The sequence below is a fragment of the Eulemur rufifrons genome, chromosome 15, assembly GCF_041146395.1.
Source record: "Eulemur rufifrons isolate Redbay chromosome 15, OSU_ERuf_1, whole genome shotgun sequence".
Lineage (NCBI taxonomy): Eukaryota > Metazoa > Chordata > Mammalia > Primates > Lemuridae > Eulemur > Eulemur rufifrons.
Window position 1 is genome coordinate 42388283 of NC_090997.1, and position 135560 is coordinate 42523842.

The 135560-nt window shown below is 37.1% G+C and overlaps 1 protein-coding gene across 1 annotated transcript; it reads left to right on the plus strand.

The window, feature by feature from the left end:
• Nucleotides 1-708: 708 nt before the first annotated feature.
• Nucleotides 709-80220, plus strand: CYB5R4 (cytochrome b5 reductase 4). Its single transcript, XM_069488359.1, has 16 exons — nt 709-814; nt 5204-5357; nt 26862-26962; nt 30324-30405; nt 39818-39847; nt 42952-43012; nt 44350-44407; nt 46009-46102; nt 47349-47381; nt 49157-49279; nt 61774-61914; nt 63713-63865; nt 66889-67039; nt 67343-67429; nt 76673-76837; nt 80127-80220. The coding sequence occupies exons 1-16, from the start codon at nt 740-742 to the stop codon at nt 80179-80181; spliced, it is 1563 nt and encodes a 520-aa protein (XP_069344460.1). The 5' UTR covers nt 709-739; the 3' UTR covers nt 80182-80220.
• The last annotated feature ends 55340 nt before the right edge of the window (nt 80221-135560 follow it).

The following is a 135560-nucleotide window of genomic DNA, read 5'->3' on the forward strand; positions in this document are numbered from 1 at the left end:
GTACCTTCCAGGAAGACAGGAAGTTATATGAAGAGGAAGAATTTGTGAGTGGATGAATAGAACAGAAAGAGGCTTTTCTAACACTCTTAGTGAAGGAGACTTTACTAAAAGGAGTCTTTTACTCATTCGTCAGTAATCAGCGAGGGTGCTTAAAGGTGAAGTTTTCTTCTTACCCCTCAATAGTGGCTGTTGGCATTTGATACTTTCACTCTTAAAAGTGAGAAGCTCTCTTTCCTATACAGCCTAGTGCTTTACAGGAGAGAATTTCAGAGAAGCCAAAATGCTTTAATAGTGTTATTTTATTCTATATATCAAGTACTGTGATGGTACTGCTTAGCAAGGGATAGACATTGGTGTTTTGGGTTAACAGGATTCTTCAAGAATTTATTCTCAGATTTGGTCAGCACTAGGGCTAGTGAACAGCTTCACTCTCTGATCTTTCCGTGAAATAGCTGTCACCTCCGTCCAGTGCTGAAATTCGGGACGCAGGACTAACTGAGCATGCGCACTTTCCTCGGTCCCGCCCCAACCGGCGCTCTCTGCGCCTGGTTGGCTCCGCCCTCCGCGGGCGTGCTGCGTCAGGGCGCGCCTCACCCGCGGCGACCCCGGAAGTGGGTCGGGGGCTTGGCCTCTGCCCGGCCCCAGAGCCGGAGCGGGAGGTGCTAGGTGAGAGGGGTCTAGACGAGCGAGGCCGTCCGGCGGCGGACCCCGGGCAGGGCCTGCGCCAAGGGGGTTCAGGATGCTGAACGTCCCTTCCCAATCTTTCCCGGCCCCCAGCTCTCAGCAGCGCGTCGCCTCCGGGGGGCGTAGCAAGGTAAGCGGGTGATACCAGCCTAGCCTAGCGCTCGCCTCTCGCCGGCGGTTTTAGCTCTGGCACACTTTGTTCTCTCCTTTTTCCGCTCCCACCTCTTGTGCCTCTCTCTAGCTTTCATTTCTTCCTGCCCTTGCTGGCGACCTCTTTCTAATCCCACGCTGTCCCTCGTCCTCGAACTCTTCTAACCTCCCTCCCTGTCTCTAGTCTCTGTTTCCCATTCCTTTATCCTCCTTTATCCCACTTTGTCAGTTCCCTTCCTCCAAGTTTTCCGCTAATTAAATTCAAATCTGTATGACAGGGCCAGGCATTGTGCTTGCTGTGTTATAGGTACTCAGTATTGGCTTCCTTCCCTCAACCTATCTTCTCTGTTCTTTTGTTCTTCACCGTCCGAAGGAGTTGTGAGTGATGTGGGTTTCCTCGCAGAAGGGAAAGGCTTGGCAGTGGCGACAGTGACCATCTGTGCAAGAGTGGGGACTTCTGGAGCTAGGGGAGATTGGAGAAGGTCCCAACAGGTTTACAGACGCTTCTCTCCAAGTCATACTGCTTTTCTTCTTTCTTCTGGCACCTTATTGTTTCATCACTGCCTTCTCTACTAGTATCACTTGCTGACTTTGAAGCTGATATTACAAAACTCTTGAGTTTTTTTTGAGCATAGTTACTGTTAGCAACAGGTGGAATACTGTAAGAATGTATTTTATATTTGCAAAATTTAATACAAATTGTGTCCTGTGTTCCTTTCAACATGAATGTTGCTTGCTTCCTCATTCTGTAACCTCATCTTCGTATTTTGTTTTTGAGACTTCCACCTACTTGGGCCACTCTTTCTTCTTTTCATTTCCGGACTCTTGAGTCTTAGCATCATTTGGGTCCTCCACCGACTTTTTTATTTTTCTCCACTTAGACCTGGAGTTCTGATCCAACATGAGAATATGGGCTCAGGAATCTGTAGCTTTCATTAGCTTTTCACCGGTCTGTAACCCCAACTATAATAATAATAGCTGAGATATATTAAGTGCTTACTGGTAACTAAAGTGCTTTACATGTATTGACTCATTTAATCTTCACAATGATCCTGTGAAATGGGTACTTTTATTATCTACATATCACAGAAAAGGAAACTGATTAAGAAGTGTTGCCTTAGGTCATATAGGTTTGTAATGTGGTTCTGTGAAATTTCATTAATGAGTAGGTATATCTTTCCAGTCATCCAGTCGTGTGTCTTCTCTCTGGTATCTGACCTCGTTTTTTAAGCTAAATAGTTTACTAAATAGTATAGCCTTTCCAGAGAGAATCTCTGAATTAGAATATGAGTTGTTGCCCTTCTCTGTTAATACTACCAACTATGTTCTCAGCATCCATTTAAAGGAGAAAATACAGAGACAGAGGCACAAAGTCGCACAGGTGGTGATGGCAAAGGTGAGTCTTTGGTCTAAAAAGAGAACAAAGTAAGGTTATTGTGCAATCCAAAGAAAAACTCAGACTTCATTCATTTCTCCTTTGTGAAACAAGATAATTTTGAACATGTTAGAAACTGAGTCAGGATTGGGTGAAATGGGTAGAGGTTGGAAAAATAGAACCTAGTTGGAAGGGTTGTGTATTATATAGCAGGTCCTTGCATAATGTCATTTTGTGCTAACGTTGATGAGAAGAAAAATTAATTCCTGGCTGAGGCCACTGTTTTTGTGGAGTTTGCATGTTCTCCCCCATGTCTGTGTGCGTTTTCTCTGGGTACTTTAGTTTTCTTTTACATCCCGAAGATGTGTGTAATAGGTTAACTGCTGTGTCAAAATTGCCCCAGTCTGAGTGAGAATGTGTATATGTGTGTGTGTGCATGGGCTGCAATGAAGTGGAGGCATATCCAGGGTTGGTTCCCGCCTTCTGCCCTGAGCTGGGGGATAGGCTCCAGCCACCCATGACCCTAAATTGGAGTAATGGGGTAAATAATTATCTTACTTGTTTTTATTAATCTTAAAGGTATGCATAGGTCACATTTATTTCAATTTTAACATTAGGAGAATTCTGGTCTTTAGAGTTTGGTAATGTTTTTGTGACCAAAAATATGCTTTAGGAACTTAATTCCTGTTTATAGCAATTAGTCTATGGTAAAGTTGATTCACTTAAAGTCCCAGTTTCCAAGAACCTATGGATTACATTATGTGAGGACTTACTGTAATTGTTCAAAAGCATAGACTTTGAAGCAAGAAAGATCCAGATTCTTTTCCCAAATCTACCACTTAATCTCTTTGAGTCTGTTTCCTCAGGTGTTAACATACCCATTTTACAATATTGGTCACAGGATTAAATGAGATAATGTTTCTCTTAGCACAGCCTTGGTAAGTACTCAGTAAATGCTACTTGCCCTGTGGGTTTTATTCAAACCTCACAGATTTGTATGCATTCAGTCTGTGACAGCTATTATTATTTCTACTAACACTGGTAAATAAATATTTATTGAGAACCCGCCCCATACTGAAGGTATAGTCTTTGATTTCAAGGAGTTTAGTCTCATAGGCTGCATAGACAAGTAAACACTCAGTTATAATGTCATAAGTACTACCACATAGTGTTATGGCCACAAAGGCATTGGGGTCATGGAAGTGGAGGAAATAATGTTGGAGTTAGAGATGTTGTTAGGGGCGAAGTTGATCTAGGCAGAGAAGCAGCACCACTGTGAGCAAGTGCTTGAATACAATCAAGGAATCAAAGAATCAGTTCCCATTTGGCTAAATCATATAATGGGAAGGAGCTAAAGTTACAATGGGGAGCTAGTGAGGTAAACTATGACCAGATTGTGAAGACATGGTAAACCACTAGGGAATTTAGAGTCATTATTATCAAGTAATTTGGGGAGCTCCTGAAGGAGGGAGGGCTGTGATTTGCGTTGCATTTCCAAAAGATTAACTATTCTGTGGATTAAGGAATGGAGAGAGACCATCCATTTTGTTTTGGGATGGGAAAGATCATTTTCTCACACTTTACTTCATTTATTGAGACCAAGAGACCTACTTTCAGTGACGGTCGAATGGAACGTTGTAGATTAGTAGGATGGAATGTAAAATTGGAAAGGCACCACAAACCTATTAACTTGGTTACCTTGAGGGTAAATGGATACATAAAATAAGCATTCAGGAAAGTGAGATGTATAAACTTTTTTGAATGTGCCTGCTTTTGCATTAAGCATTCTTCTGGTACTATCTTACAAACTAGTTAGACAAGTTTAGACAGTTCTGTAGAAATGTCTTGAAAAATTTCCACTGTGTTGTCTTAGCTTGTTAAAATGCTAATAATACCTCTTATCTAAAAGCCTTGAAAATGTATTTTGTGAAACAAAACAAAATAAACCCCCCACACATCCTGTTATTAAATTTTCTGGGCAGGGATTGGCAAACTTTTTCTGCAAAGGGCCAGATAGTAAATATTAGTATTTTAGACTTTGAGTACTTCGTAAGGTTTCAGGCTCTTTACCACCACTTGTGGAAACTATTCTTAGCTCAAAGGCTATGTAGAAATAGGTGCAAGCTATAGTTTGCCAACTTCCCTACAGTGTTACAGTTTTATTATTTTCCACTCTTTGATAAACCTTGTTTCTCAGTGGATTGTTAGAAAACAGATTGCTGGCTAATGATTTCTCATGTTCTATTTATATTAACAATTCAGAAAATCAACTCTTATCTTTTCTTCTATCAAATCTCTTTTGATTTTTAAGGTGAAGAAATTTCAGTTCAAATTGGTCACTATAACATATTAGTGACAGAGCCAGGACAAGAACGTGTTTTCTGGTTTTTGGTTTAATACTATTCCTATTATATATATCCCTCTATAGCTGTGGGTTCTGAATCTTTGGATTCAACCAACAGCAGATCGAAAATATTTGAAAAAACAAAACAAAACAAGTAACAATACAACAATAAAAAATAATACAAATAAGAAACCAATATAGTTTAACAACTGTTTACATAGCATTTCTATTGTGTTAGATATTATAAGTAATCTACAGGTGATTTAAAGTATATGGGAGGATGTGCATTGGTTCTGTGCAAATACTATGCCATTTTATTTCAGGGATTTGAGCATGTGTGGATTTTGGTATACTGAGGGATGACTACTGTGATAGCATTGTGATAAAAATTTGTGTGACAGAATTTCTAAGCCCAATCTTGTAGCCCAGGTATTTTAAATATTGTTCTATTTATAATTCAAATATGGCAAAAACAATTTTGACAGCCTCCTAAAGCTGTAAGAGGATTTGTAGAATTATTAGATTTGAATTTTATTATCTTTTTAAATGGGATTAAGAGTAATGAAGTAGCTTGAAGACAAGCAGCAGGAAGGAGAATGGAAAGTAAGTAATTTGAAGAAGCCAATTTAATTCTTCCCTTTTTTTTTTAGGTACCTTTGAAACAGGGCAGAAGTCTTATGGATTGGATTCGACTGACCAAAAGTGGAAAGGATTTAACAGGATTAAAAGGCAGGTTAATTGAAGTAACTGAAGAAGAGCTTAAAAAACACAACAGAAAAGATGATTGTTGGATATGCATAAGAGGTAGGTGATATTTATTTAATATTTCAAAAAATTTCACCTGGGCTTTCTGGTCATAATGCTGTATAACTCCATAGTCATGTTATTTGGTGATATGATTCATATTTAGGTAACAAAAATAAGCCTTGTACTGGATAATAAATTATATAATTCTGACTTGGAACAACACTTCTTCCTTAAGTTACCATTACATTCTGATGCAGGAAATAGTGAACTTCTGAAATGAAAATTTTTGTCTAGTATGCTTGTACTGCATTCCCTTTGAAAGGAAGCAAGTGTTTGCCAGGCAATGTAGTGCAGTAAAGTTATTCAGTAATACCCAGTTTATGTAGAGTAACTTTCTACCTCAGTACCTTGTAACAGAATTCTGTTGGAAAAAATGTTTCTGAGAATCCAAATTAAACCTCAAAGTCCTGCATTAAAGCCATAAGTTCAGTTCTCTTAACAATTTTTTGTTATATAATGTATGTTTTTAGCAGTGTTAGTTACCTGATATTTTTGAGCTTATGGTAAATGAGAAGCTCCAAATTAGAGATTGATGTGTTGGGGGAGGTGTGCAGGCATACAAGAGAGTAGCTGATAGAAGCAGACCTCATGGTAGCAAACAACCTGACACCTAAGAGAGCAGCAATTATAATAAAATGGAAGACGTGGAACTGTAAATGAGCCTCCACACTGATGTTCTTGAGTCATCTGGATGTGTTTAAATATGTCTATTATCATCTGTTTAAAGAGGAAGGGAAATGTATCATTTTTGCTCTTACCACAATTGTAATTTTATCATTGTATGATTTTGGTTTGTTGTCAGTGATCCTGATTACACTATAGCCTGTATGAGGACAGGGACCATGTCAATCTTAATGCTCTGTCCTGGGAGCCTGGCACATAGAGGCCATTGATATGTGTTTGTTTAACGAATGTTAACACTTATTATTAAGAAGTTTGGGCCGGGCGCGGTGGCTCACGCCTGTAATCCTAGCTCTCTGGGAGGCCGAGGTGGGCGGATCGTTTGAGCTCAGGAGTTCGAGACCAGCCTGAGCAAGAGCGAGACCCCACCTCTACTAAAAATAGAAAGAAATTATATGGACAGCTAAAAATATATATAGAAAAAATTAGCCGGGCATGGTGGTGCATGCCTGTAGTCCCAGCTACTCGGGAGGCTGAGACAGGAGGATCCCTTAAGCCCAGGAGTTTGAGGTTGCTGTGAGCTAGGCTGACGCCACGGCACTCACTCTAGCCTGGGCAACAGAGCGAGACTCTGTCTCAAAAAAAAAAAAAAAAAAAAAAAAAGAAGTTTGGTTACTTAAAAAGAGGTGTGTGGCGATTATCACAGTGGATCAGTGATATGATCAACAGAAAGACACCAAGAAATGTTGTATTAGTTTTCTGTGGATGTGTAACAAAGTGCCACTAACTTGGGTGCCTCAAAAAACAGAAATTTATTATTTCACAATTCTAAAGGCTAGAAATCTGAGATCAAGGTGTTGGCAGGGTTGTTTTTTTCTGAGGGCTCTGAGGAAGAATCTGTTCTGTGCCTCTCAGCTTCTGGTGGTTTGCTGGTAGTTTTTGGAGTCCCTTGGCTTATAGAACATCACACCAATATGTGCTTTCATCTTCACCTGGCATTTTCCCTCTGTGCCATCTGAAGATTTTTTGGTCCATATAAAAACAGCCAAATTTCCTGTTTTTATATGGACACTAGTCATATTGGCTTAGAGGCCTACCCTACTCTAGTATGACCTCATCTCATTTTACATCCACAACAACCCTGTGTCCAAATAAGATCACATTCTGAGCTACTGGTGGGTAGGGCTTAAAGCTTCGAATTTTGAGGGGGACACAATTCAACCTTTAACAGACACAATTAGAGTGTGAAATTTTTAATGGCAAAGGATATGGAAACTCCCCAGCATGTGATGACATAGCTTGCTTCAAGACAGAACAGCTGCTCAACTCCCCAGAGTTCTTCAGGGACAAATAAACATGGATAGTACCAGGAATCTAGAATGAGGATTTTGCCAAGTATGAAAAGCTCCTTTTGCCTTTTTTGTGGGTTTTTTTTTTTTTTTTTTTTTATACCCTCCTTATCATCCCTTCATGCTGTCTGCCTTTTACTAGGTGTACAAGTAACTGGTACAAAATGACCTTTCACTGTCACTGAGTGCTTTCTGCTAGACTGGGTGAAGTCAAGGTCAGTTTCTCAAGAGCATTGCTCAACTGGCCCAGGCTGCAGGCATGCCTGAGCTCTGTTTCTGCAGTAGGAAGCCACTTCTGCAGAAAACTTGATTACATGAAACCTTCATATCCTAGTGAAATTAGATAAATAAGGCATTTTTAGAGTAGAGTCATCATAATAAAGTTATACTTTTATTATTCATTTGATGTATTGATGGGGATAGGGATTGGATTGCTGTGTTTGAAAAGTAACATAGGCTGAATATCCCTTATTGGAAATGCTTGGGATCAGAAGTGTTTTGGATTTCAGACTTTTTCAGGTTTTGGAATATATGCTTAACAGTTGACCTTCCCAAATCAGAAAATCCAAAATTCGAAATACTTCAATGAGCATTTTCTTTGTATGATGGTGGCGCTCAAAAATTTTCAGATTTTAGACCATTCTGGATTTTGGATTTGAGGTGCTCTGCCTGTACACTGCTCCCAGTTATATATATCCTATAATGATTCAATGTATGGCACTTCTTCTGGTAGGGTTGTTGATTTAATCATGAATTTTAGAAAAGTTTCTGTTGGGGAATGTGTTCTACTCTATCAATAGTTAAGACTTTTCTCCCTTTGCAAAATAAGATGTTTCTTTTTTTTTCTTTTTGACAGATTTTTTTTTTTTTTTTTAAATCAAGAAACACTCAATTTAGACCCTGCCCTTGGAGCAAGGCTAAATGCATGTTAGACAGTAGGCTGAGTGAAGTGCCATAAGAAGACTACAAAGAAAGTGATAGCAGATTTAAGGGAGGGTGTTGGTGTTAGGAAAATCTGGGGTGCTTTTTTGATGGTTATAAGCCTTGAAGCAATGGACTGCATTTCAACAGGCACTGAGGAAGTACATCCAAGTGGAAAGGCCTAAACAAAGGTGCAAACACAGAAAAGCTTGAGGTGTTTTGGAGCTTAGGTCAACCATGGATAACAAGAAAGAAGTCTGGAAGGGTATGTTAGGTCAGATTGTGGATGAGTGTCAAAGCCCGACTGAGAAATGTGTTCATTTAAATGCAGTGTGAGCTATTGAAGGGATTTGAGTGTGGGGAAAGTATGGTCAGAGTATGCCTTGGAAAGATTAATCTGGTGGTAGGTGTAGTAAATTGAAATGGGGCAAGGAAAGCATTTAGCTCATTATAGAAGTTCAGATGGTAATAGGAGGTGAACCAGGATGACAGTAGGATGAGTGAGAAAAACAGATTACTGGTAACTTCTAACATGATCCTAAATGAAACTAAAATAAAATATTAATATGTGACTAAGTGTAATTGTCTTTTTCTTTCATAGCTGTTCTAAGTTAAAATATTACTGATAGTTTCTTTAGCCTTGAAGGTCAGAAATAATGTTTGGACCCAAATTTTAATAAAAACTGTACCATAGAGAAACATGCTATGATTGTGTCATTGTTTTCCCCTTTTTAAGTATTAAGTTCTTCATTTTATAACAATTGCCCCATTTTTAGATCAGGTCTGAATTCAGCTGATCAGGATGAGGGAGACACAATGAATTTCTTCAAGAAATCTTAGAAAATATACAATTTGGTAGGGGTTTTTATGGCTAATATTGGGCTCTGTTTTCTCTTTTTGAGTATGTAGCAACATTTGTGCTTCATGTTCAGTATGCTGAACCTGGTTATGTACCTAAAAATGATGGTAAAATAGCAGGATACCTTCCTGCTTGGATGGTAGCAGGCTGTAAAATGTCTAAAATGTAAAATGTAGGCATTGGTCTGGAATGATTTCTAAGACAGGTATATGGAATTCCTAATTTGTTCATTTAATTTTCACGATTTTATGTAAAATATGTAATTACTGTAATGGAGTAGTAGTTAATTGGAACATTGAAGGAATGTGTTGGGGGAATGGATATTTCTTTTTAAAAAACTTTGTTGAATTTACTATTAACTCGTGCTTTTGTAATTTTCTCCATTATTGCTCTTTGTCCTTTTTTCCAGAATTAAAGATAATTTACAAACATGTGAAGGTTTGAGCAAACATCCAAATCCCTCATCTGTGAGAGCTCACTAGAGCCTGGAACAGACTGTTTTTACTGTAGTATAATATGTTTTATTGTAGTAAGTAGTAAGTTGTGAAGTCATCATTTGGCAGCATGGGATAGTCTTTTTGATCTTTGTGAGGGTGAGGGAAGTATGGCCTGATGCTCAGTAACAGTCATTTAAATAAATGGTGTTTCAAAAAGGTTGATTACAAAGGACTGGTGTCTCTGTTATAAATTTAGCAGATTAGGTCCTCCAAATGGGATTTAATGGATTTTGGTTTCATTTATAATTTAGAAGTGAACACACTTTGATTTCTCCTGATGTTGATTGCCATATACTAGTAAATTGAAGAGACCTACTTGGGGACACTGAAAAAGTGACTTCTTTTTTTCTTTTTCTTTTTCTTTTTTTTTTTTTTTTTTAGCCAAAATGGTGCTTTTAGTATGCTATACACCTAGTGATGGAATTCTGACTGGCTATAGTGCTTTTCTTTTCTTTTTTCTTTTCCCTTTATTATTTCAGAATATTATGGGGGTACAAATGTTTTGGTTACATAAATTCCCTTTGCATTGCCGATGTCAGAGCTACAAGCATGCCCATCCCCCAGAGAGTGCACTGCATTCTTTAGGTGTGGATTTACCCATCTCCTCCTACCCCCGCCACCTGCCCGACATCCTATGAATGTAATTTCCCATATGTGCACATTAGTGTTGATTGATTAGTGTCAGTGATGAGTACATTTGGTGTTTGTTGTTCCATTCTTGTGATACTTCACTTAGAAAAATGGGCTCCAGCTCCATCCAGGATAATACAATAACAGCACATTTCATAGTTGCAAAGATGTGAAAACAACCCAAATGCTCATTGATACATGAGTAGATTAATAAAATGTGATATATGTATACCGTGGAGTATTACTCAGCCATAAAAAAGTGGTGTACTACCTGTTGTAAAAAAAAAAGTGACTTTTAATGGGTCTGTATTTTTAATGTTTTGTAACTATTTTTAAAAACTTGACAAATGGATTCCAAGAAGTAGTATGTAGTCCCATTATGTTTCTGTTATAGTTTTTTAGATTTCTAGGTTCATTTTCCTTTTAAAATTTACTCAGGATAGTAGTATAAGTTTTTGTGAATAGAGTCAATTCTGATTATTTGTGGATTCTGTATTTGCAAATTTGCCTACTTGTTAAAATTTATTTGTAACCTCAAAATCAATAATCACCACACTGTTACAGTCATTCACAGACATGTACAGAGAAGTAAAAAATCTGTGTTGCCTGTCATGCATTTTATTAGCTGGGGTCAAACAAGACAATGCTCTGCCTTCTTGTTTCAGCTGTCATATTGTAAACAAGGGTCACTTCTGAGGTCTACTTAGTGCCATGTTTTTTACATTTTTGTGCTTTTAGTTGGTGTTTTCATCGTTTAAAATGGCCCTCAAGAATAGTGCTGACGTTCTGTATCAAGAAGGCTGTGGGTGTACCTGAAGGAGAAACTAGGTGTTAAATAAGCTTCATTCAGACATGAGGTATAGTGCTGCTGGCTGTCAGTTCAGTGTTTATGAATCAACAATATGTATTAAATAAGGTACCTTGAAACAAGATACAAATATTAAACAAGGTTAAATATTGATTGGTTGATAAAAATATTGTGACCAGAGGCTCACAAAAACCTAACCTGCTATTTTCTCTGGGGAGCAATGGTTCAGTATTCACTAATTTAGTGTTTGCAGCAACTTTATGGAACATAATTGCCATGACTGACAAGAATCAACTGTGTTTCTTTAGACTATCTTTGATTTATACTGCAGTAATGATAAAGTAATGTAAGTTTTATATTTTTTAGGTTAGATTCAAACCCACCAAAAATAGAGATGATTTTTCCAACAGTAAGTTCTTTTCTCTAGGGTTCCTTAGCTCTGTGCTTCAATTCTGTTTTGAGAAACTGAAGTATTATTTATTTCTATCAGAGAAACTTTTTCTATCTGAAAATTTCTTCTGGGAGCAGTTTTTCAAATTTGGAACTAAGGTTTTCATTTAAAGCAATGCACTATCATAGCAATGTAGTATCTAAACAATAATGTAGTATTATTGCAGTTAGTGCAACTATTCTTCAGATTGTCTACTTTATGTACTATCCGTAATACTTTCTTCTTGACAGCACATTTTTGAATAACACTGTTCCTCTGGCAATTATGTGTTTAGGGAATACAAACCAACATTTTTTTAGAGGTATGTTTCCCTTCATTCATTCACTTCTAACCCATAGATTTCTCAGGTTGCCTATTCTAGTCTATAAATGCAAATAATCTTGTCTTTGTTTATTTTATCAGTCCTTCTGTCTTACTGACATCTAAGATTATTTGCTTGCTCTTACTTTCATCCTGTCTGTATGTCCTAAACCAGGGACAATAAATATAATGTGCTTGAATCATTCCCAAACCATCCCCCCCTCCCCTGTCTGTAGAAAAATTGTCTTCCATGATAACAGTCCCTGGTGCCAAAAAGCTTGGAGACCACTGCCCTAAACTGTCATTCACTTTCCTTTCCTTTTTTTTTTTTTTAACTTTTCCTCTCTGTGTATCTTTCTCCCATTCCTTAAAAATCCAGTAGAGGAAAAAACGTGATGGTTTGGGGAGGCTTCATCTAATCCTCAGGTGTTTTCTTTGGTTGGCATAGTGCTTTACAAACTTCAGCTAATATTTTGAAATTTTCTTTGTGGGAGAGTTTTTTTAATTATGTATTACATTTTTAAAAAGGATATAGGTCTATTTAAATTTTCTCTTGCTTTTGTGTCAGTTTTAATAGCGTTTGTCTTTCAGTGAATTTATTAATTTCATCTGACTTACTGAATATATTGACATGAAGTTACTTACAATATTCTCTTACTCTTTAATATTTTTAGGTTCTATGATATACTCTTTACCCTCTTTCATTTCTATTGTTGCTAATTTTTGGTTTCTTTCTTTCCTTTTTTTTCCTGATCAATCTTATGAGTAATTTATCAATTCTACTAACTTTTTAAAGAAAGTAAATTTTGGTTTTAATTTTCTCTGTTGCTTGTTTGTTTTCTATTTCATTGATTTCTACTCTTTATTAAGGAGGTAGCTATTTTAAGATTTTTTTCTTCTAGCACTGGCATCAATATATTTATGAGGATCATTTGCAGTAATGCTCATTATACTCTTGGTTAATGCCTGAATTACTGGGTAATGGCAAATTCAATATTGTGAGTTTTATTACATTAATGTTTTGGTTCTTGCCATTATCTTTTAGCCAGAGATTTTTGCACAGTTGAACTTACTACCCAGTCACACAATTCTCAGATTTTAAATTGAAACCACTTATATGGTTCAATATTTTTAATAGGAAGTGTTTTCTGTTTTTAAATACCTTAGCAGGGTTCATAATGTGTCAGGTATGTGCTATGTGCTTAAGTGTTAATTTTCACAACAGACCTATGAGGTAGGTGTGCCACTTCACAGATTAGGGCACTGAAACTGAGAAAGTATATTAGGGAGTCACGGATATAAGTAACAGAAACCTAGCTTAACCTGGTTTAAGCAGAAAGCAAAAATTGACTAAAAAGTTACAGGTGAGGATCGATGCAGATGCAGGGGTTCAGATCATATCCTCAGGAGCTGCTTTCACAGTATCTTTGGTTTCCCTTCTGAGAGTGCTCTGTTTTGGGAGTAACTCTTCCTTCATAACACCAAGATGACATAGGAATTCCAACCCTAGTAATTTTCCAGTTCTATTTATCTGATAGCTAAAATAAAAGTCTTAGAATTGGCTCTGATTGGCATAGTTTTGGTTATTCTCACATTGCTGGAATAGTAATTCTGTTTAGAGGAAAATGCTGTATGCATTCACCTGAACCTAGGTCACACACTCTGTCCTGTAGCTTAGAGTGGGGCCAAACTGAAGCATACATGACTGACAGGAGAGTGTGGCTCCCTGAACAAAAGTGATGCCGTTGCTGGAAGGGAAGTGGATGCTGGGTAGGGGAAACATTAATGCCCACTGCATTAATGGGAAGTAGAGTAACTTTCCAGACATAGTTGACAAGAATGGAGCCACTATTTTAACCTAGGCAGCCTGATTCTAAGCTTTTTATGCTTAAATTATTACCCTGTACTGCCTCCTCTTTTACTATATTTAACTCTAGAGTTAATCCTGATTTAGCATTTGTATTTGTCACTTTGGGTGACATATATAAATTCATTCATTAAGAAATTAATAACCATGGGATGTCTGTTAACTTGTAACCGTTCTCTTGTGTTAATTAACATTGCTAATTAAGAATCATATAGGATGTCCTTCTGAGACAGTTTTTATCTCTAGTAATTTAATAAAACGTAGTTGCTTTTTTTTTGGTGACTGTATAGTTGTCACTCATAAAAAATAGAGAAGGGAGGTTTTAACTTTCTGGTTCTTTTATTAATCAGTGTTTCTCAAAGGTCTGCTATGTGTCATGCACTGTGCCAGGTTCTAGGGGTTAATATGGAAATTTAAAACAGAGATGGCCTCTACTCTCATGGAATTTACAATCCCATTGGAGAACATAAAAGTGTTACTGCAGTCTGATAGGGTGTGTTAAGGAGAGGTATGCTAAGGGTGAAGATTGCAGAAGATTGAGCTGAGGTCTGAAAGATAAATGGGAGTTAACTAGGCAAAGAGAGGAATGGGAACAATATCCCAGGCTCCAGAAAACATGCAGAGGGGGGACGGTGTGTTTGTATGAGAAAGAAATCATGTACACACACTCATAGATGTTTCCATTCTTTCTTCTCTCTCTTATATCAGAAAGACATACTCGTTTCAAAGACATCATTTTTCTCTAAGACATTTTCTAAGGCTAGTCCCTGTAGGTGCTCTTACTAGTCCTCTCCAGCCTTATCTATGATGTTGCCTACGTTGACACCCTCAGTTCTTTCCTTTCTCCCAAAAGCTTCTTTCCTTCAGTCTGTTCATCTTTGAAAACCTGGCTCAGACCTTCCCGGACTTTGCTTCTTCCCCTGGACTTTTCTTCTTCAGTGATTGGTGTGTTGACCCTTCTTTGTATTTCTATCTTTATTCTTAAATTGAGTTTTAGAAAATTAATATATTAGTACTCTCCCTACATCCCCTGCATCTAGCGAGGGCATGGCTCATGGTTACTGTTCAATAAGTGTTCTTTGAATCATGTGTAGATTTTAATATGGGCAGGACATTTAAAACACATTATGGTAGGGATATTTTAATTATTTCACAACCCAGTTGAGGGGCTTTCATACTTTGATTAATTGTACTGCTTCTTGTTTGAGATATAATAAACTAAACTTTTGATTCAAATTTAGACATTTCATATTTAATGACCTAATATACCATTTCACATATAGTATAAAAACTTTATAATAATATACTTCCATTTCCCTCTTCTGTGCCTTATTTCATTATTCGTTTTACTTCTGCATAAGCTGTAAACCCCACAATGTTATTATTTTTGCTTTATACACTTATATTTTAAAGAGATTAAGAAAATGAAAAAAATTGTCTTTTTTTACTCACATCTTTAACATTTTTAATGCTTGTTATTCTTTTGTGTTGACCCAGATTTCTCCTGAAGAACTTTCCTTAACAGTTTTTGTAGTACAGGGCTGTTGGCAATGAATTCTCTCAGCTTTTATTCATCTGAAAATGCCTTTATTTTGCCTTCATTTTAAAGATAGCTATGTTGTCATTGGTATACAATTCTAGATTGACTTTTTTTTTTTCACTTTAAAGATGTCACTTCATCTTCTACTTTGCATAAATGAGAACTCTGCTTTCATTCTTAACTTTTTCCCATAGTATGTAAGATTTCTTTCTTCTCTGACTGCCTTTAAGAGTTTTCTCTTAGGTTTTCAGTAGTTTATGGTATGGTTTTCCTTGCATTTTTCCTGCTTGGGGCTCTCTAAATTAATTTTGGAAATTTTTTAGCTATTACCTTTTCAAATATTTCTTCTCCTTCCTCTCTTCTTCTTCTGGCATTCTAATTACAAATGTGTTAGACTGCATTGTCCCAGGACTCTTAGATACACCATTGTATTTTTTTTACTCTTTTTCTCTTTGTGTTTTTTCTCTTTGTGGGTAATTTCTGCTGTTCTTTCTTGACTTTTGCAGAGTCTTTCCTCCATTGTGTCCAGTCTGTTGGCAAGGCCATCAAAGGAATTCTTCACTCTGATATCATGTTTTTCATTTTTAGTATTTCCTTTAGACTGTTTTATAGTTCATATCTCTGTGCTGAAATTTCCCATCCGTTAAGTGTCATCCACATTTTCTACTAGATTTTTTAAAATATTAATTACAGTTATTTTAACATCCCTGTCTGATAGTTCCAACATACATACCCTCTGTAGGTCTGGTTGTATTGCTGTTTTCTCTCTTGACAATGAGTTGTTTTATCTTCTTTGTTAAAGATGTGACTTGTAATTTTCAGTTGAATGTCATACATTACATATAGATGTAGACAGTAGAAATGGGTACATTTTTTTTCTGGCAGGCAATTAGGTTGAGTCAGTCTAGTTAATAGTTGAGCTGGGTTGTAGTATATTGTTGCTATTGTTATCATCAGTGCGCCACAAATTTCAAATTTCTCTAGCGATTGGACATTACCTTCCTTTTAATGTAGGGCCTGCAGTGCTAGAGGTTTTTTCTCATTGTTTCAGTTGACCTTCTGAAGTGCTTAGAGGCCTTTATCATATTCTGTTTATTAGAGAAGTATCTATTTAAAAATTTTTTTCCTCCATCATTGGCATCAATCTTGGGCTGCTCTGTTCCCCTTAAGAAGAATCTTGCAACCATCTGCAAATAAGTGTCTTGAAAGCCATCTGGGGAATGGATATTGGTGGTAGGAGGTGGGTCTTAATGTTTTGACTTGTAGATTTTTGCTTGTTTTTAGTTCAGACCTTCTTCCCACTTCAACTGTGTCTGTTTCCCCAAGTGTAGTGTCTCTCTGGGTCATCCTATTCAGAGAGTAAACCTACACTTCTCACGGTCTTGGGTAGGAGGGTTGTTGCATGGTTGTGTGAGATATGGGGCATTCTCCTTCTTATGTTGAATTTGAGACTTTCTTACACTCTAACTTTGAGAACTATCTGGAATCTCTGATCCTGTACTTTTGGCTCGTTCTGTTAAACAAATTGGCTGTTTTAGAGGTTCTTCTCCAACTTATACATAGGCTTTCCTTCCATCTTTCTTCATTCTGCTAAATATGTTACCATTCATCCTAACATTTCAAACTGCTAAAAGCCAAAGATAAGGAGAAAATCTTAAAAGTAGCCAGAGAAAACATACTGGAAAACAATAAAAATGACTGCTGAAGAAAAAAACAACACCATCAACCCTAAATTCTATATCCATAAAGATACAGAATTCTTTAAGGATGAAGATGAAGTAAAGACTTTTTCATATAAACAAAAACAGATTTATTACCAGCAGACTTGTACTATGATAAGTGCGAAAAGAAGTTCATCAGGTTGGTAGGCAGTGATACCAGATGGAAGTTTAGATCTTCAGGAAACGGTAAATATGTGAGTAAAAGAAAAGTTTACGTTTTGCCCTCTTCATTTAAAAAACTTGTACGATTGTTTAAAGCAAAAATTATAACACTGTATTGTGAAGTTACATAAAGGATAGGAAATAGAGAACAGTAAATGGTTTTTACATTATGTGTGAAGGGGTACAATATTGGCTCTTAAATAAGCAGGTAAAAGTTGTTGATATATATACTACAATTCCTAGAGCAGTCACTTAAAAACAATGCAAAGAATTAAAGCTAAAAAGCCAATAGATAAGATACAATGAAATTCTGAAAACAATTTGGTTAGCCCAAAAGAAGGCAGAGAAACAGGAACAGAGACATAACAGAAAACTTGGATTAGTAAAAGGGTAGATCTAAATTCAACTACATTAGTAAATTTAAATGTAATTAAACCAAGCATTGTAATTAAAAGATAGAGATTATCCGTGTGTGTGTGTGCACATACGTGCATCTGTGTATATGTTATCAAGACCTAACTATATGATATCTATTAGATGGATACTTTAAAGGCAGATATGTTGAAAGTAAATGTATGGAAAAAAGTGTGTTGTCCAAATAGTAAACAACATTATTGATTGGACCTTATTGATTGGACTATATTAATGTTAGATAAAAAGGATTGTCAGACATAAACAAGGAATCTTACCAGAGATAAAGACATTTTATAATGATAAAGGGCATCAGTTCATTAGGAAGTCTGTTTATGCCTATAATAGCAAAACATCAAAATTAATGAAGAAAGCATTAATATAATTGAGGGGTAGAATTAAAATCCACAATGTAATTGCACATTTTGACACCTTCTTTCAGCAATTGTTAGAACTAGAAAATCAGTAGGCATAAAGTAATGAAAATAATGTGCAATTTCTTTACTGAACACAAGATGGCACAGTAGTCACAGTACTTGGAATAATCAATCAGTGCATTTGAATACAATGAAATATGCCATTTTACCATGTGAACACATCCTTTTTCCTCATTTATTTTAAAGCCAACAAAATAAACTGTGGTGAATAATTGAAATAAATAGGAATACCACAGCATAGTGGCATGATACTTGGTACATACATGATAGGCATTAAGTAAATTTTTGTTGAATGAATATAATGTGGGGATTTGGGGTTAAATATTTGGTTGAATTTTAAAACCCCAAATTATTTTTAAGTCTCATTATGAAAGTATCACTTTTACTTATAGCAGTGCTTATCAAACTTTTTGGTCTTAAGATCCTTTTATTCTTTTGATAATTATTGATGACCCCAAAGGGCTTTAGTTTCTGATGATATCAATTGATATTTATCTTTCAGAAATTAACATTAAGAAATTTAAGTAATATTTAAAATTAAATTAAAAATAATAACTATAAACCCACTATATGTTATCATAAATAGTACCTATGTTTATGAAAAATAGCTGCATTTTCCAAAACAAAAAATAGAGAAATGGCATTGTTTTACATTTTGGCAAATATCTTTAATGTGTGACTTAATAGATGACAGCTATATTCTCATGTCACCTTCTGCATTCTATCTTGTATCACATGCCATGTAGTCTCTAGAAAACTCTACATTTGTAAAAGAATGAGCTTAAAAAAAGACAGATAAGCTGGGTATGCTGGCTCATACCTGTAATCCCAGCATTTTGGTAGGCCAAGGCTGGAGGATTGCTTGAGGCCAGGAGTTCAAGACCAGCCTGGGCAACATGGTGAGACCCTGTCTCTACAAAATAATAATAATAATAAAAAAATTAGCCGAGCATGGTGGTATGTGCCTGTAGTCCCAGCTACTTGAGAGGCTGAGGTAGGAGGATTGCTTGAGCCTGGGAGGTCGAGGTTACAGTGGAGCTATGTTGCAGTGAGCTATGTTAGTGCCTGGATGACAGAGCAAGACCCTGTCTCAAAATAAAAAAATTTAAAAAAACAGGTAACTTCTTAGTATTACTGTGAAAAAGTTTTGGCTTTGGACCACTGAGAGTGTTGAGCTCCCTCAGGAGTCCTTGGACCATACTTTGAGATCTGACTTACAGAAGAGAATAAAGAAGAAATGAAAAATTATTAGTTGGTGCGTGTGTGGCCTGAACCATGGTGATGTAGTTGACTCCTTATTGGTGGGCCATTGTGGTTCACATGTATGATTACCTAACCTGAAAATTTGTGGCAGCTTCCTCTGGTAGATAGTAGGTATAAAATGTCACTTGAGTCTTAACATGGTGCTGTCTTTAATCAAAACCTGTCATATAGAGCTGCATGTGAGATTGAGTTGGAGCATGCTGCAATCCAGTTCTCAGTTTAGCCATCTGAGATATGTGGTGTGAATGAGGTTCTGTAGGTGGGAAAGGGCTTTTTCTCTGTATGGGGAGTTGTAGTATTGACTAAAAAAAGAGCTCTCTGAAATTGGAACCTTGATACATTGCTGGTAAGAATGGAAAACAGTCTGGCAATTCCTCAAAAGTTTAAACATAGAGTACTATATGACCCACCAAATTTACTCCTAGTTATATATACTTAAGAAAAATGAAAACATGTTCACACAAAAACTGTACACAAATGTTTGTAGTGGCATTATTAATAATAACCAAAAAGTGGAAACAACCTGAAATGTCCATCTACTGATGAATGGACGAACAAAATGTGATATATCCATACATGGAATATTATCCAGCCATAAAAAGGAAAAATACTGAGACATGCAACATCATGGATTAACCTTGAAGACATGCTAAGTGAAAGAAAGCAATCACAAAAGACCATATGTTGTATGATTCTCTTTATATGAAATGTCCGGAGTATGCAAATCTATATAGACAGAAAGTAGATTTGTGGTTACCTAAGGGTGGGAAGGATGAGCGTAATGCTACATGAGGAATATTTTTCTATATTGTTAAATTGTAGTATCTATCATGTGATCACTGTGCCCTGTATAAGGATTCAGTTCTTCACAATATGAAGAGAATTTTTGCCTTCTAAAGAACTAATGAGTCTCCCTCTTTTGTTTGTTTTATTTTAATACTTTTTAAGATCAGATAATGAGACCTCTGTTATTAGTGTCTCTTTTGGCCTTGGCTGCTAGGAAGTTCAGGACTATATTAACATATTAACTGCCGTGTGAGTTGTGTTTAACTCACACTAGTTCTGAACCCAGGGCCTCATGAAGCAAAACCTGGGCAAAACCCTGCAGTTGGTTTGTGAAAACCTTACTTATTAATGTTAGAATTAATATTGACAATTTCATTCTAAAAATGTGGATTAAATGAATAGAAGTCAATAACAGATTTTTCATTATATTAGAAAGGATCATTTTGTTTTCAAAGTTTCTATTCTGTTTTTGTAATAAAACACAGTGGCCCCAAGGACAACTTATTTTTTTTATAGTATGGCAGTCAATGTGTTAAATGCTCACTCACAGTAGCACTGTTAGCTAGATTATGCAACTGGTATATTTTATTTTCTCCTATGCATTTTGTTGTGGGTTTTAAAAGCTTTTCCATATAAACTTACACAAACAGAAAAGTAAATATTTTATTGCAAGATACCCACAGTCTTTATCAGAGGCAGTTGGGGTTTAAATTTAAAACAAATAAATATAAAAAGTATACATGAAAAACTATGGGCAGTGTTTGCGAAGATGAAAAGAATTCTTTTTGTGTAAAATGTTAACATTAGCTTTCAGGAATAAGAATGATATTGATCCTTTAACTAAGCTTTTTAAAGAGAGGTGAGCTCCTTGACACTGGAACTGTTCAAGCAGGTGATGGATGATGCTCTGTCTATAGGTACCGTAGAGGTGAGTTCTGTACTGGTGAGGGATCAGACTAAAAGTTGCTTTTAGAGTTCTCCCACTCTTAAGACTATCATTCTGTGATTGAATTGAAGTATGTGTTTCTGAAAAGTACTAAATGGTAATTTTGAAATGGGTAATTTTTATTCTAAGACCTTTTTTGAGAGCTCAGAGTTCCAGACATAAAATACAAAAGAGAGAATTTAGTGTGAAAAAATACTGGGAACGGGTACTACCGGTACATTGCCTAAAGAAACTCAGTGTAGTTGTTGTTCTGAATATGTGCTTTCAATTGTGCTGCAACTCTGCTAGGATGAATTAGACATACAGTGTACCACTGAATATTGCTAGAACATTTAAAAATGATTTATTTAAACATTGGAGTATGCCTTCCTAATACAACTGTTGTATTTTAGTTTTAATAAGTTGTTCTTAACAGTACTAAGGCAATCTTTTCCCTGCATCTACTTGTGATTAGAATTTAAAAAACAAAGCAGAAAAAAATAAACTATCAGTATAAAGGAGAAGATGGTTGGATAGATAGATAGACAGATATCCTCCCTAAATGCCCCTCTGCCACTGAAGATCACCCCATGTAAATGATCTAAAAGTACCAGTTGAGTTGTGACCAGAGGACCTTAGTCACAGCCCAGTTTTGCACCATGCAGGATTGATGTTTCATGAATCTATTTCTGCCCATTTTAGCTATTAATGTTATTATTAGGATTTAGGTTTTGCAGAATTTATTAATAGCCTAGCATCAATTTGAGATTATATCAGTTGATCCATAAATATTATTTATTTCTATTTAATGGACAATAAGGTACTCAGATATACCACACTTGAGCAATTAAGAGATGTAGGAAGAAGTTAATGGAATTGTGTCATTGGAAAATTTAGAAGGCTATAAAATTAGTTCCTAAAAACCAGATGGTCAGAACTTATGAGAGGCTAGAACCTTGCACACAAGAGATTTGCTTTCTAAAAATCATGTATAATACAAATAGAGTATAGACATACCTTGTTTTATTGTGTTTTACTTTCTTGAGCTTCACAGATACTGTGTTTTTTACAAATTGAAGGTTTTTGGTAGCCCCGTGTTGAGCAAGTCTATCAGCACCATTTTTTCCAACAGCATGTGCTCACTTCATGTGTCTGTGTCACGTTTTGGTAATTCTAACAATATTTCAAACTTTTTCCTTATTATTATACCTATTATGGTGATCTGTGATCAGTGGTCTTTGATGTAATTGTTTTGGGTTACCATGATCCACGCCCATATAGGATGGCAAACTTAATTGAAAAATGTTCTGAGTTCTGACTGCCTCACCAATTGACCATTCCAGAGTCTCTCCTTCCCCTCAGGTCACCCTACACCTGAGACACAACAATATTGAAATTAGGCCAGTTAATAACCTTACAATGGCTTCTAAGTGTTCGAAGAGTTGCATATCTCTCACTTTAAGTCAAAAGCTAGACATGATTAAGCTTAGTGAGGAAGGCATGTTGAAAACTGAGATAGGCCAAAAGTTAGGCCTTTTATGTCAAATAGCCAAGTTGTGAAGACAAAGGAAAATTTTGGAGGAAATTGAAAGTGCTGCTCCAGTGAACACATGAATGGTAAGAAAGTGAAACAGCTTTAGTGTTGATGTGAAGAAAGTTTACTGGTGTGGGTAAACTATCAAACCAGCCACAATACTCCTTTAAGCCAAAGCCTAATCCAGGGCAAGGTGCTAACTCTCTTCAATTCTGTGAAGGCTGAATGAGGTGAGGAAGCTGCAAAAGAAATGTTTGAAGCTAGCAGAGATTGGTTCTTGAGGTTTAAGGAAAGAAGCCATCTCCATAACATAGAAGTATAAGGTGAAGCAGCAAGTGCTGATGGAGAAGCTGTAGCAGGTTATCCAGGAGATCTAGCTAAGATCATTGATGAAGGCAGCTACACTAAACAACATGTAGACCAAACAGCCTTCTATTGGAAAAAGATGCCATATAGGACTTTAAAAGCTAGAGAGGAAAAGCAGAAAAGTCAATGCCTGACTTCAAAGCTTCAAAGGACCTGCTGACTCTCTTGTTATGGGCTAATGTAGCTGGTGACTTGAAGTTAAAGCCAGTGTTCATTTACCATTTCAAAAATCCTAGGGCCATTAAGAATTATGCTAACTCTACTCTGCCTGAGCTCTATAAATGGAACAATAAAGCCCATGTGACAGCACATCTATTTATAGCATGGTTTCCTGGATATTTTAAGGCCACTGTTGAGACCTACTGCTCAGAAAAAAAGATTCCCTTGAAATTCTTATTGCTCATTGTACAATGCACCTGGTCACCCAAAAGTGCTGATGGAGATGTAGAAGGAGATGAATGTTGTTTTACTACCTGCTAGCACAACATCCAGTCTGCAGCCCATGGATTAATCAGTAATTTTGATTTTCAAATCTTATTAGTTAAGAAATACATTTTGTGAGGCTATAGCTGCTACAGATAGTGATTCCTCTGAAGGGTCAGGACAAAGTAAACTGAAAACTTTCTGGAAAAGATTCACATTCTAGTATATGTGCTGCCAAAGTGAGCACAGGATTCATGTTCTAGGTGCTATTAGGAACACTCATGATTCATGTGAGGAGGTCAAAATATGAACATTTATAGGAGTTTGGAAGAAGTTGATTCCAACTCTCATGGATGACTTTGAGGGGTTGAAGACTTCAGTGGAGAAATTCACTGCAGATGTGGTAGAAATAGCAAGATAACTGGAATTAGCAGGTTGGGCCTGATGATGTGACTGAATTGCTACAATCTCATGATAAAACTTGAACGGATGAGGGGCTGCTTCTTATGGATGAGCAAAGAAAGTAGTTTCTTGAGATGGAAACTAGTCTTGGTGAAGATACTGTGAACATTGTTGAAATGACAACAAAGGATTTAAAATATTACATAAAGTTAGTTAAAATATTATGTAAAGCAGCAGGGTTTGAGAGGATTGACTCCAATTTTGAAAGAAGTTCTACTGTGGGTAAATGCTATCAAATGGTAGCACATGCTGCAGAGATATCTTTTGTGAGAGGAAGAGTCAATTGATGCAACAGACTTCATTGTTGTTTTATTTTAAGAAATTGCCACAACTGCCTCAACCTTTAGCAGACACCGCCCTGATCAGTCAGCAGTCATCAATATTGAGGCAAGACCCTTCACCAGCAAAAAGATTACAACTTGCTGAAGGCTGAGATGATTGTTAGCATTTTTTAGCAATAAAGTATTTTTAATTAAGGTGTGTACATTTTTTAGACATAATGCTGTTGCACACTTAATAGAGTACAGCATACTGTAAACATATTAATAACTTTAATATGCACTGGGGAAACCAAAAAATTTGTGCGACTTTATTGTGGTATTTGCTTTATTGTGGTGGTCTGGAACTAAACCGGAAATATCTCTGAGCTATGCTTATGTAATACAATGTGAAGGAAAAGCATAAAGTTTGGTACTTTTCACTTGTTTTCTTCTGCCACATTCAAAGGCCCAAGTTTTTAGTTGTTAGGAAATGCTTTTGAAAAGGAAAAAATGGAAGGAGATAAGAAAGAAAGAGAGAAAAAGGAAAGGAAGCCTCTGTATCAAAGGAAATGCACTAGTTTCCTTTTGAAGTTGGATTTAAATCTCATAATTAGCAGGTTACTAACACTGCCAAGTGTGGTTGGATCTAACATAGCATAGACTGATACACTAACAGTCTTAATTTCATATAATGAAGGATTTTATAGGCATTCCTAGTTTTGTCCATCTGAAGAGGATGGGATGTTTTTCAGTTTTACAGAGTGACTCTAGTCTATGGAAAGAGAGGTGAGATTTTAAGAGGATAAGGGTCAATCTGAAGGGCCATGAGGCAGCAGAGAACACATGGTGGGGTGTTTCAGGCCGTATGTACTGATCATGGATAGATAGCTGTTAAAGCGACTGGAAAAGCTGGTTGCTGTAACACATGAAATTTCATCACAGATAATCATGTGTCTGTTCTTGAGAAACTTTAGAACTCTAGTGAAGACTTGCAAAGACTTGCAAAGAAAATAAGGAACTCTTGTTTAGATGCATCCTCTGTCTTAAAAAAACTGTCGGGAATAATTCTGATCCTAATCATTACCGCTCACATTTGTTGTCTGTGGATTTTGGAGCATTCAGTGATGGAGAAGATTTCTTCTAAATTTGGTAAAAAGAGATCTATGGGGAGGGAGAAAGGAGGGAACTCAGCTAGTTTTTTTCATACTTATTTGGAGGACTGCTGAAAGAGAAATTCTGTGAATTATTTCCTTTTGTGCTTGACTTTAAGCAGTTTTACAAAGAAGTCTGGACTGGATGGTTATTTTCTAAAATTTAACTGGTGGAGGCCAGGGTGTGGTGGCTCATGCCTGCAATCCTAGCACTCTGGAGGCTGAGGTGGGAGGATTGCTTGAGCTCAGGAGTTGGAAACCAGTCTAAGCAGGAGTGAGACCCCATCTCTACTAAAAATAGAAAAAAAATTGGCTGGGCATTGAGATGTGCACCTGTAGTCCCAGCTACTTGGGAGACTGAGGCAGAGGCAGGAGGATCACGTGAGCCCAGGAGTTTGAGGTTGCAGTGAGCTATGATGACGCCATTGTACTCTAGCCTGGATGACAGAGTGAGACTCTGTCTCAAAAACAAGCAAGCAAACAAACAAACAAACAAAAACTTGTGGAAAAACTGTGATACCTTTCTTGGGTCTGAAATCTAACCTCTCCTTTTCTTCCAGTAATATATAATATGAACATTCTAATTTATTTAAGGTTATTTAAATTCAGGGAAGTCACCATATAAAGAGGTAATATTCCTGGATGTAAGAAAACCAGTTGGTCTCATTGCACTTTTGAGGTGTCTTTAGGGCTGGATTTATCTATGATCTAGTTTTCAAGTAAAGACTTAAAAAGCAGCTCACTTGCTTGGGAAAGCTCTTCATTGGAATATTCTGTTCTATTTGTTCCCTATTCTTTCTTAAAAGATAAAAATAAAAAATACTTGAATATATGAATTGATGAAATAAATATTTGGGGAAGATAAAAGATTAAGACCTAAACAATCTTTTTTCCTTGGGCAATTGCAGGGAAAAGTTGAGCTTCCTTTTCACAGAGCAGGCTAAGTGGTCACTATTGCTTAGCCTTTGCTGAGATGACTAAATACATGGAAGAGAGCTCAATTCTTTCTCATCAGATTCTCCTATCAGGGCAGTAGAGGATGGTGGAGTGGAAATATTATTTCTGTGTAATCTGTGTGTGTGTGTGTGTGTGTGTGTGTACTTTCAAAAATTACGTACGCCGTATTTCATCATTTCTTTGTGTTGGGAGGCAATTTCCTATAGGTCTTTTGCATTTCTGCACGTCTTGTGAGCAATGGCACTATCTTTGTTCTGGACGGTTTTCTCAAGGATGTTTGCATAGTGAACCTCCTTGGATAATAGTGTGTCTCTCTCTCTCAAGCAAAGGACAAGTTTGCTTACTGTTCAGTATCATAAAGACAATGGCTTCCTCCAGAACAAAGGGCAGGTGCATGTATAAAAGGTTATAGTTTCCTAACCCCAAGGTTCCTCTCCTAAATGCAGCACATCGAGTGTGCAGGTTTCACAGGGCCATCCTCACATAGCTTTGTGAGAACAGGAGTTCAGGGAGCTGATGCAAATGTAGATAATCTAGCTATTGCTATTAATGTGAGTGGTAAACTATTCTTTGTCTCTGACCTAGAAGTCTCATGTTATCTGCCAGGAGTCATGAAACTGGCAGGTTAACTTGTTAGCTTGCAAGTATGATGAAATCTCAGACCCTTTACAGTTCTTGATACTTCAAAATAATAATGATTTGTTAAATAGAATATGTTTGGAAAGATTTATTGAAACTTACAGGTTTTACAATTTTTAAGATGTTCATTTAGGATATTATTTCTCCTTGCCTTGATATAGGGTTTGTTTATAATGTCAGCCCGTACATGGAGTATCATCCTGGTGGAGAAGATGAACTAATGAGAGCAGCAGGGTCAGATGGTACTGACCTTTTTGATCAGGTAAGTGCTGAAAGTAATCAAAGTATTCCAGTAGAAGAGTACTCATGGATTTAGCAATGTGACATTTGTAAAAAGAAGGAAAATAGTTGCATAAATTTCTGATGTGTTGACTTGAATTTTGAAGTGTAGGAAGATGTTCATAAGTAGCAGCTGTTCATTTAATTTGCTTTTGAATTATTTTATTAAAATTTTTAAGATGGTTTCAAGTCTGTGTCTAGGAGTCTGTTCTTAAGTGCTTGCTGTTTCCTCTGCTAGCAAGTGTTTACTCAGTCTTGATTAATTTTAATAATGATGAGGATTGGCTTATGGGAAGCAGTGACGATTGGAAGAAGGAATATTGGGATCTGCTGCTAACTTGTTGAATCACTTTTAAATAAGTCACTTAGCTTCTTTTCTCTTAAGGAGATTGTTACATATGTGCTCTGCCTCAGCCTGCATATCATGCAGAAAGTTGGATAATGCTGATTAATGAGTAAAAACTTAATTTTTCCTAGAGTAATAACACAGATTCTGTATGGGTATCTCAAAGGATATTTAAATTAGTCACCTAATTTACTAAAAACAAGCCTTAGCGCTTATCCTATTTAAAAGTCATACAGAACACTGTTATTTTGAAACAACAATATTTAGAAGGATAAAAATTTACCTTTGTCTTACGTATGCTTTATTTTGTATTTTAATGGTGATTAACCGTGTTGTAGTACCGGGTTTTTATCATTTGAGATACTTGAATCAGATTGAGTTATTTTATATTAATAGTTATTTTTGATCAAATATAATTTGATTTCTGTTCTTCCTACTTTCTCATCCATTTTAAGATTTGTTTTTTGAGCAAGTTTCCAGAATTATAATTGTTTTATATTTAGAGGGACTTAGATGCATCTACTTAAATGGCTGAATCTCATTTGCTGTTAATGTTCTTTCTGGGTTGTAGAAAAGTCGTGTTTGCCCATTGTTCCTAATAGCATTCTCCTTGGGAGGTTTTTATTGCTGTATTAAGGCAAGTTCCCATTGTCATTTGGTATTTGTTATTCTCTAGTAATGCAAGCCAAATAGAAAAGTTTAGGAATGTTTGCCTAAAAATTTGTCTACCATACTTTTCTATATTCCCTGTGACTTCTTGATAATTGAATGTACTCTTCCACAAGAAGAATTTCCTATAGAATCTAGTCTTATTTATATCCCTCAGAATTAGGAGGTTATATGGACCTTATTTACGGAAAGCTTGTTGTGGAGAAATCACAAGAACTGCTATATTGCTAAGCTCTTTAGCGGTTAAAACAATACTTTAGTTACCAGATTGCTGTATTATCCTTGGCTGTAGTAAGACCAGTGATATTTAAATTATTTATAACTTTGACTCACCATGAAAGTAAACTAGAAACTTGGTAAAGCTTCTTGCATCTTTCAGTATGAGAATTTACTTGTGTCCAGTATTTGAGTTGTACAAAGAATATTAAGTAATCTCTTTGTTGTCGTATTTCTGCCTACAGTTTTGATCCCACGCTGATCTCTTGTCTTGCATTTCCAAATGCCTGATGGGCAATTTGATAACGTGTTGGCAGTTCAATTCAGTGTGCCCTCAAATAATATCAACTCAACTTTCCTCCTTTTCCCTCTGTTCCCAGTTTCCTGTAATAGGACTTGAAGCCCCTGAGTAATCCTTGCCTTCTCTCATTGTGCCCCAATGTCCAGTCACTGGCCAAATTGTATGATCTGTCTTTAAACATTACAGCTTTTTCTCCCTTTCCACTGCTTTAGTTCAAATCATCATCACCCTCTCTAGCCCTACTATTAATGTTTTAATACTATCCTGATTTCTTTGCCTTCAGCACCAATTTAGGTAACATGCTTGCTGATGAGTTTTCTTAAAGACAATCATCTTAGTACCTTGGCTCTGCAACTCTCAATGGCTCACCACTGACAGTGGAATAAATGTACAGTCAATAGCTTGGCATTTGAGGCCCTAAAAAGTGTATATCAGGGTAAATATTCTCAGTGTGCATCTTGCTTTGAGCAAACTGAGTTGCCTGCCATTTTTCACCAGTCCCATGATCCACAAACCCTACCATTGCCTCCTTGAATAGCTTTCTCCTTTATCGATATGTTTAAATTCTATTCAGCTCCATGCCCCTGAATATAGTGTTTTCCATATTAGTGGATGCTTCCTAAATATTTAGTAAATGAAATTCAATTTATATTAGTGAGTGCCCATTTGTAAGTACATATACAATTTTACACATTTGCTATTTTAGTGTATATGTATCTATTCAGGAACATAATACCATACAGATTCTGATGTCAATATTATTTTTGACCTGATTATTTTAATGATTATATAGTATTTTATTGAATAATATATCATGATTTTCCTTTACTAGTCTTTTATAATTGGACATTTAGATTATTTCCAATAGTCTGTTTATTTAAGCAGTAGTATGATAAGTATCCTGGTACCCACATCTTTGTATATATTGAAATATTTTCTCAGGTAAATGCCTAAATGTCTGAGTGAAAGAGCTACATATTTTTAAGGCTATAAGCATAGTGAGAAAGTGCCCTCCAGAAATGTTTAAATTTAATTCCTCCCAGTAGTGTCTGGCAACAAATATCGTCAGTTGTTTTCCTTGAAGTGATAGTCTCACTTTGTTCATTTTCAAGAAAATGTCTGTTAAATACCAAAGTCTGAATAATTACTTTATCAATCATTCTTCCATATATAAATGGCCTTTCATGAAAAAAGCCCAGTTCAATATGCAAATCAAACAATTACCTGTGTGTTTTTCCTCAGGGAAACAAGCATACTTTATAGCAGTAGTGTTTCTAAGAATTTCCTATTTGGTCACAAAAAATATAAAAAGATATACTGAAGGGTCAATATTTTAAGTAAATTAATACTTTTCCTACTTCATGAAGGATATTGTTAAATTTCCTTAAATACTGCCCCCCATCCCATGGTGGTGAATAATATAATGATTACTAGTACAGTTTGGAGCCACGGCCTTGATTAATGCTAAGATGCCAGTAGTTTTACCCACCATTGTTTTGTACAAAACAGTTTAAAAAAAAAGGCAAATAGCATCTTAGTATTATCATGAAACAAATTGAGACCTCAGAGATACCTGAAAGAGTGCGGAACTTCCAGAGGTCTATAGACAACACTTTGAGAACACTGTTCCAAACAGTCCCTGTCTATGATGCCTTTCTATCACTGCCTTGTTCACTAATTGAATCTGATTCTTAGTTTTTGGGTGTTGTGTTCAGAACAGTTTAATAAGGTTTAGTTTTGCTTATAATAAAATAAGAACATCCTGTGGAGTTAGAGTCATGTTGCTTTGCCGTCATTTGTCTTCCATACCAGGTTCATCGTTGGGTCAATTATGAATCTATGCTGAAAGAATGCCTGGTTGGCAGAATGGCAGTTAAACCTACCGTTTTGAAAGGTAAGTGGCATTTATGTGTGATGTACATACATATTTTTTTTAACTTGGATTTTGACAAATATTTTTAAATAAATCACTGTATTTTTCTCATTTTTATTAGCCTCCTGGTCTAGCCACTTTAAAGGTTTTACTGTAGTTCTTTAAAATCATATAGTGACTTTTACTGAAAAATTTGACATATTTTGTAGAGAAAATGCATAGTGTGAGGAGTAAGCGTTGTAGAAGTAAGAGAACTTTATTTACTATTTGGTTTTCATTAGTATCTTATTCTGGTGTTATGTGGGAGATTAGCACACTTGATTAGAGTTGATTTTTAGAGTAGTTTTTTAGAAGTTAATTTTTTGAATAAGTAATACATTCATATGATTCAAAAATCAAAAAATATAGAAAGTTATACAGTGAAATTTTCCCTCCTAGCTTTGTTTCCCATTTGCCTTGAACCTCCTCTCTCCTTGCCCCCTCCCACTCCTTGTTCCCTCACTATAGTTAACTCACTGTTTTAAACTTCTTTTAAAATATAGCCCATTTTGTCTCCTTACCTCTGAGCTTAAGCTCTATAATCTGGGTGGCATTTAAGGTCATCTCTTTACTAAGCTTCTTTCAGAAGAGCACCCTTTGAAAATATTAGACATGCAATTGGAGTAGCAGGAGCACTTTGCTTAACCTTTTTCAATGACAGAGTGATAGTTGTTTCTTTTGAGTAACTTCTGACCTTGACACTAAAATTTAGTCAAGAAATTGTCTTCTTCAACCTGTCTTTCACTACTGCATTCAGTGAGTTTTGTAATTTAAGGGTTTATTGACAGAGGCTTTAGTCGACAGTATGGAAATATCACAGGCATACCTAAATTTGAACCCTAGCTCCATGGCCTATTGGTCTATTGGGCCAGTCCACCTCTGAGTCTTAATTTTTGAATCTGTACAGCTATTCATAGGTCTAAGAATTAACATGAGTAAAGTTTCTTGCACAGTGAGTGTAAAGGATGATCAATAAGAATTATTTCTTTTTCTTCTTACTGCTACAAAACAAATAAGCAGTATGTATATATGCAAAAAACAAGCAAGTTTGAACTTTGGTGTTTGGAAATTCTTCTAAGCCAGCTTGCTTTTGTAAACCAATCCCTTGTTCTCTTCATTGACTCCTAAGTTCACTGATGCAGTGTCAGCAGGAGATAGGGTCCTAACTAAATTTCTAAATGACTAACTTGACCTCATCCTGAATGTTATGTGTCCTATTTACACTACCTGGTAGTAAAGATCATGTGCTCTGTGATACCATATGGCATGATCATACAGTATGCCAAGCTCCTCGGACTTCTATTCTGTAGGAGACATGAAATTGGTAAAAGGACTTTTCTGTTTTCCCACCTTCCTCTCTAGAAATGGAAGACAGATAATCCCCAAAATGCTTGATCAAATATAACAAATGCTGTTTTAAATGAGCAGATTATGTCACAAGGGAATCCCTAGATGTGTATGTGGGGGGTAGGGAGTGAGAGAAAAGGTGGGAACGGCCATCCAGAGTGAAAAGCTATCTCTGAAGCCTTTGTTTCCCCAACCACTTGTGTAGGTATTAGGAACTTAGAGCCACACTGGAATTTTAATTGTCACATGGAGATGGAAGACAAGGTCTTAGGTACATAAAAGGTAGGGAATTGGACACTGAAACCTCTGCCTGTGGCCCAGACTCTGAAGGGCTATATGATCAGTGACCTGGGAAGGCTTGAAAAAAAAAAAAAAACCTGTCCAACGACAAAGGGAGAGGTCAGGTATCTTGTCTGTTTTGACTTTGTGTATGAGGTGATAGAGGTGAGGAAAGAAAAGTTTCCTATGAGAATTTGTAACTATAGTCCTACCCACATATGAGTTTGGAATTTGAATATACCTCCTATGTGGTCTCAGAAACCTCAGACCAAGAAATAAAATAGTCTCTCATTATTGGTTTACCAGGCTGCTTGGCAGATGTATATGTACATTTTTAATGGAGGGACGTACTTTCAGCCTAAAACCCTCAAAATTTCTCACAGGTACAGATCAGACAATGATAAGGGTACAATAAAAAATTAGAGGACACATAAGGGAACAAGTTAGCAGGAACAAATAGCAGCAGAATTTTCACCCCTAGGACTTCATTATTCATGTACAGGGTAAAAATAATTATGTTTTAAATACTTAGGAAAATAGGAATGAATTGATACATGAGTAAACAATGAGAGGCTGTTAAAAATAATTATTCAAAATTGAAAAAGAACTACCTAGAACTTCTCAAAATGAAAAATGAAGCTGGTGAAATTAAAAAGTACAGAGCATAAATAGTCAAACAGATTAGACATAGTAAAAGAGTTAAGTGAATTGTGAGATTGAATAGCAGAACTTATACAGAATGTGGCACAGAGAGACAAGAAAATAGAAAAATGTGCAAGAGACATGGAAGATAGAGTAACAAAACCTAACACATTTAATCAGATTTCCAGAAGGAAGTAGTGGTGAAAATGAGGAAGAGGCAACATCTGAATGAATAATGGCTTAGCATTTTCCAGAATTGATAAGTCATAATTCTTCAAATTCAGCAAGTTCAACAAATCCCCAACAAGATAAATAAAAAGACATCAAGGCTTTTTGTAGTGAAATTTAGAACACCATAGACAATGAGTGGTGAGAGAAATAACTGACAACTTATTAATAAAATCAGTCTGTAATAAGAGTGAAACAAAGGTATGTGAGACTAGCCCAAAATCCCCCATTAAACCAAAATCAGAAGGTTTGGGGAACCAAGGATTTTAGACTAAACCCTAGTCATAAAGAACTAACTAAACTGTAATCAGTACTCCTTCTCTTCACCACCTGGGTCAGGGGAATGCAAACACACTTCTTACCCAGAATGTGGTATAGACTCTGAGATACCATGTATTCATAAATTCATAAAAAGCTTCCTTTTATATACTGTCTCTAGCCCTAATATTGATTACTGGGGCAGCATGACCTGTGGAAACAGCACAAGTTTCATAGAGAGATAAACCTGGGTTCAAGTCTTATCTCTGCCACTCATTAAGTAGTTGTGTTTTTAGGCATTACTTAACAGATCCGAGTGTCTTTCCTCATCAGTAAAATGGGGTTTCAGAATAAAACATCCTAATGTCATTGTGAGGATTAAATAATGTTTGCTAACCACCTAGTACAGAAGCAGCAACAGATGCTTAAAGTAATAGAAGTAGTTATTGCTATTGTAGCTACCATTGTGCCTCCATTTCTACAATGCTAAGGTTATTTTTGAGTCTTTTATGCATCCCTACAATTATCAGGTATAAGCTAGCATGTACTGATGTTTTCTGTGAAAGATGTTTTTTTTTCTGTGAAAAATGTATTAATATTATTGCTGTTGTTACTTTTATTGACAGAACATATGAGAGTGGGGTTGTGAATTGGTCTGTGCTTCACTCTAAAGCCTTTTTGCATCATGAGTGTTTTGCCAACATGAAACCAGTAATAGGAAGTAATATGAGGCAACTTGCAAGGTATTAGGAAGCAAATATAAAAATGTTGCAAATCAAAAAAGCATTGGTTGTGAGAAAAGGGACTTTTGAATCAGTAGAGATTTAAGATATACACACATAAAGATTGAAAGTCTGACCAAACAAGCAGTGGATTGGGGTCACGTATTAGGTAAGATCTAGAAAGATGTAGTCAGAACTCCAGCTAACCAGAACAAGCAGACCATATAAAAAGGGACAAAGCAATTAAAGAGAAAGATTTAATGTGTCAGAAATAAGACATATCCATGATAATTCAGGTGAAGTGTTGTTTTTACAGTACCTCGTATGCCCTTCATCTGTGGGGAAGGCTTGATCATCAGTCTCTGCTGATTGAGACTTATTAGATGGGATAACCATGTAATTGTCCAAACTAGGATGGTTTTCAGAATGAGAGGAGGCTTTATTAGTAATTATGCTAGGACAAACTGTGACTCTCTCTGGCAAATCAGGCCTTGTGTTTACCCTACAATTAGAACTCCTGGATGAAATGGGAAGAGGGGGTGAGAAGAGATTGTTCCTGACATGGAGAGTAGTAGGGGAGATGGTAGATATACTGAAGAGGAATTTCATACATGGGCTCTTTTCAATACCAGAGACATGAAACTGTCTTTTACATTAGGTGACCTGCGAGACCCCAATGCAGGGGGATTCAGAATTGGCATTTTGTGGGCATCCCCACAGTTGAGTGGCTTTGGGAGGTTAGTTTTCAATTTACCTGATGATTTCTAGTGTGGCAGTGGTATACTGCCTGGGTATCAGGAAGAAAACAGAAAATCTAACAGATTTAGAATATAAAACATAATACAAGTCTGTCGTTATCAAGCAAAGAATCAGTTGTGTTTATTAAATATAACCCTTTGTATAAAAACTATTGTGGTTTGCATTATGCTTTAGAAAGATTTATCAATAATAAATAAAAGGAGAAATTTTAGTTGAAAAGGTAAGCTTCAATTATTAATAATTTATATATGTGGAATACTTCATTCTCTGGTAAAGATGAAAAATGAATTCTTACTTTTTGCTAACCTTATTCCTTGGTTGCTATTATTGTAGCTACTAGTCACATGTGGCTATTGAACAACAGAAATGTGCCTAGTGCAAATTCAGATATGCTCTGAAAGTAAAATACACACTAGATTTCAAGACTTAGGATGAAAATATATAAAATATCTCATAATTTTCATATTGATTACATGTTGAAATGATAATATTCTGAGTATATTGAGTTAAGTAAAAATATATTATTTAATTTAACCTTTTGTATATTACTTTGTTAATCTAGTTATTAGAAAATTTAAAATTACGCTCGTGGCTTGCATTGTATTTCTTTTGGATGGCACTGTTCTAGGCCATAAGTGTACTTTAAAAAGTTTAACATGCCATATTTTAAAAAATAGTTATATTTTCCAATGACATAATACAGTCTCGGGAATGTTTCTGCTTAATTTCTCATTGCTTTATTATAGTTTCTAATGCTTTATGTTTTTAGATTTCATGCCCACTCTCTCTAGCAGTTAATGACTATAAAGCACTTAGAACACCTCTCAACACTTAGAGATGTAAGAGGGAGAGAGGTTTAAAAATGAAGATAGTGAGGCTTGTAGGTATATGTACCTTACTAAGTGCTACAGAATTATTTAATTGGAGAAGCCCACTATTTGAAGAAATTTTAGCTGCCTCCTTTTCAAAGGTAGAAAATTGCCTCATTAATGTTACCTACCTTTGTGTATTTTATTTCCCTTTGGTACATGCCAGTGGTTCTTAACTGGGGTTGATTTTGCTCCTCAGGGGACATTTGGCAATGTCTGGAGACATTTTGGTTGTTAGAACTAAACTAGATGCTACTGGCATTTTAGTGGATAGAGGTCAGAGATGCGGCTAAATACCCTATGGTGCACAGGACAGACCCTCACAACAAAGAGTTATCCAGCCCAAAATGTTAATCGTGCTAAAGTAGAGAAACCCTCTTATATGCATTAGTTTTTTATTCTTAAAAATGATGTTATTAGTCTCAGATGTATGGTAAGCTGGTATGTAGGCAATGGACAGCTAGTTCTGTGGTTCATCCCAGGTAAACCCTGGCATCTGTAGAACCAGGGATGCAGATAGATACCAGGACTTTATAGGGTGCTAAGGCATTAATTTCAGAGTCCTGTTACTGTCACGGCACTGTAAGCAATGTCAAAACAACTATTGAATGGACTGGCTGCCAGCTGGAAGTTCAGTTTTTGTAGAGTCAGTCAAAGTTCATTCTTCAAAGAGGCTCAGTTTCCTCATTGGCAAAATGGGGACATTTTAGGTAGGCAGGACACAAGCTCAGAGGCTAACTTGTGGGGGAAAAGTAAATGAAGTGGACTGTACTGGATGAGCAAATTTGCTATCTTAGTCTGGCTGCCTTAATTTCCTTTTGCTGATATAGGGCCCACTGTCTGGGTGATTCCCACCAGAAAGACTTAAGGGAAAAGTAATTAAAAATGGGAGGTGAGAAGACCCTGGTTAAGGGGCAGATGCAAACCTAAACAGGAAGGTAGGTGTATCTTGCTGTATTGGTGTGACTGACTTACGTTTTGTTTGTGTTAGCATTTATTTTGTTTTCAGAGAAAGAAGATTTTTGAACATGCGTATATTCATGTGCAGGTGATTCCAAAAAAGGAAAGAATTATTAATCCTTCAGAGGATAGGACAGGAATGGAAAATAACTGATAAATTGGAGAATTGAATAAAAAATGACAAGCATAGCCAACTTAGGGAGAAAATACAAACTTCTAAAAATGTAGTATATGCTGTGATTAGCTAAATGAATAATGGAGGAAAAACTGATCCTAGAATAAATAAATACTCCAGTACTTCCAAAGCTTTTTAATTCTGGGATTTTTCAGAGTATGTGTTTGAACTATTAAATCTTCATTTTAATTCTGGTGGTGAACTGCTTCTAGGATAATGAGTAATTCTGGGCCTTGAATTTTGAGAGATGTATAAAATTGAAAGATGATTGCATAGATGAATAGAGGAAAGTAAGAGGTAAAAGGTAGTTTTAAAATATAGAAATTATTGTTTTATAAGATTTGAAAAATGAGTATATAACTTTTGAAACAAAAACAAGAATTAGGCCTAAGTTGTGTTAGGAGGAGTTCTGTTTAGAGATATGGAAGAATTTCTAAAGAAAAAGCATTATTATACACATTGCAGAGAACCAGAGAAGCCTTCTGGCAAGGCTAAGCAGTCAAGGGAACATAGAATGGTAAATTTTGGACTTTGTGAGTAAGATCCCTGGTAACAAGACTGAGCTCCATGTCTGGTGGTCATGATACCAACCTTTTGAAATAGGAAAGGGGGATAAGTTATGTAGTTAAAAGGTAAATATTAATATAAAACATTCAAATATAACTGCTCAGCATTTTTTCCCCTAGAATGCTTTTCTTCAGGGACCCCTGACAAGTGCCTACATATTATCAAAACTTAGCTACATTATTACTTCTTCAACAGAGTACTTTCAAAGTTCTTCTAAGTAGAAATGCTCCTCCTCTTCTATGCTGCCATAACATCTTCTACATACCTCATTTGTAGTATTTATTTCATAGTATTAAAAAGAACGTATTGATAATTTATTTTAATCCGGTTTATGTAATATTTTGAATAAGTAATACATTCATATGATTGAAGATGTGTCCGTGTCATACCTCTGCTTCCCATCTACCCTTTTCCCTCCCATGTACATATGAAGGTAATGAGATTTATTAGTTTTCTTGAGAATCCTTCCAAATTATCTTTATGTATGTATAAGCAAACTGAATATATTTTCATATTTTCCTAACTTTGTATCCAAATGCTTTCATATTATGTCATTGTCCCCATTAAGAGGCTGATGAACAGATATTTATTAAAAGAACGAGCATATTGATGAAACAGAATTTTTCTTTCTTTATCCCAGGGTGTCCTCTGTGACTCCACTCAGCAGAGGTAAACTGGATTTGGGTCAGAATTAAAAATCTTAGCCTTCTTACCAAGGAAGAGTAGAGTGCTGTTAGATCACAACATGCTAGCCTTCTGAAGGACTGTGACCTACCCAGAAATACAGGCTCTTACCAGAGAAATGCAGTTTAACCAGCATATGAGAAGATACAAATTTGGCCATGGAGCCAACCAAATGGTGGAATTAGTTACCAAGAGAAGATATTAGATTTCTTTTCAGGAAGAATGGTATCTCCCTCACTAAAATGATTCAGATATACATATGCTCAACAGTGGGGGAGAAAAAGTCTCCTCTATTTCTATGACTCAGTTTTTGAGAAGAGTTGCAAAAGTAGAGTAGTAGAGTTTTTAAAGGTAATTCAGATCATTTAAATGGAAGTTCTCTTCGTACCTGCACTTCTTGTATTAAAAAAAAAGACTCAGGATAATTACTAATTTAGCAGAATCCAGAAAGTTCTAACAGATTAAAATTGTTTCACATCAGGCAGGAAGTAATCATATGAGGTAATATTTTTTTCTCCTAGAAACAAATTACCTGGGATAATTTTTCAAAATCTGTGAACCTCTTAGATAAAAACAAATTTTTTTACATGATAAATGAGATTTATCAAACTGCCAGCTGTGTTGTACATTGAAAATAGAGTTAATTTACTTGTTATTGTGAATTTGCTGTTTATTCTGAGAGACAGTTAAAACCCACTACATAAAAGTAAGTGATCCAGCAAGGACATCAGTGATCCCTTGCAAACTGTAATGACTAGATTTTTATCTGGCTATTGATAAACAAAGCCCATTTTAGGTATAATTTAAATGGTTTTTAGGTCTTGTGTCTTTTTAAGAAGTATTTAGCCATCGCTTGTCAAGAAAAATAAGGCTGAGTTTTAGGGGAGACAAGTCTAATCTTGGCTTTGCTGTAGATTTCATTCAAGTCCTTGACCTCTGTTTTTCAGACTTAAATGAGGGGATTAGATGATAATTTGCTGTATGTTGTTAAGATCCCTTTCAGCTACAGAATTATTTTGAGGGAAACAAAAAGAATAGTCATTTGGCTTCCTTAATCATTATTATTTTGTGACGGGTGAGTGAAGTGGAAGTAATTATGGAATTTCTGGTGATTAAAAATTAGACCATAAAAAATTTGAAAGCTTTGGCTTATGTGCATTAATTCCTTTTTTCTATAAAACAAGGTGATGTCAACTTAACAAGGGATTTCTTTCAATTTGACTACTTGAGTATTTTGCATTAGCTTATCATCTTTTTTTGTTTTAAACTTTGACAGCTTTGCTAAGGGGTTTATTTTTACTATAATGTTATGGCACTTGTAGTTATTAAGATATGATGTAGCTTTGTGAATTGTCTGCCATCCTGAAAGAAAATACCTGTTAATTTTTTTCTGGGTTGTAGCACTAATAATTGCATTGTGTATACATGTGAAAGACTTAACATATTTTTGGCTACTTAAACTTGTAGTAACAATGATCATATTAAGTACTGTCCTTCGTGAAAGAGAAAGATAGTAAGATGTCTTTCTTGGGGTTAATGTGTGTTTCATTTACAAAATGTAATCTAATAAATTCTGGTTAATTTAGACTAATTTAGAATATGATAACCTGGACAAAAGTTGGGGTTTATATGCTCTCTAAGAAATTAGAAAAAAATGACCAAAGAAGTAGAAAAAAGCCAAGTGAATTAGTATACAAACATCTGGAGAAATGGCCTGGCAATGGACCTTGCTTATTTCAAACAAAAGCCATCTATTTATTGGCCTGTTTCTCTCCTCAGGCCTTAGAAGAAAGCCTTTCAAGAAAATAGGGCTGTTATCTTTAAATCAGTAATGTGCACTTATATTCTCTTTGACATCACGTATTCTTATCTGACCTTTTTTTTTTTCCTAAATCACTGTGCAGACTATCGTGAGGAAAAGAAAGTCTTAAATGGTAAGTCATATAAATTTATAATAAAAAAATGAATTATACTCACATGCTCATGCACACTATTGTTTCACAGAAGTCTCTGGGTTGTTTAGATTTTAATATGAAAGATGTCTTTACTGGCCCAAACTTTGAGGATTTAAGAGAACTTTATAGGCCCCTTATTCCAGCTATTACTCTTGTAGTGGTCCCTTCTATGACATCCCTGAACACATGTTCATCTGCCCTCAGCTTGAATACTTGTAGTGATTAAGAGTTTCATTCTCAGAAACAAGACTGAGCAAGTCAATTTTCTCAGGCATGTGAGTTCATCTGCAGTGTTTGCATACAGCTGTCAACAGCTTATTAATCTACCCTTTTCTGAGTCCTTGCGCAGTGCTGGCTTCCTCAGCCATTCAGGATGACTTGCAATTATGACAGACACTTTCCCTCCTCCCCCAACAACAGTTCAGTATGGTGGTCTGAACTATATTTATGTACATTTAGAAATAGATTTTTTTCTCCCTTTTTGCAAAAGAAAGTCATAAAAGTGCAGTTAACAAGCTAGATTGCCAGATGAATTACGTTTTCTTTTTTAACTAGAGAAAACAGTCTAAATTGTAGACTGATTTATGCAATTTATGGTACCTGGAGTTGTTTGATGGTGTAACATTGCATGAAATGAGGGACTGATTGTAGGCTTCATCTGGTGATTGGCTCTTCTGTGATAACTACCAAAACAACTGCCACTTAATGACTAATTACTGATGGACTGGGTATTTTGTTTCCTCCCACTTTCGGCCTCCAGAACCTTTACTTTTCTGTTGCCCTTATTTGGATGCACTGCATTTAAAGGTGGCCTTAAAAATGGAATATAGCATTCCACAAGTGGTCTGGATAGCACCGTTACCTCTTGTGACTTGGACCATATAAGATTGGAACATATGTCTCTATATTTTTCTTAGCTGCCGCTCACATTTGGCTCATTTAAGTCTGTGCTAAGTCTGTATATTTGCAAATGTGACCTGCCTGCCTTCTATGTCATTATTCTTATAGCTGCTTAAAATATTGAGTAGGATAGACTACTTCCATATTCCACTGGAGAGCTGATCCCTTCAAATTGACATCATTCAATCAACATTTTAGGGAGGGAAAACATTTATTCAGTCCACCTTTCTTTACTTAATTATGTTCCTCCACTCTACATTCACCTCATATTCTTTCAGCTCATCCAAAAGGATATTATATAAGGTTTGTTTGTTTGTTCACAAATGTTGAAATCAAGACACATTCCACTGCATATGACATTACTCTAATAAGTTATATTTTTATGGTACTGTGTAGTTTTTTAGAATGTTTGGAAATTGTCTCATTTGCTCTCTTGTGAGATTGCAGAGCCGCTTTCATTGCTAGTTTGATTTGAGGAAGAGGAAACAACGGTTTTTATAAGATCACAGTGCTGACACTGAGCTTAAATCCAGATTTTCTGGTCCTAATTAGGTCCAAAGTGGCTTACAATTTGTGAATTCTGTTGATAGCTTTTTCTTACAGACTATCTAGATTGTGATGCATTTGATTTTTATATATATACCTAAGAGACTTCTAAAGATAAATCACATTAATCTCTTAATTAAAATAACTTTTAGTACTTCTCAAATAATTTAATAAGATTATATTTTCTTTTGCCATTTAAGAAAAATTTAATTCTTACAGTCCTTTCTTTTGTTATACCTTTAATTTTATAGTAGAGCATTCTTTTAGGGCCCACTCTAATTAGTTCACAACTTTGGCATATTGCACATCTTGTTTTCACATCTCTGAGGCTTCCTTGTTTATCTGAAAATTAAGTGTGTTCTTCAGATTTACATAGGAAGAGATGGAAGCTGAATGAATATGGCCTGGGCTCAGGGCTTACCATCATCCTCATTCAGAAAAATAACCCTGTTTTACATTGTGTGCTTGCACTTGAGCATGTGTTTAAATAGAAAGTTCTGTGGCTAAAATGAATCTTGAAAACCTCCAAACTAGCTTGCTCAAAGGTGCCTCCCAACTCTAATTTTATATAAAATACTGTGATTTCTAATTTGAGAACTGCAGCACTCACCAGAGACTAACAATTTTTTCCCTATGTAGTTTGAGAAATGGTAAATGTAATTGATGCAGTGATTTTCAAAAGTCATTTAGCAGCAATGCTCCCTTTTTTTTTTTTAACCAAACTAAATCTTACAAACAATGCATTCCTACCGAAGGAGGAAAATACTCAATGTTTGCAGGATCTTGAGTTCTTCCCCGTCTCAGAGTTTTCTGTAATGATTTGAAAATTACAGCTTTAGTGGACTTTTAAAATTCCATGTTGGTGCATACCCACAAGAACGAGTAGAATGGAAAAAGACAGAATACCACATGTTGGTGAGATTGTGGAGCAACTGAAACTCTTGAACACTGTGGTAAAAAGTATAAATGAGTACAACCAATTTAGAAAGCTGTTCAGTAATATCTACTAAAGCTAAGCATGCACACCCCGCTATTTACCCACCAGAAATGTAGATATTTGTTCTTGAAGAATGTATATGTAAAGGAATATTTATAACAGCACTATGCATAATAGCTCTAAATTAGAAACAACCTGAATGTCCATCAACAGGAGAGTGACTAAATTATAGTACATTCATACAGTGTAATACTACTCAGTCATAAAAAAGAACAAACATTCAACAGCATAGATACAATCTCAGAAAGCTCTGGGTGTGATTTATTGGTTATTATTAATCATGGTTGTTTGACATAAAAACTGTAATGTCTATTATGCTGGACATAAAAGCCAGACCAAAAGAGAACATGGCTTACGATTCTGGTTATATAAAGATCAAACACAGGCACAAACTTATCATGGTGTTAGTAATCAGAGTAATGGTTATCCTTGTGGGGAGGGGTGGTGATTGGAAGGGGCCATGAGGAGAGTGCTGGCTACAATGGTATGTTTCACTATGTGAAGATTTATTGAGTAGTATATTTATGATGTGTTTTTATGTATGTATGTAATATTTCAATAAGTTAACTAGAAATACAAAAAAAAATTTTAATGCTATGTAGATGAACTGTGGCTATTTTGTTTGTTTTTCTTTGTGAAGGCTTGCTTCCCAGTAGCCAGGTGACAGGTGCACTTGCCAGAGAAGACCCTACTTCTCCAAGGTATGCATTCTTGTTTACATTTTTAAAGTTAAATTAGTTCTATACAAAAAATGCACACATTAAAAAAAATAAAGTAGCTGTGGGTTTGATTTATTGCTTACTATTAATCATGCTTCTTTGACACAAAAACTGTAGTGCCTCATTTATTAAACGTTGTTGGAGAATGAGCTATTCCATAAATGTGAATTTTAAATACAACTGAAAGTTGATCCATTTTAAACACCAGTACTTGAAAAAATTATTTAAATTTTTTTATTATAAAAAATACATTAATGGTAGAACACTTGTAAAATACAGAAACAGAAAAGGTAAAATCAGTTGTAATCCCACTAACCCTAGATACATACTCTTAACATTTGATTTATTCCCTGCAGTTTGATTCATATAATACCTAATTCCATGTTATTCTATTTTTATAATATTAGTATTACAGTATATTCCATGAGCATTTTCCTATGTCATTAAGTATTCTGCGAAAGCATTTTTCTCTACATTCCATCATATGACTGTATCATAATTTATTTAACTATTCTATGTTTTGTGTATCTAGTTTGTTTTATCAATTTTTAATGGAAATCTTTCAAGATATATTGTACAATAATTGTCTTACACAGTTAACAGTAAATTAAACAATGCATATCTATTTTGTTAATGACACTTCAAATGCCCTCAGGTGTGTTCTCTGTAGTACTTTGTCTTACTGCTTTTTTCCTCCCTGCCAGTCTGTATCATTCTAATAGCAGCATCCTGCTGTATTTGTTCAGTTATTTCATATACAATTTTAAGTTAAGGGACTGAGGATACCGCCTCTAGATTCAACTATGGGTACCTGTTTGTGGCTAATAAGTGCAAAAACAGTATCAGTTTGATCAATAGCTATATAACAAAACAGAAGACTTATTTTTACCTTACATTTTATTAATTATTGACCCATTAAACAACCTTGATGAATTAATTTCTTTAGTAGTAATATGTTTGTTACAGGAAGGAGTGAAGGTAATAAATGTGTACATTTCTTCATGCTCCTTAACAAAATATATTGTGTTTTATTATTGCTCTAATAAAAGAAGATTTTAGCAAGGTGTTTAATGTTTATAAAAAGTATCTTGTTAAGGACATTTTGTTTTTATTCAAGTGGAAATACATGAAAATATAGATATTTTAAATTTGGAAATAATTATATAATGAACATAGCATGGTAAGACCAATATTTATTCAGAAAAAAGTTTAACCTAGAGAAATGTATTTCTCACTGTAAATTTTAAACATTTAATGATTTAATATATGTGAATGCACATGATTATTGACATAATTATTCTTTTCTTAATATTTTACAGCTATGACTGGTTCCAAACAGACTCTTTAGTCACCATTGTCATATATACTAAGCAGAAGGTAAATATGTCTTTAAAATCAGAAGAATAAAAAAGTAAATATTCAGTAAATGTTAATTTATGCACCAGTTCTTTTTCTAAGCACTTTTCTTATATTATTTACTTCTCACTACAACTCTGTGAGGTAGGTATTATTTTTATTATCCCTATTTTCCAGAAAAGGAAACAGAGAGAGATTGAATAATTTAACCAAAGTCACATAGTAAGTGGCAGAGCATTTGGAACCCAGGGAGTCTGGCTCCAGAGCATATGCTCTTAACAGCCATTGCCTCTTAAAAACTAGACTAGGAAGTACGTTATGTGCTTTCTGTGATTTTTTGGTTTTTTTTTTGGAAGCATGAATAACAAAAATGAATCCCAGTTAACCTCACCATAAGAACAAATTTCCCGAACATATATTGGGATTAGAGACACTGTATTGCTATGGCTTAGTATAATATGTTTAAACCACTAATGGTGTTCAGATGCCCCTTTTTTTTTCTAGGGACAGACTGGAAGAATAGATGCCCTTTTGAAACTAAAGTTAGGGAGATAATTCATTCACTAAGTATTTATGTAACACCTACTTTATATGAGGCCCTGTCTTAGATGCTAGGGATGGATGATGATAGGCCAGACACATAGAGACCTGGGTTTCATGGGGCTTACAGTCCAGCTGAGAAATTCATAAACAAGCAGACAACTCACAACATCTCCAAACACATCTTGGAGGTTCCTGTACTTTGAGAAACCATGTAGGTTTAAAGACAAGTTCTGGCAGCTAGGGATTTTTAAGAATTTATGCTACTTCTATAGTAGCAGAACCATCTGAGCCAGTAGGTTCCTCTGAATCTTGCAGCATGATTTGGCCATTTGACAGAGGTGACCAGCCTTTGCCTGATACAGCTAAGAGGGCCAGAGGCACTGCTTGTCCCACTTCCCACTCACTCTTGCTGTTGTCTCCTCGTTATGCAGTCCAAAACCAGGAACACAGCCTAGGGAGGTCAGAGTCCACTCCACTGGTAATATCAGTGGGGCACAGAGGATGGATGGCTAAGGAAGGGGGAAGGTTTCCACATGGAATAATATGTTAGTATATGGTACAAGTGATAGATACCAAAATTCTTTGTACCAAGGCTATGTAGAAATTAGAGACATCTGAAAATGTGTTAGTGAATTGATTTTTTTGATAAGCTGAGATCAAGAAGTTGTGTAACCAGCATCTCACTATAGTGTAAAGATGAAAATGAACACAGATATCTTGGTTTCTGGTTTGATTCTAATGTTCTTTCCCACATTGCTTATTCAACAAGTATTTTTTGAGCACCTACTAGAAGCCAAGCAACATTCTAAAGATAGTCCCTTAAGCTTAGAGCTTAGAGACCAGTGGGTAAGATACATATTAAACAAAGACAGATATGGAGTAATTAAAATTGTGATACATGCTTTGAAGGAGAAGAACTGGGTTATATGAGAGGAAAAAACAGAAGTAAAATTTATTTAACTTGGGGATTCAGTAAAGAAGCACCATATAAACTTCCACAGATCATCTTAAAAGTATAGTTATAGATGTTGGGGAAAAAATTTACTTTCTAATCTTTCTGTTTTTGCTTTGTGTTTAAGGATATCAATTTAGAGTCAATAATAGTTGATCATCAGGATGATTCCTTTAGAGCAGAAACAATTATCAAGGATTGTTCATATCTTATACATATAGGTGAGTACTTTATTTTCATTAATGGAAACAGCTCCAGTTTCCTTTAAATGTAACAATAATTTGGTCTACAGTCTAGGTAACTACAATATTTTGTCTGTTGTCATTTTTGATCATTTTTCTCTGTTATTTCTTTATGCTAATAAAAGTGCTAGCAAATGGCAGTGTGACCTCACCTTTCCAAATTTAAGTAATTAAATGCAATCAAAATCAATAATATAAAACGTTTTTTGGCCCAGCTTTGGTAAGTCTCTTGTACTTGACACCTATAAATAAGTCTTCAGAGTCCTATAGGTGCTCCTGAGCACCCATCAATAGGTGGCCCATAACACTGGCCTGTTACTAGCTCTGTCATGAAGCGTCGGGGGCTCCAGCAAAGCAGCCTGGTCTGCAAATTTGTATTGTATCCCGCAGCTACCTGTCCCTTCGTGACTAAAGACCAACTTTGTATTTTTTGGTCAGGACAGAGAAAAAAGTGGGGGAAACTGGGATACCCTACACTAGCACATATATGAAAAATCAAACAAAAAATCCACAGTCAAAAATACGAAACTCTTGGTTGCCACTATTGCATTGGAAGGACTGAAATAATGCAAAATTGTAAATTCCAAATAACCATTTGAACATAGTGAAATTTAGAGCAGACATTTGTGAAAATATTTTTTTCATCTGTCTCTTCCAGAATGTAAGTTCTATAAGGGCAAAGATTTTTCTTTCTCATTAACTGTTATGTCTATAACACCTAGAAAAGTGCCTGTCACACATAGATGCTCAATAATTTTTTTTTTAATAACCAAATGAGTATTCAGCTTTGGAGAACAATAGGAAAAGAAAAACTAAGCTTGCCCCAGGTCTGGCCTCTGTTCACATAGGCACATGCACACACCCTGGGGCATGCGTGCTTCAGGTCTGCCTCTCTCGTTAGCCTGGTTTCTTCTTGATTTGTAAGATTGTCAGTCTGGGGCCATGCTTGGACTAATGTCTGTTAGCCACTGTGGGCAACTGAGTGTTTACTGTTCAGTTAATAGGGAGAGAAATGGAAGAATTGAATAAATACATATTTATGATAAATAATTTAATTCTCCATTTTGATTGTGTACAATTTCTTTCCTTTGGTCTCTCAGAATGTGTTTTACTTGTTTTGAGGGATTTGAAATAATACATAGAGAACCATTTAAATGATCTTATAAACTATAAACTGTGTATGAATTGAAGTTGGATTTTAACTAAATATATTTTTTTATCCCAGGGCTAAGCCATGAGGTTCAGGAAGATTTTTCTGGTAAGCTTCCAAAAAACAAAAATTATGTGTGTACATACGTACACATACATACACAGAGAAAAAAAAGAAAAATCAGCATTTGTCTTATTTTTCATATGTTTATTTTTATGTTGCAAAATAAAGGTGTGATGTTTTATATATAAATAAATACATTAATTTTTAAATATACTCCTCCCTCTGGTTTCCAGTTTTTTCCTTTCCCTTTGTTCCTTTCATCTCTTTACCCTTTCTTATTTTCTCCTTAAAAAAAATTCCTATCTGCTTTCCATTCTTCCTTCCTTCCTCAGCTCTGACCTATTCCTGACATGTAGCTTGTAGAAATATACTAGAGCAAAAGAATTTTTCTTACATGTATGTATTGAAAATTGTTTAATGACAGGGCATACTAAATTATGAGTATTGCTGCATATAAACTTGCAGTGTGGATTTTACACAGCTGTTTAACAATAGAAGAGTCATCATAGAATGGTGGTTTTGTGTTTTCAAGTGCCATCAGATATATGACACTGGTTCAGTGTCTCCCCTTTTCCATATATCATCTTGTATTTAGAAATTGTAAATTGTATAAATTGTTAAATTGTATAAATTAAGCTCTTTGAAGTCAAGGACCATGGTTAAGCTTCAAATCAGAGTCAATGCTCATTGAATTGAATTCATTTGACCTATTTATCTTAAATAAAAGTTGTAAATTGTTATTGAGTTTTGTGTTTACAGTAAGAGAGAGCAGATACATTGTTTCTAAAGAAAAATGAAATATGCTTTGGGTCTTTAAAAGCATGTTCAATTTATAAAATTTAAATCAGTGTATAGAAGTCTCTGTTTTATTATTATACCCATATATTCTAAACTACTTTAATCATTTAAAAAATAAAAAGATAATCCAAAAAGTTTCTAATTATCAAAGATTCCCATACACCTTATTAATTCACTCTGTATTTACTAGGGACTCATTTGCTTGAGGCTATTCTTGTGTTTTTTTTTTTTTTTTTTTTTTTTTTTTTGAGACAGAGTCTCACTCTGTTGCCCAGGCTACAGTGAGTGCCGTGGCGTTAGCCTAGCTCACAGCAACCTCAAACTCCTGAGCTCAAGCGATCCTCCTGTCTCAGCCTCCCGAGTAGCTGGGACTACAGGCATGCGCCACCATGCCCGGCTAATTTTTTCTATATATATTTTTAGCTGTCCATATAATTTCTTTCTATTTTTAGTAGAGATGGGGTCTCGCTCTTGCTCAGGCTGGTCTCGAACTCCTGAGCTCAAACGATCCGCCCACCTCGGCCTCCCGGAGTGCTAGGATTACAGGCGTGAGCCACCGCGCCCGGCCTATTCTTGTGTTTATTAGGCTTAGAATTGGTCCACTGAATTTACCCCTAAGAACCCCTTAGATTCCAACTAAGAACTGTTAAAATAGAGCAAATTAAATTTGCTTCTGGCTAAATTGTATATCTCAGCCCTATTTTTTTTTTTAGCTGTGTGTTAATTAGTTGCTGTGATTATATTTGAGCTTGTGTGAAAACTAGCAATATATATTAGTTTGGCCCTTGATAAATTAGTTTGAGAGAAGTTAATCTGAATCTAAAATAAATTGAACTGTATTTAATACCATGTAGGCATAAATAATTGTGATAAATGTGTGAACAAAATCTTATTTATCCCATTAATGATTGGTGTCATTCATAAAGGGTTAGGACATTTGGACTATTTGAGAAATATTGATTTTAAAATAAAATCTTATGTTTAATATCAGTGAGTACAAATGAAATTTATCTTGTTTTCAGTGCAGGTTGTTGAGAATGTAGGGAAAATAGAGATTGTCCTGAAGAAAAAAAAGAATACTTCTTGGAAATGTCTTGGTCATCCCCTGGAGAATCATAATTCATTTATTCCAAGAAAAGATACAGGTATGCTGTGCTATTACTTTGTTACATTAATTTCATGTTCATGAAATTGTTGTGTTAGTTATACAATTGTACCAGAGTTTGAAAGGCTGCTTTGGAACTAGCTGAAGGGTCCTTGTATCTAGAAAGTTTGGAAGGAACATTGTGTCTATTGTGTCTCCTTTTTTTTTCATAGAAGTTAAATTTCAGACTCTACTGTCTAATGTTTAGATTAAAAAATGTGATTAGGTAATGATGGTTTGAATAGAGAAGGCTACTTGTGTTTAGACTGTTGACTCCTCAGACCCTCTTTTATGAAAGATGCAAGTACAAGTTTTAAGTTTATGCCTTGTATGCACATTTGATTTCTTTTTCCTATTAAGGAAAACATGCTTACTATTTTTCTGCTTAAGTAAACCAGTTTCTCAGTTTACTCCTAAAGGATGATACCATTCATTTCCTTCTGTTCTTTTAGTTTTTTTTAAATCTAAGTTTAACGTATATATAGAAAAGGGAACATAATATAAGTGTTTTACTTGATGAAATTTCACAAAGTGAACACATCCTGTATTTTCTCTTTGGAAATTGGTAGGATTTTCTCCTTGTCCCTAGTGTTTTGAAATTTACGATGATGCACCATAATGTGGGTCTGTTTTCATCCTTCATGCTGGGTGTTCATTCTTAGTGCTAATCTTTTCAATATGGTAACTTACAACCTTTAGTTCTCAGAAATATCATTGATTTTTCTTCGCTTCCCTGGTCTGTTTTTGCTCTCTAGAAGCATTCTTATATTTAATCTCCTTAACCAGTCCTCTGTGTTACCTTTTCTCTCTTATTTTCAGTTTTGTCCTTTTGTTCTTCTTTTTGGGAGATTTCTTTAGCTATGTCTTCTAGCTCTTCTATTACATTACTTGTTTTTACTCATATTTTTAACTTCTAAGAACTCTTTTGATTTCTATTCCTTTTTTTTAGCATCCCATTCTTATTAGCTTCTCTTGTCAAGAAGTACTGAAAATGTTTTAGAGTTTTCTTCTTCCTGTGTAACCTCTGTGTGTTCCAAGTTTGTTGTCATTTGTTTTTTGGTGTCTTTTATGTATTAAATGCACTTTGAATGTTTGCTGATCCTTGACTGTCTGCTCATATTTCAGTGTAGGGTTCTAAAAGCTGATTGGAAATGATACATGTAGCTGTGGCTTGTCATCAGTTATATTCACTATGTGGCTGGATTATTTCTTTGGGAAAAGTTCAATACCAGTATTTTGTCAGAGTCTCTAGAGTGAACGGTCTCCTACCTTGCACCTAGCATTTCAGAAGCCATGTGGGGAAAGATGGCTGGGCTATCTGTAAACATCACTTAATTTCTTTTTCTTTTTCCCTCCCCTCCCCTCCCCTCCCCTCCCCTCCTCTCCTCTCCTCTCCTCCTTCCTTTTCTTTTTCTTTCTTTCCTCCCACCCCCATTGCTTAGAATACTGTGTTAGTTTGCTAGGGCTACCATAACAAACTACTACAGACTGGATGGTTTAACAACAGAAACTTGTTTTCTCGAAGTTCTGAAGGCTAGAAGTCCAAGATCAAGTTATCAGCAGGGTTGGTCTCTTCTGAAGTCTCCACTATCTTTTAAAAGACCCCATCTCCAAATACAGCCATATTCTAAGGTACTGGGGGTTACAACTTCAACATGTGAATTTGGGGAGGGGATACAATTCATTCATAACATAGACCCAATCCAGAGACTTTTTGTTTTACCGTCTCTGGAGAGCAAACTTCTGATATTTTGCCAGGATGGAAGAGTGTCGGTCACGTGACTGTGCTAAGTAGGGGAGGATTTCAGGGGGGTGGCAGGACATCCAAGCTTCTTAAATGAACTTTCATCCAGAAAGTGGTTTTAGCTACATGTTGACTCTGATTCCAGAGGTACTTGGTCCTGCGAGTTTCTGAGTGTTAAAGGGATTTTGTAGTAAAAGTGTGTTGGTTTTTGGCTTTCTGCACTTCTAGCTTAGAATTCAGCTTTCTTGGGTCTGCTGAGTCAGTTACCAGTCATCTCTTTGCCTTGTCAGCTCCCAAAGTTTATTGCTTTTGTCTCTGATTTTCATTCTTTATGTATTTGTGGGCTTATACCTTAAAAAATAATGAAACACACACACACACAGACACGAAAGTTCTTTGCTGCTATTTTAGGAGATTCGGAAGGAACTAACTTGCATGTATTAAGTTTATCAGCTTGAAATATTTAAAATTATTATAAATACTTAAAATTATTGCCTGAGATAAAAAAAAGCCAAACTTTTTCCTACTCTCACCACTCAACACAGAATACTTCTGGTTGCCAAAATGTGTAGATTTCTTCCTACCACCAACCAATTCTACAGTGACACCAACTGGGTGTTCTACAGTTTAACTCAAGTATGGTGCTAACTGGAGTTCAGTGCAGACACCAGAGGTTAAGGGCTCAGTCCCACAAGACTGCCCTCCACTTCATACGACAGTTGCCAGCTCCAGGTTGTGACTTGTGCTTCTGACCAACCACCTATAAATCGGGGTTGTCACAGCCCCCTCCTTGGGCTCAAAAATTTGCTAGGATGGCTCACAGAATTCAGGGGAACACTTACGTTTATCCATTTTCATAAAGGATATTACAAAGAATACTAATGCATAGCCAAATAGAAGAGATGCACAGGGCAAGGTATGTGAAAAGAGACATGGAGCTTCTTTGCCCTCTATGTGTGTGCCACCTTCCTAGCACCTCTATGTGTTCAGCTTTCTGGAAGCTCTTCGAACCCTGTCCTATTGGGTTTTTAAGGAAGCTTCATTACAAAGGTATGATTGATTATATCCTTGGCCATTGGTGATCAGCTCAACCTTCAACCCCTCTCCCCTCCCTGGGTGTCTTGGGGATGAAGTTGAAGGTTCAAATCCTCTAATCACATGGTTGGTTTCCCTGGCAACCAGCCCCCTTCCTGAGTCTATCCAGGAGCCTAACAACAGTCTCATTAGAACAAAATGTACTCGTATCACCGAGGAAATTGAAGGGATTGAAGAGTTTTGTGTCAGATACTCCTATTAGGAAATTACAAAAGGTTTTAGGAGCTCTGTGTCTGGAATCAGGGTTGAAGACCAAGTATTAGAACAAAAGATTCTCTTAGTGTCCCTGTGTACAAGGGTATTAGGAGTTCTGTGTCAGGAACCAAGGGCAGAAACCAACATGTATTTCTTACTATTTCAGAATTATGAAAATAAGTTTATAAATAATTTTCAGAAAAGTGTAATGCAGCCTTATTTTGAGTACACATTGTGTGTAGAAGGCTATTTTATGCACTGTGGTATGAAACGAAGAGCATGAGAAATTATTTTCCCAAGTGGAAGAGAGAAAATACGCAAACATGAGATTGAAGCATACTTTTATTAAGAAACAGGCCAACAAGGACAAGTTATATAGTACAAACTGAATGTACTTTGAAGTAGCCCCAAGTGAATAGACACAGATGAATTTGATCTTGAATGACTCCCTGAAGGAAGTGAATTTCAAGCAATGTTTTGAAAGTGAGGTCCATGGCTTTCAAAAAAATAAAAATAAAAACTGTGAAGGACTTTGTGGGTAGATCTACATATTGTTACTGGCTACATATTGTGCCAGGTATTTTGCAGATTGTAGAGAAGGACAAATTTAAGTGGTGTGTAGAAAGTTCAGACAGATTAATTTTACTGGAGGAGGAAGTCTGATTTTTGTGGTATTAGGGAGAAAGGACATAGAGGAATAATAGAGTGATCTAGCAGGTCAGAAAAGAATAGGAAAGGGACAATGAAAATGAAAAGAAATAATATTAGAGTGAAATCTCTTGCCCTGAAATTATCTGACTTAGCTTAGTGATTGAAAAATAGCAAACCAGATAAAAGCCAAGGCCAAGAAATAAATGATACTGAAACCCAAGGCTGACCTCCATTTGTAAGTACCAGTTAGAATGATCATCATTCAGGTATTCTTCTCCGTAATTTTCTCAGAGTTTCCATGAACTCTTTTATTCCTGCTATAAATTTCTTCTCAAGTCCTGAACCACTATTAAAAAAAAAAGAAGAAGAAAGAAAGCTTTCACTTTCTTGTGTGAAATTGTAGCCATGGATGTATTTTTCAGTGAAGGAGGTTTTCTGCGTTTTGAAAATGACTCAGAGTTTAGGAGATACTTTTGTGTATTTGAATGAATCAACAAAGATAATTTTTTCTTTCTCCTTAGCCCTCTTAAATCATAACAAAAACTGTAGGTTATTTTATTCAGTAGCAAAGCTGAATATTTACATCATCAAAGTATTGTAATTAACTGGCTATCAGTAAGCTCAAAAGGTTACAGCCCATCATGTGGTTCCTAGGTTTTCTATATGTATTGCTAAAATTATTGACTTCTTTGGTATAGCATGCTGGCTTCATCTTACTGATGTTTCTTTGCTATAAGAATTTTAGTTTGAAAATAAACTTAATAAGTTGAAAACTTTTAATACAATGTCTTCTCATGTCAAATATAGAATACACTCACATGAAAGACTCATAGTAAAGAACATCAATCAGAGAAGTGAAGCTATTTCATTTTTACCTTCAATTCAAATGTAATATGTAATATTTTAAATTATATGAATGGATAAATTGTTGGTTCCAATTAATTTTTTCTCCTCAAAGATGAAGATTATGAGTGTGTAGCGGGGTGTGTGTGTGTGTGTGTGTGTGTAAGTGAGAGAAAGAGGGAGAGAGAGAGAGAGATAGCTGAGGAACTTTGCCTATTAAGGGTCAGGAATCGATAGATAATTGGGTTGCTATTTCTATGCCCAACCTAACATTAACGTTTCATTTTAAGTGCTACTACCTTTATTATGGAGACTTTGATCACCAAAGTTCGTTTTGAAGATTTGTCAGCAAACATCCTAGTAAGTTAGCCTTGAGAAACAAGATTTTTAAAAAAATTGTGTCACAATTTTGATATGTGAACAGCCATTTACAGACATATCTTGGAAACATTGCAGGTTTGGTTACAGACCACCTCAATAAAACGAGTATACAATAAAGCAAGTCACACAAATATTTTGGTTTCCCAGTGCATATAAAAGTTATGCTTATACTATACTGTAGTCTAAGTGTGCAATAATATTATGTCTAAAAATACAGTGTACACACCTTAATTAAAAAATGCTTTATTGCTAAAAAATGGTAATGATGGGAAAGTTGAAGGTAGGAGAAAAAAAGTGCTAATGATTATCTATCTGACCCTTCAGCGAGTAGTAATCTTTTTGGTGGCAGGTCTTGCCTTGATGTTAATGGCTGCTGACCGATTAGGGTTGTGGTTGCTGAAGAATGGGTTGGCTGTGACAGTTTCTTAAAATATGACAGCAATGGAGTTTGCCACATCGATTGACCCTTCCTTTCACAAAAGATATCTTTGTGGTGTGTAATGCTGTTTGATAGCATTTTACCCACAGAACTTTCAAAATTGGAGTCAATCCTCTCAATCCTTGCCACTATTTTATCAACTAACTTTATGTAATATTTTAAATCCTTTGTTTCATCTCAACAATGTTCACAGCATCTTCACCAGAAATAGATTCCATCTCAAGAAACCGTGTTCTTTGCTCATCATCCGTAAGAAGCAACTCCACATGCATTCAAGTTTTATCATGAGCTTGCAGCAATTCGGTCACGCCGTCAGCCTCCACCTCTAAATCTAGTTCTCGTGCTATTTCCACCACATCTACAGTTACTGTCTGCACTGAAGTCTTGCTCTCAAAGTCATTCAGGGGTTGGAATCAACTTATAAACTCCTGTTATTGTTGATATTTTGACCTCCTATGGATCACAAATGTTCTTAATGGCATCTAGAATATGAATCTTTTCCAGAAGGTTTTCAATTTTCTTTGCCCAGATCTATCAGAAGAATCCCTATCTATGGTAGCTATAACCTACAAAATTATTTCTTAAATAATAAGACTTGAAAGTCAAAATTCCTCCTTGATCCATGAGCTGCAGAATGAATGTTGTGCTAGCAAACATGAAACATCTCCTCGTACATCTCCATCAGAGTTCTTCGGTGACCAGGTGCATTGTCAATGAGTAGTAGCATTTTGAATGGCATCTTTTTTCCTAAGCAGTTGGTCTCAACAGTAGGCTTAAAATATTTGGTAAACCATGCTGAAAACAAATGTGCTGTCATCTGTGCTTTGTTTTTTCATTTATAGAGTATAGGCAGGATAGGTACAACATAATTCTTAAAGGGGCCTTAGGATTTTCAAAATGGCAAATGGGCATTGGGTTCAACTTCAAGTCACCAGCTGCATTAACCCCTAACAGGAGAGTCAACCTATCCTTTGAAACTTTGAAGTCAGGCATTGACTTCTCTTTAGCTATTCAAGTCCTAGATAGCATCTTCTTACAATAGAAGATGTATTCAGTCTTCAATAGAAGATCTACATTGAAAATCTGTTGTTTAGTGTAGCCACTTTGATCAATAATGTTAGCTAGGTCTTCTGGGTAACCTGCTACAGCTTCTCCATCAGCACTTGCTGCTTCACCTGTATTTCTATGTTATTGGAGATAGCTTCTTTCCTTAAACCTCAGGAACCAATCTCTGCTAGTGCCAAATTTCTCTTTTGCAGCTTCTTCACCTCTCTCTCAGCCTTCACAGAATTACAGAGAGTAAGGGCCTTGCTGTGGATCACACTTTGGCTTAAGGAAATGTTGTGGCTGATTTGATCTTCTATCTAGATCACTGAAACTTTCTCCATATTAGCAGTAGTCTGTTTTCTTTCTTATTATTCATGTGTTCACTGGAGTATCACTTTTAATTTCCTTCAAGAACTTTTCCTTTGCATTCACAACTTGGTTTTTTGGTACAAGAAGCTTAGCTTTTGACATGCCTTCCTTGCTAAGTTTAGTCATTCCTAGCTTTTGATGCATAGCGAGAGATGTGCAACTCTGCCTTTTTTTTTTTGAACACTTAAGAGGTCATTGTAGGGTTATTAATCAGCCGATTCCAATATTTAGTTTCAGGGAATAAGCATGAGGAGTGGGAAACAGATGGAGGAATAACTGTTGGTGGAGCAGTCAGAACACAACATTTATCGGTTATGTTTGCTATCTTACATGGATGAGGTCATGACGCCCCAAAATAGTCACAGTAACATCAAAGATCATTGATCAAGGATTACCGTAACAGATATTATAATACTAATGAAATAGTTTGAAATATTGCAAGAATTACTAAAATGTGACACAGAGACATGAAGTCAGCACCTGGTGCTGGAAAACTGGTGCTGATAGACTTTCAACACAGGGTTGCTACACACCTTCGATTTGTAAAAAATGCGGTATCTACAAAGCACAATAAAATGAGGTATGCCTGTATATAGGCCTTTCGATTAAAATATATATATACACATTATATATAGATGGATGTATATATGCTTTGTAACTATCTTTTAAATTCAAGTGGAAGTATATGAAATTGCTGATATTTAACAGTTTTTTTGCCTAGAAAAATGGCAGTTTCACATAGTTTGACCTGTACTTTCATCAGGGCTTCTTAGCAACTGACACTGTGCATGGGAGCATGCAAACCACACACACACACACACACTGGAGTATTGTCTGTGCTTGTAAATTTGCTTGTCAACACACTGTAAGCAGTCGTTTGATTCAGACTTTCATGAGGGCATATGATTCTGCAGGTAAGCTGCTTGCCCTCACAATGAGCAGATCCTCTTGCAGGTGTAGAAAGAACTACCCTTACCTCTTCTCAACCCTTGCCTGTGCATCCATGTTTCTTGGCTGCCTTAAATAAGCATTCAAAATGATTAGAAAGGAAGAAATATTGTGCATAGCAAATAAAAACTTCACTGTGCTTTGTTTTCTCCTCAAATTGCTTCTTCTGCCCAGCAGGCATAAAGTTGTTGCTTGCACACTAACTGTAAGGTGCTTTGGCATCTTACTGTCTTATTTTCATTTCTATCAGAATGGCCTGAATATGAAATCTGAATAAACACAAAATAGATGGGGCAGTCTGTAATTGAGTAAAAAATTATTTACTGTATTAAAAGATACAATAGGAGAAGTTTGAAAATTTAGAATTGAAGTGATCTAGCACTTCAGTATACAATGTTGGCTGAATTGGTTCTGGAACATGAGAGGAAAGCTGATAGGCATAGAAGTGTTTAAACTTAGTGACAATCTTGCCAAATGGTTTTATTCTCTAAAGACCCCGTTGAACCTAGGCTTGAAGAAAGAGCTGCCTTTCTCTTAGTTTAAGGCCAATGTTTAACTCAAAATCCTTACTTTGAAAGAAAGATTCAGTTTACATCAGTCTACTTGAAATGGTAAAACATCTTAGTACACTTTAGAAATATTTTTAACAATAATAATTAAAACAAAAAGGAATCTATACTTTATTGTCAATTTAATAATACTAATTTAGCTGGGCTTGGTGGCTCACACCTGTGATCCTAGCACTGTGGGAGGCCGAGGCAGGAATATCACTTGAGCCCAGAAGTTCGAGACAAGCCTGGGCAATAGCGAGACCCATCTCTACAAAAGATAAAAAAATTAGCCGGTGTAGTGGTATGTACCTGTGGTCCCAGCTACTTGGGAGGCTGAGGCAGGAGGATTGCTTGAGCCCGGGAGTTGGAGGCTGCAGTGAGCTCTGATGACACCACTACATTTTAGCCCAGGCAACAGAGCAAGACCCTATCTCAAAAAAATAAAAAGTAATAATAATTAAAAATCAGATATGGAAAATTCTTAATTTTTAAGCATTCTGCTTCATCATGTTTTATCTAAATATATAAATAGACATGAACCCATGGATATTTGTCATCCCTACTGTCTAAAAGTTGTGAATATATTCTTATTCTTATATATAAGTGTGGTTAATAAAACTATACTACTAGAAATTAAGTGGAAACTTTATCAAAATTAGTGAAAATGCTGAATAATTTTTAAAAACAACAAAATACATGCTGTTACGTAATATTTTTAAAGGTATATAACTCAAATTTTGTTTCTGTAGTACAAGAAGCTATTCTAATGACTTTATGAGTTTGAGTTATTTTATCAGTCATAATGTTAATGAACATTTTTAAAGTGCCTTAAAATAGTTTATTTTCAAGTGTTCTGAACATCATCCCTGCAGTCAAGTTGACTGCTCATCAAGACCACTGTCTTGGAAGAAACAGACAGCTAGCAAGGCTAAATCAGCCTGGCTCCTGCTGTACGAACTGTGACAAATTCTAAATGGAATGTCTATTGAATCGAAAAGCTGTAGATTGTGGGTTTTTTTCTTTGTGGTCATATCTGAATATTTATGTTTATATATTTTTAAATATTGTAGATGTTTTGGGTTGTTTCTTTTCCGTAGATTGCATTTTTAGTTGTGTAGTCTCACCAATTGGTTGTCCTGGTTGGTTTAGGAAGTTCTTGCAGGAATAAATGAGAAAAAGTAGATTGTAAATTAGGAGATAAATTAATGATATTTAGGTAATTGAAAGTAGTAAAGAATACTAAGAAAAGGTATTGGAACAGTAAAGAATGGGAATAGTGAGGAAGAACTGTACCTGGGAGGAATCTTGACTTGCTAAATGGCTGGTTCCTTAATTTGAACTTTAAATAGTCAGTAGGGAGTTATAAAGGATGGAGGGATAATCTATAAATATTTGTGCTTAGAGTGTCATGCTTAAAATAAGTATAGGAGGACACTAAAGAATAATGTATTAGTCTAGAACATGATTCTCAAACTTTTTAAACAAGGCCTACTGAGTTAGGACAAGAAACCCTAATAATTTTTTGCTCTATCCCACATCTTTTCCAGCTGCCCTGTGACCTTGGGCAAGCTTTTTAACTTCTGTAAGCCTCTGTTTCTAGCAGGGAAAATAAAAGTACCCAAATACTTCAAAGGTATACTAAATGCCAGAAGAAATCCCTGATTAAGGGCAATGTGGGCTCCTAGTTCAGTCTTCTCTTTCTGTCTCCCATTGGAGGCTTTGCCTGTGTTTTGTATTTTAACATTGTGAAATTCTATTTTTTTAAAAGGGAAAAATAGTTTCTTTTTAACTTTAAGAAAAAACTATGACCAAATTATATAACCCTCCGTTTTTCAGTGTTAACCTGAGTATCTCAATATTAATTATATGCATTTTATTAAAAGAAGTTAGGCATTTGGGGCAGAAATGTTTCTGCTTTATGTTTTTGTTTCACCATCTTATGTTTATTTTCAATTTCTCATTTTCTTATATAACTATCTGTGCTTACAAAACCAAAAGCCTAACGTTTAAATAATGGCATTGTCCAGACAGAAGTGTAGTCAGTAGCATCTGCTTTCTGCATCTTTTTCCTCTTATGCCACAGTTCTCATCTGTCTCTGCTGTATTTCTTCTCAGTGCAATTGAATGATGAAAACTTTCTTAAATATTTCTTAAAACATTTAGAACCTATAGTTAGAATGTTCTCTTGAAATTATGTCAGCCTTTTATCAGTAAAAGATTGAAATTATGTCAGTGATGTTAGATAACAGGAATGCTGTGTCAGCTCTCTAACAGGGTAAATCAGTAAATCACTGTAAGCCAGTATTTCCTTGTGTTTTATGTAGAGTTGGAGAGATGCATACTCAACTGTAGCAATCCTATCTGGCAAATTATGGAGAAGTTGTCAAGTCAGAAGGTGAACATTTTCATCCAGCAGTAAAGTTCTCAGGATGACATGCACTAGATTTGATTATAGAAAAACACTGTGGCCCTTAGACTTGGGCAAGAGGGGGAGCTGCTCTGCCCCACTCAGTGTCTAGCAGAGCCGAGGATGAGAAGACAAAGGATTGGCAGTGGGGGTGCAGGTTTCATCCTTCTGCCATCACACTGTGTGATACTCTTGAGTTTAAGAATCCTGAATTTGAACTTAGCCTTCTAGGACAGTATGAAGGTATATATTTCAAGGTACAGCATAGAATATACTTTATTTGATAGCTATGTGTCTGATTTATAACTTTTAAATATTTAGACATATATTGTATAGAGGTCTCTGATTGCATTCTCACTGTGAGTTCCAGAAAAGTTCTGAAGAAAGGAATAAGGAGATCATTTGTACCTTCATTTCTCCTTGTGGATGGGCCTATGTCCTTTGGCCCTTTGGTTGGTCCAGTGCCTGCTAGGCCTTCCGTGATAACTTTAATGGTGGTGTTCTTGGCCATAATCTGGTCCAAGCCTATGTCTTAGCACCAGAGTGAGGTGACCTGAAGTGATGCCTGAGGTTTTTGTGTAAAACGGTATACTCTACACTTATGTACTTACTGAGCTACCAGGGTAGCAGGTGGAAAATTGAGTGACTGAGATCTTTGGTGTCACAAAAGGGAGAAGAGAAGTTGGATTCAACTGTGGCCAAAATGGTTTCTTAGGATTATATGTGAATTTCAGTTTTGCACTAAGCGTTGATTGTTAGCTGTTGGGCTTTCACTTTCTAAGATCTGGAGTAAATCTTTCTGCACCCACTTAAATATTTTTAGGTTGAAGAAAACCAGAATAATTAGGATGAGAAATACATTATCAGGGTTAATTCCTTTACATCTCTATAAATACTGTTTTATGAGAGAGGAAATAATGAAAAAAATGAATATCATCAGTCTACTCTGGTATTCTGTTTATGTCCAAAGGAGAATTTTTAAATGAAAATATTCTCTCAGAACTTCTATAATAAGTTCTTCTAATCTAAATGGTATTATTTTGCTTTCTATACAAATAATATTTTCTGAGCTTGGAGCATTAATTTCAAATATTTCCAGTATTTATAGAAATACTTTATTTCTTTTATTATTTGTATATTAGAACAACAAATCTAGCATCTTCAGTTTTTCACTTAATTTTCCAGATACTAAAACTTTACCTTTAAGCATAAAAGTTTATTTTTTGTTTTAATAATTTTTGACAGTTAAAAGCATACTATAATTCATATATACACTACATATACACAGAGAGACACAAGAATGTATATTTTTCTTGCATTTATCAAAGAAATATTTCTAAAATTGCTTAATAGTGCTAGTATTGTTACACCTTAAAAATTAAAGCTTCAAGACTTTTTCATTGTGTAAGAAAAGACTTTAGAATGTAAATTTGTTCATTATCAAATATTTTTCCCATGTATAATTTAATTTTATAAATATAAAGCTTAAGAAATGGAATTATTTAAAAAGTGAATTTGAGAAGAAATAAATTAGATTTTTTTTTAGAATATAATGATTTTAATGTGCTTTAATAACAAATGAAGAAATAACACTCAAAGTTAATTTTTCAAATTATAGAAGTATTTATAAGTCTTAGACAATAGGTATCTCAGGAAACAAAGTAAAAAAATCAGTCATAATATTGATGAATTTTTTAAATGCGTAGGCATTTTGGTGAAATTGAATTTTTCTAGAGAGCAAAAGGTGAGTAAGTGATCTCTCTCTAGGTGATCTAGTATTCTTATTAATTTATGTATCAATAAGAGAAAATGAATCACTTTTTAGGTTTGTACTACAGAAAGTGCCAGTTAATTTCCAAGGAAGATGTTACTCATGATACGAAGCTTTTCTGTGTGATGCTGCCACCAGGCACTCATCTTCAGGTGCCCATTGGGCAACATGTTTACCTCAAGCTAACTATTACAGGTAAGGTAAACAGAGGCTTTGGGGAAACATTTTCTTCTTTCATAAGCAGTTGAAAATCAATACTAATCTCTTTCGGAAGCAACCATTTAAGTTATTAATAAATGTTTCCAGGCAGCTAGATTTAGTATCACTGAAATCTAGGTTTGTAGATGCAGTGCTTCCTACGTGTTGGAACTATAGCTGTGCCACATTAGTGTATGGAACAAAGAAACTGCGAATAGAGAGATGGTTCCACTAACTTTGTAATTTACTACTAATAAAACCCTAAAGGAAAGAGGTGAGAGAGTACACAAATGGTCTTCCGTGAAGACAACTACTAGAAGCTCATACTAGCATCTCTTATTAGCTACTTAGGACTATATTATTTATGAAGTTGAATTTATAAAATTCAAAATGAGTGGATGATTATAAATGATTTTCTTATATATGCTACCTGTATTAGAAACTCTATAAATGTATAAATGTGAATTCTTTTCCCCTCATTTTCATCCTATAATTACCTCACTTGTTTTAAATACTCTTCTTACTGATGTCCAACATTTTCTTGGCCTTTTGAAGCTGCAAAAGATAAAATTCTCATGTTAGTCATAGTGTTTCCAGTGATCAGTCTTTATAGGCTACCAGCTAGGATTTGGTAGATACGGTATACTATGATGGACTATTAAGTTTTTATCTGCCTCATCACTAGTGGCAGGTTACCGTTCAATATCTGGTATCTTCCCCTGTGCAGTTATTGCCAATGTATTTTAATTTACAGATAGTTTAATTTTGTACATATCAAGGGGCCATTAATAAAATTTTGATTTTTTTAAATGGGTAATGACTCTTCTCTTTGGAATTTGACTAGCTAAAAATATAACATGAATTCTTATTTATTTTACCCTTTTTAAAAATAATATTAATAGAAGTAGTTGGATTAATATTCTTTTCATTCAGTTACCAAAGTAATATATAATATGTTAAAACATTAAAACAATTAAAAATATATAAAGTAAAAAAGTGAAATTCCTCCCTTTCTCCCCCAAATGATCCCATTGGCCATCGGTAACCATATTAAAAATTTGGTATATAATTAAAATTATGTTAATACCTTTAGATATCTCCATGGTAAACTTTTGATGCCATTTTTGTTGTGGCCCATTGTGGTTTATGTGCTGATAGAATAGATGGTTGACTAAAATTATTAACATATGTCCTGGCTGGGCATGGTGGCTCATTCCTGTAATTCTAGCATTTTGGGAGGCTGAGGTGGGAGGATTGCTTGAGGTCAGAAGTTGAAGACTAGCCTGAGCAAGAGCAAGACCCCATCTCTACAAAAAATAGAAAAAATTAGCCAGGCATGATGGTACATGCCTGTAGTCCCAGCTACTTGGGAGGCTAAAGCAGGAGGATCACTGGAGCCCAGGAGTGTGAGGCTACAGTGAGCTATGATGCTGCCACTGCACCTTTAGCCTGGACAACAGAGCAAGACCCTGTCTCAAAAAAAAAAAAAAAAAAAAAACCCCACAAAAACAAAGAAACAACCATATATCCCTATTAGATTAGACTACATTTAATGAAAGAAGGTTGTTTACATTATGGGTAAAGTATTGTTAAAATTATTTCAGCACATATATGTATACGTAAGTATATATACTTACATATACTATATACATGTAGAACATATAGTTAGAATTATATATATATTAGGTATATAGTTTTAAATGTATACTAATAGTATAAAATTTTTATGTTTCATCTTTATTAAGAGCTTTTTAGATTTTTAGAATTTAATTTCTTTGTTATGATTTTTTTCTAGGTACAGAAATAGTAAAGCCATATACACCTGTATCTTATTCCTTAATCCCAGAGTTCAAAGAACCAGTTCTTCCCAACAATAAATACATCTACTTTTTGATCAAAGTCTATCCTGCTGGACTCTTCACACCAGAGCTTGATCATCTTCAGATTGGTTAGTACTTTACATTTTTTAAACCTCATTTGTGCTCTAGATTGGATCAAACTGCCCTCTAGTTATTTATCTCCATGTGGTAGTCTATCAAATATCTTAAATTCAACATGACTCAAAATCATCTTCTCTGTCTCACGCAACCTATCCATACTCCATATTACCTGTCTTCATTATTTGCAGCATCACTGTTCAACCTTGACCCAATCTGGAGACTTGAGTCATCCTTGATTCTTCCCACTTTCTCTCTCCCAATCCAGTCATCCCAACTAAGTTCTGTTGAGTCTACCTTTCAGTGACTTTTTAATCTTTACTCCCCATCCCTTCTGCCACTCTCTTAAAGCAAACCTTTATCATTTCTTTCTTGGCCTCTAACTGGTCTCTTACAGTTGACTCTAACTGGCATCTTTCTCTATCTGCATTTTCCAGTTCTTTCTCCAAACTGTCCTGAAAATAGATTCAATCATGTTGCTCTGCAGCTTTGAAACCTTGGATGGGTCCCCATTACCTGTACTGTGTAGTCTGCAAAGATTTTGATGATCTCTCCAGCTTCATCTCTTGCTATACAAAAATACTTGTGCTACTCACAGTCCGCAAGTTTGTCATCCTCATTCATTGGTACATGCAGTTGCCTCACCTGGGATGCCCATGAACCCTTTTTCTACCTGTTAAGTGCCTTTTTTAAAAAAAACCCAAACAAAATATTACTTCCTTTATAAAACCTCCCTCCTCCCCTGAACCCCTCAATAACTAACACTTTGTTCATAGCTCTACTATAATACTAAATACTAAATATGTTCCTTCTTTATAAGACTTTGGGTTTAAGGGCAGAAATTGTCTTATCTTTGTATTTGCAATGCCTTGCATGGCAGTTGGCACACAATAGGCTGTCAGTAAATGTACTTTGAAAGTATGAATAAAGAACTATAGTGAGATCTATTAAGACTTAAAGACCTCTCTTCTTGCCTCTTCCCCTTTTTCTGTATTTCCTTTTCACTGCTTTTTACCTAATGACAAAAGTGTTCTTCCTCTTTCTAAGGCAGCATTAGCAGTTTATTGAGCTAACAGTGAAGTGGATCACTAAAATTTGAAAATAAAGAAAATTATGTTACTTTCTAAAAGATAAGCTTATTAATCAACACATAGTAGATGTGATTAGTCGTCCTCAGTTACATAAACCAAAGTATTGTACATGAATGTGAATCTGCAATATTTTGAAATACCTACAAATCTAGTGAAGGTGACTATCACCTTGTGATGAAACGACTGACACTTGATTGTAATACAGTAAGTGAAATATGTATTATAACCTGTTTATAGAGATTTTGTGAACATAGGAGGGTAGAGAGAGCCTAGAGCATGGAAAAGGAAAGCCCAAAGAATAAGGTGAAGTATTATTTCAACTTTATGCAGGCAAGTGAGAGATGGCACAAATCCTGTGTCACTTAGAGAGTTGTGTACTTGCATGGTAGTGATAAACTCAGGCAGCCTCATCATGGCCTAAATGAATGCCCCCATACAATTGTCCATCTCCTTGTTTCAATCCCATGTTCATCAGGCAACTTTTATATGATTAATTTGGCCTTTCACATGTTCTGATACTAGGAATAAGATACCCTGAATGGGACATGTAATGTTCAAGTCACTAGATACATATAACCCCAGCTGTAAATCAGTTGCCATTCTGGCATGTGTACTTTAATCTCTTGTGAATTTCATTAGCATCAGTCACCCTGCCTGAGTCTAATCAATTTTGTAACATTGAAAGGACTGACCTATCGAAAAAAGGCACCAAGTTAATACCATCCTGTGAGGCTTCTTTAGTAACCAGCCATCTATCTGGATTTTTCCTAAGGACATTCTGATCTTATGATCCCTTTCAAGCTATAACAAGGAGTTTCTATTACTTTCAAATAATGAATTCATCAGTTACTGCAAGATTCTTACTATCCTGCAATGGAAAACAAAGGTAAAGTTGTGACCATCCAAACATTTTAAAATAAACTAGATGAGCCAGGCGCAGTGGTGCACACACATAATCTCAGCACTTTGGGAAACTGAGGCGGGAGGATCGCTTGAGCCCAGGAGTTCAGGGTTACAGTGAGATATTATCATGCCGCTGCACTCCAGCCTGGGTGACAGAGTGAGACCGTGTTTTTAAAAAATTTATTATTATAATAATAATAATAAAATCGAATATTTGAAATCATTTAAAAATTACAGACACCTTTATTTTTCATTGTTAAAATCACATTGGAAATTTCTGAATCTAGTCCTAAAGGCAGTTTTCTTAGTGATACATGGTGATTGTATCAACTGCAGAAAATGGGCACTGGTGATTGTATGCACTGTAGAAAATGGGCACTGATTTTCAGCTGTGTTCATTCTAGATTGGAAAGTGGCATGCTCTGAGTACAGTTGACTGTTTCTGATCTTGCTTTGTTTTTATAGGAATTAAACTCAAAACAACCCTTCTTGTTTTAATTGATAGACCTTTGCAAAAATTTGATGGAGGAGAGGTCATCACATTTACCAGCATGAGATTTTAGAATACATTTCTATTTTAATTTTCTTGCCTACTAACACAGTCACTATGGTTAATAATCAAATGTAAATAGTGAATATCTATTTTCTACACTTTATCATGCAAGACATGTACATATGGACTCTGCTTTTGAGGTACTTTTAACTTAGCAATCAATTCCTTATTGATAATTTGTGGATAAATACTTTGTAGTAGTTTGTAAATTTCACACTTCAGGTGATTTGGGAAAATAACAGTGGGAAATGATGTCATAAAACCTCATTATTAATTGGATTATAATGGTGTAATCCAGACATACTTAGTGGCATAATGATTACCCCTAAAATTCCTCACATATCATAAAGACTGATACATAGTCTGCAAGTTAAGTATTCATCTTGTTACTCATCAATCTTCTAAATTCAGCTACTTTTAGCCTCCTAGTTTCCATGCTGAGTGTTTTGTTTTGTTTTTCTGATTTAGTTTATATTTCGTTGTTTAGGAGATTTTGTTTCTGTAAGCAGTCCTGAGGGCAATTTTAAAATATCCATCTTACAAGAATTAGAAGATCTCTTTTTGTTGGCAGCTGGAACAGGCTTCACACCAATGGTTAAAATCCTGAATTATGCTTTGACTAGTATACCTAGTCTCAGGTATGTAATTTTATCTCTAATTACTATCCTTTTTGAGGCTGTTATATTAGTGTAAGATATTCTAAATTGATTACTTGTGGACCTTAATAGACATGTTCTCATTCCCTCATTAATCATTTTTTACTTGCCTCCTCCAGTCCTAGCTATTTTATTAACTTGGTTCTTATCTCATTTCAGTTTTTGATACTTTTGGTTATCTACTTGGCACTAAAACATTCACCTGAGTTCACTTTAGACTTTCCATTTGTGTATATTTTAAATGTTATTAATTAGTTTTTTCTGAGTTTTTTTTTTTCTTTTAAGGAAAGTGAAGCTGATGTTCTTCAATAAAACAGAGGATGATATAATTTGGAGAAGCCAATTGGAGAAATTAGCATTTAAAGATGAAAGGTATTAAACTGGTATTAGCTCTGCATTTACATATTTATACCTATCTAGTAAGTCTAGGCCTTAACTCCTTTGGTTGGAGCTTGAATTGACCAGGAAGTTCCTTCAAAGAAAAAATAAACTAATTAATAATTATTTAATGTAAATAATGTTAATGCCCCCCTCCTTCAAAGAAATACTATCCAATAAGATCTAGGTAACCTCATATATGTATAAATAAAATGTATATTGGGCTTTATGATCATGTGATATAATTTATACTGAGTTGGGTTTCATTGAAAATGTTCCAGTGTAGCCAATTTGGCAAACCAAGATTTTCTTGTGTATAGAGGGGCAGATAAAGTAAATTTGGTGAGGATAAATTAAGCAAAATTAATCATGATACATGCAGGATTTCTTAGAGCCTTGAATATGCTAATATCCGTTGTGACTTTCCGAGAGAGGGATTTCTTATGTGTTGTTTAGCAGGATACTCTTTAATTTTGTTTGTTTGCATTAACACTTATTAATAGCCCTGTCACTAGTGGTCCTCAGTATATACTTTGGGAAATGCTAGTATAGACAAAAGTTGCACAAAGCATGTGAAATAGATATTTGTTGATGATAGTACGGTATAGGTGAAATTCTAGGCCTTTTATTTCGAGGTCAAGCCCTTAGAACTCAGTTGTCTCAGGGGCTCTAGGTTCTTGTGAGTATTTTCTGAATATTCTTAATAAGGTAAGACTGTGGTCTTTTCCAGTTCTTTTTCCTCTATTGCTTCCTATCATCCTCCCCTTAACTTACTCATCCTTGAATTATTTACTGTTCTTTACATATTAAAAACATAAACCTAAGAATATTTACTATACTTAGGTAGTTGTATGTCAATTTAGAGAATAATTTGAAGAAATACAAATTCTTAGGTTTTCAAGTATCTTTTAGACCAATTTTCAAAGTAGAAAATTGGAAGCATTTATCAAGAAGCCTAAAGACCTAAATTCTAGTTGCCATTCTACTCCTCGCTAGCCTGCAACTTTATTCAAAAATTACTAGTTCTATGGGCCTATCTCTTTATCTTCAAATTACATAATGACATCTTTCCTACCTACTTCATAGAGCTAATGTGAGATTTGCAGAAGATAATGTAAATGCTTTGGAAACTATGAAGCCCTCCCTTACATATTTGAATGTTAGTTATAGAGGACCTCCGTATACATGTGTTTGTTTTCTGTCTTATCTGTAAGAGCTTCTGTTTTCCTAAACAAACATTTAAAAGAATTTAAGCAGACATAGCTAGGCTTTTTTTTTAGCTAGGTTTTAAAATATATATATATTTCTGGTGGTTTTTTGACAAAGATATTCTTTAATATAGTTCCTTTATAAAAGAAATTTTATAAAATTTTTAGAAGAAATTTATTATAATGAATAGACATTGTGCTTTCAGTCTATTAATAGGAGTTAAACTTGATTTACAATTTAATTGGTAGAAAGGAATGTGTTGACAGTCTCTGAACATAAAAGTATTTTTTAACAAAGTCAGCTGTGTTTTTTGTTTTGTTTTGTTTTGGTCTACATAATTTGGGTTGGTGGAATTGTGTAGGCTGGAGTTTTGAGGATGAGGAAAGGCCCCTTTTTTTTCACTTCTGGATGCCTGGCTCTAAGAGCACTCGCCAGGTGAGTGATACTCTCCAGCTTGCCGAGAGAAGTGATAGTGTTCCGACTTCCGGCCTGCCTTTATCCTCCCTCTTCTCTTCCTCTTCTTGCTGTCCTTGCTGGCCCATGTGTGCTCTCTCCCCTCCTCCCTAACCTTCTCCTTCCTCTTTCTGGAGACTTTGCTCTCCTTACTCAAGGTGCTCTGTTGACACTGCCTTCTAGCATTATGTGATTTACGATCCCCAAGGACTCATGGCCTTTTTTGAGTGAGGTCAGGTCAGGCCCTTGCTGGAAAACAAAAACTCCTTGCTTGTATAGATGCCTTTGGAACATTTGTCAGAAATTTTGCTTAAAGGCTTTACATAGAAATAAACAAACTCTAGTCTTAAAGGCTTATTGATGAGTTTGGGTAGTATTATTCAGTCAAAATATACATAAGAGGAAAGTAAAAGTTCAGATTTAATATAAGTTAATTTTAATTAGTCACAGCTGTATTTTAGATAGCATTTAAGGCTATTAATTTGTTAATATATTAAATCACCCTTTTTTACATCTTGACTCCCCTATGTCACTTCCAGTTTTAGTAATAAAGTTTCTGATGACAAAATGTATTGCCTGGACACATTTCCTTAAAGTATTATTTAATTGTGAATATAAAAAAAAATTCTAAAATTTAGTAGTTAAAACAAGTAAAATATCCTATTCTCTATAGAAGTAGGTCTTAGCCTTCCACTTAATCCTTTGTGGAACAAGGAGGGATAGTAAGGATGGATACTGAGGCTGGTATATGTTCTAATATTTTCATTTTCAGCAAATATGCTGTGCTTGTCCTCAGAGTTATCTGGATAATATCATTAGCAATGAAATTCTTTGAAATAACATTGTATGATGGAATCCTTTTAACCTTGTAACCTTGGGCAAGTAACATGATCTGACTGAGCCTCAGTTTTTCCATCTATAAAACAGAGACATTGGCCAGGCACGGTGGCTCATTCCTGTAATCCTAGCACTTTGGGAGCCTGAGGCAGGAGGATCACTTGAGGCCAGGAGTTTGAGACCAGCCTAAGCAAGAGCAAGACCCCTGTCTCTACAAAATATAGAAAAATTAGCCTGGCATGGTGGTGTGAGCCTGTAGTCCCAGCTACTTGGGAGTCTGAGGCAGAAGGAAGGATTGCTTGAGCCCAGGAGTCAGAGGCTGCAGTGACCTATGACCATGGCATTGCACTCCAGCCCCAGTGGCAACAAAATGAGACCCTGTCTCAAAAAATGAAAAATAAAACAGATATTAATACCTGCATCACAGAATCATTTGGGTACCATGAGCTAGTCTAGTCCAGAATTAGCATGTTTGTAACAGACATTCATTCATTCATTCATTCATGAAATATGTGTGAGCATCTACTATGCGCCTACTCATGGGAGTACAACAGTAGAAAGATACTGTGTTGGCTTATTTTCTCATGCAGTTCAGGGAATGTGTCTCTATTTTCCTTTATTGCTACACTCAATACAATTGTTTAAATATAGGTACTTCATAAGTAATTTTTAGGATATTTCTCTTTCTCTTTCAGTCTAATTTTCATGTCATTAAGTAGGAAATTCGAACAGAAAAAAAGTTAGCTTACCTGAATTATATCTAAACGTGTTATTTTACACTTGGCTGTTAATTCCAGCAGTTGGGATTCAATTCACAGCATTCCAAGTCTAGCAAAATCTTATAGTTTTTTTTTTTTTTTTTTTTGTACAAAAATTGAGAGAAAACAGAAGGCAAATATGTGCAGTAATGGATTTAACTAAATGCTATGTAAAACTGAAATCCAAGTTAAATTTCACTTATCCTTCTCTCAAATATGTGAGCAGTGTTAGGAGGCTCAGTTGACTCAGTCTTGCACATTGGCCCACCCCCTCCCATCGGTAGAATGCACTGGCTCTGTGAGTTCTCTGCTATTGCAGAACTAGTTGTGAGGAGTGGTACAGTTTGACATGGAGGTTGACTTCTAGAGAACCTTTTTTAATATATAAATATAATAAGTATTTTTTCTTCCCTTTCAAAGCAGTCACTTTTTATGGCAATTAACCTTATTTTAGTAGAGCAAGTGGTACATTCTTTTTTATAAATAGCATTTGTTGATTTTTCCCTTCTATTCATAAAATTAATACATATTCATAGAGAAAAGTGTAGGAAAAGTGAAAGGAAGAAAATCACCCATAATCCTGTCACCCAAAGAACAATTATCAACATTATGGTCTGTATCTTTCCATTAACATACACATAAACACACACTTTATTGTTTTTTTTATTTTTAATCTAATGTAGTCATTCTGACTATACTTTTTATAACCGTATTTTCTACTTAGTGTGTTGTGTGTCTTCTATGTATATATAGAATATTTTCAGCTGGTGGTTTTCAACCTGGAGCAGCCCTACCACCCCAGGGCCATTTATGTCTGGAGACACTTTTGATTGTTACAACTGGGGGAGGAGCGTTACTGACACCTAGTTGGCAGAGACCAGGAATGCTGCTAAACATCCTACAATGCAGAGGACAGCCCCCCACAACAAAGAATTAACAAGCCCAAAATACCAGTGGTACCAGTTAAGAAACCCTAGAATATACCATGATTTTTAATAACTGCATTGCATTCAGTCACATGGGTATACCATAGTTTATTTAACAAGTCCCCTACTATTTGACATAATGACTAGAAGTTGTTCTAACAATGTAAAAATTCATCAGAAGAATCACCAGGTCAGAGTGTTCTAAGTTCTAAGACTGTTGATACGTTTTGACAAATAGCCTCTGAAAGATAAAGTACCTAGTTCGGAATATTGTACCCAGCACACTTGATATTATTAGTGTCATTATTTTTCCATAAGAAGGATGGGGAGAGGATGATAGTAGTTGGGGAATAAGAGAAAGAGAAAAAAAAAGAAAAAGATTCCAAACAGCAAGGGAACAGGTCACAAAGGAAAGGAAATTATTCATCCAGTTACATGCACCAACAGAAGATAGAGGATCACTTGTATTACTTTAAGCGTTTGTGTGCTCACTAGTTGCATAATGTGCTTGACATTGGGAAAAGATACAAAATAAGTAAGACTACCCTAGTGGTGGAGAAGTTCCGAAGTACATCAATAACTGTAGAGTCTATGCCTTGAGAGGAACAAATAACATGTCATAGAAGTCCAGAGAGAAGAAAGAATAATTCCATGTTTGTGAAGGTAGGATATCAGAGCTTCATGGAAGAAGGGACTTTTGAATTGGGCTTTGGGAAACACATTAGCATTTCTGTGAATAGGAAAAGAAATTTGGGTAGTGGGATTGCATGAATAAAGACATGAGGGCCAGGATATTTTTGTGTTTTAGTGACAGAGCAGAGTCGTTTTGTTGAAATAAATATAGTGTATGAAGGAGAACAATGTGAAATAACTATAAAGAAAAACCTATTAAACCTTATATCATTATTAGAAGGAATCTTAATGGTGATTGTTTCTAATCCTCTTGCTTTACAGTCATAGAAACAGGGTAGGCTAAAATCAGATAATGGAAGACCTTGAATGTAATTCATATGCTAAGTAAATATGTATTAAATGGACGTGGGAAGGCCCAGGGCACTCTGCAGTTCATCTCCCTTTAGTACTGACAGGCTTCATGGATGACGTTTCTGTACTCTGGTGTCAGTATTGGGACTAGCAGTGAATCTGTTCCATTTAAGGAACAAAAACCGATGATTCCAGAAGCATAAATAAATTGAACAATGTACCTGAAACCCTTTTTTCCCCCAGCCTCTGATCCACACAGATATGTGGACCCCTAATCTGGACCTTTATGCTACTTTCTGTTCCCAGGAGATATTCCTCAAATGGTGTGTATTGCTTGGAATGTACTCCATGAAATGTTCACGTTCCCACCAATGGCTCTATGATTGAATAAGTTTGGGAAACAATATATACCTTCTTGAAAATTTACTCTGAACTTAGCATTTTCAAGACTTTCAGAAATTCTGAAGAAATGTGTTTAATTTTTTTAAACCCCGTATGTCCTAAACTTATTTGATAGGTTAGCCTGTTTTCATGGGAAAATTACTAACATCTTGGGGGCATTCTAGTGTCTCATCAGATTTCATTTTGAAAAATATTTCTGTAATTATGTATGTTTTTATCTAATTTAGCCCCTAGTTTTGTGACCTGCTTTTCCCATGAGCAAATAGCAAGTTTTCTGGCAGTTCCAAGTATTATTCTTTAGCTAGAAAAACCAAGAAAAACTGGGGTCCCAAGTACTCTGAAATAGTAATTTGTGGGCAATGAGGAATCACTGAAGCTTTTTAAGCAAAGAAATTACAAGATTGGATCTGGGTTTTTAGAAGAACTAATATGGTAGTGGTGTGTTGGATAGATGAAAGGCTAAGGCTGTTAGTGTTTATTTTAGACAGAACATACAAGGGCCTGATGTGGAGTTGTGGCAGTAACAATGGGGCGGTTAGGGGCATGTGTGAGAAACATGGAGGAGATAGATTGTGGAAACTGATTGGCTGGAGGAGGAGGGAATAAGTTGTTAGATGACTGCAAACTCTGCATGTGATTTAGACTTAATGAATACATGTGTAGTTCAAGACATTTCATCTCAGATCACTATCAGTTTACTTAAAATAAAATTTCTGACAAACTTACTTTTATTGGCATTTTTTACCACATAGGCATTTATCAAAAGCAGGTCTGTTTTCTCTCTCTCTCTTTCTCCCTCTCTCTCTCATGTTGCTTTGCATTTTATGGGTTATCTGAATTTATTTTCAGGTAATCTTTTTAAGAGTTCTAGTTCCTTCTGATACTTTTGAAATTATGGAGGAATTCCAGGATGTTTACTAATGTGCTTCCTCGTGCCTCTAGCAACTCAGTATTGTAATTATTTCAGACAGGAAGTTGTCCTTCATCATAAAAACCCAGGAGAGAAAATTCCACGGGAATCGTCTATATTTTGATATATTGTAAGAAATCCTTCTTGAGTCTTAACTTGGGATTGCTTCTGCTCCAGTTTAAGTTCTTTTTTCTTCCTGTGAAGGAGATAAACAGGATCGCAGCTTCTTTATACTATCCTTAAATTGTAGTCATGCTGACTGTTCACTTTTTCTGTTGAGTACTTAGAATTATAGTCAAGTGACTATTATATGAATAAATTGCAAAATGCATGAGAAGTTTATACCATTTATGTAAGGATCACTACTTAGTAGATACCTGTAGAAAATGTGTCACTGATTAGGCTTTTTTTTTTAAGCATCCTGGTAAAGGAAAATTATCAGTATTTCAGCTTACAAGGACTTCAGCATTAATTTACTATCTTAGCAATTTTATTCCAGCGATAGGCTCTTTGGAAATAGAGTCACAGGAGACTATGTTTTTTTTTTCTTATAATTGAACAGGGCAATTTCTATCATATATCCAAATATAAAATAGTGGTTTTGTAGCTGCTTTTGGATCCCCTTTCATAATCTGATGAAAGATTATGGAAATTCTTCCTAGAAAAATACACTTATGAATTCTTATACCTTTTTTTTTTTTTTTTTTTTTTTAAGAGATGGGGTCTTGCTCTGTCACCCAAGCTGGAGTGCAGTGGCACGATCATAGCTCATGGCAGCATCGAATTCTTGGTCTCAAAGGATCCTCCCACCTCAACCTTCCAAGTAGCTGAGACTACAGGCATGTGGCACCATGCCCAGGCATATACATTTTTATATGTAATTTCATAGATGCCAGCACATGGCTTTGTTCTTCTAGGTACAATTTTTTTCTTTTAGCCAATATGGCCTCTTTGTAAATAAATTCCTTTATTCAACAAATATTTTTTGTGCATGTACATTGAGCCAGACCTGGATACAGTATTGAACAAGACGGACAAGGACCCTTATCTCATGGAGCAGTAAGCAAATATCACAGCCTGAAATTACCTAAAACTTGTCTTAATTTTAAGTGCTAGAAAGGAAAACAACTTAGTGAATATATTTGGGGAGGCTGTTTTGTACAGGGCAGATTAGAGTTGCTGCTAATACCAAATGGGAACCTTGAAGGTAAGAAATAAGACACAATTCTGTAGGTGTTTTGAATATAGAACCATAGAACATTAGAATTATAAGAGATTACGCAGTTTCCCGACCTCGTTCTGCAATGGACAAGTAAGACCTAGAGGCTGGGGTCTGCGTGCGGAGCTGGAGCTGGTTCCCCAGCCCCGGCTGGTGCTCTTACTTGGTCTGTGCTGCGTGTGCCAGGCTTCTCGATTCTTGGGAACCTTCACCCAGCGGAGGCACAGTGATGTGAGGACAGCCATGCCAGCCACATCTTGTTTCTGTTCTCATGTTTGATTCCCTCATCCTCTCACAAGGGAAACTGTTCAATTCAGCTTTTTCTTCAGATTTAGATTAATGTGTAACCAATTCCTGCTATTCTTCAGAAAATATCTCAATTGCTCACTGGAACATGTAGAAATGCATTTGGTCTGATGCTATTGAATATATTAATAGTAAGGACTAATCATGTTTGCTAAAATGGAGCAAACAGAGCAGATGCAACATAGAATTTTGAATTTGCTATGGCTTTTCATCAGCAATTTACTTAATAGACTACAAAGCCTATAGGCAGAAGCAGTCTATAGTTAACATTGTGAGACATTTGATGTTCTTCTTTCCCATTTTAATTCTGCATCCTTTCTTTTACTTTCCTCTGTTCATTCCATAGTATTTGAGTGCCTCCTGTGTGTTGGCCACTAGCGATACTGTGATAGGCAAAGCAGACATGGTCCCTGCTCTCATGGAATTTATGGTCTATTGGGGAAAGCAGACAATAAAATAATCTTGGTGACCACATATTTACAACCTGAAGTAAGGGCTATGAAGAAAAAGAAAAGGAAAACATTTCTACAACACGTAAAACAAAGGACCCTAGACTGGTGGGGCCACTGTGCTTTCCTGTGGAAATGATGCTTGAGCTAAGAACTGAGGAGTGAGGGTGGTGGAAGGACCACAGAAGAAGAAAGAGACCAGGCAGTGTTGTGGCAGTGAAGGCTGAAAGAAGTAGCCAGAGAGTTAGGAGCTGGAAGGTAAGGCAGAGAGAGGTTTGGGAGTAAATCCCAGGTTTCTGGATCGTGCAACCAAGGGGACTGTGGTGCCATTCACAGAGATAATGTCAGGTGTGGGGCATGGAGATCACAGTTGAGGTTTAGGATCTTTGAGACAGCAACATTGAGAACTCAAATAGGCTTCTCAGTCAAACTGGTTATAAGGGTCTGGAACTCACTGGAGAGGTTAAAATGCACGTGTCACTGGTAATTGCTTTTTACTGTGATTTATATGAACAGATTATTAATAGAAACGTGGAGTTCTCTGAGATCTCTTGGAGCTCTCTTTCTAATGAGTTCAATAAAAAAATGGCAAATTACTTTCCTTTTCTATAGCAAAAGCCAATCCTTAGTAAATATTAATTTACCTGTATGTTTTTGTTAAATCTTACAATCTATTCCAGTAGTTTTCTAGCACTTATATCAGACTTTACATATTAAATTGTTCTTTTGTGCGGGGTGTTTTCATGTTAATAATAGACTTTAAAAACTGTTTTTTTCCCCCTAGATTTGATGTTGAATTTGTTCTCTCAGCACCTACTTCTGAATGGACTGGCAAACGGGGACACATTTCACCAGCTCTTCTTTCTGAATTTTTGAAAAGAAATTTGGATAAATCCAAAGTCTTCATCTGCGTTTGTGGGCCAACACCGTTTACAGAACAAGGAGTAAAGTGAGTGGCAATGCGGTAGGAAACAGAATGCCTAACACTGTGAAGTAAAGATCTTTCATAAAAAGCAATTGATTTATCTCTCAGTTCTTCCTATTCATATGAACCTCTACTTTAATAATCTGTTACAGTTTAAGGAAGGAAATAGCAAAATGTTTAATCTTCATACAGGTGAAGGGTTGGAGGCCAGGATTGTGCCTCGAGTTAGATATGAACACAAAAGTGAGATATAGCCAGCAATCGGTGTTCTCTGCTAACGGCTGGCAGTGTGGATACTTTCACAAGATTGGTGACACAGTCTTATTTTGGACATTAGGCTCAATCTCTTCTTCCACCAAAGCTTTATAATATATAGTAATTAAAGAAATTAATAAGTAATATCATCTCAGAGCTTTCGATCTTCATTCTCTGCAACTTGGTGAAAGTTCGTAGATAATAAATATGTGATCAAAAGCCAGGTAGCAAGACAAAAAAGGAGAAACTAGAACATAAATAAGGTAAGACTAATAATTGAAGCCTGGATAATGAAAAATCAATGGCAGTGGCCATCCTGTTTGAAATTCCCCTTGATGTGATTTAACTCTAAAATGATACTTTAATATATTTGGTTAGGTAAAGCCACAGTTGGGTCTCTAGATGATTTTAAAATATGGCTGCTTTAAATGCCCTGTTTTTTCTTATTTAGTATGTGACTAACCCTAACATTTTCTAAATAATTTTATATCTTGTTTTTTTATTTTTAATTATGCAAAGGATTGACTCCCAAACAATAAAGGCACTAAAAAATATTTCTCTTCATGTCATATTTTAAATGTGTTTTAATTAAATTTATTTCTGGATTTTAATACTTTCAGAAGAATATTTTGCTAGTTAAGCTCTCAACTTTAAAAAAATTTTTCAAAGTTTCTATTTAAACTTTATTAAAACTCAAACAAAACTGCAAATTACAGTGAAGAGTAATGATATGATTTGAATATAAAATAATTTTTAGGAAAAAAAGGCTAAGAGCTATCCTGTCTTCTGTATTGACAACTACTATGTTAGAAGTATCTCAGTGAGTACTTTATAGATTGTAGTATTATACTTTTAAATGATTAGAATATTTTTTTGCAGTTTTAAAAAATTTACTATAACCCGTATAGCTTTCTTTTCTCAGTTTTACCTCATAGTGAATCTTTTAATGCTGTACTGGCTGGCTTATCCAGAATTGCTCAGGAGTATTATTAATCATTACATGGGGATGTCTACTATTACTCTTGAACATGCTGCACAGAGGTGCCTTTTGAGATGTAACTTGATTCAAATCAGTATTTGCGATTCATAGCAGCTGCCCTTGTAACTTTCAATTAGGATTCATTTCTTTGGTTTCTTTGTCCTCACCGTCTTAATGGATGTGGTATATTTTTCTTAATTGGCAATTATAGGAGTCTCTTAATACATCATAGTTTTTGCTGTTCTGAAAAATGACTATTTCTTTGGGATGCCCACTCCTAGGGGCATCTCATGTCTACTACATAGGTTAGGTTATACTATGAGTATAATCATCCCAAACATACTCACCATAGTTGGTGAACATTTGTCCATTTGTATGATGTGATAACAGAGAAAGACTCAGAAACCTATTTTTTAAAAAAATATAGATAAACAGCTTATAATTACTTGGTCAATAATGGCTCTTTCATCCACTAAATATCTACTTTATTACAGAGATGAATAAAACGGTCTCTGCTTTTAAAGCCACACTGTCCAGTGGTAGAAACAAATGCTCATACTGGTAACTAAAATATGACTCAGAACATCATAAATACTCTTACTAGAGATAAAAACAAGGTGTTAAAGGAAATTCAGGGAGAGACAAGTTACTTTTACCAAGGGTGTATGTATTAGAGTGACAGCAACTGCATGGTCAGAAAAGACCTGTGCTTTGCGTGATGACTAAAACATTACCAGTCAAGAGAGAGGTGGAGGGGTAGCCCAGGCAGAGAGAACGAGCAGATGCATTATGGGTGCAGGTATTCAAAAGACCAGACTGGTTTGGTTGGAGGGAAGCCTCTTGCTAGGAGAGACAGGATGTGTGGCTGGAAAGGTAGGATGGGCTCAGATGGTGAGAGGCTTGACTGCTGCACCTAACTCCTGTGCCACACTGGCCCTCCGTGTGAATATGTGGCTGTGCTCTGGAAGCTGCCGGTTGGGGTTTGAATCCCAGCTCTACGACTTACAAGCATCTTACAGTCATTTACTGGGTATCCTACGGCCAGTTACTTAACCTTTCTAAGCTGAATGCACTCACCTTTAAAAAGGAATAAATAGTAATACTTAAGCATGGGAAGTGCTTAGCACAGTGACTGCATATAATATAGTAAGTACTAAATAATGGTTATTATAGTGTTTTCCAAATTGAATTATACTTAAGCATTATGTCTGCTTTTCCTGTTCAGTGGAGGAGAAAGAAAATAGAATGCTAGGGGAATCAACTCCTTACTTTAAAAACTGGTGTATAAAGGGGAAAAAAATCAAGCATTTATTCTGCCTTTTCTACATGAGCCCTACTACTGGATAACCACATAATAAATGAGCAGAAGTTTTTCTTTATAGAATTCAGCTGATTAGCAAAAAAAGAAGGATAGAAATAGAATATCACCAATTTCAGTGCCTAATGAACTAATGAATCCATACATAGGTCATCAGTGGTTGCTAGCATCCAGAGAGAGAGGCAACCGTGTGTTATGTGCCTCCTGATGGAAGAACAATACCTAGTCTTGTCAAAAAGATTTGAACTTGTATTTGATCAAGCCTCTAGATCCAGTTATTAAATTAGGGAAATAAGAGGACATAGGAACATATTATTAAAGAATACCACAGGGATGCAGCAAAATGAGGACTGTGAGAGACTCGACAGATGAAAATCTGATTTTTGTCAGCAAATTGCAGAACAGAGAGAAAGAGCATGAGCAAGGGGGGGTTGAAGGAAATGGAGGAGGATCCTATAGATCAAAAGATACCTAAAAGGCTTACCAGCCAATTGCAATGAATAAACTTCAGTTGGATCTTAATTCAAACTATTTAAAAATTATGGCATTTATGAGAAAATTGAAAATTTGAACACTGATTAGATGTTTGATATTTATGAATTAGTGTCAGTTTTTAAGAAGTGATAATTGTGTTTTTTAAAAAGAAAATACTAAGTGGAGAAAATGAAAAAGTAGTATGGTTATAATAGTAAACTTTGATCTTATTTCTTTATTTTTAAACATTTTCCCTAAGAAACATGTACTTTTTATTTGTTTTACAGGTTGCTGCATGATCTTAACTTTTCCAAAGATGAGATCCATAGTTTTACAGCATAATGAACTGTCATTGTCTTTTATTCAACTAGTTTATCTAAATTTGTGATTGCTTAGGGGTTTTTTAAGAGAACATTTTTGTATATAATAAAAGGTTAACTAGAAGTCAGGCTTCAGTTTCTTAAATGAAATCAAATGTTCCTTCACTATAGGTAACTTCTTGGTTTTTTTTTGTACCATAACTTATTTTACTACTGATATTTACCCTGGAAAGTCAATCATGGCAACAAATACATACAGGATTCTTTGTTATGAATCAAAATTTTCCTTACCATTTAAATTGTGTAACTGTTCTACAATAAGCACTTGTGTTTTATGACATGATAAAGTAAATGATCACTTGGATCACGTTTCTATGCTGTAAAATGTCTTATTAGCAATACAGATTGAATTTTACATTGCACTGTTAACTCAGGAAATGATCATTTATGTACTTGTTATTAATATTAAAACATGGAATGTTATAACTTATTAAGTGATCCAAACATCTGTGTGTGTGTGTGTTTGTATGGCATTGATGCAGACTAGAATAAAATTATTTATACTTAAGTACTTTTAATCCTTGTGGTAGAAATGTGGTTGGATGCAACAGTATTGGGCCAGTATCTTAAGGGGGATTTTAAAAGCAGCAATAAAAGATTCTGGACCCACTTCAAACTTGCACCTTTGGGCTGGGTGTATTAGAGAGCGTAAGAGAACCTTGACAGCTATTTTGATTCTTAGCCAAAAACAAAGAACTCAGGAAAGAGAATGAAAGTAGCATCTAGCCCCGTGGCCTAAAATTATTATTGGTGCTTTGGAATAGGTTGAATTTTAATCCTTTTGAGCCCATCTAGACCAGCTGGGCAACTGAGGAACATTCTGTCCTAAATGGTTCTTTCCCTGGCTGGCTGCTTTCTCCACAGCTGGTAGTTTGGCAGGGAGCCCTCCTAGGCTCTGTTGTACGGACAACTTTTTCTTTCTCCCTGCTGCTGTGTGCAACCTTCAAATGCTTTCACAGATTGGATTCAGCAGAGAGCATCAAGAAAAGTCATTGTGAGCTTTTCATGAGGAAACTGTTGAATGCATAGGTAGCTACTGGATAAGCTAACTTGGATTTTTCAGTCTTAATACAGCAGCAATGTTTTCACAGAAATAGGGAATGGAAAGAGTCTCTAATTTCCCTGTAAATGATTTTGTAAATAGCTAAGTCTTCACTGAATGGAAGACGTGCTCAAGAGGAACACAATATTAACATATTCCCCAGATTACAAATGCCCAGCTTGTGAAACTCCCTTTGTGCAAAAGGCTGGTTGAACACTGTCACCTTTTCCTGTGCCTCCCTCTTCCGTAGCCAGTTCCACCGTCATCATTCGCCAGGACAGGAATCTAGCTATCCTGGGATGGCAGTGCCCCCTGGGGGCTATCAGGAACTCTCTCTAGCTTCCTGCCTTCCTACTACCGTTTTTTGTTTGTTTGTTAAGTTTGTTTGGTTTTTGTAGTTCATTAGTAATATATCATTTAACTCTACCTTAGCCAATATTTTTCTTATCTTTTCTAGCCCCTTCTTTTTTTCTCTTCAATCTTTTTCTAGTTACCTCAAGCAAAAAGAATCTCCTCTCTCCTCCTCTCTTCCTCATTCCTCCTTTTATTATATTTTAAAGCAAACCCACAACATCTTCTGAGTAATCTCCACTCATGTGATTTTATCAACTTCATATTAATAATGCCAAAATTGCAGTCTCTAATTTGAGAATCAGCTGAGCCTCTGTTTTCAATATCCATTTACCTTCTGGACACCACCTGGATGTTCCACAAGCCCCTCAGACTCAACATGTCCCCAACTAAACTGTCATCATGATCACCTTTTCCCAAATCTATTCTTCCCCTTGGAATTCTCTGTCTGATTCACTAGTTCTGCCTTCCACCTGGTAAGTCCTTCTGAGGCTATTAGGAATCAACATCAATGTCTCCCTCTCCATTCTGGCTTTTTTCTACCCCAGCTAACCCTGCCCTATCACCCCTCAACTGGATTAGCACAGTAGCCTAACAATTGGTCTTTCTTTTGCAGTCTTGTTCTCACTGAAATCCATTCTCCATTCCAGTGTGTTCTAGAAGGACTTGGAGGGAAAAACTCTAAATAGAGCCTCATTGAATACAACCATATACTGTGGGGCACAGATGGAAGTATAGACTGTAACTATTATTCTTGAGCAAAGAACTCAAAGACTGCTACGTCACTTACTTGCAATGAGAAAAGAGAATTATGCTCAGAGTCACTTTTGCTTGAAAATTCTGCTTGCTTTTTTAAAAAAGATTTGTTTGTATATTAATTACCACATACTTAGTGGCTTAAAACCACCCATTTACTATCTCACAGTTCCACGGCTCTGAAGTCTGGGCACAGTGTGGCTCAACTGGGTCCTCTGCTGAAGGCCTCTCAAGACTGAAATCAAGTTTGCAGCTGGTCTGGGCTCTTTTCTGGAGGCTGTAGGGGGAAGAGCCTCTAGATAAGAGTTCTTCCGGCCTCATTTAGGTTGTTGGTGGAATTCACTTCCTTGTGATTATAGGACCGAGTTCCCTATTTCCATGCTGACTGTTGGCTGGGGACTAACAGTTTCTAGAAACTGCCCATATTCCTTGTCGTGCTTTCTATGTGGCCCTCTCCAGCACTGGTGGATCACGTCCCTCTCATGCTTCGAATCTCTCTGAATTCTCCTTCTGCCATGTCTTTCTTGCCCCAGCCAGAGAAAGTTCACTGCTTTTACAATCCCATGTAGCTAGATTGGACCCACTCAGATATCCAGAGTAATCTCCCTATTTTAAGATCTGTGATCTTAATTACAGCTGCGGATTTCCTTTTTGCCATGTAATAAAACGTATTCAAAGGTTATAGGCAGGCATTAGGGTGTTCACATCTTTTGGGGGCCATTTTGTCTACCACAGTCTATAAAAAAAGAACAGAGAAATTTGTCCAAGGTAAAATGATAAGGTTTTGTCTAGATATTGCTTTGGGCCCTCAATTTTTACCTTAAGGCCATAGAACATGAGAGGAGCTTTCACACACCAGAATATTCTGCTTCATTATGTTGGCAAAGGCTTGGCTACAGCCTCCTCTATGATCCATCTTCTCAGCCATGTAAGCTTGTCCTGAACTAGATTGGGGCTGGGTCTGTTGATAGCTCTGATCCCCACCTTTAGACATGAACCAGACTCTCTATGGTCTACAATATGTAGAATTGTGGTAAATAGGTTATAAAGGAAAAGTGAAATCTCAGCCAGCCCCAGTCTCCTGGTATCTTTCAACTTTGGTTCTATTGTGAAGTCATCTTCATCCAGGGTCGCCAATTTGGCAGACCTCAAAACAGAGTGGCAGAGTGATCTACCTAAAATTCAAAAACGAGTTTTCTTTCTTGGTTAAAGTTCCCTTCTGATTCAACTCATGGAATGGAGGTATGACCTTGGGTACAGCATTATTCACAAAGTCAAAAGGTGGAAGCAATCCCAAATGCTCATTAATGGATATATGGATAAACAAAATATACATCCATACAATAGAATATTATTTAGCCATAAAAAGGAATAAAAGTACTGATACATGCTACAACATGCATAAACCTTGAAAACATGCTGAGTGAAAGAAGTGAGTTACAAAATACCACATATATGATCCAATTCATATGAAATGTCTAGAACAGGAGAATCTATAGATTCTCCTAGAGACAGAAAGTAACTAATGGTTGTTTAGCAGGTACAGGAGTAGGAGATGGTAACTAAAGGGTATGGGGAGGTTCTTGAAGTGGTGAAAATGTTCTAAAGTTGACTGGTTATGGTTGCACATAGCTATGAATATACTTAAATCCATTGAATTGTACACTGTAAGTGGGGGAATTGTATGGTATGTGACTATATCTCAATAAAGATGTAAAATATTTTCAGATATTAAGACTAAAACACAAGAGTAAATATTATATTAAAAAGAGTGAAAAGGATGTAAATCGTTTTTCATCCTGTAAAAATTCATTCTGTAAAAATAAAAAGAATTCTAGAGGAAGTAGTAAATATTGAAGATAGGCAAAGAATATCCAACATATAAATAAAGTCCTTGAAGATGAAAATAAAAGGGAAAAGAAGTACTAAAAGCTATACTTCAAGAAAAATCTTCCTGAAATTAACCAAAAAAATGAATGCTGAAAGAGCACACCTGAGAATATTCACTCAAAAAAACCAACACCAAGATAAATTTCAGTAAAATTATTGAACCTTAAATAAAAAACAAATGCTGTTAGTCATCTAGACAAAAACAAAGTCATGACCTAAAAGGGAAAGAAAATTTTATTTCACACTGCACTTTTCAACAGCATTGCCTTATGACATAAGAAAGTGGTGTACATATTTAAGATCCTCAAGGAAAAACATGTGAGCCAAGGATTTTACATCCAACAAAACTTACTTGTAAATATAAAGGCACGAACTATTATTGAATGCAAGAATTGAAGAAATACTGTTTTCAGAAGCCTTTTCAAAAGAATCTACAAAAGAACATGCTTTAGACAACAAGAAAGACTAAAGAAACTGATATGAGGATTGGTGGTGAACATTAAACTTGTAAGACTAAATGGGGGTTAGAAATGAAAAAATATAGACATATACTCTGACATGGAGATATAACTGTTAAGAAAAGGAAGAGAATGGGGAGAACATGCAAACTTTTTAAAACTATTTCATTGGTATTAATATTAGCAGTGGTTGAATTAGTATTGTTATTTTGAGGATGTGAAATAATGTAAATGCATAATAAAATAAATAAAATGTCATCTGATCTTTAGCCTCTTTGTATTTCTCATCTAAATATCTTTGGGGTGAAGTGGATTAGAACTATCTCTGCCAATCAAACTATTACAAGACTTTAAGAAGAATTTTCTCCAACTAAAAATCTTAGAGAACCAGGCTGTAAGATGCAATCAAGGGTCCACAGTGCTACCTTCCTCAGGGTTCAAACCATACAGGATTGTTTCTAAGAGAAAATTTGGCAATTTTACTCTTCTTTTTGAGATTTTTTTGAGGCAATCACAGTTCTGTCTCTCCCTTACCCACTAGTACTTCGCTCTACACCTAAAGATTGTTAAGTCTCCAAAAATAATTATGTATGAACCAGTGAGGGACCATCAGTGGCAACAAGCATCCTAGAAAGTGTGGTTCCCATAGTAAAGTGGGGGGAGCAGGAACAGGAAGGGTCTTGTTAGCAGTTAAGTGTTAGACTTAGAATATTCACACGTGCAGTTTTTTTCAGTGTCAGAAAAGCAGGCTTCAGGGAAAATCTTAGATCATCTGTGCTAGAAGAAACCCACATTGGCCGGGCGTGGTGGCTCACGCCTGTAATCCTAGCACTCTGGGAGGCCGAGGTGGGCGGATCGTTTGAGCTCAGAAGTTCGAGACCAGCCTGAGCAAGAGCGAGACCCCATCTCTACTAAAAATAGAAAGAAATTATATGGACAGCTAAAAATATATATAGAAAAAAAATTAGCCGGGCATGGTGGTGCATGCCTGTAGTCCCAGCTACTCGGGAGGCTGAGACAGGAGGATCGCTTGAGCTCAGGAGTTTGAGGTTGCTGTGAGCTAGGCTAACACCACGGCACTCACTCTAGCCTGGGCAACAGAGTGAGACTCTGTCTCAAAAAAAAAAAAAACCCACATAAACACTGGGAATTAAGTTAGGAGTTGTGCACATGAACCATCTAGGTATAAATCTGAGAAGAAATTAGACCATCATCCAAATAGGCAATGGGCCAAGGACCATTCATATACCATGACTGTTGATAAGCACCATATCTGGGCAAGGTTACTCCTCATGCAAAACTAAGTATTAATAAATTTTAAAAATCCAAAAATAGGATTTATCCTAGAATACTGCAGAAATATAGGAAAAAGAGGAATATCATTCCAAAGATTCAGGAGGAAGAGCAAAGCTCTTCTTATCGTGGTTTTAATTTGCACTTGTCTGATGTCTACAATGTTGAATGCATTTCCACATGCTCATTGGCCACTGGTGTATTATCTTTTGTAGGCTGTTTAAATCTTTTGTCCATTTTTTAATTGGGTTGTTTTCTTCCTGTTTAGTTGTAAGTGTTCTTTATGTATTCTGGATACGAGTTCTTTGCCAAAAATTTTTTGTGAATATTTTCTTCCAATTTGTGACAAATCTTACATGTGCTTTCATAGTTATTAGTGCTTAAGGCAAGAATATGCTTAGAGATGTAAGTTGATTTAGATTTGACCAAAATAAAAATGTAAAATAATAGTACAGGCGACAACTGTGAAGTCAATGTGTGAATAACTGAAATTCAAGAAAGAGAACTTAGGCTTCAGGGAAAGGCCTTAAATTTGTGTGCAAGGTGTTCTGTGAGATGGACAGCCACATTCTCGTGAGAGGTGTTTTCACTCCTAAAGTTTCTACTTTCTGTTCTCTTGGCCAGCCTTGAAATCTTAAATAAGAGTGGCTCATATTTATATGGTACTTTTCAATTAGAAAAGCAGCTTCCAATATCCCTTCAGTGGTGGGCTGGTAAATGTTTAACAACAGAACCCCACCTCTCCCAAAAAAGACCTGATCTGTAGAGTTTGCCGATTGTGGGTAAATACTTGTATCACAGCCGATTTCAATGTGAGCTGGCTAAACATGGTGTTGTGGAGAGAGGGGCACTATTGGCTCTCCTAAGTGGGTAGCAGTGTCAGAGAAGTTATGGACCAGGCACTGTACAAGAGCTTTTTGTTTGTTTGATTTTTAAGAGACAGAGTATCGCTCTATCACCTAGGCTGTGGTGTGAACACAGATCACTGCAACCTCGAGCTCCTGGGCTCAGGTGATCCTCCTGCCTCAGCCTCCCGAGTAGCTAGGACTACAGGGGCACACCACATGCCTGGCTAATTTTTTAAAACATTGTTTGTAGAAATGGGGTCTGTGTTGCTATGTTGCCTAGGCTGGTCTCAAATTCTTGGCCTCAGGCGCTCCGCCCACCTCGGCCTCCCAAAGTGCAGGGATTACAGGTGTGAGCTATTGTGCCCAGCTGCAAGGGCTTTTTACATGCCTTAATTAAACTCACTCAGACCAATCTGATGAGGTAGGTGGTATTATCTCTATTTTGCTGATGAGGCTTAATGAAGCTAAATCACAAGTCATAAAGTGGTATATAGAGCCAGTCTGATTAATTTGCCCAAGGTCACACAACCTCAGAGCCAGGTGTCCTGATAGGTCTCACTTCTCCCAAGTAAGCACTCAATTGTGTCTTCCAGTCTATGAAATTAGAAAGCTCCACATCATGGGCAGGTCCAGATGCTGTCAGAACACTCTTACTTTATCCATACTTGTTTAAAAATCACTTGGAAGTAAGACAGAAAAATAAAAGCTGTTCTGGAAGGGTTAAAGAGAGTTTTTAGAGGACTCTGGAGCCAGCCGTGTCCCCTATTAACTGTGTGGCTTTGGGAAATTGACTTAATCTCTCAGTACCATGTTGTTCTCCTATGTACAATGGGAACGGTTAGTGTCTGGCACAGAGTAGATGCTTAATAAATGTCAGCCACTAATACTAGCTGAATATGTTCTGGCTTTTTGTAAGTTTGATGAAACAAAGAAGCTGAGCTTTCTGTAGGAAAACTTGCAAGTTATTTGTAAATTCAGAAACAAGGAATGATTAATGAAAGGACAATTTATGAACCATTATCTCTTACACCAGCTGTGTGTTATGAGTTCTTATAAACACATTTCAGAGTTTTGACAAACATTAGGATTGATATTTTTAGTTGGGTAATAAAGTAATTTGATGCAAGCCCTTCCTTTTGAATAAAAATCAACTACTTCAGACATGGGAAAATGTAGAAAATGTAATGAAAAGGCAAGTATCACCCACCCAGCTTGAGAAACCAAATACATAAAATATTGTTGAAGACTCTTGGGATCTCTCTACACCCAAACTCCATCTAAACCACTCCCAGGATTACCACTACCTTAGACTGTGTGTATCATTCCCATGCATGTCTTTATGCTTTCACTATGTATAGGACAATCTCTCCATGCAAGATGCAGAATTGTCTTTTATGGTTTTAAACTTTATATGAATGATATTGCATATGGTCTTCTGCTACTTGCTTTGTTTTAATGGCATGGTTTGAGGGATTAATCCATGTTAATACATGTAGTATTAGTTGATTCATTTTAACTGTGATATAGTATTTATTCCATGATTGTAAGAATATAAAACATTTTTTAAAAAATCAGTTTTCCTACTCATGGCCATTTGAATTGTTTTGAATTTATCATCTCCAAATAGTAATATTCTTGAACATGTCACCTTGTGCCTATATGTGAGATTTCTCTGGGATTTATACCCAGCAGTAGAATGTCTTAGTGACAGAGGGTATGTGCATGTTACTAGGAGGAAAAGAATCCTACTTTCACAATTGGTTGTCAGTTTACCTGCTCACTGCCAGTGTATGAAAGCCCTTATCAAACCGTATCCTTCAAATGCATTTTATTATTTGACTTTAGAAATATTCCAGATCTAATGGATATGACATGGTCCCAGTGTAGCTCTAATTTGCATTCCCCTGATGGGTTGGGCATTTGCCTCTTTGCTCTGAGATCCCTGCTCTGCCCTTCCCCTCGTCTATACTGGAGGGAGCCAATCCCTGCAGATACGTGTCTGGGTCCTTTGCCCACTGACTTCTGTTTATGTTCATCTAATGGGAAGCACTGATGGGAGATTGCAGGGGAGAAGCCAAGTCTTTCTCCCCACCCAGACTGCTTCAGGTGGGGTCTCGGGCAGTACTTTACCTCCTCCATGGCTCTAGCTCCCACTGACAGCCCCTTCCTCCGGGTCTCAGCACCCACTGTCGTGGCTCCAACTCCTGCAGGATGGCACCTTCTCCACTCAGTGCCCACTGGGCAGTCCTGGCCCTGGATTCTGGAAACATCTCCATCTCTTTTCTTTTCTTTGCAGCCTAGGGGTTCCCGCAGTTACATTTCTTGGTTGCCTTACCTTTGAGGTTTCCAAAGCCTCGGTATTAAATTTCCTGTATTGAACCACTGGGTGTGAATGTTGCTTTCCAGACTGAGCCCTGGCCAGTACATCTAATGGAAGTGAGATGGAGCGTCTCCCACCCGCCTCCTTCCCTTTTTTCCTTTTGCCATTTATATTTCTCTGATGTAAATTGTGCATGTTCTTGTCTATTTTTGACTATTTTTCTATTTTGTTATCTGTTTCTTCTTGATTTGTAGGAATTTTAAAATTCTGAATTTATATGAGTCGCAATATTTTATCCTGGTCTATGGCTTGTTGGCTTGTTTTTTCACTTTTTTTTTTTTTTTTTTGAGACAGAGTCTCACTCTCTCACCCTGGCTACAATGCAGTGGCCTCATCATAGCTCACTGCAACCTCAAATTCCTTGGCTCAAGTAATCCTCCTGCTTCAGCCTCCTGAGTAGCTAGGACTAGAGTCATGCACCACCGAGTCTGAATGATTTTTCTATTTTTTGTAGAGATGGGGTCTTGCTATGTTGCTCAGGCTGGTCTTGAACTCCTGTGCTCAAGCAATCCCCCTGCCTCAGCCTCCCAGACTGCTGGGATTACAGGCCTGAGTCACCACATCTGGCCTAAAATGCATTTCTTACTGTGGGTTGTTGGTAAAACAAAATATGAAAATCACTGGGCTACTTTGTCTTTTTTTCTGATTTGCAAAGCCACTTCTGATATATGTCAGGTTTCTTTTTTTTAATTTTAATTTTTTTATTTCAGAGTATTATGGGAATACAAATGCTTTGGTTACATAAATTGCCTTTGCACTGCCCATGTCAGAGCTACAAGCGTGCCCATCCCCCAGACAGCACACACCATACCCATTAGGTATAGAATTTACCCATCCCCTCTTTCCCCCTCCCACCTGCCCAACAGCCGATGAATGTTACTTCCCATGTGTGCACATAAGTGTCGATCAATTAGTACCAATTTGATGGTGAGGATATGTGGTGTTTGTTTTTCCATCCTTGTGATACTTCACTTAGAAGAATGGGCTCTAGCTCCATCCAGGATAATACAAGAGGTAGTTCACCTATTTTTTATGGCTGAGGAATACTCCATGGTTTACATATGCCACATTTTATTAATCCACTCATGTATTGATGGGCACTTGGGTTGTTTCCACATCTCTGCAATTGTGAATGGTGCTGCTATAAACATTCAAATGCAGGTATCTTTATTTCAAACACGATGCATTTATGCCTGGATTCCTCATTCTGCACACTGTGATCCCCTTGTCTGGCTGTGCCACTGTGCTACCTCACTTGGTTCTTTTAATTCTAGGAAAGTCTGCGTAGCAACTAGGATGGGAATCCTCACCCTAAAGTTGCTCAAAATTGCCTATTCTATTCTTGTTCTTTGCTCTTTTATTTAAATTTTAAGACAAAGTCATCAAATTTCATGAGAAATATTATTGGGATTACCTGAATTATGTTGGCTTTATAGCTTATGGGGGGAAATTAACATCTTTACAATATTTATTCTTGTTATTCTTGAACATGGTATATGTCTCCACTTACCTAAAACTTTTTTAATGTCTTCCAATAAAGTTTTAGAATTTCCTTCATAAAGATATATACCTTTTCATTAGATTTATTTCTAGTACCTTATAGTTTGTTGCTATTGAATATAATATGCTTTAAAAAATATATGTATTTGCATGTTTTGTTATGTAAGAATCTAATTGATTTTTTGTGTATATGAAAATTAAACTGATTTTTGGATTATGTTTACATAATATAAATAAGATATATTTATTTTATTTCCAGTATACATTCTGACTTCAATTACTAATTCTAATAATTGTTCTTTTTTGTCTTGAGTTTTCTATTTAGATAATGATACTATCTATGAATAATTATGGTTTACTTTCTTTCTTTAAAATTTTCATACCTATAATTTTCTTTTTCTCTCTTCTTATACTAAAAGTTGACCAAAAGAAAAATAAAAAAGAATAATAATGGAAAATCCTTATCTTTTTCTTAATTCTTAATTTTAAAGAAATGCCTCTAATGTTTCACCATTAAGTAGGATATTTGCTGTGGTTTTACAAATTTTATCAGTTTAGGGAAGTTCATATTTATTTCTGGTTTGCAAAGAGTTTAATTACTACTAGTGTTGATTTTTATCAAATATGTTTTTCTTATTTTATTTTCTCTATTAAGTATGATTTTGCTATTCTGTTAAAACTTTTGAGGAAATTTCCTTCTACTCTAAATTTGCAAAGAAATGTGCTATGTTTTCTGAATCATCAATTTTTTAAAAAATGTTTTTTTCTTCATCTATTGAGATGATCTTATGAGTTTTCTCTTTTAATCGGCTAATGTGATAATAGGCAAAATATACATATAAATAAAATTGATACATTTTTCTAAACTTAACTCATACTTGTATTCTTAGGATAAACCCAGTTGGGTCATAATAATAATTATTATTTTTTAATCATTGAATTTTGTTTGCTAATATTTTCTTTAGGAGGTTTTTTTTTTGGTCGTAAATGAGATTGGCGTTTTATTTTCATTCTTTCATCATTCTAATCTGGTTTTAATGTCAAAGAAATACCAATCATAAAACGTGTGCTTTGGAGTAGACAATTCTTTGTCTTTTTTTTATTTCAAGGCATACTTCCTACAACGGCAGGAATCTGTTCCTTCAACAATGGTAGATTTCACTTGTAAAACTTTCATGACCCACCTCATGACCCCAGAGGCAGATTTTTAAATTCCTGATTGTCTTTGATATTTTTATGACTAAGTCTACTTAGTTCTCTGATTTTTTTTATTTGAATTAGTTTTGCTAACATATTTACAACCCCCCAAAATGGTTTATTTCATTTAACTTTTCTAATTTACTGTCAAAAAATTCTTCAAAGTATTTTCCTGTTTTTGGTATTTTTTCTATATTGCAGTTAAGACCATTTTTTCATTCACTGTTCTCCTCTCTCTCTCTCTCTCTCCTTTCAAAGTTTTAGTCATTTTATTAACATTTTTAAAAGACTGAGTGTCTGGTTTTGTCAGTCCTCTCTAATGTATTTTTGTTTTCAATTTCATTACTTTTGCTCTTACCTTTATTATCTACTAACTGTGGCTGCTTCACTATAATTATTTTTCTTCCTGGGACTAGGGAGCAGAGCTTGACAGGAGGAAGAAGAAAGTGTACCATTCTTGAAATGAAATTAAGCCAAGAAAAATTGAGGCTGGCATTTCCTCTGAAAAGTGCTAGACTCCAGTTGTTCTTTAAAGGAAAGGTTTTGAAACTCTTCCTTTGAGCTATTTGAAAGGCCCTAGAAGGTATGTTCTAAAGGAACATTTTCAGAGAATGTTAATGTTATTTTTATTGCATAACAAATTTTGATGCAACCTTAGAGGCAAAAGGAAAGGAATCTTCTTTCTTTAAATGCTGTGATTCATTGCAGAGCTCATTAATGCTAAGTCACAGCACGGCAGGCAAGGGAGAAGAAAATAAGAAAGCACTGACTATATAATTTATTTCTAGGTCACAGTCCATGGGCTGAGTTCTTTTAGCACATGGCACTTTGCCTAGCTGATCGGCCCCTACCCACATGTAGTTAAGACCTACACAAATGGCATGGGTTTCTCTGCCCCCAGCATCTGCAAGTACCCAAGTGATAGAGAAGTATTTGGAAAAGCTTGTTTATATGCATCTTTTCTTGTCACCAACCAATTTTTGGTTACTTTGATGACTCAGAATGTCTGATGTCTTCTGAGCCCACTCTGGGCTGATCCTTCCATCCTTCAGTATAGTGGAATTTTTTATATTCATGAAGAAGCTCCCAGTGTAGTGAGGTGTACAAATAAGTAGACCAACAATGGTGGTGCATGATAATAAATGCTGCATTAGAAATATGCAAAGAATGCTATGAGAGAGAATCCCTCACTCAGCATGCAAGAATTGTAACAGGACCCTGGAGAAAGAATTGAAGCTTAGGTCATCAAGGTTGGCTTAGACTTGAGGCAAGGTTATCAGAAAGCTCTTTCAGAGTGGGTGTGGGTGGGGAGGAGTTAAGGCCAGAAGGGAGAAGGGATTGGTGGGGCTGTACAAGGCAATGAGGCCAGGTGCACAGAGGAGCTAGCGTTCCTATCTGCTCAGATGCTCCAGTCATGAGAAAGGAGGCAGGAGATGAGTGGGAGAATGAGTGGTGAAGCATACCTTTTTTTAATTGGAACAGCTGGTGGTCATTCCAGCACAGAAGATGCGTGCCCAAGTCTCAGATCTCCCCTGAAGGGAGAACAGCGCCACCTCATTCCACCAGAGCTACTCCGAGAGTGAGCCATCTGTTCCCATCTCACCTGCCTGACTCGCACCTGCACATGCTCTTGAATGACTGATGTGGGGATAAGATCTCTCCCTGTCTGGACCATGCCGTTTGCTGACCTTTTCTCCTACCTTGCCATTCCTAGAAGGGAACACCAGTTGAGCCAGACCTGGGTGGTCAGGGATGGGGGCCTAAGCTGATCCAGTCAAGAAAAATCCAGGCCTCAGGACACAAAAGCCAGAAGGCCATGCTGCTGTACCGGCCAGCTGATCCGCTCTGTGCTTGGGGAAGCAAAGGAGGGGAACTGAGCGTTCTTTCAACAGAATAGCTTCAAAGTCATTGCCCTAGGAAATATATGAATGTGGTGTTACATAATTTCCACATCAATTTATATAAAAATCTTAATCTGGCTCTGGTTGAAAAAGGTTGGTGTACTGGGACCAAGTCCCTCACCCAAAGTATTTCTGGGGCAGCAGTGCTGCAATTGAGAAGCCCATGGGGACCCAACCTTAGGAATGACTAAATCCTCGCTAAACCCTATCAGCTGCATTGCATTAATAATTCTCACTCTGCAGGTGGGGAAATAGATGCTAGGGGAAGTTGCAGAATTAACCAAGTTCCTCAGCTGGTGAGCATTCAGGACTCACACCCAGATCTTCTGACTCCCGAGCCCATGCTTTGTTCCCCACCCAGCTCTCATAAACCTCTCTTCACCTCAGTTGTGAGGGAGTAGAGGCTGGGGCAGGGAGGGGCAGGAAATCCAGCCCGTTAAGCTGTGGCAAAACAAGTGTGGGCCTCAGTTGGGGGGAGCACAAAGTCAGTCCAAGGCAAGAGGAGGGTGAGCCATTAGAAGAACTTGGCCTGGGCTAACACACTGATCTTGTACCTGTTATCTCTCCTCAGCTGAGGCCAGAGCAGGGGCAGCCTGAATGTGCAGGTGGGATGAGGAAGCCCAGAGGGCAGAGTGCAGGAGTAGGCAGGGGCCAGATAATTATAGCAGGACTCAGCCTTTTCCCCACTAAAGTTTATTCTCATGCTGCTCAGTGACCTTGAGAAATTGTTCTACTTCCCTGTGTCTCTAGCTCTGCAATTAGTATATGAGTGCCTGTTCCGTGAAGATGTAGAGGTGGCCCATGTCCTCAAGGTGCTTACATCTAGAAGGCAGATAGTGCATTTTAAAAGGTCTATGCTATAAACTAAAACAAAATCTTAAGCCCCCATCCAAGTGAATGGAGCCCCTCTTGGCCAAGGAGACCTCAGAAATACCCTCAAGTTGAGTTGCTGGCCATGGGAAGGGAGGTCAGACATGCCTCATCATGCCCCCCTCCCTTCTTGGAGACATCCTTTGTAACTCATTAATAGGCTTGAGGCTACGCAAGACAAAGCTTAAAACACACCTGCAGATCCTCAATTTACCCAGCAGATGTAGTGAGTGTATGTCTGGTGACTTGTCTCTGATTAGCAGACTTCCTTATCTTAAAACATTCCAAGCCTTTAGACAAAGCTTCATTTCTTTAACCAATTACAAATCAAAGAATCTTTAACCCACCTATAACCTGTAATCCTCTGCTTTGAGACGTCCTGCCTTTTGGGGCCAAACCAATGTATGTTTTCCATGTATTGATTTATGACTTTATGTGTAATTCCCGTCTCCCTAAAATGTATAAGAACAAACTGTAACCTAACCACAGCGAGTCCACTTGCTCAAGGCTTCCTGGCGTGGCTCTGGGCCGTGGTCCCTCATACTTGGCTCAGAATGAGCCTCTTTAAATTATTTTACAGAAGCTTATTCTGAGGCTTTTTCTTATGCTGACCCTGCTCTTGCCTTGGACTGGCTTTATGCTTCCCCCCGACTGAGGCACCCGCTTGTTGCGTCACAGCTTAAAGGGCTAGATTTCCTTCCCTCCCCCTACTCCCTCACAGCTGAGGTGAAGAGAGGTTTATGAGATCTGGGAAGGGAACAGAGCACAGGCTCAGGAGTCAGAAGATCCAGGTATGAGGGTTCTTTTTCGTTAACAAGATGGCACCCAGACTTAGGGCTCAGAGAAGACTCAGGACCCCCCAAAGGAGTAGCCAGAACTCGGTGCCAGGTACCGGCATGGCCCCTTTGGGCCCCTGACTCCAAGCTTCTCCTTCGGCAGAACTGGTAAGTCCTTCTGAGACCGGGACCTCCCATTCTTGGTTGATGGTCCTGGTTTATTCTGAGCTGTTGGTTATTTTCCCAGGAAGTTGTTTGCGATCCTAATTTTGATTTGGAGGTGCATTCTAAAGGGTCTTCTTCATTGCCTCTTCTTCCCAAAATTAATCTCAATTGGCTTTTCTGCATATTTGTGAAAGAGGAAACTGAATTGTCCTTGTCATAGATAAATGAGAGGCTGAGTTCCTCAGCTCCAGAAAGAAAGGGAGTTACTTCTTTCAGCCGAAAGGCATCCCTGGGTGACCAGGGTCCTGAGTGGGAGTTTCTGGGATGATTTCCTGTGGCATGAAGTGGTCCAATAGGGAACCCCTAACAAAAATTAATTAAAAGAAGCCTCATCCAGGAAACACATATAAGAGCTGATCACTTGGTATTTTAAGCTCTATTGGAGTAGTCAACCCCCAAAGAGAGAAACTGAGACATGTAAGAGGGTGGGAGCGACTCAGTGCCGAAACACTGTGGAGTCTTGCCCACAGTCAGCACACTCTGACCCACAGGTGGGGAACCTGCATCCTCAAGGTCCCATGTGACCCTTCAGATCCCCAGGTGTGGCCCCTCGACCAAATCCAAACTTCTCAGAACAAATCCATTTATTAAAAGCATTTGTTGTGTAAAATTTGGATTCAGTCAAAAGGCTGCACTCAAGGATCCAGAAAGCCACATGTGGCCCCCAGGCCGCAGGTTCCCCACCCCTGAATGGAAAGGTTCAAAGGCATGACAGGTTTTCTAGGACTCCAGCTGGTTATGCCCAATTCTTGTGTACAAGTTTTAACTGCAGGGCAAGTTACATCAAGGAAAATTCAGAGTTTAAGTGGTCGACCTGCCGCTATAAAATTAAAATGCTGAGTCTCTTAAGCTCTCTGTTTTCTTTTCTATCTACTCTGAACCTGCTAACTTTTTCTACTGATGTTGAGATAAATTCAATGTTTATGGTATCACTAATTGAAGGCTACTTGGAGATCTTGCAGCCAGTTCTAGCTTTGTAAACACTGAAAACTCATTTTAAACTGAAGGACGAAAGGATAGAGGAGGTTTTTTAAAAGTAAGCTGACATGAAAACTGCTTTACCCAAAACTTTGATCCACAGCTGTAATTAGGTTACCTATCAGGGCAACTAAAGTTTAGCCATGTGAACAAGTTCCAGTTTTGTAAGAAGAAATTTGGATCCAGTTATCATTTGCAAACCAGTGAGTTTGTATTACTATCTCATAGCTTGAGTTGGGAGGTAAAGCTATTGAAACTTTGTGTGCATGTGAGCGTATATGTTTAGATATGTTCTGTGTATGTCCATGTGTTATGTGTTGTGCCTACATGGTTCCAGACTGGCTTATAAATAATGGAGCACTCATAAATTAATTAAACAAACCCAAATGCTTTTCTAGTTCATGTGAATTTAGTAATCCTTGGTAAATAAGCTGGGTTATTAAAAAAATATAAGTAAAGTAGGAATAAAAAAATGTTTTCAGATTGTCAGTATACATTTTTTGCCTGGGTTTTACTGGACATTTTTATTTTCTTAAGGTGTCATGGTTTAACACAAAGGTTATAAAACTATAAACCCAGCCAAAACCAAAATGACCTGTTTTTGTATGATTTTTGATAAGGTAAATTTAATATTGTTGGTCGTCTAATGATAATAGTGAAATCTTCTGAGTTATCAACAAAAATACCCATGTGTTTAAGAATGTTAATTAGGTAAAAATGTAGACACACCTAAACAAAAATAAGTGTCAGTAAATTAGAATAAATAAAACATCCCACCTACAGTATGTAAGTGTTCCTTTCTCTCTGCATCCACACCAGAAAACCAGTACAACCTCTATGGAAAACAGTATGGAGATTCCTCAGAGAACTAACAGCAGACCATTTGATCCAGCAATCCCACTACTGGGTATTTATCTGATGGAAAAAAAAAGTCATTTTATCAAAAAGACATTTGCACTAGAATGTTTATTGCAGCACAATTCACAACCACAAAGATGTGGAATCAACCCAAGTGCCCATCAGTTCATGAGTGGATTAATAAAATGCGGTATATGTACATCATGGAGTACTACTCAGCCATAAAAAATGAATTCTTTTGCAACAATCTGCATGGAACTGGATACCATCCTCCAAAGTGAAGTATTACAAGAATGGAAAAACAAACACCACATGTACTCACTATTAGATTGGAACTAACTGATCAGCACACATGTGCACAGATGGAAGTAAAACTCAACAGAAATCATGCAAGTGGGAGGGGGAAGGCAGGGTTGGGTGAAATCACACCTACCAGGTATTATGTACACTGTCTGGTTGATGGGCACACTTATATCTTTGACTCAAGCATTACAAAAGTAATTCATGTAACCAAAACATTTGTACCCCTGTAATATTCTGAAATAAAAAATAAATAAAACATCAAGTAAACAGGAGCACAAAAACAGAAACTTATATATAAAACTCGTGTAAAAACCAGAATCCCTCTTCCCCAAGGCAGGTCATAAAAGCCAGAACTACTTTTTCTGAAAGCCAGCCATAAAACCTAATATTATTCTATGCAAATACTGACCATAAAGTAATTATCTGACCTATCCAACAGAGACTGAACCCTGGAATCTAGAAGTAAGATTTAATCTGCAGTGGATACTGGTAAGCATGGCCACAGCCTACACTGCTGCTCCTTCTGCCTCAAGACTTAGATAGCATATGTTTGTAAGAATGAGGTGGCACCTCTCAAGGACACAGGAAGTCTATAGAGTAAAATATAATTAAACCAGGATAAGCAGCCATCTTAGAAACTGTGACAATAGTCTTACAGATAGTTTTGGTGACATTGATGAGACAGAGCCGGAGAGTAAGAGATGGGCTACTGTTTCTCTAGGGCTGCCGAGTTAAGGCTCCCAAATGGCACTGTTCCTCACCACACACACACCCCTCCCTCCCTTCCTCCCTCCCAGGACTTGCTTCTAAATTTCCAGGTGCCCTGGAAGACATACTCCTTTTTCTGGGAGCCCTATTTTCTTATCTGTAATATGACAACAGTAGGCCAGATGATCTCTAAATTCCATTCCAATTCTGGCCTTCTGTAACTCTATAATTTGTTTTCTCAATTCAGCTCTGTGATTTGGAAGAGAATGAGTTGATAATCCACTGGGCTTTGACAGTTATAGTTCTCTTGGTGAATTAAATTAAAATATTCATGTTTTGGCATTCAAATCCACATCTGTGGGCTCTGATTAGCATGGACAAGTTCTTTCTTGCAAATCACTTCCAGACAAACTCATCAAATCATCTGACTTGTCCCACTTAGCCTTAGCACATGACATGACAAAGCAGCATGCATCAGGGAAGTTATAACATTCCCAAGGGTTTTGCACAGTGACATGTTGACCATTGGGAACAGAGTTCCCTTTCTTCCACGAACAAGGAAAATAGCTTTTAAAACACCATATATAATTAGCCAATACACAAAGTATACTGAAAAAGGCAAAAATGACTAAAATCCCACCACTCAGAGATGATCACCATTAACATGTCGGTGACCATTATAACATATATTTTTTTTATATATACACATACATAATTTTGTGTATGTAAGATTATATTATACGTGCAATTTTGTAATTTTAAAATTTTATTGAAAATGTCTATATTTTAAGTTTTTATCAAGAACTTACTTTAGAGTTCAATAATATTTTACTGTAAAATAAATGATAATATTTTTTCTTATATTTAAGGAAGATTAGTGGTATAAAAAGGGGAGATTAGAAAATTTGCTTTCTCAACCCACAGTTGCACTATCAATGTCTAAAGATGCTGAAAAACATGAAAACTGACATAACAGAGAATTTTCTGACTCTCCAAAACAACCATGAAAAACTGCAAATGAAACAAATGACAAGAACTGTTTCCCTCACATTTTAAACGTTAATATTTTGCCATATTGGGTCTTATGCAACAGAAAATTTGCAGATGCTATAAAGTGTAAATTAAGTTGTGGCCAAATTTGAGGGCAATGACTCACAGTTTGAAGAAGAAAAATTGAATATTTTACTGATGGACTTGACAAACTCTTTAAATGCCAAAAATTATTTGTTACAACTTTTTGAACTAGAAATGAAAACTCCCTGAAGCATCTTCTAGGATAAGTAATTGTATTGCATTGACCAGAGGAGCACAAACAGTGACTGAGAGACCTTTTACAATTTTACAATCAAATATTGCTGAATGTCTGCTGGATGCAAAATAAGTAAAAGACATCTCAGCAGCATGACTTTCCCATATCACGGGCGACTCGGTGAAAATCACTTCTGCTGCATACCAAAGGAAGATGGTTATCTTAGGAAACTCAATTTGAGTTGCAAACTGAACTAGCTACTTTATTCATAGAACATCATTTTTATTTGAGTGAAGAAGTAATATACAAACTATGGTTATTCAGATTTGTGTATTTGGCAGAAATTTTCTGGAAAATTAACAATGTAGCCTGTCACTGCCAGGACAAACATTTTTTTTGCTAATTTTACTGATTTTGTATTTTGTGCTAATGATAAAGTTTCAACTTTAAAGAGATCGGAATTTTGGGAAACTTATCTTCCACTGTGAATTTGACAGCTTCCCAATGCTTGAAGACATTTTTATGAGGTTTATGGATATTAATAAATGTGATTTTTTGAATATCATACGATTTTTATTTATGATAAATAATATAATTATAATGAATAATTATATTTAATAATATAAATCATATGATAATTTTATTTATTTAATTTATACTATATTTTTATCAATATTTAGAAGATCTACACAACTTAGTGAACTGATATTTACCAATACGTGATCTTATAAAAAAAAATGTGTGGGTAAAAATTATTCAAAGTGTAAGATAGACTAGTGGATTTTAGTGTTACAAGGAGTACAAAAAGTTTATTACCATTTCAGATTCCACAATGCAGCTTACCTTTACTGTTTAAATTTGGTATTATATCAAAGAAGGTTATCCACAGGTATTCAAAGGCTACTTAAATGGTCCTCTCCTTTCCAACTATATGTATCTGTGAAGTTTGAGTTTTTTCAGCCAAAATAGCATATTGCGACAGATTGAACACAGAAACAAATTTGAGAATGCTACTGTCGTCCTTAAACTAAATAGTAAAGAGATATGCAAACTGTAAAATAATCCCACTCTTGTCACTAAATGTTTTTGTTTTAGAAACATATTTTTCATAAATATATGTTATTTATATTAACATGTAATGGGCTTAGTGTTATTTTGGAATCAATATTTTAAATTTTTAAAAAATTTAAAATCAAAATTTTAAATATTTTTTAAAATTCTAGGTTTTATTTTTAATATGATAAATATTGATAAATATAATCCACATAAACAAAAGCTTTTTAGGGTCCTCAATAATTTTTGAGTTGTAATAGTCTTGATACCAAAATATTTGAGAACCACTGATCGAAAGTAAATCCTAACTTACCTAATTATTTAGCTGGTGCCTTGATGGAAACTGTCCACTACCAATCCATGAGCATAGATGTTTTGCCATTTGTTTGTGTCATCTGCAATTTCTTTCATCAGTATTTTGTAATTCTCCTTGTAGAGACCTTTTACCTCCTCGGTTAAATATATTCCTAAGTATTTTATTTTCTTTGTAGCTATTGTGAATGGTATTTAGTCTTTGATTTGACTGTCAGCCTGATTGTAATTAGCATATAGAAATGCTACTGATTTTTGTACATTGATTTTGTAACCTGAGACTGATGAATTTATTTAACAATTCTAGGAGTCTTTTGGTGGCATAATTAGGATTTTCTAGATACAAAGTCTTATCATCAGCAAAAAGGGATAATTTGACCTCCTCTTTCCTAATTTGAATACCCTTTATTTCTTTCTCTTGCCGATTGCTCTGGCTAGGACTTCCAGTACTATGCTGAATAGAATGAACCATGCTGTTTTGGTTACCATCACCTTGTAGTATAATTTGAAATCAGGTAATGTGATGCCTACAAATTTGTTCTCTTTGCTTATGATGCTTTGGCTATTTGGGCTCTTTTTTGATTCCACATGAAGTTTAGGATTTTTTTTTTCCAGATATGTGAAAAATGACATTGGTATTTTGAGAATTGAGTTGAATCTGTAAATCACTTTGGGCAGTATGGGCGGTTTAACAATATGGATTCTTCCAATCTATGGGCATGGGATGTTTATCCATTTGTTTGTATCATCTATGATTTCTTTCTTTAGTGTTTTGTAGTTCTCCTTGTGGAGATCTTTTACCTCATTGGTTACATATTAATATATTCCTAGGTATTTGATTTTCTGTTGTAACTATTATAAATGGTATTGAGTTCTTGATTTGACTCTCAGCTTGACTGTTACTAGTATATAGAAATGCTACTGATTTGTGCACATTGATTTTGTAACCTGAGACTTTACTGAATTTATATATCAATTCTAGGAGTCTTTTGGTGGAGTCTTTAGGCTTTTGAAGATATAAGATCATATTGTTGGCAAACAGGGATAGTCTGACCTCCTCTTTCCTAACTTGGATGCCCTTTCTTTCTTTCTCTTGCCTGATTTCTCAGGGTAGGACTTCCAGTACTATGCTGAATAGAAGTGGTTACAGTGAGCATCCTTGTCTTGTTCCAGTTCTTAGAGGGAATGCTTTTCCCCAAGGGTACTGAATTTTATCAAATGCTTTGCTGCATCTATTGAAATGATCATATGGTCTTTGTTTTTGCTTCTGCTTACGTGGTGAGTCATGTTTATTGATTTATGTATGATGAACCATCCTTGCATCCCTGGGATGAAACTCACTTAATCATGGTGAATTATCTCTTTGATGTGCTGTTGAATTTGGTTTGCTAGTATTCTGTTGAGAATTTTTATATCTATATTCATAAGGTATATTGGTCTGTAGTTTTCTTTTTTGTTGTATCCTTTCCTAGCTTTGGTATCAAGGTGATACTGGCTTCATAGAATGAGTTAGAGAGGGTTCCCTCCTTCTTAATGTTATGGAATAATTTCTGTAGGATAGGTACCAGTTCTTCTTTGTGGGTCTGGTAGAATTTGGCTGTGAAACTGTCTGGCCTGGGGCGTTTTTTTTGTTGTTGTTGTTGTTGTTGGGAGATTTTTATTACTGCTTCAATCTTGCTGCTTGTTATTGTTCTATTCAGGATTTTGTTTCTTCCTGATTGCAGTTGTGTGTTTCCAGGAATTTGTTCATTTCTTCTATGTTTTCTAGTTTGTGAGAGTAGAGGTTTTTGTAGTATTCGTGGATGATATTTTGTATTTTGTGGTATCAGTTGTAATGTTTCCTTTTTCATTTCTGATTGAGGTTATTTGAGTCCTTTCCCTTCTATTTCTGTTTAATCTGGCTAGTGGTCTATCAATTTTGTTTATCTTTTCAAAGAACCAACTTACTGTTTTATTGATCCTTTGTGGGTTTTTTTGTTTTGTTTTGTTTTCCATTTCATTTAGTTCTGCTCTGAGCTTTGTTATTTCTTTTCTAATGCTGGCTTTGGGTTTGGTTTGCTCTTCCTCTTCTGGTTCCTTGAAATGTGACATTAGATTGTTAATTTGTGATCTTTCTGTCTTTTTGATATTTACCTTGTTTATTAAAAAGCTGTACTCTGATAATGAAATAAAATTTAATGTATATCTTATCATAAAAGAACAATTGCTTAAACAATAATGTTGATTTGGATTTTGGTATGGTTCAATAGTATCTATAGTTTTTTAAATTTTTTAGTGAATTTGAAGTCAAAACTTACATTTTCACCTCCTATTATCCTTTCTTTATTTTTAATATCAGTGTAGCAATGAGGACAAATGGACATATTCTATTAAAACAGTTCAGTGGTCAAGTTCCACATTGAATGTGGATTACTACTGGTCCATGGGCAACTTTATTCCTTTCTAGCTCATAATTTGTTAGCTGTGATTTTTAAACAAGTCTAAATGTAAATTATTCACTAGGCTTCTCAAAATGAAATAGTACTTTCATTTAGGGGTGTTATTAAATCTTATATTTGCTAGTGCGTGACCTGTGGTTTGTTGATGTTTTCACCGCTGGCATTCAGCAAAGTTCCTGACACATATGACACACTCAGTAAATGTTTGTTGACTACCTGACTGATTGACCAGATAGATGATGAATAGATGAGTCAGTAAATGAGCAAATGGATGAGTGAATGGATTCTTTAATAAAAGATCAGCTTTAGCCATATGCATATTATATAAAAAGTTAGAAACAAGGATGAGGCTTGAATGTGTGTGCACTGTCAGGCACCCACTCCAGGTTCAGAGCCTCCTTTCTGACCCGCACATGCGCTGGCCTGATGGCCTAAGCCCTGTCCGTACCTCCCCACAGACTTTCTTCACGCCCTCTTTTAGCCTGGACTTCTACGTGCCATCTGCTCCTGTCTGGCTTTCCACAGTACTGACACAGCCCATTCCCATGTTGGGTTTTTCTTGGAAGCAGCACAGGATAAGGATTAAGGGAGTGGACTCAGGAGGCTACTGCCTGGCCTGATGGTACCACCTCCTAGCTGGGTGACTTTGGGAAAGTTTTTTAACCTGTCAGTGCTTTCATTCCCTCCTCTGCAGGGTAGGGATCATAACAGTATTACCCTCACAGTGTTTTTACAAGAAGTCTATAAGTGAGTCTTTCTAAAGAGATTAGAATGGTGCCTGGCACACAGTAAGCTCTTTATAAATGTTTAATAAATAAATATAAAATTCCTCATGGCTTAGCTGACAGTTAGACACCTTCAGACTCTGGGTGGGGAGAAGTGGCTTGGAGCCTCTTCCCCCAGCACCTGCCTGCCCCAGTGAGCAGCTCTCTGGACCCAAGTACTGGAGGTGGCAGGAGGCGGGCAAATCTGGCTGCATCTTGAGACAGACCATCCTGCCCAGAGAAGAAAAAGTTCCACATCTAGGACAAATAAAACAACTGCTGTTCAAACACAACTTTCTCGGGGTATCCTTCCACCTATATGTAAATATCAAAACTGATCAGAAGAAGGCTGAGAAGAGCATACTGTAAGAACAGAAATTACTCACAGGAACAAAATAGAGGAAGGTAGAAAAAATAAGTTCAGACTGTGAATCAACATGTCTGGATTACATTGCAAATCCTGTGTAGATGGGAAAAGTCATCCTGCCTAAAAGGATCAATAAATCTTTTCTGTCTGGCGTAAACTCTATTCAGACACTGATTTGAGAGGGTTTGTCTCCTGAAAGCCCATAGCCTTTGGCTGCAGTTTGTTCAATAGACATGGGTAATTATCATACATTTGAGTTAGTCTCATCATGATGGCTGAGGCTTCAAATCACTTCTAATTGGATCAGTTGCAAACCTCTCTTTTTCCTGTTTAAACCATAGTACCTGGAGTTTAGATGTGGTTCATTTCCTATGAGCTGTTAATGAGGATAATGTTCTTCTTCAGAGTTGGAATAAAAGAAAAATTATCTTAAATAAGCACCTGGAAGCCTAAGAAATTTCATGGAACTATTATGTCCCAGAGATAGGGCCGGCTCAGTCATTTTAGAAGAAATATTTTAAAATAGATAACTTTCACATGCTTTAACCACCATGTTTTGTGTACACAGGAAAATGCCAGTAACTAAGCTAGCATTTAATATGGAGATACCTCAAAGCACTCAAAGTAGAACTACCATTTGATCCAGCAATTCCACTACTGGGTATTTACCCCACGAAAAAAAAAGAGACATTCTATAAAAAAGATACCTGCATTCGGATGTTTTTAGCACAATTCACAATTGCAAAGATATGGAAACAACCCAAGTGCCCATCAATACATGAGTGGATTATTAAATGTGGCATATATATGCCATGAAGTACTACTCAGCCATAAAAAAATGATGAACTAATACCTTTTGTACTATCCTGGATGGAGCTGGAGCTCATTTTTCTAAGTGAGGTATCACAAGAATGGAAAAACAAGCACCACTTGTACTCACCATTATATTGGTATTAATTAATCAACACTTATGTGCACATATGGAAGTAACATTCATAGGGCATTGGGCGGGTGGGAGAGGGGAGGAGGAGTTGGGTAAATTCACACCTAATGGGTATGGTGCATGATGTCTGGGGGTTGGGCACTCTTGTAGCTCTGCCTTGGGTGGTGCAAAGGTAATACACATAACCAAAGCGTTTGTACCCCTGTAATATTCTGAAATAAAAAATTAAAATTAAAATTAAAATGGGCGGTCATCAACCACCATTTGAAAAGACCCTAGAATTGCCACATTTGCCAATGGATAACATAAACAGCAGTCCATCAGCTGGCAAACACTGACTGTGCCTCAGTTACCGGTGTGTAGTGACAACATAGAGACCATTGGCAATCGACTGTGTTCCCCAAGAACCCCCATGCTCCCTTCCAACCAGTACCCACCACTCGGATCTCTAACAGCACACCTAAGTTTTGCCTGTTTTTGTATTTAAGTAAATGGAACCATGCCCTGTGTATTCTTTTGACTCTGGAGTCTTTCCTTCATTGTGGTTTGTGAGATTCATCCATGACATAGCTTAATTTTAAGCCTTGCTATTTGTAGGTTCTGTAAGCTCAGGGAAGTTGCTGTAAAATCAGGGTAACAAGAGCTAATTCTTAGGACTGAGTGTAAGAATGAAATAAGATAACGTGAGAAGACCTCTCACCCCATGCCTGTTTCTAGCAGACACCCTCCCTATCTCTCTTCCCACAACCTGCCCCATCCCACCCTACTCCTTGATCCGGAGACCATGTCGAGGCATTGAGTTGCAGCCACGAGAGATCCCGTGGCTCCCTCTGGCACTTCACACATGGGGCTGGACATTTGTGGTACTGGGTATTCGACACCCAGGCTCCTGGCAGATCTGCGTTCTCTAATCAACAGGCTTCAGAAAGGACTCAGAATAAAAAGAAAAGCTGTAGGCTGAGAAGAACTATTTGAAAATCACATAATTGGTAAAGAACTTGTATCCAGAATGTAAAAAGACTTTTCAAAACTCAAAAAATTAAGAAAACAAATACACAACTAAAAAAATGGGCAAACAATTAGAATAAATTTTTCACTGAAGATACATGGATGACACATGAAAAGATGCTCAACATCATAAATCATTAGGGAAATGCAAACGAAAACTATGATTAGATGTCACTATGCAGCTATTAGTATGGCTAAAATTTAAAAGCCTGACCATCCCAGGTGTTGGCAGGGACGTGGAGGAATAAGAACTCTTGCACACTGCTGCTAGGGATGTAAACCGATACAATCATTTTGGAAGACAGTTTGGCAATTTCTTAAAAATAAAAACATGCATCTATCACATGACCCCATAATTCCTCTCTCCTAGATATTTAGCCAAGAGAAACGAAAGTATACATCTACACGAAGACTTATAAACAAATGTTCATAGCAACTTTATTCATAATGACTATAAACTGGAAACAACCGAAACGTCTATCAACAGATGAATGGATAAACAATTTTGGTATATCCATACAATGGACTACTAGTCAACAATAAAAAGGAATTAACTATCAATAAACAAGACAACATGGATTGAAATGCAAACTAATTTTGTTGAGTGAGAAAGAAGCTAGACAAAAAAAGAATGCATGCTGTATGATTCCACTTACATAAAATACTGGAAAATGCAAACTAATCTGCAGTGAGAGACAGCAGATGAGGGGTTGACAAGGAGTCGGGGGTGTGGGCTGGGAGAAAGGACAACAGGAGAAAGTTTTTGCTGATGATGCGTAGTTACAATTTTGATTGTGCTGATGGTTTCATGGTTGTGTGCCTTTGCCAAAACTTACAAAATTGTACACATTCCATATGTGACATTTACTCTTTGTCAATTATGCCTCAATGAAGCTGTTACAAATTTTTCGTAAAGGAAAAAAAGAGGACTCTGAAGGTTTCAGGTCTGAGTGGTAGATTAAGCATTTTCAATAATTAGAGCACTGTTTTGTTTGATTATGAAAAGGCAATTATTTTTTATGAACAATTGCTGACTTTTTTTTTTCTGTCCGTTTGGGCTGGGTTGCTCAGGGACTGCCAAGCGCTAAATAACCCTTCAGGAAGATGACCACTCTCCAAATCAGGCTTAGAGTGCCTGTTAATTTTAACTACCATCAAATTCCTCTTCCTACCTTTGAATTTGACTAAGGAAAAAAATGACACATAATGTCCATTAATTTGGGATAAAAGCAACTTCCTCTCTCCCCTCCCCCCGCCCCCGACCTCTTCATGTCCCTCTCTAACCCTGACAACCCATTTTTTGATGCTCCACAATCTCAGGCAATATGTGTGCACAGAAGACAGATTTCTGAACATTGTTTTTAAAAACTGTCTTTGGCAAATTTCAAAATTAATTCATGACTCAGAATTTATGTATGAATAATAGACATAGTTTTTTAAAAAAAAAAAATCACCAGGAACACCTAAGGCCAAAGCTACTTTGTTCCACCTGCTCAGAGGGAGATTTGTGACATCCACTCCAGCCTCTTGGCAGTAATAATTCTGAGTGCTGTGCTGTGACATAGAAGCAGAGTCAACAAGGTCACTGAAGGACAAGCTAATGGTGTAGAAACTTCCAGTGTTGTGTTCTCATAAATAAGTGAATTTTGTATTATTAATATAATATAAACATCAGAAAGACAATTTTTTAAAATAAAAACCTAAAAATAAGGCTTGGGTCAGAAAAACACTTTGTAAAACAAAGAGGAATAGATTTTATGACTGGGAGTATTAAGTCTTGGTTCCAAAAGTTGCAAAACCCTGGAGAAGAAAATCTCACAGTTACAAATATAGCAGAAAACCTCAGGTGGAATCACTCCATTCTGGCATTCGTCTGGCATATAAAGAGACAGGCTAGTCCCATGGGGAAGAGCAGGGCTCTTAGATGCCTATAACTTGAGTTCAAATTCTGTCTTTACCGCTCGCTACATGTGTGACCTTAGGTTAATTTTGCTAGGTCTCATTTTCCTACTCCTTAAAATAGGGATCATAATGCCACCTACTTCATAAGATTGTTCTGGGATGAGCTGACATGATAAAACATTCAGCAGAGTTTTCAGTAGTAAGAACTCAATAAATGTGTGTCAGCTTTACTGTTACAGAGTATAACTGAGATGTGCCTTAAGCAATCATCTCCTATCAGAATTCCCCAAGCTTGCCCCTGTCAGAACAATCACCTGGGGGTTTTGTGAAACATACAGATTCCAGAGACCTGACTCAGACCTACTGAACCTGCATCTCCAGGAGAGGGACCTGGGACTCTGTTTAACAAGAGCCTCGGGGTTCCAGGCACATTGGAGAAACATGGATGATGCTAGTAAAATTCCATATTCCCTACATCCATGGGTCTCAAATTTGAGAACACATAACAGGCACCTGGGAGTCCGGTTGAAATACAAACTCCCAGCATTTCCAGCCCCCAGAGATTCTGATTCATTGTGTTTTAAATAAGCTCCCCCTCTCCCTGGCAATTCTGGGAAAAAGGCCTCTCAGCCCACATTTTGGGAAACACTGCCCAATGTTGTCCTACCCCCGTTTAGACTAAAAAGAGACTCTAGGAATAGTCTGTAATCTGGCTAATGTTCAATAGCTTTGCTTCTGCTACCAATTCATGGAATATATGAATTAGAGGGAATCACTTTATTTCGCTGCCAAATGTTATATATTTTTTTCTCATATCACATTAAAATTGGTCCATGCCAAGTTTTTTGGCTTGGGGTTAAAAAGTGACTCACCAGTCTATTATGTGTTTGATGCATCTGTCCAGGGTCTGTGCGATTGTGCTGTGTAGGCCTTTTTTACCAGCTCTGATGGCTTCATCTGACTGAGCGCCTTGTAGGTCCCCTGAAGGTAAGGACTGTGCTTGTTTAACTCGTGCGTGAGGCTGGGCACTTCTGAGGCATTTCTGATCAGCAGAGAGCTGGAGGGAAGCATGAACAAAAGTGGTGAGAGCTGGCCGGACACAGAGGCATTAGGTCCTTGACATTTGTGGTGCCCAACTCGCCAGCTGCTCCAGTGCCTTTCCGCGTGGCTCTGGACCTACCTAATGTGCTGAGACAGAGCAGCAAACAGGACCTCAGAGTCCACGTGGACATTATACGTATGGACTTTGTTGCCCGGCCTTTGATGGGTCAAAGATAAATGCTCAAGCATGTGAGCAGCAGTGATCTGGAAAGTTGTGCCAGCGTGTCTGAGCTGAAAGTGCTGAGACCTGGAGGGGAAGCAGGACTCCGGCAGAGAATGGCAGAGAGGTTTTCTGTTAGTCTTGTGGACTTCAACCGTGAACCGCAAAATCATCTCATCCCCTGAAAGTTAAGAGACATAATAAAACAGGATTTAGGGTATAAGTAAACCAACACTGTGCCACGAACCTGGGGAAACATCTTGCTAAATAACTGCCATCTTCCATGTGTGCACTAGCGTGTGTGATCACCAGACCTGGGCTTGGATCCTTTTATCCATTTCTTTTGGAAATAGACTCAACCTATTCTTAAAGCCAACCCAGGCATTCAGTCTCATTTTTCACTGTGTTCCAATTCAAAACTTTATAGCTCTTGAAACTCATCTAAAATATCAATTCAGGAAACTTTTATTTCTGTAACTGTTTTTATATATGGATAGATATACAGATAAGTAGCATTGTTTAGAGAGTTTGGGTGAAGAATGGAAATTTGGGATGCACTAAGGTCTACTCCTGTGTCATTTCTCATTTCCTGGGAGAATTCTGGTCAGTGACTTTCACCCCTAGTTACTGAATTTCTTCCCTGGGATCTGTGTCAGTCACTGGGTGCATCATGCCGCACTCCTAAGAAAAGGAGATGAAGGTGTCTTTCCAACTCTGCAGGGGTCACACGTGCTGAGTATAAGGAGGATGCATGGTTTACATTTAGAAATGATTTGCTACAGGTAGAACTGGGAATTGTCAGGATGCAGGTCTTCTTACAAAAGTGCTAGGAACCACAGTTTACTAAACGAAGGGGTTTTTAAAAATGGCCTCACTGGTATATATAAAAAAATAGATAATCTCATTAGTACCTTTTATTTTCCTCACACATCTATTCTATATAGCTTCAAGGCAAAGGAGGGATTAATTTGCTTTGTCTCACAGGCAGGGAGGTATTCAGAAATCTAAACCATAGATTAACATGAAACAGAGTCGGTAGTGACATCATCATTAAATGATATTTATTATGTCCCCATATTCACACAACTCTGCTAATTTACAGAACTCAAGTGAGCTTGTAAACTTTATATTTCTTTCCTCCCAATATTCCATCTATTTCTATTTCCCTATATGTTGGTTAGGAATGTTTTTAGCCACAAGTAACAAAAACCAACTAAGAGTAGCTCAAATCATAAGGATATTTATTGTTGGCTTAATAAGCCCAGAAATAGATGGCATCATGGCTGTTTGGCATCTCAGTGATGCCATCAATGGTCTTTATTCTTTTGCTTCATCATTCTTAGAGTACTGGCCTATTGTCCTCTTGTTTGTCAGCGTATCTTCATAAGACAGCAAGATTCCAGCATCACATCCTTACCTCATTTTCAATATTAGGAAGTAGAACGATAAGAGTCAGTTGCCAAAAAAAAAAAAAAAAAAAAAAAAAAAAAAAAAGATGACTCGGCACTGACTAGTTACATAGGGAATGAAATAAAAGCACGAGCATAGTAAAGTTAGGAAATCTTAAAAACAAAAAACAATAATAATATTGTGCACTTTGTGCCAAGCATTGTGCTTTACAGTTGTTCTTTAGTCTTCAAAACCAGTGCTATGAAAATAAAAATATAAAAATCCCCATTTTATAAAAATAAAAATATGATGTAGCAAAATTGAAAATGATTTTTACCAAAAAACCCCACAATTTTTGACTGACATTTTATCCTACCATTCTAAACAAAATTTTTTTCATTTTGGATATGGACAAGTGCAGCTCAGATTGACCTTCAAGGAAAGACCTGTTGCCTCAGCTCCTGGGACTGTTGTCGGCAGACACCTTCAGCTGGCAGCCCCTAGAAGGAGAGAACTGCCTCTCCCAAGACCACCCCCTCCTGGCCCCCTCCTTGGGTGTCTCCATCCAGTGACTGACTGGGGTGGGAGTAGCAGGCTGAGTATTCTGGCCCAATAGGGCCCAGCTCTAACGAGCCAGTTCAGCTAGACTTCTCCCTCTGCCCAATCCTGATTCCTCTTTCTTCTTTCTGTGGGTCTTGATCCTAAGGGTGCTTCCTGGTAAATGCCCTGAACCCAATTCTGTCTCTGAGCCTGCTTCCCAGGAAAATCAAAATGGGGCAATTTTTAAGATACCTTCCACCTCTTGTGTAAAAGTACTTTTGTTTTACTTTATTGCAGACATACTGAAGTTCTAATTTTTAAATTTAACATTCTGTCATGAACAGCTCCTCATGTCATTAATTACCCTTCATAATTACCTTTCTAAAATTTAAAACTAAGGTTAACCATATGACAGAATGTTTGAAAAAGAAAAGGTTACACATAATCCCATTACCAAACGTAGTTGATCACTTTGCTGTTTCCTTCATTTTTTCCAGTGAATGGTGTTTGTAGGGCTGCAATCACAATGTATAAACAGTGTCCCTTTTTCACACTCTTTAAAAATTACTTATTTATTTACTTATTTATTTTTATGCTCTCACTTGGGCCAGAAAGGATTAAAGGCAGCTTATAAAATTACATAAATTCAGTAAAATGTAAGCTAGACCTCCGTAGGGGCCTCCTATTCCTCAAAGAGTTCTGTAAACTTACATCAAACACTTGAACACGTGGAAAATGAGAATCCAGAACCCTTCTAAGATCTGGAGAATTTCTGACTTCTCTGACTTCTTCATGCTTTTTTCTCAGCTCCTTTGTCTGCCCAATGTTGACAACTGGCTGCCCAAGTCTTGCCCATATTGATCCAAGTGATAAGCACGACACTGTCACCAGTTGCCCCCTCACCCCACAAAATAGATTAAAGATAAAAACAAAACCCACTTTAACCAGGCATCCTGTGACTCCACTCACTTCACTAAAGGTTTAGAGACCCCGTCCTTCTGTCTCCAGCTTCCTTGCTCATCTGCTGAAGTAACAGACAAATTCTCCCCGACCTCATGCAACAACAGTTCTACCCACTTTCACGCCCCTCCGACTGAGTTTCCACCCAAAAGCAGCTTATCTGAGCATTTCCTCAACAAGGGCAGGTTTTGTCCTACAAGAGTTCTCTGTTTTTAAAGGTTGAGAAAAGAAAAATATTTTTGGATCTGTACATTAAAATGAGGGGGTAAGGGAAAATGGGAGTGGAGAGTATTATGCCAAGAGATGACCATGAAGTATAGGTCGTGCAGTTTCTGCCTTTGACAGTGGCTAGGGAGGGCAGAGGAAGGGGTGGAGTCAAGCAACACGACAAAGAAGAATCCAAGTAACTTAGCAGCTGGCAAGACCCGCAGAACAGAAGAGATGGGGAAGTGAAAAGTGACACCAGAATTATGAGTCAGGGACCTTTAGGGAAAGTGGCCTCACCATGAAATGAGATGGAAAACTTGAGAAGGAGAGTCAGCTTAGAGGGGAAGGTGATTTGTTAATCTTTACAGGCAAGGATCCAGCTGAATGTGTTTGTAATTGGACTTGGAGTGTGGATGCGTGGGACACTGGGAGGGTTATTGCGGCTGGCCTAGCTCCTGGCTGTGAACATCTGTGAACAACTATAGAACTTTGGTCCCCAACCTTTTTGGCACCAGGGACCAGTTTCATAGAAGACAATTTTTCCATGGAGGTTGTGGGGAAGGGGGAGACAGAGCTCAGGTGGTGATGGGAGGGATGGGGAGCGGCTGTAAATACAGATGAAGCTTTGCTGACTCACCAGCTGCTCACCTCCTGCTGTGCAGCCTGGTTCCTAAGTTTCATGGAAGATAATTTTTCCATGCACTGGGGGTGGGGGCAGGGCAGGCGAAGCCCAGGCGGTGACACACCTGGTTCCTAACAGGCCCCGGACTTATACCAGTCTGTGGCCAGGGGGTTGGGGACCACAGCTATGGAATGACACTGTCACTATCAAATCAGTCCAAAGAGAAAGGAGATTTGTAGTAAGGGATAGCATGAATCAGAAAAATACTTTTGGTAGAGGTTAGGTGATGGGTGGTGTGGGGAGGTGGAGTAGTGGAACAAGAGGTTGTACATATGAATTCTAAGTGCCCAAAATTCGGGCTTTTCTTTTCTATTATTTTGCCTGAGTGTTGGCATTATTTTGTGAAAGGGGAAGTCATCATGAAGGGGATGAAAAATGATTTTCTGCCACTTGCTGCTGCTACCTCTGTTACCATAGCAACCAATTTCATCAGCCAGGAGGGAGAATTTTACTACAAAGACAGCCTATGTTGGACTGTTGTGATTTCAAAGGGAAATATTTACAGCTCTGCCAGGGTAGATGTTTCAGTTGAAAATGTATCGGCGTGATAGATTGAATTCTGTTTCAAGGATTTCTAAAGAGTTTATCCATTATTGACTCCAAGTAACACTGTTTTTCACCAGTTACCAACAGCAAAACCCTGCAGGATGTATGGCCCATGGTGATTGGGGGTAGTTTATCTTTTTTTTTTTTTCCCAAGCTCTGTTGATGGTGAAATTAGTCTGTCCCCTTTGGGGTTTAAATCAAACCAAAAGACTAAAATTATTGTGCAAGACAGATGCTGGGCCTCTGGACAGCTTTTATCTCATCCCATGCAGAACTCAGTGGGTTTCCTTATTCCTCCAATAAAAAGACTCTCCATCAAGTATTGATGAGAAATGGACGTTTCACTGAGAGCTTGGTGGGAAGCTGGTTTATATCACAAACCTCAGAGCCTTTCACCTCCCCCCCATGTGGACAGTATTTTCTGATGACTCTCATTGCAGCTAGAGGCTGAGTCTTTTCTCTCCTCCACTCCACCTCCTTCCTCCAGCTCTTCCTCCCTCTGTGGCTCCATCCTTAGATAGGACAGTAGGGTGTGCTTCAGACTCCTCCAGATGTGGCTTCCTGCATCCATTCCTTAAAACCATCTATAAAAACAGCCAGAGGTCATCTTGGGGATGTTGATGACTTCATTTGTGCTCGGCAAACAAAATCTTCATTTACTAGAAACTTCCCTCTTTAGATGATAGAGGGTAATTATAAATTAATTTTTTTCTCTGTTTACTTGCTGTGTTCAAAAAAAATGAGTTATTTTAGGCTTCTTCATGTCATTGGTTTCTTTTGGCTTTTGAAAGTGGAGCACTTTTCCAGATTCCTGCAATTACAAGATCTGTATATACTGTTCTGCAACGGAAGTATAAAGAATGAGAGAAGGAGTCTGAGCTTTTCAGGGTCAGATTCTCTCCTTTCTCATCTAGTGGAAGATAGACTCTGATCTTACCTAAGTGTGGCTCTAATTACTCTATTGTAGCATTCAAATGATTGTTTTACTTACTTCTCCCTCCATCCCCCGGTGGCATTTTCCTTTTTGAAAGATGATCTTGTTAATTAATGTTAATTGGTGAAACATGCGGATGTGAGGAGGGATTTGAAGGGGGAGATATTGAGAATTCATGCATATTCCCAGCCGCACTTCTGGAATCGGCATTACTCCACTCTCAAACATAGTTCGCCAGAGACTTAAATATACAGAATCAGCTTATAAACACTCATCACTGAACTTTAAAAAACTTTCTCCCAAACTTTTATAATCAGCTCCACTGACAAACACAAAATGCCCACCCCCCCCCCCCTTCTTTCCCTGTAGCTTTCTTATGCTTTGGATCCCCAGGCCTGTAGCACTCAAGGAGCAGACAGTTATAATCTTTCTGTTTAACTAACCCTTTTGCCTCTTGAGTTGTCTCCCAGAAACAGCAGAGTCTTTGCAGGATAGCAATGCCAAGACTCACCATCCATCACCAACCTGTGACTTCTGAATAAGACCTCCTGTAAACAAAGACTCACCATCCATTGACAACCTGTGATATCTGAATTAGACCTCCTACATATATTGCTTTCAACACAAGCTGCTCCAATACATTTAACCACCTTCCTAAACTCCTTAGAAAAATCCCTACCCTCAGTTGGTCAGAGAGACAGATTTGAGGCATTTTTCCTATCTCCCAGGTGACATCATCTGTAATAAATTACCTTTCCTCCTTGGCAATCATTGGCTTTCTGTGCTGCAAGCAATCAGACCTAGGCCAGACCTTCTTCATGGGTTTGGTAACACTTTCACCCAAAACATATCATCTTCCTTCATTCTTTATTCATCTATAAATTTGCTGAGCCACTGTTGTAGACTTTGGACATCATAGACATATGTTCATGTTATGCTTGAGTTTGCCTCTGGCAGAGTTGCCATTTTATTTTACTTAAATGGCAGTCAAGAAAAACACAAGACCTAGAATCTGAGGTTCTTGACATTAACAAAAGAGTACTACCCTTTTCCTTTTTTTTTTTCTGAGACAGAGTCTCACTCTGTTGTCCAGGCTAGGGTGCCATGGTGTCAGCCTAGCTCACAGCAACCTCAAACTCTTGGGCTCAAGAGATCCTCCTGCCTCAGCCCCCTGAGTAGCTGGGACTACAGGAATGTGCCACCATGCCCAGCTAATATTTTCTATATATTTTTAGTTGTCCAGTTAATTTCTTTCTATTTTTTGGTAGAGACGGGGTCTCACTCTTGCTCAGGCTGGTCTCGAACTCCTGACCTTGAGCGATACTTCCACCTCGGCCTCCCAGAGTGCTAGGATTACAGGCGTGAGCCACCACACCCAGCCTACACTTTTCCTTTTTGAGAAGAATAATGACTAACTCAGAACTTAAAAAATTAAAAATATTTGGCATAGTAGGGATTTTCCCACTGAATTGTTTTTTTTTTTTGAGTTATGATTGGCATATGAAAAACTGTACATATTTAATGTACACAACATGATGAGTTTGGAGATACGTAGATACCTGTGAAATCATCACTGCAATCTATGCCATAAATCTATTACATCCAAAAGTTTCCTTCTACCTTTTTAATTATTATTACTGTGTGTGTGTGTGTGTGTGTGTGTGTGTGTATGACATGAACACTTAATGTAAGATCTACTCTTTTAGAAAATTTTTAAGTATAAATATGATATTGTTAACTATAGGCAATGCGCTGTACAATTAATAGCACTTTTTCATCTTGTATAAACAAAACTTTGCACCTTTTACCAAAACTTCCCTGTTTTTCTCTTCCTTCTCAGCCCCTCACAGCCACCATTGTTCTCTCTGATTCTATGAGCTTGACTATTTTAGATTCATCATACAGTAGTATCATGTAGTATTTGACCTTCTCTGTCTGACTCATTTCATTGAGCATAATATCCTCCAGGTTCATCCATGTTGTTGCAAAGAATTGAATTCCTTCTTTTATAAGGCTGAATGACGTTCCATTGCATATGCATACCACATTTTCTTTATTCACTCATCTGTCAATGAACATTTAGGCTGCTTCCATGTTGTCTTCGTACATTTGTGCTGCTATAACAAAATACCACAATCTAGGTAATTTATAAGCAACATAAATTTATTTTTTTTAGTTCTGGAGGATGGGAAGTCCAAGATCAATGCCCTGGCAGTGTCTGGTGAGGGCTGCTCTCTGCTTCCAAGATGGTGCCTTGTTGCTGCATCCTCCAGAGGGGACAAATGCTATGTCCTCGCATGGCAGAGAGGATAGAAAGGCAAAACAGAGTGGCAGCTCTTTGTACTTCTTTTATAAAGTTATTAATCCCATAATTTACTCTCTCTTAAAGGTCCCACCTCTTAATTCTATCACATTGGCAGTTAAGTTTCAGCATATGAATTTTGGAGAGGATACAAGCATTCAAACCAAAGCACATGTCTTGGCTATTTTCAATAATGCTATGATGCACATGGGTCTACAGGTATCTCTTTGAGAGCCTAATTTTAATCCCTTTGGATATATACCCAGAAGTGGAGTTCCCTCTGAATTCTTAATCAAATATCATTAATACCTACAGTTTCTTTTAAATTTTAACTGTCTGAATTAAAGTATTTTAGGAGCTTTTTTATTTCCCTTCTAAATGAAGACATAGTGCTAGCAGTAAAAATACTAAGACAACACAGATCAAGACAGTCTCTCTTCTCAAGTAACTTACAGTAAAGTAGAGAGACAGACAAGTAAGTAAACATCACAGTGCAGTGTAATAAGGGCAATGACAGAGGTAAGCCCAGAATTTTAAGGGAAAATATTCAAGGGCCTGGCCTGAAGAAGTGGGAAGGAGTCAGGAAGTTTTCTTGGGGGAGTTAACACTGGTATGTAAGGACCAAAATGAGATTGCCTGGCCAGGGAAGGATAGGGATGGGCAAGGGTGATCCAGACTGAGGAAATAGCAATAGGGCAAGGAAAATATTGATTGACAGATGGAACCATGATAAAAATAAACACAACTTATTGAGAACCTATTATGCGCCAGGTACTGTGTGTGCTACCAATGTCTATGTTATTCGTAATTCAAAACTCTCTAGGGCATGTCATTATTCCTTTTTTATAGGTGAGGAAACAAACTTTAGCAACAGTTAAACCTTATCTTCCTAGAGAGCCTCTCCTCGCTCTTCAGGCTCAGCAAGTAACAAGGTCCAACAATGAAGACTGAACTGGAAGTTTAGCTCAGTGAAGCCTAACTCCAGGAGAGTTTCATTCTACTTCTCTTGTGTGCCCTTAGTACAAAATTGGACTGAAAAAAAGGCATAGGTATTTCTGGTTGACTCAGTTTCCTGATAAATCTGAATTATGATAAACAAAATATTGCATAGGGACCTGAGTGTTTGAATAAGACTTTGGATATAAAATATGAACCTGAGATTGAATTCAATGCTTGAAAATTTTTGATGAAGCATAAATTAAAATGTATTTTTCTGACATGTAAGAGGCCCAGGTCCAAAACCAAGGTTTTCATAAAAAGGTTGTATGTCTATTTATTTTATGATTGGAGGTGTGTAGATTAGTGTTGGTGAGGTCAAGGTTGAAGCATTTGTGGGCTTTTTCTTCATAAGGAAATAAACCAAAATGCTAAAATAAATGAGTAGCACATTAAGTTTGGAAGTTTTAAATATAATACATGCATAATCAGAAAATAAACAACCAAATTATCATCTACCATTGTCCAACTGTATTGATAGCAAGGCCACTGTGCATCTTTTGAAATTGAATAGAGTCTGATGCGTTTAGGATCTATTCAGTACATTCCAGAGACTGCTTTGGATTCTGTCCCTAAAGATGTAAACATAGTAGAGCAGACTATGTTTAAATGGAAATCATCCTGTTTTCGAAAGTATTTGAAATATATAAGCCCAGAATGAGTGTCTGGATTTTCTCATTCCCAACAATGTCATTTATATCTCACTTTTCATGCAGTCAGCATAGCCTGAGGCCAGGTACTGTGCTACCTGTGGGCCACCACACTAGTTTCTAAGGATGAAGAAAGAGATAATTAACATCTGGCATCTGTCAAAATTTAATGGGGTACCAAACCTGTATCCCAGTGGGACTGGGATATGGGCAGATGGCATGGAAAGGCATAAGTGGGCACTACCAATTATGCTGTAATTAGAGAAGATTCCAAAAATATTTCACAGGGGTGTTACTTGCTTAGTCTCAAGAGTGAGGAGAGGCTCTCTAGGAAGATAAGCAGCAGGATATTCCAGGAAGTGAGAGCAGCCTTAGCAAAGGCACAGAGGCATGAAAAGGCACAGTAGGTTTTGAAACAGGAAGTTACACCAGGCTGATGTGAGGGTGTGTTGTGTAGAAGGAAGAAAGCAGAAGGCACCTACTGGTAGGTTAAAAGATAGGCTGGTGCGATTATGAAGGGCTCTACTGTGCTCCAAAGCAAATGGAGTCTGTCACAAGACAGCGCAGGGTATTTAAGCAAGTGAACTGAGAGTTCTGAATGTCAAGGCAAGAGACAGTGTCACACGAGTAGCCCCACAGAGCAGAGAGGGGTGGCTGGCTTCAGAGAAGGCAAGTCTCGGGACTATTTGGGTACTGCCCTCTGTTTTCAGGGAAGTGACAAATGGCTGGCAGCCCTCTTGGGTGCAGGAGTTCCATCCTGTGCCCTCTCAGCTGAATAGCACAGACTCATCCTCACTCCGTAGGGGCTTTTTCTCCAGCCTTTGCAGCATCCCACTGAACTTCTGCCATGTTCTTTTCCTCCCCCAATCTTTTTAAATAAATTAATTGATCTATTATCGACCAGGCAATACATCTGTATAATTCAACCATAAAACCCAATAGTATCCTTTCCACCCTGTCCTCTGTCTGTCCCTTTCCTACTGTCCCCTCCCAAAGATAACTACTATCATTCGCTTCCTACTTGCCTTCCCAGAATTTTATACATATGAAAGCCGATACAAATGCATGTTATTTTCCTTTTTTTCTAAAATAAATGTTATGTTTCTCTTCATACTATTCTATACCTTGTTTTTTTCCCACTTAATGTCTTGAAAATATTTCCAAAGCAGTTAATAAGTTTTTTCTCCATTCTTTTTTTAAGAAACATAATGCTCCATTATGTGACTATACCATCATTTGTTTAACCAGTGCCATGTTGACGGGCACTTAGAGTGTGTGTAGGTGTTTACAATTACAATTTCACACATGTAAACAAATCTGGAGGATAAATTCTTGGAAGCGCAGTTTCTGTATCAAATGCTGTACGCAATTATAATTTCGATAGATGATGCCACATTGCACTCTCTCACTGTCAGACATTGAGTTCCTGTTCCCCGACACTTACCCACAGAGTGTGCTAGTAACTTTATGATGTTTCCAGCCAAGTAATGAAAACTGGTGTCTAGGGGGATTTTCAATTTGCATTTCTTTTATTATAAGTGAGTATAAACATCCTTTCATATATTTAAGAGGCATTAAAAAGGCATCTTTTTCTATAAATTGTTTATTCATATATGTACCTATTTTTCTGTGAACTGTTATATTCTTTGCCAATTTTTCTTTGTCTTAATACATTCATTAATTCTAGATACTTTTTTTTTTAAACCAGTACTCATGCCTGCCCCCTATATGCCCTCTCCTAGATCACGGAAGTTGCAAGCTAGAAATGATGATTTACTGGGCTCCTTCCCGCCCTGGATTCAATGTACATGGTGTGAGCAAAATGCATGCCTGTAAGATTTTGGAAAGTGTTGAATTTCATTTGCCTGTTTCTTTATCATTTCCTCTGCCTGTTTCTTTATCATTTCCTCCTTAATCCTTTTAAAATTTGGTAGGAATAAATTTCTCTTTCATTTGGATTGCTTTACAGTATCTATTTTATTTCATTTATGCTCCCTCCAAGTATGCCTTATTTCTTTGATTTTTTTCCCCTCCTGATTCTCTGCTGGTTTCCACTGTGTTTCATCTCCTTCTATTGTTTTGTGATTTCTTCCTTGAGTTCTTGCATTTTTGTTTTCTGGACCTCTTTTAGAGAGGCAATTACTTCATTAATTTCTTAAAAAAAATTTTAGCTGGCCCTACTCTGTTGATAAACTTCATTAAATTTTAAGTTCATGAATTGCTTCCTGTTCTTGTTCTCTCTCTCCATTAAATCAATGAATGTTTTACTTAAGCCTTTTAGTGTCAAAACAGGGCTATATTATGCAGGCAACCCCTGCAACACACAGTGGCCCATGAAAATAGATGGGGTAAGAATTCTTTCTTCTTAATGGAAAGATAGTGTTTGACAAATATTAATAAAACACCAGGTTATGCTTTAGGGATTTTTATTGGTGAGAGCCTGTATGTAAAAGAGGATTGTAATACAGAGAAGTAAGGTGGAGATGTGATGATTGTGGCTGTTGGAGAGAACTTAAATCAGTACATTCAGTGCAGTTCTAGGACAGGTAGGAACTGTGGGGCCTGAATTCTGAGGTCACACCCACCCATGTTCTTGCATATATGCCCAGGGAGGGGTGCAGTGCTATTTGTGGATAAGATGACCCAATGAATTCTTTATATTCTGCTTTTTAAAATATCTTGATATAAACTTTATAAACCGTGCTTGGCTTGTGTTTTAGATATTCACTGAAATGCTCAGGAAAAGGAATATGCTACCTGGACACTTACCATAAAGGGAATTATCTTCACGGAGGTGCCAGGCATTCCTCTATAACTATCTCACAGTTTATGTGATCTGCTCAACAGCTTAAAAAGCTGTGGACATCTGTAGTTAGTGATATGCATGCTGAAGGATTTAGGAGGATAGGTACTGATGTCTGTAATTTACTTTGAAATGCATAAAAATAAGATGGATTGATAGGTGAACAGAGGACTGACTCCATGGATAGATGTATGAGAGGGCAAGCATAGTGAAATGCTAACGGTAGACTCCAGAAGACAGTACTGTCAAATTCTTTCAGCTATGCTTAAAAATTTGTATTATAAAATGTTGGGAAAAATTGGGGAAGTGAAAGCAATTATGATGTACTTGGCATTTACAAGGCTCCCAAATTAAGGGCTTAGTACGTTTAATTCCAGCAGGTGAAAATGGGAGGAGTCAGTCATAGCAGCTCAATGATTTCTCTCTACTCTGTCTTTTTCTCAAAGCTGCCTGGGTGACTTGCTTAGTTAAAAGGTTGGGTGACCCTAACTTGAATGTCCACGGTGAGGTGCTCCTGGCCAGGACCTCCTCAAGGATAGTGGCAACAAGACCAGTTGAGCCAATTTCAGTGGAACTGCCGTTCAGGCCATTCTCCTGTTACTCTTTTGAAATCTGAAAAAAATACTTTCCATGGAATTCCCCTGGAAGGAGTCCAGGTTGCGTGGGACACGAACAAAACTTCCAGCTTTGGATCTCCTGCTTGGGCATCCAATACTCAAGCTGTGTAAATTCTAACACCCTAAATTTGGGTCTCTTATCATATACAATAAGTCTGGAGGCTAGAGGTCAACTTCAAATAGGATATTTCTAGAGACTGCCCAAGTGTAGCAACTCAGTGGATTATTTTAACGAGGCCAAAGGGCACTGTCCTGATGGTTCTCTTTTAAAAGCCACTTACTCAGTTTTGGGCTCTTGTATAACACATAGCTTGCTAACATCCAAATCTCATAGGTTAAGCCAAGGTTTTACTCTGTTAGGGGTGAAAGCATCCATAAAACTGTTTATGAAAAAATGATTTCTTGCTCTTAAAGGTCATTTTTGTTAAAATCAGAAAAAAAAAAAATTTTCTGCCTCTTGTGTGTGAGTGGAATTGTGTCCCCCAGAAAGATATATTGAAGTCTAAATTCCTGATACCTGTGCATGAGTCCTAATTTGGAGACAGGATCTTTGCAGATGTAATTAAGATATAAGTTATGATGAAGACTTAACTCCATCTACCCTGAAGTAGGCTTCTTAGCCAGTGTGGGCCTCTTATCCAATGTGACTAGCATCCTTATAAGAAAAGAAAGCAGAGGCAGACACACAGGGAAGAACCATGTAACAATGGAAGTAGATATTAGAGTGATGCATCCACAAGCCACAGATTGCTGGAAACCACTGGAAATTTGGAGAGAGACATGGAACACTCTTCCTCAGAGCCTTCTGGAAGGAACCAACCTTACTGACAACTTAATTTTGGACATATAGCTTCCAGAAATGTGAGAGAATAAATTTCTGTTGTTTTAAGCTACCAGGTTTGCCAGACTTGGCTATGGCAGCCCTAGGAAACTGATAGACTGATCACAATTATGAAGTTTTGCAGATATAACCACCAAGGTCAGTATGCTCAAAAACAATCTTTTCCTCTTTTCTAAAATTTCACCACTCATTTCTTTGTGCTCTTAGAGCTACACATGCCATCAGTGATGCTTTGAACTTCAGTTAGAAGAGACTGTAAAATAAAAAGACAAGTGAAGATTCACCAGTAAAAGCAGGGAGGAATGCATGAGTCACACGTAGGTGGCAACTCCAGCAAAACATTTTGTGTTGGATTTTGGTTTTGCTCAGAGAAGGAGGCTTGCAACACCTTTGGTAAAATTTGTACTTTCCTTGCCAACAGGCTTTCTTTGCCCAAACAAAGAACTAATGGGGGAAATAGTTGTCTAAAAAGCCAAACAAAATTTAAGTCAGCTTCTGGCTTATTTGAAATGAAGTGTTTTTTTCTACTTTTGATCTGAATTTCCTCACTAAACTCATATTTTCTCAATCTTAGCCTTAGAAAGGGAGCACAAAAACACATAAAACTTTGATATCATGTTCTCTTCAGAAACAAAAATTAGATTGGTTTTTTAATCATTTAGAACCGGGGGCAGAATTTTCTTTAATTTGTTGTGGTAAAGTCCTTGAAATTTGGCTTGGCAAAAGTATGAAAGTAAGATTTTAAAAATTCTATTGTTATTTTCCTTTTCCTTGATTCATTTGGAAAGCCCTGGAGCTAGGAACTTGTATTTCTGGGCATCAGGAAATGAAGCAGAGAATTTTGAACTTTCCCAAATTCAGGGTCACTTGCCGTTTGTCAGGTTAAACACAATGACCAATTGGCTAGAAAAAATAATTTGTATTACCTGAACATTGCAAAGTATGTGGCTTAGAACAAGCAAGGTCATCCTCAGCAATGACAGCAGTCAGAAATTGCACAATAAAGAGCTTTACAGCAGTGTTTTTGTCAAGTTTTTATAATTGCTGTAAAATGATTTTCCTCCATTGCCAACAGACATTCCCTTGTGAATCTCTATTGCCTTATATCCAAGTAGCTCTTTCAAAGGATGTAGTAGTATTTTGAATCACAGCATCAAAAATCATGATTGAATTTTTTTCCTTTTCTTTTTGTTCTAGGGGCTTCACACACAGGTCTAAAGAGAAATATGGAACCCTAGGGTAATGCACTGGCTGCTTAGGAACAGCCAGGGTAGTAAAAACAAGTTTGAGCTCAGAAATGTACTTTTCTGCTAGGATATAAAAGTGTCAGTGTTATAACTGGAGGGGAATCTGATGGAACCATTACATTGGGTGACACTGGGAGAGCCATGGACCCTCTTCAGTTTCGGTTTATGTAAACTATGTAGCCTTTCCAAATCCTTAATTAGTCAAAGACTATATAGTCCATTGTGTGGTTTTACAGTTTTCTTCCCAAAATCCTTATCTGTGTGTCCATTGGGGTCGGAAAGGAAGTATTGATTAAACTTGAATGTAAGTCCTCATCTGTCCATTAGAATGGAGGGTTTTTTCCTTATATCTCTTCTTTTAGGTCCTGCTTCTCCAATAGAAATGATTGTATATAAAAACAGTTTCTGAACCCATAATTTCTTTTTCTTTCAAGGTGCTTTTGTCTCTTAACACGTCCCATTTTCCAACACATTGCCTATACGTAATTCTGAATCTCCAGATGACCATGGAACACTGATAATTTAACCATATATTGTTATGGGCAACTGATTTTTGTTGGTGATGGGGAAAAGTTGGCCCATTTAGGAAGTAAATCGGCCAGCTCTGTCAGCAGGAAGCCTGGGGCTTTTTTGGTTTGGCCAGCCTGACTTTGCTTTCCAGAGAGCAGCATCTCAGAATGTTGTTCTTGGCACGTAACTCTGGCAGTTGCTCTGATTACCACAGGGCACTGCTCAGGTCTCCCTTCTGACCTCCCTTGCAGATCCCCTGCTCTTACCCCAGAGTAGCAAACCTAATGGCTCACATTGCCCTGGGGCTTGCTTAATTAAATCCTCAAAGCCTGCCAGGGCCGCTGAGCACAGAGGTCCCTAAAGCTTTTCCTTAAACAGACTTTTGCAGTCATCAGTCTGCAGCTATGCCAAGAGCTTCTTTCCACACTATTTTGGACACCAAGATCCTTCATGGGGATAGATCCTTTAGTTAAGGGTGCCCTAGCACACTGGTTGGCACATTCATTATTTGCTGTACATACTTGGACACATTTAAGTAAATATCTATTAAATGAATTAAGTCTTACAAAAGACATTGGGGCTTTGCCTAGAGAACATGATAATGAAATGCCACAAGCAGTACTCAGTGCTATAGCATTGATCATTTTGCTTGGAACCGAGGTGCTTCTCTGAGAGGAAATACCAGAGCTTAGAGTAAACAGAAAGATGTTTGCTTGATCACACGGTTGCTCTCCCAAACACTTGCCACTTGCTGCTGAATGAAGGCAAGTACAGAGAGCACAGCCCTGGTAAAGAAGGTTAAACATCTCTTAGTGGCTGTGGATACCTATGCATAGTTTGGCCTGCCTTCTCCAGGTATGTATACAGAAATTGAATAAAACGACAGAAAGAAATGATAGTACATTCCCCCAAAGAAGCACACGTTGATCCATTACAAAGGAGTTGTCTTGGTTGCAGAGCAGCCTGGATTCACTTATGTGTCTCTGTTGCTCTCGCCCTCACAATCTGTATTGAATTAACTTCTGCCTTTTGCTCAGGGCCTTTATTACTAATTGTCTTTATTTTTTTCAATCTGCCCCAATTACAGAGTTTATGTACTAAATCTTTGTCAGTTGATTTTTAAGGGAGGCTTTGCTCCTCTCCAGTGTGTTCTGACAAGAGGGAACTTTCCAGGCCTTGGAAAGATGGTTGAGTCAAAGCAGCAGTCGTTGCCACTTTGTGCTGGAAAGTCCTCAACTCCCATGCTGAGGTTTCCATGCATGCACCTTTTTTAGATAGAAAAGGGATATTTTGAAAGAATCCTTCCCCAGTGAGAATCCCCCAGTGCACCGCACCACAACACCCTGCCTGTGTGCCTACTGCGTCTCTCTCTGCCACCCAGCAGTAGCAACTCCAGAAATTACAGTGCAATTACTTAATGCTCAATATGTGTGTTACAGAGGTTCTAGAATGAAGAATTGTCAGACTGCATAAGGTGCTCCTGAGAATGTAACCGCTACATCAGGGAATTTCAGCACTTGACGAAGTCCGACCTAGAAATTTAATTTCAAATAATTTATAGTTGCACTTGTAATTCCTTCTTCATTGGCAGCCTTCTTTAAAGCTTGTATGCTCTGTGAAACAGGTATTGAGTTTCTCTTGCTTACTGAAATATCTGCAAAATCTAGTATAGAGCCAGGAATATAAAGGCAGTTAATAATGTTTGTTTTGATTTGTACCGTCACAGTGTCTAGAACTGCTGCTCAGTAATTAAGGGATGAATCACGATTCTTTGAGCTGTCTGAGGTATTCCTGATTAGCATTAATGTCAGGATTTTCAGTGACATTTTCATTATATTGCTAATCCCTTTTTTTTTTATATTTTTACTCACCTAGAAGATATTTTTCATGCCAAATATGGGCTTGGCACATGGAAGGAGTTTATAGAATGAATTAATGAACAAACAATCTTGGAAGGGTTAGTTAGCAACCAACGGGCAACAATAACTTGGGAGCCTGGGAATAGAACAAGGAACAAGGAAACAGGGGGACCCTCTATTCAGACCCCATTGATGAAGGCAGAACTAGGACAAGAGGGAACTTTCCAGGTCTTGGCAAGATGGTTGAGTCAAAGCAGCAGTTGCCACTTTGTGCTGGAAGGTCCCCAACTCACATGCTGAGGTTTCCATGCATGCACCTTTTTTAGATAGAAAAGGAATATTTTGGGATACAGAAATAATTAAATGCTTTTGAATTTTGTGATTAAAATATTAAATAAGGCACAATAGGATAGTGGATAAGAGCACAGATTCTGAAGCAGACTCTAAATTTTAATCAGGCTGGCTGTGTGACCTTGGGCAAGTTATTCAAACTCTCTAAGCCTCGGTCTCCTCATCTGCAAAATGGGGAGATTTTGAAATGATGAAGATAATAATAATACCTACCTACTTCATATGGTTGTTATGGGGACCAAATGAGGCAATCTTTATAAGGTATTAGAACAGTGCATGGCATATAGTCAATGCCGTCTAATCTGTGTTTGTTATGTAAAAACAATTGTCTTTTGGGGAAAAAAGATAAGAATCTTACTATTTGTGTTAACCTCCAAGGTTTCTTATTCTGTTGTGAATGTTTTATATTTTATTTCTTTAGAGTATGCAGAAATCCACAATCTGTACATGAGATTTAGGGAAGTATTGATTTAAACCTTGCATCTGGTGTAGAATTAAACCTCTCCTGCCCAATGAGACATCTGAAATGTAGTGCACAGTTGATTGTTCTTTGATGACTCGTTTTCATTCTGCTTCCAAAATCTGATGGAACATCCATTAGTGTTTGGCAGAAACTCTGTTCTCTAATCATCACTACAAGCCCTGAGTTTGCCTCAGACGCTGGAGGGAAGAAGTGGTTTTCAAACAATCTAATTGCCATCTAAAGACATACATGGCTTAGTTTGTCTGATTTATGAGTTAAATGATTTCACCTGGTCCTGGGAGGGAACTGACAACTGACAACTTTCAGCTCCACTCCACAAACAGCTGTTTCTGGTGAGCACAGCAACCACGTGCACATCCTCTTCTGCATTTAGCCAGGCAACATGCTGTTTACTGATTCGTTTGAGTTGTTCAGCGGAATACTTAAAAGAGGATAAAATAAAGCCAATTCTCCTTCCATTACGAGGAAATGCCTTGTGAACTTTGTTTTCTTCTTATAAAGCCAGTATCTTACCACCGTTGAGCTCAGAGGGAATTAAAATAAGAGGAAATGAGAAGAAAATCAAAATGATAGGGAGTCTGAGGACACAGGAGGACTTTATAGACTGAGAGGTGGGATTATTAAGAGACAGAGCTAGAGGTAGGATGTAGGGGTATGTGGCCAGGAAAATATCGGCATTTCTACGTTGCTTGGTTGCCTTGCTTGATTAACTACTCTTTCCCAAACACTCCATGTGTCTGGCAAGATTTGGCAATGTTTGGTTTAGCCATCCTTGCTCTGATGTTATGGGCTTACCTGCCTTCTTTGAGGAGATTCAAAGAGCAGTTTATAATGAAAGCCCTTTGTTTTTGAATTTGAGAGAAAGCTGTCCAATTGGAATGACATCACCACTTGGGGTTCTAAATGCCATCCCTTTATCTTCTTAATACTCATCTAGATTATCTCTTTTTTGAGAACTGAGTTCCAAGGCCCTTGTGTATGGCAATCTCAAAGGGGATTCAAACAGGGCACCTGTCTTCAGTTGATGGACCCTCCAGCAAGGCAGGAAGTTCACCTCCCAGCCTGGAACCTGCTGCTTCAAACGTGAGCCCACCCCTCCCTCTTCCTTCACCAGACTCCTAGCTGGTCACTGGGGGGGACTGTCAGATCAGACTCACATGCATCAGAGATCTTCCCCAGGGACAAGCTTACTAACAATTCCAAGAAGACAAGTAATCAAGAAGCATAGGCTGAGCAGGGACCAGAGTGGGACTGTCAGCGCAGGTGTCTAGGCCCTTTCTCAAAGTTTCAGATCTACTCTGGCCTAGGGGAACACATAAGGTATCAAAGCGATGTGTGGAGGTCAAGCCACTTATACAGAAGAGAGTCATTTTAGTCCTGAAATCTGTCCATCTTATACTCTGCTGGTTATATAGCTTCTTTGACTGTGACAGGGAGCCATGCCCTAGAAATTCACAGATCTCAGATTTGTTTAGCAAAAGCAATCCCAGGTGATCTGGAACATAGATTAAACCTTTCCTTACTGAAAGACTCTCCCACTAGCAATTTCATTACTTTACTTGGCAGGAGACCCATCGTTAGCATCTTTACAAGGAGATCAGAGCAGGTCACCAGCCTTCTTTATTTCTTGAGGGAGCGTCCCTGCCCCCTTAATAAGGAGAGTGGATTGTAGACCTGCTGCTTAATCTTATCCTTCTTAGAGATAGAGCAGCTGCTCGCTTGCAAAGCCTTGGGGAGCACTGCTCTAGGGAGTCCATGTTTAAAGCAAACATCCTTGCAGAGTCCACTCCTCTCAACAAAGGGAAGAAAAGGCATGTTATAAGAACTCCCAAAACAGCAGATAGTGAACAACTTCTTTTCTATTTGAATTGGGAATGCTTCTGCCCAGAGATTTATTTTCCTCATTATGTTTTGCTTGGCTTCCTTTAAAAAGAAAGCGTTTGGGTTCCCCAAGCAGCCACCACTTCTTGTGAGAAGGAAGCAGCCTGGCTCCAGAAGATGCTCTTGGGGGCACAGAGAAAAACCAACCCGACCAAACATAAACCACAGAGAACAGCTGCAGCGTGTCCCGAGAGACATCCTAGTTTTATGGAAAGCCTTTTGATGCAAAACCCATTCAAATCCTGAAGTTATGCTCATTTGAGGGAGGCCATCCCTGGTACTGCTTTTTCTGTGACTCTGGAATTAAAGCAAAATTAGTTGGAAGGATTAGATGAGTGATGGTTTGTCCCCCAAAAAGAGCATAAAAGGATTCATTGATTTGCCTAGAGTACCAAAATTATTTGTTAATACTTTCGAACTCAAACTCAAAGGTCCAGATTTGAAATCTCACCTTTTCTCCACAAGGTGGGAACTGTGGCCATATAATTGCTATTCACATCACATATAACCAAGAATAACAGCTGCTGCCCAGAGATGAGTATTTCCTCCGTGACAGACACCATCCAAGCTCTTCACATATGTAATCTCATTTCATGGTTGCAACAGACCTGGAGGCAGTGTGTATCCCTACTTTACAGACGAGAAAACTGAGGCACATGACAAGGTAGTGCCAGAACAGAGATTCCAACCCAGATCTCTTTTACTCTGACCCTGTGTTCTCACTGCCTTTTGTATTATCTCTGCTTAATTGCTTTGATCCTGCCAAGCAACATCACTCCAGTAATTGATCTTTTTTTCCACGGGTAAACAAGGGTTCAATCTGAGCAATTGTTTTGCCAGGGCACAGACATTTCAGTATTGAGCTTTTTCAAATTTTCCCATCTACCTAGGTAGATGTATGTTTTAAATTATTTTCACTTGATGCCCTTTCCCTTCCACTGAATATTCTCTCTCTCAGATATGACATATAATACATAAATGTATCATGTATGTTTGTAAATACATTTATGTTACATATGTGATATGGTCTGAATGTTTATATCCCCCCCCCAAATCCATATGTTGAAATTCTAACCCCTAAGGTGATGGTATTATGAGGCACGACCTTCTGAGAGGTGATTAGGTCCTGAAGGTAGAGCCCTCATCAGTGGGATTAGTGCCCTTATAAAACAAGCCCAAGGGAGCTCATTCATGCCTTCTGCATGTGAGTACACACCAAGAAGGTGCTGTTCTGTGAACCAGGAAGTGAGCCCTCACTAGACACTGAATCTGCCGGCACCTTGATCTTGGACTTCCCAGCCTTCAGAACCATGAGAAATTTCTGTTGTTTACAAGCCACCTGGTTTATGGTATTTTGTTGCAGCAGCGAATAGACTAATATGTAGGTGTATATATATATATATATATATATATATATATATATGTATATATATCACGTCTTCTACTTTAGGACTAATGTGGCTTTGTCCTCAATTAATGGGAACTTGAGGAGTGGCACATGCTGCCATTTTTTTCATTAACTTCTCCCTCTAAACAAAGACCAGCTAGAAATCTGCCATGGAAAAATGTGTTTACATTTTCTAATTTCAAGTACAGAGGATATCTGCGATGTCACAAGTTGACTCTATTTCTGGGTAAATACAGTCCAGGGATTACAATGAAGAACTTGGTAAAGTACTAGAAAGCAAGAGACCAGAATTTATTTAAGCAGAACATACTGAAGTGCACTGAAAAATAATTTCACAACTCTTGAAATAATCAATGCTTTAAAATAAAGATTAAAGCAGACCCTCATTTCCCCCAAAGCATCAGACCTACACGTTTTACCAAGTGTTTCTCTTATCAATATGAGCCTTACCTTACCCTTCTAGTTTCTTGGAAGTCATATGAAACATCGTAACTTTCCATTCCTGAGGTACTATCACTTCACAAGAACAGCATACTTTAAATGCGTATCATAAGAATAGTATTTGATTTTTATGAGTTGTGGTTATCCATTAACTAACACTGATAGAGCACATTGCTATGTGTCAGGCATGTGCAACCAAAAAAATGTTGATGCCTATAAAGATTATATAATAAGATAGTAAAAGGCCCCATCTAATGGAATTACATGAAAAAATCAATATACAAATTTATAGGTGTCATATGATTACCATGAAATTAGCCATGTTTTACAACAGTAAATGCAATGCATTAAGTGGAAATAAGCCAGGCACAGAAAGGCAAATATTGCATGTTCTCGCTTATGTGTGGGAGCTAAAAGAAACTGAACTCATGGAGATAGAGTAGAATGATGGTTACCAGAGGCTGGGAAAGGCAGTGGGGAGGGAAGGATAAAGAGAGAATGATAAATGGATACAAAAAAAACAGCGAGATTAGAAGGAATAAGATCTAGTGTTTGATAGCACAATAGGGTGACTATGACAATATTTGTATATTTCAAAATAACTTAGAGAGTGGAATTGGAATGTTCCTAACACAGAGAAATGATAAGTGCTTGAAGTGATGGATATCCCAATTGTCGTGATTTGATCATTACACATTGTATGCTTGTATCAAAATATTGCATGTACCCCATAAATGTATACAACTGTTATGTATTTGTAAAAATTAAAAATTAAAAAAAGTAAATGGAAAATGCTATCTATCATTGATAGTTTTATGGTGGTGAAGTTATAGATTATTTTCTTCTTTTTAGTATTCCATAAAGTTGATACTACCTTTAAAATAATAAAAAAAACTACATGTTTTTTATATATTTCAATATTTCTTTCTGACATTTCATACACATATACACGCATCTTTTTATTATTCATCTTCTTTGCTTGAGTCAGCTTCTACCAAATAGGCATGCATTTTGGTGGAGCCAGAAATGTTAAGAGTAGTATTATACATAATTTGAGGAGAGGCAGAAGTACGCTGAACGCTTTCAACACATAGCGGCATACCCTAGCCTTGTAAAGCATTAGGTTCCTTATGTGTAAACGGGGTGGAAGTGATAACCACAGCTATTTCTGAGGGTTGTTGTGAAGATTGAATGTGACGCTGTTTGCAAAGCACTATAGTTTGGAGTAAGTGCTCTGAATATTATTGGCTTCTACTCCAAGATAATTGTAAAAGTGCAATGGATTAAAATTGTGTGTGTGCATGCACACAGGTGCATGTATGAACATGTGAGCTGTCAAGAAGGCCCAAGGAGGTGACCAAGGGTAACAAGACTGTGGCCAAGAAGTGAGGGCAGCCTCCCTCAGGCAAGTTCACCAGGTGACCTGGGAGATGAGAGAGAAACGAGGAGTGCGTGGAGGATGCTGGAAGCGTTCCAGACCAGCAGTGCTAAGGAGCCTGCAGGAATTGAGTGAAGGCAAGGCAGGTGGTGGCCGGCCGGCTCCCACTGGAGTTCTGCAGGTGGCATTTTTGGGATTGCTGCTGGGCCAGTTTGTGTTTTATGATGGCAGGGCTACGGGGGCATGGTCATAAACTGAAACCAGGGAATGAAAACCTGCATGTGAAGATGGTGAGCACAAAATTCCCTTGAGGCAAAGATACCAGGAAGGGAAAAGTGGCCTTTGTGAGCAGATGAAGCCATCTAGGGCTGCAAGACTTCACCTTCCCTCACTGCTAGGCGTTGTCAGGCTGATGTGCAGGCATGCAGGAAAGAGGGACATGAATACATGTGGGACACCACCCACAGAGCTGTAGCTGCCAATGTCTGGACTCAATGTGTTTCTCCATTTTGGAATAATTCCTTATTTTGGTATGATACAATTTAAGGAATAGCAAGAAGCAAGGAGCCTGGACAAGCCAGTCTCTCTTTTCCATTTGCTGTCAGAGAGTGGCTGAGCCCAGAGTCAATAAACTGAAGCTTCCTCATTACTGTGCAATAGTAAACAAGAAGCCACCAGGATTTCACTCTGAAATGCACCGATTCAATTCTGAGGGAAAGATTAGTGCCTAGGGCTATACGTAATCACCAGGAGCCTACAGTTTCTCCCGTGCGAGGTCTCCCTCCCTCTGGTAGCGGAAAATGAATTCTAGTTGGCATTTCACAGCAGCTCTCAGCTCCATCTTCCTGATTGAATGCCAAACATGAACTAAAATATATGAGATGTTTTGTCTGCCTAGTGCCACATTCTGTGGGTGGAAGTCTGTGCAGTTCTACCAGAGGAACGATAGGATTAGCTGCAAGAGGGAAGCTGAGTAAATGCTTAAGCATCAGAAGGGAAGGAATGAAATGAATATCATAAGAGGGGTCTTGTATGTATGCTGCTGCAGAGGTGCTGTGCCTGGCATGTGTTTCATGGAAGAAAAAGAAACAACTGGCAAGTGAAAGCAGTGTACTTGTATTCAGGAATATTTATGCTAATTTGAAAAGAGCAATAGTATAAAACCAAGACAAAACAAATGAAATCCAATTTATGCCAAAGCATGAGAAAAAAAGATTATAATAAGTGATAACCTTCAAATTACCTAAAAAAAAAAAAAATGAGTGGAGAACTGTTGCCATTAATGAGAGGGGAGAGATTCACAATTAGAACACGACCAACTGCAGCCTGCGCCCCTCACATCTTAGAGGCCTCAGGGTTTCTGAACACTCACGCCTGTCGCCTGTGAGCAGAAGGAGGAAACTGTATCCTTGAAGTGAGTTGTACTTACTGTCCCCTTGGATGGCTGTGGGGGTTCCTCCGTGTGTGTGTGTGTGTGTGTGTGTGTGTGTGTGTGTTATTTTTGCCTTTGATTTGGCTGGACGGTAGATTTTCCTATTCTTTAAAGCAAACAAGTTAAAGAGGTAACTGTAACATATTATGCATTTTAGCATCTGAAAAAATGTCAGTTTTTCTTTCTCATCATTTTCTTCAGTTGTCCCTAGCCTTGTTGGACTCGTTAAAAACCAGCCAGGTTTTCCATGCCCAGACTCATTAACTCTTAGGGATGCAACCTTCTCTGAGACAGGTCTCGATGTACTGCTTCCTGCTGGGCGTGCTGGCATAGGCCCTAATCGATGGGAAAATAAATGGAGCTGTCCCTGGTCTTGGGCCAACACTGACCCCCTATTTTCTGGATCCCGAGAGCTGCCAGCTGGCCCATTGCCGGAAGGCCAGAGCCCATGTTCCCTTATTTTCTCTCTGCTTCCTTCTCCTATCTCCTCTCCACCTCTGCAGTAATGCCCCTGGGTATTCTCTCAGCTCGCTCTGTTTCCAAATCTTTCTTTATTACTCGGATGCTTGGGAACATTCTTGCTGTGTATTTTTTTTTTTATAAAAGACTTCTTAACTAGATGGTGTCATCTTGAACAAATGGAAGAAAATATATCTTATGTTTTCTTTTGTATTCATCCACTCTGCGAAAAACATCCCGACCCCTGAAAGGGCCCAGGACAATGCAGAATACTCACCCCTGAATGATTAAATGATTAAATTTCCCAAAAGATGACTCAGATTTTTTTTTCTTCCAGAAATTCTCTTATTTTCTTACTCCTTTCTCTAGTATCTTATTTCATCAATTATTTCCTCTCTCAACTGTCTTCAACTTCTCTCTTCCTTTGGGGTCCATGTTCTCAATCTATAAACATGTTTATGTCTCTCAGCTGAAACAAATGAATGCAGACAAAAAAAACCAAACATAGGGCCGGGCGCGGTGGCTCACGCCTGTAATCCTAGCACTCTGGGAGGCCGAGGGGGTGGATCGCTCAAGGTCATGAGTTCGAGATCAGCCTGAGCAAGAGCGAGACCCCGTCTCTACTAAAAATAGAAAGAAATTATCTGGCCAACTAAAATATATATAGAAAAAATTAGCCGGGCATGGTGGCACATGCCTGTAGTCCCACCTACTTGGGAGGCTGAGGCAGTAGGATCACTTAAGCCCAGGAGTTTGAGGTTGCTGTGAGCTAGGCTGACGCCACAGCACTCAC

Coding starts and splice junctions, on each gene's coding strand:
- CYB5R4 (XM_069488359.1), top strand. CDS start 740: ATGCTGAACGTCCCTTCCCAATCTTTCCCGGCCCCCAGCTCTCAGCAG. Junction 26,963..30,323: donor GTACTGACCTTTTTGATCAG/GTAAGTGCTGAA, acceptor CTTCCATACCAG/GTTCATCGTTGGGTCAATTA. Junction 67,430..76,672: donor TTAGCATTTAAAGATGAAAG/GTATTAAACTGG, acceptor TTTTCCCCCTAG/ATTTGATGTTGAATTTGTTC.